Consider the following 112,937-nt stretch of genomic DNA (forward strand, 5'->3'; position numbering starts at 1 on the left):
GTGGTGCTGCCTCTCCATTCTGTACAGATGTAACACTAAAATGGAGACAGGGCAAGTAAGGGCTGCAGGAAACAAAATGAATGTGAGTGGCTGCCTTACTGCTGTTCCTGTTATCGGCTTGTCACTGTAATTGCCTCAATAAGCAATGTGAGGATGTCCTCCAGCTCAGGACCTGAAGCTTAATGCCCTGATGCTCCCTCCTTTGCCCTTGTTATTTCCTTTCCATTACTGACACCATAGGCCATCCATCACAGAATAAAGAGCTGATATTTAAAGTTATTACAGTTATTACCTGAAAAGAGTTGGCGCACAGCTGCTTTACCTTTCCAGGCTTATTATGGGGAAGAGTGTTAAATAGTGTACTAAAATGTAATGAGTAGAAATGTTAAACACACACGCAAGCTATAATAGCTTTGTATCTATAGCTGCCAGCATGTGCAAATTAGAAAACCTGTCCCATTATGGCTGCAACCTAGTACAGTTATAATCTTTGCCACATTACACTGTCTGCAAATAGCAAGTATTAATTCAGCTCCATAGGGGCATTACCTACATCTCAGAGCACAAGAAGTCCTGTGAAATTTGCCTAGTTATGCTGCAAAATCCACATTTTATATAATATTTTACCATTGTATTTTTTACAGAAAATACCAGTGAATTTCCACACAATGTATTGTGCCATTTTTATTACCATCTATTTGCCTAAGGAAAACCAACTCCATTACAGGACCTCCATTACTTATGTAAAATAATACTGTCCAATCTGCAGCCATGCAGTTGTATAGGTGTACTTAAAAGTGTAACTAAAACATAAACTGCCCAGTCCTACTTATAGAAAATTTAAAAAGGTTTTTGCCCAACCTCCTCTAATAATAGCCCTACCTGGCTAATATATGCCAAGACCCACCGGTCTAATAACCAATACCAGTCAATCAGCGAGTATTATTTACTTGCTACCTGTTTTAAAGTGGTTGCCGTGGGTTACTAGACTTAATAAATGACAGATTATATCACATGATAATGTTAAAATGTATCGAAAGGTAAATGCCCTGTCAATGTAACACTTGATTATGTGAGGTCTCAGTAAGTGGAGCCTTGATCATCTGGGTAGTGGGATTGATGATTGCTGCTATCTATTATAGCGGATTTTTACAAGTGTTTTTAGATGTATATGTTTTTTATGAAATGGTTTCTTACTTATGGTCTCTACTGTAAGTGTTGAGAAGGTCTCTGGCTGTTTACAGGGATAACTTATTATTATTAAAGCCATAGAGGACACCCACCTCAGAGGGAGAGCCATCCAGACCATCATCTTTATTTGTTAAGCCAGCTGGTTTTAGGTAGTTCCATAGAGCTTGTCTAAGTTGACGAGAGATGAGACTAGGTCAGCTAGTTAAGAAGTTTGGACTCCACAGAGAAGATAGTGGGGCCAACACTACAGCGGGCACTCCTCTAGTACAGGGTTAGGACTACTATAGTCCTTGTAAACTGACTCTTTGTGCAAAACACCCACTAGCTGAGGAGGGCCCCTGTGAAGAAAAGATGCAGGGAGACACTGTGCACTGTTTTCTTGTACTGTTCCGTAATATCATTTGACACTCTGAATAACTAAGGAGTGTTGAAAAGAAGCTAATATCAACCAACTGTGAATAAAGTGTTCCTGCGTTTAGTTGTAGAACCATATGAAAGAACCTTCAGTTCAAGGGTAATCATGTTGGCTAGGGTCGTATACATGCAATAGCCTTTAGACTTATGTCACACAAAGGGCTTAGTAGCTGCTGGTTGTTCTGTACATACGGTTTTGGGTTCTCCCAGCATCAGCAATCATAGAAAGAAAATCTCAAGAAATGTTTGCATGGGAGGCAAAAAAACATACAACTTAAAGGACAATGAAAGGTTAATATAAATTAAAAGTAAGTCTAAAGGCATTCTTTTTAAGTACTTACTGCAAATCTAAATTCCCAGATCCCTGCTTGCTTCTCTGAGATATGGTGCTGGCAGCCTACAGCAGTGTGAAGACTACAGTGACATCACTGAAATCTCTTTTCCCTTCCTGTAGGTTGCCAGCGGCAGCCTTCCTATTCTCTGAGCATGTAACTTGATCCTGTCTGCTGTTCTGAGCTACACATGCCCACCAGCCAATCAGAAGCGGATCTGGCAGAGGGGAGGGGGGAGGGAATGAAACACATGTGCAGTATGAAGCAAGGAGGGAAAGGAAGGGAGAATACCTGTTTAGAGATGGCTGCCTCTTCTAGAAAATGTGATGTAAGTGTGACTGAGTAAATATTTGATTAGGTGAGCCAAAAGTGTGGCGTTTTTACTAAACAATAAGAGGACTATTGGGCAGTATGCTTTTTAAATTTTGACTTGCATTCTCCTTTAACTTAACTTTCTAGCAAAACATCACAATGCCTGTATTGTGTTGTTGACCTGTTAAATGTGCCATTTTAAAGTGGTAACTTGCAGGTTCCGATACAAAACCTGTAAAATTGTTTCTTGCTAGATTTAATAGTAAACAGCAAAACTTTCTCACACTCTCTGCTTGCCTTTTGCCCCTGTTAATACCCTGATATGTTTTGCAGTCAACCTTTTATATAATTTTTCAATATTTACAAATGGTTTATACCAGCTCACCATACATAGGCACATACACATTTCATTTTGGTGCATTTGTTGGTCTGAGGTTGTTGGTCCCATGAATGAAAAATATTTCTAAAGTCTCCATAACCAACAGAATACATTTCACCAATACATTCTGTTCAATTAAAAATTAAAGATGCACAGAGCCCTGATAGAATATAACAACCTGCCTCCTTTCTTTATGTTTTCTGATACTGATTTGTTAAGATATGCAAATAGCGGAAATTTATGGGTAAGGCGTTAAGCCAAACAAAGCAATATACTGTGTAGGAGGACATGATGTACGGGAGGAAATAAAAGGCAGAAATAGCAGTGCCATTCTGCAATGCATTAATAAAATGAAATTGTGTGCAGAAGACAAAGATGCAGAGGGATGTTCAGTGACAGGATGACAGAAAATAAATGCCACTATCTAACAGCAGCAGGCGTTGAATGATGGGAGACTTGCTGAGGGTGGGTGTCAGTGTTAAATCAGGGCACCCAAAGGGAGAGAAGCTATACAGAATGTATACAATTAATGTGTGCCATTTTAGTAGTAGTGTTTCTAGAAATGATTGTGCATGTAGATATACTGAGTGCCACAGGAGCCCCTATACCCCCAGGGCCCAGGACCTGCTCCCAGTGTCGGACTGGCCCACCAGGATACCAGGAAAACTCCCGGTGGCCCCAGGTGTCAGTGGGCCGTCCTGCTCCTAACCATTTGGCATGTTTCATAGTCATTCCCTATTTCTGAAGGAAAACAAAGTAGAGAAATAGATGGAGGAATAAATCCTAGCATGTAAATAAAAGAGACTAGGAGAATAAGGAGGTTGAGTGAGGAAAAGGGGGGAAAAATAGTTTGGAGAGTGGGCCTATGGTCTTTTCTGGTGGGCCCCTGTGGTCCCAGTCCCACACTGTCTGCTGCCAATATAGTTTTGCCCTCCTAGTGGTCCTATATATCCCCAGACTGCCTGTAAAGCTAGGGGTGTTCTTCGGCATCATTTAGGGTTCGAAAGGTTTGACTTTTACTTTGTAACTAAAATACCCTCTCCCCACCTGTAGGAAACTCTTAATAACCCTACCATGCCTCATGGTAACATATCAAATCATTGCATATATGATCTAAAATGACTGCTAATCTGAGGCGCACAAATTGTGTTGCACAGGTGCCCGGTGAATCACTAAATTACACTTATAATGGGATATACTGGGCAACGGTGCAGAAGCCAGAGAAGGAAGACAGGCGCATAACAGCCGGCCCACAGCTTGCCGGGCGGTGCCACTGACAGACAGGAGAGGGAGGAGCTGAGCCCACAGACACCCAGCGCCCTGCACTCCTTGCATCTGCTCTCTCTGTACATGGAGCAGCAGTAGCGCCGCTAGGCAGAGCGACATCCCTACCGGAGTCCAGGGTTCAGCTCCAGTTTAGTGCCAGGAGGAAGGATACTATTGCCAGTGCCAGGAATTGGGCAGGTAAGAGGGCGCAGATCCTTGGAACCGAGCCATTTGGAGATTGAGGATGGCACTAGTGCTTAGGCGCTGTTACAGAAAGGCAAGCACCGCACAGCGTAATCATATATACATGTATAGTGGCGAGATATGTGGGGCAAGTAAGGAGAGCAGCTCAGAGCCGTGCCATGGGCGGGGAGGGGGGAGGTTATGAGAGGATACAGGGATGTGTATAGCAGGTCTGTCCCTTCCCTGCTGTCAGAACACACAGCCATGGAGGCTGCTGCGGGGATCCTACTCCTTACCCTGGATCCTCTCCAGCAGGAACAGCTCTGCCTGTATGTTCTTGTGCTGCTGGGATGGCAGGCTCAACCAGCCTCTCACACACATGAACAGATTATGTTATTGACATGTAAAACTGTTGTACACATTTCTTCTTTTGCAAGGTATATTCATGGGAAACATTTCATCTTTTGAGGGGGCAAGCAGAAGCCCTCAGCCAGTTGTACAATTATCCCAACTCTGAAGGCTAAAAATTGTAGTTTACCAACAACTGAAGGATTGCAAGTTAGATAGATACATCAGTAATGCCTCCTATGTATCTATCTATCATCTATCTATCTATCTATCTATCTATCTATCATCATCTGTCATCCTTCTATCTTTCTATATGTGTCTAAATAACCATTTGTCTTAATGCATATGCATTTTGTAAGTATATATTGCATTTTGTAAGTATATATATATATATATTCATTCTGTTTATATGTCTTCCCTTGTCTAATATACTGTGATCTATTCTATGACCATTGTAACCAAAATATCACCTTGACTTATTTGTCATTTCCAGTGAAATATGCCTTTTTGTGCATTATGCAGCTAAAAAAAAGGGGCAGATTTTCCTAAATTAAATGTCATCGCATTTTCTGTTTAGACTTAAGAAATGTTGCCAAACAGCTGCTGCCTTGTGTTTCACATGCACAAATCCCAGGGGTCATTTTCTTTCCTTTATTTTTTGGCTAGGCAGATATATTTGGTGGCTCAGTAATGAGGAGGGGGTGATTCGTCCCTGCTGGAGAAGGTGGTTTCTATCTACAGAGTGCTTCTTTGGATTCATAGGGTTTTTTTTTCATTTTTAAGATATTTTATTTTCAATAAGACTATTTACATTTAGACTACAATCATGTAGTATCTCTTTAATTGAGCGCAAGGGAGCGTGATAAGAGCAATGAACCGTCCTGTAAAGCTGTGACAATGCCATGCTGAAAAGAGAGACAAACACATTTTTTTCATAGCATTCATATAATTATAAAAATATTTCCCCATTTAAAATGTGAAGTGGTTAAGTTGTGACAGATGTATTATTAGCAGCAGGAGCCAAAAATCAATGCTTTGGCGTTACACAAGAAACTATTGTATTCCACCTTAGTATTTGAATAAAAATAGGTGGGAGGACCCTTTAATTATAGTCTGACAGGGCCCAATTCAGATATGTCAGATGGAGCTGCATGCTGGAATGAAAATGTTATTTTCCATTGTCTTTTAACAGCAGATGAAAAGCAAAATGGAGGATTCTCCAGATGGAGCAGGGCTGTAGTTTTGCACATATATCTCTTTTTCTGTAAATCCGATCTGGTCAGAACTGTTTTGGCTTCCATTGTATTGCTCGGAAGCTGCCTGCATGTTAAAGTAATAATGCATTCATGCACTTGGGTTTTTGGTGGCCAAAGGACAGGATGCGCGGGACGCACAAGCAATTATTTCAGCCTGGATGGACTTTCATGTCTTTGGGGTGGTGCTGTGGGATAATTTGATGCTGGATTTTAGGAACTCACATCTCTAATGCATAATGCATGGGACTTACAAAACGACCATCACACAGGAAACCCTTTTACAGCCAAGTCTACAATTAACCCCTTTAGCATTTATTATTCTTTTTTGTTTTTTTTTTTAATTAATAATTAGTTTGTATTTATAATTTTATTATTTTTAATATCAGAAATTCTAAGTATCAGGGACCTTATTTGCCATTGATATGAGGTTTGGGAAAAAATATCTTTGTTTGGCCACTGTTATTCGTAATGAAAAGAGAAGCCCTGCATTAACACAGTGCTGGTCTGACTCTTATATATTTTTTTTATAAGAAAGCTATAAAGAAAAGTAAAATGCATGGGCCCAGAGAACATTATTTATGTGTTTATTATATTTTAGATGTATTTATTTATGTGGGTTTTTAGGTCGCTTTTCTGCACAGCATTCCTTCACACCAATGAAAGTGTGCCCCTGGTGGCCAAATGATTATGGAAAATTTAAAAATACTAGCCTTTTCTCTATAGGTAAAGATTCTATTATGTGAAATGCTTGGGACCTGGGCTTTTCCAGATAAGGGGTCTATCTGTAATTTGGAGTACTGTTTCCTAAGGTATCTAGAAAACACTGAAACATGCTACTGTACGTTGTTACTGTGCAATACGGTCTATCATCCTGCTGCATGAGTTATACAAAGTGCAACTGTAATCTCAGTGTATTTATATAAAACACCAGCATAATATAGATTTCATATGAAAGATACAGAAATGCCTGTTACTCTTGTTTGTTTTACCACCCACTTGGTATGCAAGCCCAAATTGCCATTAAAGCTTGTTAAGAAAATAAAAATCCTTAGGACCCAATTTCCTGATTTTTGATGATACAGCAGCCAGAAATTCCCAGCACAAGTTTATCAAGTAAGGTTGCTGCAAGCATGCATGCCTTGGTGGGCCTAAATTCTCAGGTGTCTCTAATACTAAAATATGGCATCCTAAAGGGCAACTAATATATTATTAAAGATGGCTGATCTTCTTTACTATCGTCAGTGATGCTTATCTAGCATGTGACCCATCCATGCTTATTATAATTGTATTAACCCTGACTGTTTGGAGACAGGAATTGATTTGCACAAAGACTGTTGTAACTGCACAAAGATATATATATAAAAAAAGGTAAAAAGTGTAGCCACTAATATCTAATGTGAAATTCCAAGTTTCAGCTTAATTCTCTATGGTATCTGACCACTTAGTTTGCAGCAGGGTTGGATACATTACAAGGTACACCATGCACTGGAGACATGCTGTATTGGTAATTTACATTTTTATTGTACCCAGTGCTTTATTTAGGCATCGGACCTAAGTGTACCCCCAAGCCTGCGATCTGCGCATGTGTGTGACGTCACATCCAGTTGTGTGTGACGTCACTTCCAGCAAAACTGCATACCTATGAGCTAGGTACCACTCACCCCCCCAGCTGGAGAGATTTTTTTCCTTGAAAAATATTTATTTTATCATGTAGGTAACTGAGGGCTACCCGTTTAACTGCTACCCTAAGCACGGCCCCTTGGGTGCCTTTATATAAATCTGTCCCATGAATAACATAAATGTTTGTTTGATACAATTTTATAGCTACATGTATGGCCAGCTTAAATCTATCTCCCATAGAGTCCATTTTATGCAAATAATTCAAATTTTTAAAAATGATTTAATTTTTCTGTGTAATAATAAAACATAACCTTGTACTTTATGGTAACTACTGTAAGCTGCATGCATCCATGGCAATTGCAAAACAATCCTGCTGGGTTTATTTAATGTTTAAATGTTATGTAATAAAAAGCTTCCAGGAGCAGTAACCTATAGCAATGAATTAGAAGGTAAAATCACCTGCCTAAAACCAAACTTATTGATTGCTATGGGTAACTGCTCCTGAGCAAATTAGTGCCATTTATTAAATATAGGGGCAAAGGTATGGAGATCTAGATTAGGAAAATAACCCCAGATCCCAAGCATTCTAGTCTATAGATCCTATTTATGTACAGCTATATGCAAAGGAAAAGGGTTTTTTAAGCCAGGCAAATATTGTAGAACTTTCTAATTTAGGGATTGCTCTCCAGATGCTGAAGTACATTTCCAGCTCTCCTGCCAGCTGCCAGCTAGTAATTGTACATCACCAACAACTACAACTACCACCATCTTGCCCTACAATGCCAAGCACAGTCCAGCCCCAGATACTATTATCTTAGCTACTACCTGCACTGTGATTCTTGCATAGCTAATATGCAGTGCTGTGTGGATGCTAGCCAGATATTTCCTATCTAAAGCTGTCAATCTGCATGTCCATCCATGCACAAGACCCTAGGTAAATTCTCTTCCTTGGAGCCTCATAAATACAGTTCAGAAAAAGCACATTTCTTGCACCTTACTAGAATGACAGTCAATTCAGCTCAATCTAAATCTGCTGCAGTCTTGGTATAGAAAAGACCTTGCCCAGCACCTGATAATTATATTACTCTGGCCGACACATCCAGTTCTCTCTCCTGCGATGGCAATGAAAAATGCTTGCAATTTTCAAGCTTATAGGAAATATAAAGGATAATTCAGGAGACTTGTTCCCAGTGATACATTTTATTTGGATAATTTGGAGCCAGAGCTCTTGGACGAGGAGACTAACCAGCCTGTGTTGTTCTTAGAAGACAGATGAGGGAGGATGTTCTATTTTTGTTTAAGCTCAATTAACTTTCCAGAGAACAATCATAGGAACATTGTATTTTTTTCTTTAATTAGATCATGAATATGTATTTATTACCATTTTTGTTTTACTAGGAGTAATGATCATGTTTCAGAATATAGCATGTGCTGCAATCTGTCCATACCACTGTGCTTGTATGTTACTTGGCTGTCTGTCAGTGTACTCAATTCTTAACTCTATAATTACATGAATTTATGACTGTATACTTCCTTTACACATTCTGTATTCTGTTCATACTACCTTAGACATTTACTTTAGTAATAATCTTTTATAATTAGCCCTCAAGAGCTTCATTTTAGGCCCTCGAGCTATAGCTAAACTACAATTCTAATGGCAGACTTGCAAACGGCAATCTTGCTATATAACTAAAGGTGGCCACACACGTGGCGATTTGCGATTTTTCGTGCGACCATCGGTTGCAAGAAAGATCGTTCAATCGGCCACTAACGTTCAGGGCTGAAACGGCAGATAAGGAGGTAGAAAAAATAGGATTTCTACCTCCTTCTGCCAATTCAGCCCTGAAGGCAGACTTTGCTCAGGCGCCTTCTATGGCGCCCGATCAAAATCTTTTAACCCGCCCAATCAGCCTCCTGCGATATCGGTCGACTCGCTGACTTGCCATACACGCACCGAATATCGTACGAAATGAGGTTTCGTACAATATTATCAGTGCGTGTATGGCCAGCTTTAGGTCAGCCCTGCCTATCTGGAGGGTCAGTGTAGCTCTGTAGCTCTCCAAAGACTTTTTATCGCTTTTGGCCTGAGCAAAGTCTCCATATGTGGCTCACACCCATGGATATATGACAACAACAACCATCTATTAAAAGCTTGCCCAGAAATATACTTTACATTTGATAATTGGCCTACTGCATATATGAAGTTGGACAGCATTGGGCATAAAGGAGCACTGGGAATATGCTGACAACAAAAAATAAAATATAGATAAAAAAAACAAAACAATTAATTATGAATATTCTACTAAAAAAGGCATGCATGCCATAAATCCAACATACATGTGTTAAGTATTCAGTCATATTAATGTATATAATGGTAACACAATATAGTGATACTGTTATTTAAATATAATGTTGAGGGTAAAAAATCATTCCAGGGGGTCCCCAAGGATACATTGTGTGTTACAATTGCCTGTCGCACCTCTTTGCTGCAGTTCACTGCAAACTTAGAACTGCCAGACTGAATTTCCATTGAGATTTTATAGTAGTCTTTATCCCAAACTCTAAACGGGAAGGGGGGGATGTACTTTTCCTAATGGCCTAATGGGTTTTAAAGGATCCTTTCATTCATTGAGATATGGGATGTAATTGATGCTCCAGGCATCACTTTACCAGCAACAGAGAAAACAGAAGCTCTCTCTTTGTTTTCCAGGCCTGGTGTTTGTTTATAGTTCTCAATGGTACTTTAAGTTCCTTGTGGTTGAAATCTCATTACTGTGACACAAAGTGATCAGTCTCTTTGTGTTCTCGGAGGGGAAAATGGTGGAGTCAATTTAGAAAAGTTTTTGCCGCACAAAGTGTCGAATCAGCGGCCCAATGACAGTCAATTTATTTTAACTTATGTAATGTTATTATAAAATTCAAGGGCTAAAATAATAGCTATGGCACAAGGGCAATTTCAAGGGTTTTGCAGTCTGTGCTATTTACAGCTATGTAATTGCAGGGCCGTCCTCCCAACTACATGACTTTTCAATATTTTGTACAGACAGTGTGTACCTAGGTAGTATACATCTGTCTTTATACTCTCCATATGTAGCACTTACCTTGTCCCTCTATCTGGACAGGTTATTTCTGTGGTTACTTAGTTTTTGTGTCATCCTTTTTGCTGTTTGGGAAGGGTACATCTGGTGTTATTCATTTGTTCTTAACACTCACTGCGTCCTCTGTCAGGGCTTAGTACATTTCTGGTTACTCGTGTTACATTTATGTATGGTGCATCTTGACTATTTACCACTCAACATTTCTCTGCTGGGAAGGGTTCATCTGTGGTTGCTCATTTTTTTTTGCTCTTGTTGTTCTTTGTCACGTTAGGGTACATCTGGGGATACTTTGACTGTATGTTGTGGCACATTCTTTTTCACGTTAGGGTACATCTGGGGATACTTTGACTGTATGTTGTTGCACATTCTTTGTCACGTTAGGGTATATATGGGTTTACTTTGACTGTGTGTTGTGGCACATTCTTTGTCACGTTAGGGTACATATAGGGGTTACTTTGATTGTATGTTGTGGCACATTCTTTGTCACATTAGGGTACATATGGGGTTACATTGGCTGTATATAAGGGGGGTAATAAGGGATAGGGTACTTGAATACATTGCAGTTCACAATACTATTAGTTTGTGCCAGCATGGTTTTATGCGTAACAGATCTTGCCAGACTAATTTAGTTGCCTTTTATGAGGAGGTGAGTAGGAACCTTGATGCTGGAATGGCAGTTGATGTCATCTACTTGGACTTTGCTAAAGCGTTTGATACAGTACCTCACAGAAGGTTAATGTTCAAATTAAGGAATATTGGCCTAGAACATAATATTTGTAATTGGATAGAGAACTGGCTGAAGGATAGAGTACAAAGAGTGGTGGTAAATGGAACATTTTCTAATTGGACCAGTGTGGTTAGTGGAGTACCGCAGGGGTCAGTCCTTGGGCCTTTGCTGTTTAACTTGTTTATTAATGACCTGGAGGTGGGCATAGACAGTATTGTTTCTATTTTTGCTGATGACACTAAATTGTGCAAAACTATAAGTTCCATGCAGGATGCTGCCGCTTTGCAGAGCGATTTGACAAAATTAGATAACTGGGCAGCAAACTGGAAAATGAGGTTCAATGTTGATAAGTGCAAAGTTATGCACTTTGGTAGAAATAATATAAACGCAAACTATCTACTGAATGGTAGTGTGTTGGGGGTATCCTTAATGGAGAAGGATCTAGGGGTTTTTGTTGATAACAAGTTGTCTAATTCCAGGCAGTGTCATTCTGTGGCTACTAAAGCAAATAAAGTGCTGTCTTGTATAAAAAAGGGCATTGACTCAAGGGATGAGAACATAATTTTGCCCCTTTATAGGTCCCTGGTAAGGCCTCACCTTGAGTATGCAGTGCAGTTTTGGGCTCCAGTCCTTAAGAAGGATATTAATGAGCTGGAGAGAGTGCAGAGACGTGCAACTAAACTGGTTAAGGGGATGGAAGATTTAAACTATGAGGTGAGACTGTCGAGGTTGGGGTTGTTTTCTCTGGAAAAGAGGCGCTTGCGAGGGGACATGATTACTCTGTACAAGTACATTAGAGGGGATTATAGGCAGTTGGGGGATGTTCTTTTTTCCCATAAAAACAATCAACGCACCAGAGGTCACCCCTTTAGATTAGAGGAAAGGAGTTTCCATTTGAAGCAGCGTAGGTGGTTTTTCACGGTGAGGGCAGTGAGGTCCTAGTGATGTGGTAATGGCAGATTCTGTTAATGCCTTTAAGAGGGGCCTGGATGAGTTCTTGATCAATCAGAATATCCAAGGCTATTGTGATACTAATATCTACAGTTAGTACTAGTGGTTGTATTTATAGTTTATGTATGTGAGTGTATAGATTGGTAGGTGTGGGTTAGGTGTGCTGGGTTTACTTGGATGGGTTGAACTTGATGGACACAGGTCTTTTTTCAACCCTATGTAACTATGTAACTATGTAACTATGTATGTAGTGGCATATAAATGGCCTTTTAGTGTGCTTCCTCAGCCTAACTGCATTACAAATGTTTGGTTCAAACAGGAAACAGCCAGTTAGAGCAGCTGAAATTTGACAGTGACTCACATCATGTGATAGTTGCAGATAAAGCAAAATGTTAGGTTGAGCAACCCAGAAATAAAGCATTTTAAAACTGTAATTAAAAATGCATAAACTTTTACATTTAAGTGGCTTTTTTGTAATAGTTACAGTTACAGTACAAATGTAGGTCATAGGATAGGGTATATTTGATTCACTTTGCTTAGTAAAACGACTGAATAAAGATGAATAAAGCTGAATCTGTTAAACTCTGCTCTTGTTACATCCTTACCAAATGCATGATGTTTAGTTAGAACTTAAGTTGCCCAGGTCTAGTAACCAATAGCAACCTAGCAAGTGTATATTTTTTTCCAGCTCCCTGCCATGAATGCTACCAGTTGATTGGTTTCAGTGAGTAGCTAAAACAGTTGCAAATTTTGTACCTTTTCTTACATTACATAGCGTTTTTTGGAAGAATGGTTTCTGGTAACCCTGCCACTGACCCTCAACACCAGGTAGAGGTTTGAATGACATTGAAAGATAAATAGGAGATGGGCTGGCTAGAAGGATAAGACATAATTATTCTTGGTGGTTACTGATAGCACTTTAAATTCCACACTGGAGAGTAGCAGTGGCAGTTGCAAATTTGTGTTGAATGTTTCCATCTCCAAGATGTTAAAAGATGGTGAAAATTGAAAATGGCCTTTTATGTTTTGAGTTCTACTGGTGCATGGAACATATACATCCAGATAAAACTGTCTTTTAACTTAACTTTGACCCATAGCCATTACAGTTTCTTTTTAATCATGGTGCAGGGTGCACCTCCATTAGCAGCTCTGTTGGGCAAATCATTGCATTGAATCTACAAAAGCTTATGGCATGCATTTTTGGGATAGTTTCTCTCTCTCACAGCACTTGTGAGTGTAATTGGAGTGGTTCTTTCTCTGCCTAGAGTGCTGTTTTCACTATATTATGGCTTAGCACCAATGGTACTGAAAAAAGTTGCTTTCTTAGTGCTGTAAGGGAAAGGAGTTTTTCCTAAAACATACTATCAATCCATAATCAGCTGGTAATAGAGGTTCTACACAGCCAGTCAAAAAAGGGGCCAGAGTTAATGGGATACAGCCCCCAGATTAAAGAGCATAACTGCAAATCACATCAAAAATAGTATCCCAAACTCCAAACAAATCTTTAATTAAAAAATGTAATTTTTATTGAAAGTATCCATATTAAAAAATAGAGAGTGACGCCTTTCGACGCCTTTCGTAACCTTCCACAGGTTCTAAGACACTATTAATAGGAAAAATGAACAAACAAAATGGAACTTGATTGTTCCCCTTTAAAAGAGAATGCAAGTCAAAATTTAAAAAGCATACTGCCCAATAGTCCTCCTATTGTTTAGTAAAAACGCCACACTTTTGGCTCACCTAATCAAATATTTACTCAGTCACACTTACTTCACATTTTCTAGAAGAGGCAGTCATCTCTAAAAATGTATTCTCCCTTCCTTTCCCTCCTTGCTTCATACTGCACATGTGTTTCATTCCCTCCTCCCCCTCCCCTCTGCCAGATCCGCTTCTGATTGGCTGGTGGGCATGTGTAGCTCAGAACAGCAGACAGGATCAAGCTACACACATGCTCAGAGAATAGGAAGGCTGCCGCTGGCAGCCTACAGGAAGGGCAGAGAGATTTCAGTGATGTCACTGTAGTCTTCACACTGCTGTAGGCTGCCAGCACCATATCTCAGAGAAGCAAGCAGGGATCTGGGAATTTAGATATGCAGTACTTAAAAAGAATGCCTTTAGACTTACTTTTAATTTATATTAACCTTTCATTGTCCTTTAAGCTGTTTAGCTTAGTGTAAATAGTATCCTAATCAGTCATTCATTATTTATAAGTTTTGCTCTAAGGGCTAAACTCCATGGGAGCTTTTGTTGGATGGTGTCAGATCGACAAAACACATCCTACAAGTTGAATGTAGTTGCATGGATCAAAATATAATTGGACTGATGTGTAAACTACATGATATGCCATCCGACACGATTTGCCTGTCAGATGGGAATGTTGCATGCTGTGTCTTCATCCGACAGGATAAAATCTGATGCTGATTGACAGACTACATTCAATTACATTACAGCTGTGGGGGATCAGATTAGGTAGGGTCCTACAAAATCTTATTCTGTTGTGTGGTGTGGTGTTTTGTGCTGTTGCATGACAAGATCAGATTAAATCTGACCCACAAAATCTGATCAAAATCTCCCATAGCGGTTAGCCCTTAAAGGAGCAGTAACACCAAAAAATTAAAGTGTATCAAAGTAATTCATATATTTCGCACTATTGCCCTGCACTGGTACTGGTAAGTTGTGTGTATGCTTCAGAAACACTACTATAGTTTATATAAACAAAGCTGCTGTGTAGCCATGGGGGCAGCCATTCAAACTGAAAAAAGGAGAAAAGGCACAAGTTACATAGAAGATTTTTACCAGTGTGGGGCTGCAGTACATTATATTTTAATTGCTTTAAAACATTTTTATTTTTTGGTGTAACTGTTTCTTTAAGGTGACAAATTGGGTGTTTGAAAATGCATAGTTCATTATACCTCAGAATTCCATCTAGATTTATTAAGGTGTCCATATAGCCCCAAAATTGTTCAGGCAGTTTGGCGAGTTTCAAATATAATCTGGGCATATATGGCACATGGCATATAATGTCTAATAAATAAATTACTTGGCTATAGTGATTTTATTCACATTAAATGCAATCAGCGTAGCCCCTTTAGCTGCATTTTCTACATTTTCCACAATTTTTCATAGAATCTGTTAACCTTAGGCCACCGTAACTATACTGAGACTTGCAGGGTGAGTAATTCATAAAACCCAGTCATCACATTTACATATCTTCTCTGCAGGACTGTATTTAGTGCTACATGAACGGATAAATGAATGCAGACCTGCTATCTGAATTAGTTGTGGTCATAAAACGCAAAACCATTTTGCAGACAGGGGAAGGGTTGACACATTTTTTCACGCTTCTTTGCATTTATAATTTAATAGAGGTGGGGATATATTTTGCAGGAGAGATTTCCCCCTGAGTTTGAGAATGACCCACATGGGACAGAAGCATCTGTGTGTTTTGCATTAGTTCCTCCCAAGGCAGTTAGTATCCATAACTGCACCAATTATACGCGCTCCTTTTTATTATGCTGAATAGATATCTTACGTGGCTTGTTCATCAGCTGCAAAGCTGGATCCCAAACATTTATAGGTGGACATGGATTTCAGGGAAGTTTTTTTTTATTAAAGTTGTCAAAAAAGTTGTCAAAAATATATATAATATAAAATTGAAAATGGTTTTTGTAAAAAATAAAAATTCAATAAAAATGTACAACAACTCAAAATAAAAATTCAATCACAAATAGGCATATATAAGAGCATTATGCATTCCTGGCTGCAGCAATAAAGGTGATTCTGCACTCTGCTTGGCAGCATCTCAGGGAATCTGTGGGCACTACCCTGGGCCATTAGCAGAGGGGCATGAAGGGGGGGGGAACTAGAATCTAAGTTGCAGTGAAACTAATCCAACAGCTTTTAGCCCCATGACTTTGCAATGAACCCTGCACATTTCAATCTCCCCCACCCCTTTAGCTTTTAACTGTTCCTAACCCTAATATCTTTATTTCTAACTTTGTTTCAGGCTTATGATAATTGGACCAGGAAACTACAGTCTATAATTCCTTAACTCCCCATTCACGGTTACTTATTTAAAAATGGCAGAGATATTATTATTATTATTATTAACATTTAGATGTTTCATCCCTGACCTGGTCAAGCCATATTTACCCTTCACCTGTCCTGATCTTGCACCACTTTTAAGTAAACTAATTTAACCAGATCATATCAGAAACACTTGAGCTGTAATACCATAACTGCAGACTGTTTTCATAAGAAGCAGTAGTTCACCTTTATATTAACTTTTAGTATGGTGTATACAATGATATTCTAAGGAAATTTGCAGTTGGTCTTTATTTTTTATTTTGGTGGGTTTTTAAATATTTAGCATATCGTGCAACAGCTCCCTGGTTATCATAGCAAACAGACAGTGGTTTAAATGGGTGTGGAAGATGAACAGGAGTGTATCTGAATAAAAGCTCAACAATAATTAGCAACTATAATTAAGCCAGAGCAATAGTTTTTGGTTAAATGACCCCACATGTGGAAGCTGCATAGGGGTAGAAGAAGAAGGCAAATAATTAAAAACATATAGCTAATAAAAAACAAGACCAACTAAAAGTTAAAGGTGAACCATTCCTTGAAATTAAATACAAACTACCTGGCCATTCTACCTGGATTTTCTAGAAGTGACCAATATTTTTCATGTGATCTGGTAACCTTATACCAAACCATGACCCATTTTGAGGCAGGGGGAAGTATGCAGGCCTGGATGTTATATTTCAGGAAGTTGTTGTCACTTTTTAGAATGTATAAAATCAATTCTAAATAGAATGTAAAGATAATTACCGTAAAATGTACCACTAGTCAAGCGTGAGATGAGTCCATTTGTTTTTAAAGCTTGTAAACAATATATTCATTTTGTTTCTTGGGACAGCCGTTAGACTTCCTCCCCTTGCTCTCAGTTTGACCCATGTTATTACCATAAAGCATTCATACTTTAATTGTGATCATTGGTAAGATGCCTTTGCACACTGTGATTTTCCTTGCCTTTCAGAATATTATTGATGTGTTCCATAACCCTTACTCTTCATTTTCACACAGTCCTGCCTACATAAATTAGTCCGTGTGGGATTACACTGCTCCTTGTACATTTATCACAAATTATTATTATTTTTTATATTAAGTTTTGATTGATACCTCCCATTTACTGTTGGAGGTACTTTTAACATTTGCCATTTTTGCGTCTGGCATTGATGTGAAACCATTAATAGTTGTTTTCTTCTTATTATTTTTAATGGGTTGTTCACCTTAAAATAAAGTTTTGGTATGTTATAGGGATATAGGGATAGGGTATCCTATTCTAAGCAACTTTGCAATTGGTCTCTGATCAAAAAAACTATTGTTCTGTGAGGCGTTATTGTTACTTTGTATTACTTATCTGCTAATTCAAACCTCCAGTCTCTCATTAAAACCACTGCCACTGTTGACTAGGGTAAATAGGGGTTCAGATCTTTATTACAGGGAAACCCTAATTTTACATCCCCTATATTTTAGTTTTCCAGCATTTTACACAGTTTTTTTGTGGTCTCATCGGTTTCTACTGCATAATGCATTTCATTGGTCTGCTCATTGACTGTGTAACAGGTTTTCAGAATAAAGTTACCAGATCATAAAAAATAAGGGCACGTTTAAGTAATGTAAGTTGCATTTAATTTTTTTGTATTTTAAATTAGTTGTAATTAGAGCAGTCCTTTAGGTAGATTTTATAGACATTTCCCAGATTTTGTATAGGAAACTTTTTTACACTACCCTACGCCAAAAAGTTTTTTTTCCATCAAAAAGTTGGAGTAAAGCAATATTTGCAACTTGCTTCCATATTTCTTGAGGAATTTAAAACAGCCAGTCCGAATTTTGTTTTGCAGCCAGCAGATCTGAGAAATTGCATGGCAAGCCTTTGGCCATTTGAACCTATTGGACCTATTTAGACTCCACTCAACAACAGAGGGCCCAATCTCTAGGGCTTCCCCCTCTGGCTTTAAACAGTAATGAGCACTCTAGAGAAGAGGTTGGGGCACAGCGCAGAATGCAAAAAGGATAATAATGTAACGAAAAAATTGAAGTTTATTTTCTACCACCTACCAACAAGAACAATGTAGATTAAATCCACTTTTCAGTTATTAATTTTGGAAGTATCAGAGCTTGGGAGGGGTACAGTGTTTATTGTCACTCACCTTGAACCTTGAACTTGAATCCTTCAAAACTTCGCACAAAAGGAGCTAAAAGGGCCAAATGGTCCCACTTATACTGACCAAATTGGATCCCACAATGAACTGTGTAAGACAGGTATTATCACTAAGCCTTTCCAACTGTGGTCAATGGGAGTGCTGGTGCCTAGTACCAGTGACACATATTAGCATATGTGCCATATGTTTGGGTGATTATTTGGGTGATTAAGGTTACAGTCCTTGTATAGGAAGAAGAGCTATAGAAAGGCTGTTGTCACTGTATTATTATATGTGGAGTGTCCTGCATTGTGTGACTTACTCCCACAGGCCCAGATTTACTAGTGTTTCTAAACCAAATATTGTTTTTCTAAATTCTCTTGGCAGCATACCAAACACCTGGGGCTCTTCAGATGTACAACTACAGCCCTTGTGTTGAGAGTTGTAGTTCACAAGTAGATGGATTGATTTTTCAACAGTCAAAATGTTAACCCTTTAATTGCTTAAAAAAATACCTCAACATCTTCACCCTTCACCCTGACAGTTCCTCTGCCCCTGGTAAAAACACCATCCTGTACGGGAATCTCTTTGGCTCTTCCTTGGAGCTGTAACATCACAGAGAAAGGCAGAGAGAGATTTGCTGAATATCTGCACAAGTGTCATAATAAAAGTGATTGATCCAATAATTGTGTTAACTGCGTAGATATTTCCATAAAGCCTGCACTTTCAGCAGCATTTGGGGATTATATTAGAACACCTCAGCTCTAAGTGCTATATACTCTGACTTGAGATTTGTTTGGTGCTTGGAGTGAACAGTTCCCTTGAGAAGCCTGAGCATTAACCTTGAATATTCTTCTATATAGAATTCCTGTTACTGACTAAAGAGCCTTTTGAAGATCAAATAGCTGTAATGTTATTTACATTCCACTGTTCAGATGCTAGTTTAAAAGCTATTTGGGGGAGTCATGATACACTTAGTAGGCCGACACCTGCAAGCCTTTACTGATGTGATGAATATTAACAGTAATTTTCGCTGCTTCTCTTCCGTTATTAGGTCCCAGTTTACTACTGAGAGATTAATTCTTATTTAATTCATTTAGATGAAGGATATCTCATTATCCTTTGGCAGATCTACAGTTTGTAACCTCTTCCGAATGGGTTTTTCCTCTCCAAGTGCAGGGATGTGCGAAAGATGGCTGAATCCAGGTTGACCAACTCTTATTCCTATTTAGCAATTAACTGGTATTGGGAGAAGCTACAAGAGGTTCTACATGATAACACTCCTTTGTACTTTCCATGGAAGCCAAAATGAATCTTTATACATTTGGATCTAACAACAAATGTTTCATTTGGATAAACTTGGCTGTGGTGTTCAACCTCACTTACTATTTTACTATGTTATATAAAAATCTTGAGTCTACAGTAAAATAAAGATTCACAGTATCCTCATTCACTTGAGGATTCTCCACCTCCCTTGAAAATAAAGATACCAGTCCTTTATATATTCCGCTTTGTGACAGAGTAGAGAATATAGATCTTGTATGTTTGGAAGTGCTATACAAATAACCAGACCCACAGAGGTGTCATATAGTAAAGTAACACTTTCTGTTAAACCCCATCTGAAGCCTTTTTAATTTGCAGCAGAGGGAGAAAAAAAATCCTTCCTGACTCCAAGATGGCAATCAGACCAGGCCAGGAACAACTTGTACTATGAGCTATTTTCAATAATCCTGTATTTTCTCTCATACTAAAAAAGCAACACCACCCCTTCTTGAAGCTATATAATGTATCTGCCAGTACCACTGATTCAGGGAGAGAATTCCATAACCTCACCGCTCTCACTGTAAAAACCCTTACCAAATATTTAGACAGAACCTCTTTTCTTCTCAGCAGAATAGATGCCCTTGTATCTGCTGAAAGCACCTACTGGTAAAGAAAGCTTTGGAGAGATGAATATACCATCCACTTATATATTTATACATAGTTATCATATGACCCCTTAAGGGCTCTTTTCTTCAGCATAAGCAACCCCAACTTGGCCAGTCTTCAAGACTGAGAATTTTTATTCTCTTGACCCGCTAAGTTGCCCTTCTCTGGACTGTCTCTAATTCAGTAATATCCTATATGAGCACTGGAGACCACAGCATATTATAAATGGGGCCTTACCAGCATTCAAAACCTTGTATTCCATTGCAGCAGTTGACTGGCATTGCTTGCTACAGCCAAGTTTAGTATCTACAAGGACTGCAAGGTCCTTCTCCATTATGGATTTGCCTAGTGCAGTCCCATTAAGGGTATAAGTGGCTTGTGTATTTTTACATCCCAGGTGCATGACCTTACATTTATCCATATTAAATCTGCCACTTAGCCGCCCAAATTGCCAGTTTGTCAAGATCCTGCTGCAAGTATGCCACATCCTGGATAGAACTAATTGGGCTGAAAACCTCTGAAAACTTGATGCATTATGTACAATACCTTCCCTAAGTCATTCATGAACAAGTTGAATGAATTGTCTTTCACCCTTATACAGAACAGGGAGCCATTTTAGGCACATACAGCAGAGAATATTTGACCTGAACTATTTGTATATTGTATTTTCTTGCCTGCTTATACCTTTTTCTTATGCTGTGCCACCTGACATCTGTATTTTTAGACCAGTAAAATCGAGAGTGACTCCTTCACAAGAACCAGATGTGGGTTGCTGTTGCATTTTATTAGGCATTGGCTGCTTTTCATTAGATATCCAGTGCTCTGCTTCAGCTGTTTGCTGCCAAATCTGTTAGTTTTCAGTGTTTTATTTCTAAGCACATTAAGCGGACCTGCATCCAGCATTCACGGATATTTTTTATTGGCAAAGCTTTTAATCTTTTATGGTTTCCTCCATGTACAAGCTGAGTGGCTTTTATAACTCTATCTACCCGTGCATCAGACAGGGATGGATAGAAATGTCCTGCTCTGTTCCTGTCTGGTTTAGCTCATGCTGTATAAAAACAAAATGCAAAATGAATGAAGAATGGTGACCTCTAAAATAAAATCCCAGAAAGATTGATGTTAAACAGAGGTTACAGTGCCAAGCAGAAGCATGCTATTGGGCTGTGGAGGTAGGCAGGACATACACTAGTAACAGAATGGTATTAAGCTGGAACTATTGGGTAAGTCAGCACCTATAGGCAATGACTTTTATTTGCCCTGACTGCAGATAATAGAAAGCTACAGTACAGCTGTTTATCATTTATTTTTGGCCAATTGAAGGCAGATGTATTTCCTTGAGTCATATATTGGAAGTCACTGTTTCCAGCTTTAAACCTGCCTGTCACCGGCTATAAACTTTCACAGAATTAGGTGAGTGCTCTGTGGCCACAGACTGTGATTTACTAGCCAATACTCACAAACCATACATTCTGTGTTTTCATTATCATGCATACAATGCCTTGTAAAAAGTCACTGATTTGATTAGCAAATCCTGTGGCGCAAGAAAAGTGCAAAGAAAAAACAGGCATAATAGTGCAGCCCCCCCTTTTTTTACCTTCTCTTTTCCAGAAATATAAAAATGGGCACCTACTTTAAGGCCACTGGGAGCAACATCTAAGATGGGTGGTGAACAACATGTTACTCAAGAGCCATTGGTTTGGGATCACTGCTATATACAGTAGTTTGTAGCCCAGCCAAACCATTCTATGGTTCTTTGGCTGCACACTTATCAAAAACACAGTCCTGTGTCTTCTTGTATGTAAAGTTTCCCATACACGGGACGATTCTATCTGCCGATATTGGTCCCTTAGACCGATTCGGCAGCTAATCGGCCTGTGTATGGGCACTACCGACGGGCCTGTCCGACCGCATCGGCTCGTTGATGCCGTCCCCGGACCGACTTTTCCTATACCCACCGTAATAATTTAGGTCAAATGATCGAATTAGCCTGGATTCTCTCGATATCGCCCACCCATAGGTGTGGGATATCAGGAGAAGATCCGCTTGCTTGGCGACATCGCCAAGCGAGTGGATCTTAAGATGGGCACCTTTAGTCTAAACACATACCTCCCAACTGTCCTGATTTGCGCAGGACAGTCCATCTTTTGACAGCTCAACCCGAAGTCCCAAAGTTCCAGATTCTCACTGAAAAGTCCCTCACTGAACGCTAAAAAAGATACAAACTTAATTAGAAAGTAGCTTTTGGCAGAGAGCCCAGAAATCTTAAAGGAACAGTAACACCAAAAAATTAAAGAGTTTTAAAGTAAATTAAATATAATGTACTGTTGCCTTGCACTGGTAAAAGCTGTGTGTTTGCTACAGTAACTTTACTATAGTTTATATATAATAAGTATTGTGTAGCCCCGGGGGCAGCCATTCAAGCTGGAAAAAAGGAGAAAAGGCACAGGTTACATAGCAGATAACAGATAAGCTCTGTAGAATACAATAGTGTTTTATCTGTTATCTGATAAGTGCCTGTGCCTTTTCTCATTTGAATGGCTGCCCCCATGGCTACACAGCTGCATTCTTTATATAAACCATAGTAGTGTTTCTGAGGCAAACACACCAGTTGTACCAGTGCAGGGCAGCAGTACATTATATTGGAATTTCTTTTATACTCTTGAATTTTTTGGTGTTACTGTTCCTTTAAGCTTCACCTGCACTGAAATACATTGTTTCTCAGATTTAATTAAATAAGTAGCTTTTGGCAGAGAGCCCAGAAATCTTAAGCTTCACCTGCACTGAAATACATTGTTTCTCAGATTTAATTAAATAAGTAGCTTTTGGCAGAGAGCCCAGAAAGTTAAACAAGCTTCACCTGCACTGAAATACAAATGTTTCTCAAACTTAATTAAAAAGTAGCTTTTGAAAGAGAGCCCAGAAATCTTAACGAGCTTTACCTGCACTTAGAAACATTGTTTCTCACATTTAATTAAATAAGTGGGCTTTTGGCAGAGAGCCCAGAAAGTTAAAAAGTCACACCTGCATTGAGATACAATTGTAACTAATAAGATAAACAGGTCTCTTGGGGGAACTGAGACTTGCAGCTTAAAGGACAATTTCAGCCCCCCACAAACTTTAAATAACCTTCCAAATTTAGTGAAATGGGAGTGGTATTTAGTGGATGTGGTCGCAAAAATGGGCATGGTCAAAAATGTTGTTGTGCTGCATTTCTTTTTGCAAATCACTCTGCACATCTGCTCTGTATCTTATCTGTACCCTAATCTAGAACTAGTCACACTAATACTGACCTTGTTCTCATACTTTCTCTTAATATTAATACTTAGCAGAAGACACAGTCACCCCCCAAAAATATATTCACACTATAATGGCAAGGTTTATTTGCAGATATTTCCCTGTCCTATAGTAGTAGTGTCCTATAGTGTTATCATGTCTGACTTTAAATACTATAATTTCCCATGTAGAGACAACCCATACTGGTCCCTTAAGGGTTCCACAAACTAAACAAAGTCTTGAGAGGCAACATGGATTAAGCATACATTATTATTAACTGTGTTTTCTAACCAGGTTGTTTGGTAAAACTGTAAAACAAAAGCAAAATGTCAGTTGGCATTAAGCACACATTTACAGTACAATATGAATAAACTGTGAATATAAATCCTAGTTTAATACAGTGGGTGCTCTTTCATAGCATAGCCAGGGCATAATGCTTAACTTGTAGGACTGCTGCATCCCGAACTTAGCATTACATACTGATAAAATCAGCCAAAACAGTAGAATTTTCCATGTGGGTATTGTGGCCCACCAGTCCTTGACTGATATTTATGTACTGTGGGTTTTGGCTGGTTTAAAATTTTCATCTGACAATGAGGGATCTTCTGTATATTTAGTCATGGCCCATTTCTCTATATTACATACAAAAAAGTTGGGGGGGGGGGGGGGGTTGGCATGACATGATTAGCACCCAAGGCTTTACATCCTGCTACACCTTGCAGAAATTATTTTACTCAATACCAAGTTGTTAGAGCTGTTAGTATATGCCGCCCACATGAGCGCCCTTAAATTGCCACCTATACTCTGCAGAAGTTGCTCTTGTATATTACTAACATTACTACATAGATGTTTGCAGCATACTCAAAAGCACTAGGACTAAGAGCAAAAGAAATGGACATGGCATTTTAGGTTATTTTACCCTAAAAAAGATCACTTTAAAAAAATTCCTTTAGACTTCATATCAGGATAGATATTTCTGAGCTGTGCGTGAGCATTACCTTTGGATCTTGACATGAAGTAAGAAAAAGAACTGGTCGAGCAATGGTAATGACTGCCAAAGGACATTTTTCTGCTGGTTAGCATCCTTAACAAGCAATTGGCAGGCATCTAATTAGAATTCATTAACTCACTGGGAATTATTTAAATGTCAGGCTGATGTTAAAATTGTCACAGTACTCAATGCAACATTATTTCCTTGTTTTAAAGGGAAAATATAACATAAAAACAAGTATTTGCCATTGCATTATACACCTCTAAAACCAATAGGAAAGTACCTTAAAAGTTACCTATTGTGTTTGTTTGATTAAAATATACAACAAAACCATTTGACCTGCACAAATATACATTCATCAATAATGTTCAGTGGTTCAATGGTATTAGTAATGTAATTGCTCTTAATATGTTAATTTATTTGCATTACTGAATGAAGAGTGGCTATACCAAAGCAGCTTCTCATTGGAGTGAATTGTTAAATGAATTCTGGGCTGCTGGTGTAGAAGTAGCTAAAATGAATGGAAAATAATTACTACGTCCAAATTGGTTACAGTATCAAATTAGCAAAAGTGCTCAAAAGACCAAATCGAGACTATTTCATTTTTCAAATGGGAGTGCTCTCTAAACTGGGGTGCAGATCATTACACAAGTGCCTGGGGCAACTATACGATTGCAAAGCCGTTAAAGCTATGTGAGTCTGCTCTGACTTACAGTTTTTCGCCTCAGACACCAAACACCAGACTTAAATGCCAGTAAGCCTGGGGTTACTGCTGGCACTTAGCACTTAAACAGAACAGTTAAGCAGGTGCATAGTTTACTTGCTATTGTACATGAATGGCATACAGCAAATAATTGTTCATAAACCACACATTGGGAAACATAAGGTTGTTTAGTTGTAATAAACTCTTATACTAATCCTGCACAGCAGGAAGGTGACCTGTTCTTTGAAAATGAATATCGGCAGGAACAGGTTAAGTTTTGCATTCATTAGCATTTGCAAGTTGAAAATTCTTGTCGCCCTTCTGGTATAATCAATGTGATTGGACTCCTTGGTACAGAGAAATATAAACGTCATAAACGTCCAGTAGTGGGGCAAAAAGAAGGGGAAAAAAGAACCACAGTATATAAGAAATGAATTTCAGGTAAAGTTTACTAAATCAAATTACCCTTGGTCATGTTTTATTTGCCACATTTAGTTGCTAGCTTAATATGTATCTTATAGGAACAGTAACAGCAAAACATGAAACTGTATCAAAGTAATTACATTATAATTTACTGTTGTGTGTTTGCTTCAGAAAAACTATTATAGATTATTTAAATAAGCTGCTGTGTAGCCACGGGGGCAGCCATTCATGCTAGAAAAAAGGAGAAAAGGCACAGGTTACATAGCAGATAACAGATAAACTCAGTAGAATACAATGGTGTTTTATCCGTTATCTGCTACATAACCTGTGCCTTTTCTTCTTTTTTTCTAGCTTGAAAGGCTGCCCCCATGGCTACACAGCAGCTTTATATACATTATAATAATGTTCCTATTATAGTGTATATATAAAGCAAAGACACATGTTTTACCAGTTCAAGGCTACAGTACATTATATTTTAATTTCTTTAAAATTAAAATAATTTTTTTGGTGATACTGTTCGTTTAAGCCACTCGAGCCCTCTATTAGTGCTAATTGGAAGAGACTGCATGTTCCTAAGCGTTCCCAAAATTAACATATGAACAATAGAAAAATGGACAGCAGCCAATCTTCCAATAAAAAACAATATCTTTATTTGCTCGGCTTAAAAACAAATCAGAGCCTCAATACCTTACGTGTTTTGGGCGCTATACCACCTGTGATTAAGGGTGGTGACTTCACTCTTAGGCGCCATGTATACTCACTGCCAAGTAGCCTGGCATGCAGACAAAACAGTGCAGCTGCAGTTTCATTAGCGTTATGGTAGCATCAGAGAGGATGTCTGTAAGGTATATTGCAAAGTAAGGTATTTGGGGGGATTTTACTGGAATCCCTACATTTTACTGGAATGCTTTTTAATCTACCACTTGATTGAAACACAGGCTAAAGCAGTCTATAGCATCCTACCTGTCAGTACATCATTAGTGGGTGATAGTAATATAAATTAATAAATAGTTTGTATACTTGTTTATACCACAAGATAATGGTCACATACGCTGGGTGCCCTGTGAAGCTACAGCTCACGGACCCCAATGTCTGGATGTGTATTTTGCCAATGGACCACTAGATGGACAGCAATGATAGCTACAATGCAGGGGCATTACTTATTTTATGATTAGCAACACTGCTATGAAAACCAGAAATGAGATATTAACTCTAAGGTAAGGACTTGCCAACATTTCTCATGCAGAGGTTGATTATCTGGCACCATGATCCAGGTCACCCATTCACTCAGGTTTACCTAAATAAATCTTAATGGAATTTATAATAAAAAATATATCCCATTGAACACAACTGTGCACAACTAATTCAATATGGTATTGCTAATAGGCTTATAATGGTTGGAGTGGTATTGTGATAGTAATGTTTGCCCTTGGTTGCTAGAGCGTGCCGCTGTGAGAAATGGTGTGCAGTCACCTGAAAATCCTTGCTACGTACATGATGTGCTACTAAAAATATCTCTGCGGATAAAAGAGAATGCTCTAGGTAGGGTATATGCTTTCCATGACCCAATTTATTTGAAAATGGCAAATTGGCAATCTAGTAGAGTTGTTGTTATTGTACTAGAGCAAGCATTTAACGGAGTAATAGTGTAAGCGTAAGTGGGACCTGAAGGAATACGGATATTTAAAGAAACAGTATAGGATAAACAAAAATGGGGAGTTATTGAAAGATATTGGATCTAGGGGGATACATGTAGGGGGGGGGGGAAATGCTGCCCCAACTGAAAAGAGTAATGATTTGTTATTAAAATATTGTTTTTATTTAATGAGGAGGAGGCGCACAGTTGTGGTTATTTGGGTGACAAGTGGCATTAAAAGTAACTGTGTCCCTAACAGAGAGATTCTTAGCACAGCCTGTCTCACAAGATACAGAACTCTTTAGAACGTCAGCGATACCAAACGTGATGGTTTTTGATTTTGAGAGCATTTCATGGAAACTCAAAATTAACCCCCGTGCTGATACGTCATTGTGTGGCATGTAGTGTGACTCTGATAATTAAACTACTCCTGAATGATGGAGAAGTGTCCATCTGATGACTTTGACTTTTCTTGTTTTGGGGTATAATAGAAACCCCTCATCTCAACCACTCATATAATGGTGTTGCATATGGCAGTAGATTTCCAAGAACTCACTGTATGTTTTTTTTTGGGGGGGGCTGCTAGTGCAACATTCCCTGCCGGGGGGGGGGGAATATTGCAAGGAAACATTCACTTTCTTAAACTAAAATATTCAAATTTTTACCACTTTGCTATCTGTAATCCAGTGTGTGAACAAAGTGTTAATTTATACTTTCAGTATTTCCAAGCTAGTGCCTGTATTTCCCACGCTGGCATCAGAGTGTTTGTTTATAGACAAAACTAATAGATATTGCCTTCTGTTTTACTAGCAAGTCAGCTTTTCTCTGCTTGGTTTTATCTGCCCTCCTTAATAAAACAAGACTCCTTCTTGGCTGGATAATTGCTGTGTCCAAGGAGCACCCCAGCCTTACATGAACTCTCCCTGCCAATGTACCAATAGGAACATGAGCACTGCACAACGGAGAGTTTGCCTAGCAACGGTGACATTTGAAGTCATCTACTGCTAGGCGGCCTTTTTTTGGAGAAGAAATACTCAAGTTGGGAAACATTTGTTTTTCTTCATATAGTACAGCACAAGCTTTGTATTCCATGTTTAAGACATCAAACCCAGGAGAGCGAGTTGCCAAAACCGCTGAAAGGCTTTGGCTGCAGTGTTAGCAAGTAAACAGTACTGAGTCTGTTATTTTATGCCGGGGAAAAGATAAGGGGCTGTGTTTCTAGTTCCCAGACTTTAATAAAAATGATAAGTAGGAAAGAATGGAATTTGCTTTGGGAAATGCAGTTTATAAAGCAACACACTGTGCAGGACTTGGCTGCTGGGTGGGATTGGCAGTGGTGTTACTTCTCTGCAAGCTGGATTTATAGTGTACAGAGGCATGTATGACATAGGGCCCTGATACAGTCAGCCTTGAAAGCAAAGGTTCCGTCTAAATTTTCGAGTTTTTTTTTTTAACAGTGGGAGCTGTGAAATTCCCTCCCTGAACCAGTCATACTGGCTGATACATTATATAGCTTTAAGAAGGGGCTGGATGGTTTCTTAGCAAGTGAGGGAATACAGGGTTATGGGAGATAGCTCTTAGTAAAAGTTGATCCAGGGACTGGTCCATCTTGGAGTCAGGAAGGAATATCCCCCCCCCCCCCCCCCCGTGGCAATTTAAAGATGCTTCAGATGGGGTTTTTGCCTTCCACTGGATCAACTAGTAGTTAGGCAGGTTATATATAGGCATTATGGTTGAACTTGATGGACGCGTGTCTTTTTTCAACCTAACTTCACAAGAATCCTGAACATGCTGTTGAGAAGTGGGAATACAGAGAAATTCTTAAAACACTATCCATATGGTCACCGGGCATTGAAAGCAGCTTGACAACACCAAACAATAATACATGTGCAGTTGAGTCCTTTAGTTTACATACATCCAAGCTAAAAATGCTCTGTTTTTTTTACAGCTTTCTATATAAGGTTATATCAAAGTAATTGCTCAGAGACCAATTTATATCAGCTTTTATTTACCATCTCTCATGCCCTGTGGGTCAAACACATAGGTGAATGCAATCTTTAGCACTCAACAGTATATCATTCTCTAGCGCTACTATACGTAGCACTGCCCATTTCTTATTGTAGATTAATAGTACCAACAGGAGAACAACAGTGCCAGTAAATAAGTTAAAGGTAGCTACTGAGACACAAATGTCTGGACCAGGGGCATTTTGGTGACCAGGGTAATGCCATTCTCCCTCATGTGGGGGGGTCAAGTGCAGAGCACAATAGCTGCTAGCTGAGGACTGAGAAGTTTTTATGTACCTGATCGAAGCTTTGCCGGTTATGTTCCTGCCCAGATTTGTGTATCATAGCTTTAACAAATAAATATAAATGGTAAATTGAGAAAAAAGGATCTGATGAAGCACCCAATGGTGCGAAACGCGTTAGGAGAGTGCGTACCATGAGGCATTGGGATGCACCTGTCTGTTTGGTATAGTATGTTTATTGTTTAAATTTGGATTGTTTGTTAATTGATTTAGAGCCAATAAATGGTTTGTTTATTTCACTGAAACATTTTGTTATTTGATTATCATAGCTTTAATACTAGGATTCTTCCATAATATATTTACATTTTAGCTCTCTCTGAATTGGCAGTGAGATGCTTGTTCCTTGGTAACAAGCTGTGAGCTAATTCCCCCTCCTGGTTCAGTTATGTGTGTTCTTCCTCCTGCTCATCCGCTCATTGAATATGCAAAAATAAGTACAAATGATTAACATAACTAATGAACAATTATACATGTATTCTCTACCACATACTGATATCATTATGGTTAATTATTCTGCTGGTAATTGGAAGATCCAGTCTTTTTTTTTTTGCTCAGTCTTTACATTTTGCATGCAGTTGAGAAACATGGCCATTGTACATCACTTGTAGCTTAAAACTAGTAGTGTACATAACACAAGCATATTTACCAAACTAGCACATTCCTACAGAGATGGCATTGTAAGTTTTGTGGGAACTGGTACATAATCATGTGTAATACTTTGCAGTTTTGGTCTAGTCCAATAAGATTGCAGCACCTCTATAGGGCTGTATGATTGCAGTTTATAAGAAGTATTGGGGATGGATTTACCAAAGCTGATCAGAATACCCTGCACTACACTGATGAGCCCCACTGATGAAACCGGTCTGTAGTTGGGAATCTGATCAGCTATTATCTTGGCTTCTGCTTTAAAAACCCAGTGGGTGAGCTGTAGCCTATAGGATAAACCCATTCTTGGAGCTTTTTGAAATTAGCTCCCAGAATTCCTTGTGTTTATGGGGACTTATTTCATGTGGGATTTTACTTAATTTTTTTAAGTAAAATCCCACATGAAATAAGTAGATCACCTTGATCATTTACAGTAGACAGAAAAAGACATTGACAGCAGGCCCAGACTGGCAATCTGTGGATTCTGGCAAATGCCAGAGGGGCTGCTGCAAGATGCCATAGACAGTCACTATTTATTGGGCCTGTGGGGGGGGGGGGGTGTTGGGGCCTCTGAGTACTTGAAATGCCAGGGCCTATTTTGAAACCCTTTGTGTTTTTGTCTTGAGATTTTCTATTCTAATTTAGAGTAGCTGTGTCAACCTTGCTCAATCCCCCACTTTGGATGTGAATAAAAGAACAAGTATTTTCCATTGCTACATGAGCATCATTTTGCACAGCTACTTTAGCCCATAGCCCCTAACTGGACTAGTCTTTGTAGTGTTTGACCTACACAGTAAGTTCTTTATGGATTGGGGTACAGGTCTGACTATCTTACATCAGTATATGTTTTTGTAATACAATATTAAAGGGGTTGTTCACCTTTAAATTAACTTTTGGTAGAATGTAGAGAGTGATATTATAAGGCAATTTGCAATTGGTCTTTATATTTTATTATGTGTGGGTGGGTTTTGAATTATTTCAATTTTTGTTCAGCAAGTTTGGAATTTTAGTAGCTATGTGGTTGCTAGAGTCCAAATTACCCTAGCAACCAAGCAGTGGTGTGGGTGAGAAATTGGCCTATGAATAGAAGAAGCCTTAATAAAAAGAAACATTAAAATATAACAATAAAATTGCAGCCTCACAGAGCATTTTGGCTTCTGGAGTCAGTGACCCCCGTTTGACTATTTGTAAGAACCCACAAATGGGTAGCAGTTACATAAACTCTAATTCAAGCTGTCTGTCTTGCAGGCTATCAGGATGCAGCTGCACTTCAACCAAGTCTATGGGAGTGGAGAGCTAAAGTAAGGCAATGTACGGCACACCAGTGTGATCTCCCACCTTATCAGTCACAAATATGGAGGAGCTCTACAAAGAAAACCAAGACTTGCAGATTGATTTGAATAGCCCTCCCTCCACCCTTCCTAACAACAAGCTGGAAAATGGGGTTGCTCAGCTAATTACGGCGGAAGCATGGAATATTAATCCCTCTGGCTTAATGAAAAAAGCCCTTTCACCACTAGTGACCGTTCCAGCCCCAACTGTTTTAAGTCCATCGTCAGACTCCCAGAGTGGAGTAGCCTTGAAAGTAGCAGCAACTGTGCTCCAGCCAATCTGCCTAGGCGAAAGCCCCGTAGTGTTACCAATTCATTGGCAGGTAGCAGGTGGCACACCACCGCAAATGAGCACGAATGGTACCACCCCCTATGTAATAACAACACAAGGTCCCGTCCCTCTACCTGTGCTTTTGGAGCAACATGTGTTTCAGCATTTGAATTCACCTCTGGTTTTACCCCAGGGTTCTCCATGTCCCGCTACCTCTCTTCAGAGCCACATCTTTCCACCAGCTGCTACTTCTGTTGGCCAACCACAGATTCTAGATCAGAAAACTTCCAGCCCAACGCAGGAAGCAGTGCTACCACCAGTTTTTACAGCTTCAAATTTTCCTTCCGTCTTGCAAGATTTATTCCCATCACCTAATAGCTTGGGGCCACCATCTCCTTGCCATATACCTCCAGATCCATACACGTCCACAATTCCACCCCAACTTTTTAGCTCCTCACCTTTATCTCCACTTGTTCCTCCTGCAACCTTGTTAGTGCCATACCCAGTGATTGTGCCACTTCCGGTGCCAGTGCCTATACCTATCCCAATCCCCATCCCAATGTCGAACTCAGAGACAAAAGGCAGTGCAAACGAGCCAAAATCTATGGCAGAAATTCAAAAAAACTGTAAGGAAACCCAAACCCCTTTGGAAAAAGAAGATGTCAAGCCATTTGACATTGCAGACAGGAGAGAGTTTTCTCAGTTTTACCGCCATTCTGTCATTAAAATGAGCAGTGAAAATGAAGCACTAGACCTTTCCATGAAAAATGAACCTTTGGTTCTAAACACCGATGTAAGTACTGAAGCGATACAAGATGATGGTGTTCTTGATCTGTCCGTCCCTGTTAACAAAAGATGCCCCAATACAAATACTCACGGCAGCACAAGTGTTTCTTGTGGATCCACTCCTGACTCTCTAAGCCATTCCACAATAAAGAGCGTTCCTATTGCTGCATCTTTTAGCCCCCCTCTGCTTCATCCTGAGCTGGCGCAGAAGCAGGATAGCAAGGTAATCTGCACCAACACTGCTGAGCTGTTACGGCAGCCAAAATGGATCCCAGAGCAAAGCATTAGAGCCGCTTACGAGCCAAAGCCCAGCAACAACATTGAACTTGTTAGCAGCTCCCAAACAGCAAAAGTCATCGTGTCAGTTAAAGATGCTGTGCCTGCCATTTTCTGTGGCAAAATAAAGGGGCTTTCTGGGGTTTCTACAAAAAACTTTTCTTTTAAAAGGGACTTGCCTCAGGACTCTGCCGCCCAGTGCTATGAGATGAAGAGTCAGGCCGAGCACAGGGAAAATGCAGAAGCACTACGTAAGCCAATCAAAAACAGAAGCGTAAAGTTAAAGAAAGTGAATTCACAAGAGATACATATTCTTCCAATAAAAAAGCAGAGACTGGCGGCCTTTTTCCCTAGGAAATAACACCCAGTACAAGGCAATGTGTCCGAAATTCATTGCTCTATATTCCACAAGGTCATAATCTTGTCTCAATAACCCTAATTCTGCTAGTTACACAGAGGGACGGGAGCTCTCCAGGTTCAGTTCAGTGTTGGTGGCTGTGGAAGGAAGACTTTTTTTTGTTATTGTTGTTAAACATGTAGTCCTTTCTGTACTACATGAGTGCGCCGAAAGCAAGGGAATCATCCTGCCTTTAGATATACCTTTGTAACTTATTACAGTGGGGTGGTTACGGAATACTAGAAGTTAATAGCCAGAGTACCTTTTTTTTTTTTTTTTTTTTAATCTGTTACTTGTATTGGCAAGTCCAGGAAAGCAACCTATTTTTAAGTGGGTTGCACATTTTATGCAGCTTTTCCTAGAATTATGGATTGGCCAGGGTTGTTTTTACTGCCAAGAACTGCTTTAATGCTGTATTTAATATTGATAGCTACATTGCATATTTAAATAAATGTTTGTATGTGCTAGTGATTTGCTGAATGATGTCATTTTTGTACAGTTTCAGGGAAAAAAAATCAATCATCGCTGTATTTAAGTATTCTCCCATAGGAAAACCAGCCAGGAGACTGTCACACTGCTACATATTTTGGGGAAATGTACTCAAAGCTGTAAAAAGCTGATTTTTTTTTTCCATGAACGGATTGTAAATTTTAATTGCTTATGCACTTGCATTTATGAAAGGAAAAGTAACGCTAAAAATTTTTAACTAAAAAATCCCTCCCTACCCTCCCCCAATAATTGCCCTATCCTGAAAACTATTTGTTATTTATAATGCTTTAGAAGAAAATACCTGTTAAACTTGGCTTCCGGTCATTTGAACAAAGCCGATATGGCCATGCAGGAGAAAGTATCGGGTGAAGTTTAACTATGCGGTGATCGATTCTAGCCTGACTCCTTCCTATACAGAAGGAAGGCTAGACTCGATCAGTCGATCGCCGCATAGTGAACGCTTCCCCTGAAACTTTCCCTGCGTTGCCATATCGCCTTTGTTGAAAAAAACGGAAGTTTTTTACAGGTATTTTCTTCTAAAGCATTATAAATAACAAATAGTTTTCAGGATAGGGCAATTATTGGGGGAGGGTAGAATAGATTTTTTTAGTTAAAAATTTTTAGCGTTACTTTTCCTTTAAGACTGGCTTTTTGGTGCAAAAACTACTTTTTCAGTCTGAGTTCTGTTACATACACTGCACACTGGCAGAAACTATATGGGAACTATTATAGGAGTAAAGTACACGGCTCAAAAAAATAAAGGGAACACAAACAACACAATGTAAACTGTCAAACTGTCCACTTAGGTAGCAACACTGATTGACAATCAATTTCACATGCTGTTGTGCAAATGGAATAGACAACAGGTGGAAATTATAGGCAATTAGCAAGACATCCCCAATAAAGGGGTGGTTGTGCAGGTGGTGACCACAGACCACTTCTCAGTTCCTATGCTTTCTGGCCGATGTTTTGGTCACTTTTGAATGCTGGTGGTGCTTTCACTGTAGTGGTAGCATGAGGCGGAGTCTACAATCCACACAAATGGCTCAGGTAGTGCAGCTCATCCAGGATGGCACATCAATGCGAGCTGTGGCAAGAAGGTTTGCTGTGTCTGTCAGTGTAGTGTCCAGAGCCTGGAGGCGCTACCAGGAGACAGGCCAGTACATCAGGAGATGTGGAGGAGGCCGTAGGAGAGCAACAATCCTGCAGCTGAACCGCTACCTCCACCTTTGTGCAAGGAGGAACAGGAGGAGCACTGCCAGAGCCCTGCAAAATGACTTCCAGCGGGCCACATGTGCATGTGTCTGCTCAAACGGTCAGAAACAGACTCCATGAGGGTGGTATGAGGGCCCATCGTCCACAGGTGGGGGTTGTGCTTACAGCCCAACACCGTGTAGGATGTTTGGCATTTGCCAGAGAACACCAAGATTGGTAAATTCGCCATTGGCGCCCTGTGCTCTTCACAGATGAAAGCAGGTTCACACTGAGTACATGTGACGGACGTGACAGAGTCTGGAGACACCGTGGAGAACATTTTGCTGCCTCTAACATCCTCCAGCATGACCGCTTTGGCAGTGGGTCAGTAATGGTGTGGGGTGGCATTTCTTTGGGGGGCTGCACAGCCCTCCATGTGCTCGCCAGAGGTAGCCTGACTGCCATTAGGTACAGAGATGAGATCCTCAGACCCCTTGTGAGACCATATGCTGGTGCGGTTGGCCCTGGGTTCCTCCTAATGCAAGACAATGCTAGACCTCATGTGGCTGGAGTGTGTCAGCAGTTCCTGCAAGATGAAGGCATTGATGCTATGGACTGGCCGCCCGTTCCCCAGACCTGAATCCAATCAAGCACATCTGGGACATCATGTCTCGCTCCATCCACCAACGCCACGTTGCACCACAGACTGTCCAGGAGTTGGTGGATGCTTTAGTCCAGGTCTGGGAGGAGATCCCTCAGGAGACCATCCGCCACCTAATCAGGAGCATGCCCAGGCATTGTAGGGAGGTCATACAGGCACGTGGAGGCCACACACACTACTGAGCCTCATTTTGACTTGTTGTAAGGACATTACATCAAAGTTGGATCAGCCTGTAGTGTTTTTTTCCCACTTTAATTTAGTGTGACTCCAAATCCAGACCTCCATGGGTTGATAAATTTCCATTGATAATTTTTGTGCGATTTTGTTGTCAGCACATTCAACTATTTAAAGAATAAAGTATTTAATAAGAACATTTCATTCATTCAGATCTAGGATGTCTTATTTTTGTGTTCCCTGTATTTTTTTGAGCAGTGTACTTCAACCTTTAAATACATTTTAGTGCGGTATAGACAGGGATATTCTGAGACACTGTCCAGTTCGTTTTTAAATAATTTTAATTACATGTTCCTCAGCTATCCAGTTTGGCATTTTAGCAGCTGTCTGGTTGCTAGGGTCCAATTTACCCTAGTAACCAGGCCGTTGGTTAGAAAGAAAAGAAAGAAGATTAGGAGAAAGCATCAATAAAAGAATAAAAAAAAGCAACAACTATAAAAATTGTAAATGGATTGAAAAGTCTGAAAGCCTGTAACTTTCTAAAAAGTAACATGAAGGTGAACTGCCTCTGTAAAGAGTTTGGATTAGATACTTTCAACTGCAATGGAACTGCTGGAATCTTAACAAAATTATTTGGAAAATAAAATCTGGCCACATACTAAATTGCATCCTGGATACTGTGCATCCCTAGTACATGCAGGTTATGTTAGCCAACACCCAACCATAATCTATTATTAAAAATCCATTATAAACAGAACTGCAGTAACTAGTAGGCCCATTACAGTATCTGACCAGTCAGGCAGCAAGTTGAATGGATACTGTATGATGAGAAATACACATGTTGCTCACCAACCCCTTGGATGTTGCTCCCAGTGGCCTGAAAGCAGGTATTTTTGAATTTCTGGTAAGGAGGCAAGTTTTGGTTGCATAAAAACCAAGTATAAGGCCAAACAGAGCCTTCTGTAGGCTGCCAGTGCACATAGGGGCTACTAAGTATCCAATTATTGCTCTTATTGGCACCCACAGGAACCATTTTCATGCTTGTGTTGCTCCCCAACACTTTCCCCATTTAAATGTGTCTTATGGGTATAAAAGGTTGGGGATCCCTGATCAAGTTCAACCCTTCCAAGTAAACCCAGCACACACAAACCTATACTGACCTAGCTATACACTCACATACATAAACTATATATACCAACATCAATACTAACTGTAGATTTTAATATCACAATAGCTTTGGATATTATGCTTGTTCAAGAACTCATCCAGGCCCCTCTTAAAGGCATTAATGGAATCTGCCATCACAACATCACTGCCCTCACCGTGAAAAACCACCTACGCTGCTTCAAATGGAAGCTCCGTTCCTCTAATCTAAAGGGGGGCTCTAGTGCGCTGATGGTTTTTATGGGAAAAAAGAACACCCCCTATCTGTCTATAATCCCCTCTAATGTACTTGTACAGAGTAATCATGTCCCCTTGCAACTGACCAATAGCCAGAGTAATACTGTAGATACTGGCCAGGATTATCCATGATACATATACGTAAAGTCAAGCTGCAGTAAGAGGATTAGTTTTAATGAATGAACATAAATTGCTTTGAACTGCATCTCTTTTTATTATGCAAAAAACAGCTTTTTGGTGGAACAGGTATTACAAAAGGTCAATAACTAAGGATGCACCAAATCTGTACATATTGAATTAAGCGGAATACTGAAGTCTGTACCACAAATTTAGCCAAATGTCAGGCTGAATCAGAAACCCAATTTTCATATTGAAGTTTAAGAATAAGCCCCCGTCCCAAAAATAAAATCACATTTTATGAAAAATGTTGCTGCTTTTAGTTCTCCAGTTCCATGTCTTGCATGCACAGGAGTGGCACGTTCTGGGTACAATGGGGTTTAATAATGAAGATTATAATTCCCATACAGTGGTCGTTTTTAGGACAACAGAACCCTTTAACTCCTTTTAAAAGTATTATTTGAAACCAAAGGGAGGGGGGTTCTACTCCTGTACCACCCTGCACCTGTTTATTGGCTATCGTAGTGATATTGTCACACTTTCTTACTTTTACTGAAAGATATCATATCTAAGCTTTTCCATAGTGCAGGAAAATAAAACTTGAGGGTCTCCAGCTTTTGTGTAACTGCAGGGCCCAACCTTCCCTCTCTGGGGATGTAGAGAGGCCAACTAAAGATGCTTACAAAATGGGCCAGTCAGACCTTAGTCAGACTCCTTGAATTGGAGTTCGAATGGAGGCAATTTTTTGGCCTGAGATTTAGTCCCATTAAACATTTTTCACAAGAAAAACAGACAAATCTTCACCAGGACAAAGTCACTACCTATTGGTTATAGCTTTCCATAAGGTTTAAAGGTGAAAACCTGAGTGTGAGTTGTATGCTAAGTTCATGCTTTGGAGTCATTTACAAAAACAAGTTCAAAACAAAGGCACATAAGATTTAGCAACATTTAATTGCTAAAACCTGAGGAATAACAAACATTAGAAAAGCCTTTTTATCATTAAAGTGTGCAGAAAATACATCAAATAGATCATTTTGTATACAAAAGGCATTAGGAAATATAATTCACACTGTAAGTTATCACTACATATTCAGTAAGAAAGAGTCTGCACAATGGCATAGAGTGAAACATTCTTGTGCCAGCCATTAGGATACTAGCAGTGTCATTCACTTGCAGCACTCTGAAAGACAACAAATGATCCTGTCCCAATCTGCCAGTATCCCAGTATATAATATATTCTTACAATACAGCATTTACATTGTACACATGCAAAGTGGAATACTGCATAGGGCAAGGAATGGCTACAATCAGATTATGTTCCCGAAAATATAATTATTGCCTACTATTTCGCAATTTATAAAGCCCCATTTATAATCCAAAGGGGGCAGACTTTGAAAGTGGGGATCATTTATCAATACTGGGCAAATTAGAAGCTTGGCAGCAACCCATGACAACCAATCAATATTTCGGCTTTATTGTTCTACCTGCAGCTGGCTGTAAAAAACAAATCACTCACTGGCTGCTATGAGTTACTGCCCAGGTGCAAATATGCCCAGCATTGATAAATGAGCCCCACTGCTAAAAGGACATTATACACCCCTTTTCAACTTGAGCTCAATGAATAGGGTTGTGCTGAACATACTTTTTGCATAATATTTTAATTAAGAATTTAAACAGAAATATCTATGGTTTATTATTTTTAACACTAAACAAGAATATGGAGCCAGTTTTACTGTCACTTCCCGATCCTAGAGAGCTTCAGAGGAAGTGATAAAACAAATTACCGGCCCACAATGAAGCTCCTGATAATCAGGTCCTCAAAGGCTGCAGCTTAGAGGAGGCAGGGACTTGTTTTTTTCAGAGCTTTTTTAGCTACCTTTGAACAAAGTGCCTTTACTTATAAAGGAAGGGAGGGGGAGGAATTTGGATTTTTTTTTAATTAAAAGAATAGGCAGAATGTAATTTTAACAGAGGTCCTATTAATTGTGTTCATTTTTTGGAAAGGTTGTTATAGGTGTATACTGTCCTTTTAAGGTCTCTATAAATGAAATAAACATGTTGACAACTAATGGCTGTAATTAACAAAATGGTCAAATATAGGTAACAAATTATCTCTTTTTCAATATCACTAATGTTTTGAAAGCAATTATATCATTGTGACATTGTGATTTCTACATAAAATGGGAAGTTGGTTTTACATAGCTGCTGATGTACCAAAGTATTGATTATGTACTGTAAACATATTAAATTAAGCTGAGACTTTAACCCTTTCTGTGCCCGTTGCTGGCTCTTGGGTTATGCTGCATGTTGTTATTTCATGTAAACAAATGTGCAACAACTAAACACTGCAGGCACAGTGGATTGTGTCACATGGCACTAAAAGGGTTCAACTAGCAACACTGGGTTCCTGATATACAATTACCCCAATAGGTCATGCTTTGGCACTTTTCCCCCTGTGTTTTCCAGGGGGTGGGGTTTCCAGTTCCAGTTTTAGGGTACATGTACCATCCATTATAATAATGTCAAATTGCTCCAAATGCTTCTACTTCACACTGCCTAAATCACAAATGTGTAAGCAGAACATCTCCCTGCTGTCTGACCCAGGCAGAAAGCCAAAGGCTACATATTATGAAGAAAAAAATTGTCTCTTGTCAATGGCTGATGGAACAGGGAATCATCAGAAGATGCTTTCTGTTTCAGTAATGCAATGCTCGTGTCACTTTGAGAATATGGTTATTATGGTCATAAGCAGTATATTCACATATTATTCTGTGCCTGCCCACACATGGGCCATTTTGACACAGTACTTTTACTTGCCAGTTTCACTGAAAAAAAATCTGTATGCCACATAAATTAATACAGCAGAGCATGCTAACCTGACTTGCGGGCAGGTAGGATGTCTTGCTTTAAAGTTAAATTTTTACAAAACTTGGTAAATGCCAAAAGTGCAGTTAATCAAGCAGAGCCACTTTTCTTGTAGCTTTTAGATTAGAAAATTATATTTAGTGTAGCTGCCAAAGTTAGCACAGTCTTAAAAGGTTTCTTTAAAAAAAAGAAAAAATATATATGATATATATAAATATATGAAATATATATATCATATAAAAATAAATAGAATGCATTAAAAAAAAACTACAATGCTGGTCTTGGGGGACCACTTGGGGGTCTTCTTGTATCAGCTGCTCCTGACATGCTGCTTTGGGAATTAGCCTTTTGGTTACAAAAGAACTTCTGCATCAATCTGCGCAGCAAGAATACGCAGTACAGACAATGACGACAAAGAGGCTCCAGCTCTCCTGTGTTTCAGCACCACCACAGAGTAAAAACAATGCATCTACATTTTAAAAAATCACTAGTTTTGTAAAAATAATGGAGATATTTAGTGTCTGTATTATATTACAAAAAGGAGGTATTTTATAGGCAGTCGCAAGCTTATGCATACGTGAGATGATGCTAGAGGTAAACAAAGGCTCCCACTTGCTTCCAGTAATGTACTACTTTCCTTGCTTAAGTCTTTCAATGTGGTAGCACAACTTCAGGGCTGGACCAAGTTTAAGTCCCATGTATTTCATAATCATGTCACTTCTAAGTAAGAGCAGAGCTGTTCCATCAATTTCCTGTAAAGAGGGAAGGAAACAGATGTTAAACAAGTAGTCGCATTAGTCATATTTATTTTCAGTATACTATCAGAATGATTACTTAAAAACATCCCAACTATCACTTTATCCTTTACTGAAATATTTCAGTTTAAGTCTGTAGTAAATCTGACTAATTGATACCCAAAGTTGGTCATGTTGTATAGGGCCAAACAAGCCCAGACAATAATATTCTTCAGCCAGTAGATGATGGAACTGAATGAAAAAAATCTGTGTGCGTGGCTGGCCCATGTCCATCTCTTTCTCATTAATGGAGGAAATAACTGAAATTTCAAGTTAAAATGGAGATCTAATTTCTACAGTCCTTTTCTTTAACACTTGATCAGATATCAGTATGACTACTAAGGCTAATGGCTCACGGAATGGGGACATTATTATTATTGCCTTTCAAATGGCAACAAAGTGAATTGGCAATGGAAAGGCATACATGTTTCATTTTCCTGAACTTGTAGGAAGTTGCTTACAGGAGGAATGATACTTTCCATTTAGTAAAAAATAAGTTTTAAATGGGCAGTTCAAGTTAGATCTTGTTCTATGTTATAGAATGGTCAATTCTTAGTAACTTTTAAATTAGCTTTAATTTTTTATGGTTTTTGAACTTGCCTTCCTCTTCTCTTTTAAGTATTCAGTTACAGGTCACAGACCCAGGCAGCCAATAAACTATAGCTCTGTAAGGCTACAATTTTATTGTTACAGTAATTTTTTTTATTACCTATCTTTCAATTCAGGCCCTCTCCTATTCATATTCCTGTCTCTCATTAAAACCACTGCCTGGCTAAATAATTCAAAAACCACAAATAAAAAAAAAATGACCAATTGCAAATGATCTCAGAATATTACTCTTTACATCATACTAATTAAATCAAAGTTGAACAACCCCTGTTTAAGTAAAAAAAAAAAAACAAAAAACCACATGCTCGTACATGTCTTCTGAAGAGTTCAGCATGAGGGGCCAGGGCTTGGGGATCTGCTTCCTTCACAAAACACATGACGTCATCTACGGACCATGTGGCTGGATCTTTACTGAGGCTTTGTGTAGTTTGCCGCTCTGTCGAGTGAAGCTCAGGCCCTGTGGTAGAACTTGCAGCTTTAAAAACAAAATATATAGTCGTTTATTATGCAAACCTTATTAATGCTATAGCATGTATTAAATAAAATACACTGCGGAATTAGAATTCTAGATGTCCCATTAAGTTCAGTTGTTATTGCCCTTATTACCCTACTCCCTAAACCTAAATCCTGTCTGTCTATGGTAAACATGGCCATTTTAATTGTATTCTGCCCATGAACAGCTCTGCAAGGGTTTGAAGTGGGGTTGCAGAAAACAAAGAGCAGTTACAGCAAATAGAAAACTGATGTTTCACTAGGAGTCTGTTAGGAGTGGTTACAATGGAATAATCAGGGTCTCTTATACTGAACAAGGTCTATCTGTGCCTCTTTTTAGCTGAAAAAAGGTGTAAGGGTTTATATAATAAGCAGCACTAAGTTTGCCCAGGAGCGGTAACCCACAGCAGCCAATCAGCAGGCAGCATTTTGGTCACCTGTTTAAAAGCAAAAATCTTATTGGTTGCTATAGGCTGCTCCACCTGGGCAAACATAGTGTCTTATATTACACAAGGGGGGGTAGCCTCAAAATGTAGCCAAGAGGTGGCTTGTACTTCTATAAGTTCATTTTAATAATGTCTTGCTGGGGATGAATAGAAGGTCCTATGATTTATTTAACCCTAAAAAAAACTGGTAAAAACATGCCCCCACCATACAACAGTGATTCATATGCAAGTGCAATGACATGCTGTATGACTGACTAGCTACAGTTTTCCTTCTGTAACCTTTTATTGAACTGATTGCAACTGTATAATCCTACGTTCAGTACAGCATAGCATTGCATAGTATAGTATTGCCTCTGTTTGTATTTTTCTTTTATGTTCTAAAAGAGGTTAGTGAACTCAATATAGATTTAGTTAATTATCCAATCATTTCCTTGCCTTGCAGCTGGACATATTTTTCAGATAAGGGGTCTTTCTGTAATTTGGATCACCATGCCTTAAAGTCTACTAAAAAAAAAAATTACTTAAACATTACCAATCCAACAGGATTGTTGACTCCAATAAGGATAAATTATATCATAGTTGGGATCAAGTACAAGGTACTATTTTATTATTACAGAGAAAAAGGACCTGTTTTTTTAAAATTTGCCTACCATCACTGTTTTTGTTTAAATCTGACCAGTGTACAGATATATGCTATTAAACAGAACAAGATTCTGGAAAATTAACCTTCTATTCTCCTCTGAGTGCGATTTCGGCTGGAATCATAATAGCAGCTGTTGCTGGCAGAGCTAGAAGATGATCTTCGTACAACAGGAGCACCATTTGAGGTAGCAGTGACAGGTTGGACTGAGCCCCTGTAATAGGCTGATGTGGCTCCCATGTTGCGGTACTCAGTTGTGTTTCGTGTAGCTGGGCTGGCAGTGTTTACTGTATTTAGTGCTGAATCCATGGACTCCTCTGAAAATCTTTGATCTTTTGGCATGCAGTTTTCTTCTGTTGGTGACATTTCTGCTGCAGAAGGGTATTTTTATTAATTAAAAAAAAAAAAAAAAAAAAAAAGTTAACACAGAGGGTTCCATGCTTAATACAATTGCTCCTTGAAGATCACTATGCCTGGGAACAGACTGGAGAATTCTCTAATCCCTATGTGCACAAAAAAAAAGTTATTTTGTGGGCACATTTTAAACTTGTAAGTGCATTATTAAAAATGCACACCATAATTTGTTGTGGGAATATTGCACACAGCATTCAAATGCTGTCAGAAGCACAAGACAGCATTTTTATGACAATGCTTAATTCACTAATTTATCAACCCAGCCCCATTATAAAAGAAACAAATTTGTAAGAGATACATATTTACTAGTGCTTATTTTTTTACATTTATTTTTTGTCTCCTTTGACTGGTTAGGAGGATATTCACTCTCATTCTCCACTGGTGTATTCTTTGCCCTCCACCGCACACATGGTATGTAATAGTTAGTAAGGGCTCATGTGGTAGATTTTGGCCCAAAAATGCATGCTTTTCTGTGCCAATACCAGCCACGTGTGTGCACTGATAGGTAAATGCTGTAGTGCTGGGGTGGAAGGCAGCGGATCTGCACAAGGTCGGACTGGGACACCGGGAAAAATCCCAGTGGGCCCCGGCAGCCCACACTGGCCCTTCCCCTGCCTGACCGCTCTGGGATGCTCTTTTTAGCATTACACAGCTTTTCCAGTTTTGTGTTGCCCCTCTCCCTGCTTTTTTAAACGTACTGCTGGTATCAAATTCAAAATGAGCATATCATTTATAACACTTCTCAGTTTCAACATTTGATGTGCTGCCTTTGAACTATTTGCAATTCAAAATCATCCCATTTTTTTTTTATTTCCATTTGACTCAGCATCTTAAATTTTTTGGAAATAAGGTTTTGTACCAGTGAATTGGTACAGAAAGCAGCAACTTACCTTCTGGAGGATGAACCTCTGATCTTGGCAGCTTGGGAGATAGTGGGGCTGAAAATGGAGGGGGGTCTTGACAGTATCTTTTGTTGCTCCTATCAGTGATTTCTTCTTTTGCTTCACAAGGACACAAAACAAGAATTGTTGTTACATATACAAAAGTAGTGCCTGATCATATAATATACAGATACAACTTTTAGATCAAACACACTGTAGAGGTTTGCAAACTGGCATTGCTATGGATGCTGCATTCACAGTGTGCCCATTGCAATGCATAGCACTGCTATGGTAGTCTGTCGGTGTTGCTATGGGTATTGTTGTTGATTTTAACACATAAAATATCCCTATTAAAATTTAAAAAGCATCTGGGAAATTAGTGGCTGTTACAAAAGCCTCTGTCTCGGCGTACATGGGTCACTGAACTAACCTGTGACTACCAATACCAAAATTACAGTAGAGTATACTTTTACTTCTATATAAATGTTGGCACTTGTTACTTAGCAATATTTGTACAGTATATTAAAAAAAAACTATCAGGCACAAATGCGTGGGGCATATTCTGCTGCAAAAATGCATACTTTCACCTTTTTTCAGGCAAACATGAACATGCCGACTGAAGACTGTGGATTACTATTTTTTACGACAGTGGAGAATATGTACCATGTGCCACAATCATTACAGGAATTATTTTTTCAAATGTTTAGTACACTTTGCGCTCAGGCATGTATTAACAAAAGCATGTATTAACAAGAGCTTAGTGCAGTTATCCTCATACTGTATGTAATAAAAGGCACTAAAGTTTGCACAGAAGCAGTAACCCATAGCAACCAGTAAGATGTTTGGTTTTAAACAAGTGACCAGTAAATGCTACCTGGTGATTAGTTGCTATGGGTTACTGCTCCTGGGCAAACTTAATGTCTTTTATAAAATTACCCCATTAATTAATGTTTCTGAGACAGAACGGGTAGGCTTTGTGCAAAATAATAATTAGATACATGTTGCAATAAAAACCAGGTTTGCAACTCCAAAAAAAACAGATTTAACCAACAGTTACCTACAAATATAATTAATAATTATATTATTATATTAATAACAACTAATTTTAATACTTAGTACAGCAATGCAAGTTAATAGTTTTCTTTTTTTGTTTGGCTTTATGGGTTCTTTTAGATGAAAAATATTTAAATAAGGCTTCAACTGCACCTCTTGAAAAAAAAAAATTGTAGAAATGTACTACAGTCAAGGTGTCCTTACTTGTCTTACTCCTGTCATAGTCTGTTGGACTGTGTGCTCCACCCATGTGCGGGCTGAAAGGTTGGCTACTAAACAGATTATCGCACTGCAGGCTGTGACAGAGTTTCTCCAAAAATCGCAAGACAAAGGATGCACTGTTCACCGGCGGAAGATGAACAGAGTGTTTTTCTCCATCAAAAGAAGCTACAAAGCAGAAAGAGAAAGACATTATTTTGGCAGAGGGTACGATAAGCAAGGAAGCTATCATATTTTGAAGAGATTTGGTGCTGTGACAATGCTGCAAGATAAAAAAAAAACATGCACGATTGTAAAATTTTTATAAATACCTTTTAAATAGGTATAGGTTATAGGTAAGTAGCTGTATATATTAACTTTGAAGGAAAGAGATTTGATATTTTGATACACATCAAAGATGGTGCTGAGAATTCGATCCTCCTGACAAATAACCTTTCCATATTGCACTGAAGTTTACGCTAAACTTGAAAGAATAGCAATTGCACAAAATATATGGAGTATGATGTACCAAACCATATCAATTCACACTTGATGTAAACATTTTAAAATATTGAGCATTTTTGGCTATGGGTATGTTAAAGCATTTAAATAATAAGGCAGAGGGACAAACCTGTTATTGCTTCACCCCCGTGATGGCCTGACTTGAGGAAGCTGAACACTATTTTACTGTAGTAGGCACAATCAACACAGGCCTGCACTGCCTGCTGTAGGACTACATTTACAGGTCCAGGCCCAAAATGATCAGGAAGCTGTAAAACTTTTTTCTTATCCAGATGTGGTCCTGAATTTCCATGCTTGTTTACATATACACAAACTAGAACAATAAAAAACAGCACTGTCATTTCTTTGCACAAGCATCACTGCATACGTTCAAAACTGTAGGTATTTAATTTTTAAAGTATTAGACTTTTTAAATGATCCCTTGATCTAACACCTCTCAAATTTTCTTTTCTTGCTTTTAAAATGCAAAACAGTTAACCATCAGAACTGAAATATGTCGATTTTCTCATAAGAATATAATATCTGCAAGCACAACAATAAACCTACAAGAAAGTACGCAGACATCAGTGCAGCACTAAAGGAGTCTTGTCACTTTTGTAATAAGTATCCATTAAAATTGCAAACAATGTTTCCTTTAATTTCTTTTGCCAGCTTGCACAAAAATATCAGAAAGTTTAGAAAAGCAAGGGGCTACAAAATATTAGCATAGTGGTAATAGGATATTCTCTGTGTGCCAGTTTCTTGCAGCCTAAGGCAAGTAACTATAATTCTATGTGTCCATTAACAGGAAATGTGAGTTCTCTGAAGAAACCTTTCTTGGAAATATATATTACTATTCATCTAATAACAAATACAGTGTACTATAATATATTATATACCTACATACATTTTTCTAAATGAAATGTTCTGTTCAAGGGGCCTTATATATTAGAATACTTTTATTCATCAGTGAAAGTGATCATCCAGAAATGGAAGAATGTTAACTTTGTTATACAGGTGTGGGTTCCCTTATGCGGAAACCTGTTATCCAGAAAGTTCTGAATTACGGAAAGGTCATCTTCCATAGACTCCACTATAAGCAAATCATTATAATTTTTAAAAATGTTTTTTTTCTCTGTAATTATAAAACAGTGCCTTGTACTTGATCCCAACAAAGATATAATGAATCCTTTTTTGAGGCAAAACAAGCCTACTGGGTTTATTCAATATTTAAATGATTTTTAACTTAAGGTTTGACCAGTGCCCCTAGGCCCACTATTCAAACTATTTTCCTCCTTTCCCCGCCCAACCTCTATATTCTCCTAGTCTCTTTTATTTACATAACATAACATTTATAGCATCTATATTTCCATCTATATCTCCTCTTTCTTTCCATTCAGAAATTGTGAAGGACCATGAAGCAGGCCTAATGGTCAGGCAGGACTGCCCCACTGACACCTGGGCCCACTGGGAGTTTTCCTGGTATCCTGGTGGGCCAGTCCACTGGTCACGAGCATTCTGGATAACAGGTCCCATACCTGTACCAAGCACCACCAGCCCCCCCCACCTCCATTTCCTTGCATAGAAAAAAAACTATACACACATAAGTATTTACACTAAAATATTTAGTTTACACTGATGAAAAAACACCAAGCAAAAGAGTTTTCATTTTTGGTGTTACTGATTACAGCACCTGTGTTCTAGAAACCTACTGATATTTACCTGTGGATATCACTGCCACAGGCGAACCCAATATTCCAACACCATCTTTAAGGATCTGGGATTTGTTGCTGTCTCCATCCGATGTGTTTACAGGAGGCAGAGATGAGTTTAATGCTAAAGTTTCTTTCTGCAAATAGAAATACAGTTGTGCATTTTAGTGCAGAACTACAATATTGATGAAAATGGGAGGTACATAATTGCATAGCTCTGCAGACTGCTCTACCATATACTATACAAAACAGGACAATCTATGTTTTACTGGAGCCAAGGCAAAATAATACAGAAGCTCCCACTCTGATACACATGTCCTTTAAAAAAAAAAAAAAAAAAAGATAAACATTACTTATAATAAATGTGAAATTCTTTGAACAGTTTGTGTACAAATGATTTTTGGAGGTGGTTAATAAACACATTTTGTTAGCAAGGGCTCTGTTAACATTTGCTTTGTAAAAATGTCTTTAATTGCCTACAGATTGGTTATAGTTCTGCCAAGTCAAAGAAAAACAGATGAAGCAAATAAAAAAAGCTCACGAAAAAAAAAATACAGTCTTTCTTACACTTAACAGTTTGGCTACAAAATATGAATTATTTTATAAAATTGCATAATAGTGACCTTTCTTCCTGGTTTTAACCCTGTACCCTTTGATTTGGTTTGGTTTTCTGCGTTGGGTGTGTTCCGTGACAAAGTAGTATTCTTTGGACGCTTGCCTTTCCTTGGAGAAGCAGAGGTTTGTCCAAGGCACTTGTCACGCATTGGCTTCCTTCCTTTCTGTGCCTGCACAGGTTTCTGAGGTGATTGCATTGAACGTCTAACACCTTTAATCGGTGATGCTGTTGGGGTACTACTTGTCCTTGGGAGGGAAACTGTAAATGGTAAAACAATCAAAGATTACTGGACAATATGGTTCTGTTTACATAATCAATCAGTACAGCATATGACAATAATTAAATTACTATTAGAGAGCCTTACCAAAAATCAGATTATCATTTTTAAATTCAAATACACTGAACAATCTCTCATGCCCCTGGTGCTATCATAACCAAGTTTGATACAAAAAGAAAAAAAATAAGTAGCACTCGTGGTTTCAATGAAAAAGTGCAAAATTTGTAGGTGGACATTTAGATAGCCCCTACCTCAAGACCTTTTTCAAGACCAACAATGAATAAAATTTACAATTACTGAATCAAATAAGGAATGCATCATCCTATGTTTTCTTACAAACAAAGTTTTTCTGCTATCACTAAATTACTGTTCCAGATGTTATTTATTTTTTTAAATTATGACTTGGCAAAATCTTGATGCTATTCCACGGAGCCATGCAAATTCTGGAAATGAATGTTTTCATAAACTAGTGATTCTAAGCTATTCAATGTTTCTGTTATTTTTAAAATGATCATTGTAATGCAGCACCTTGGCACCCTGCCAGATCTTGCGATGAAGTCCTTACTTTACCTTAGCAAGAGGAAATCATATCAGCTCTGTACTAAATTATGTAGATATTGAATAATTTGTGTTATATGCTTTGATTTCTTGGATTATAAGGTTTTAGTAAATATTTGTTTACTGTAAATGCAGTTCTCTAGAATGGGGCGATTCAGAAAAATTTGATTTTATACAATGCCAATAAATGTAAAATGAATAGGACATTTATAAGTCTTCCACATTTAAACTAAATTTGAGCTTCTCGGACAAGGAAAGGTTCTTAGAAATGAACACTTAGGGGGGGCATTTACTAATCCACGAACGCTCCAAGGGTACTTTCTGTGACTTTTTCATACCTTGCGTGATTTTTTCATACTTTGCAACAAAATCGTATTGTCGCGCCGAGTTTCGGATTCATTCAAGCTTCAGTATCGTGACTTTCTTTGGGCCAGGTTGGAGCTGCAGAGTGCCACTGATTCCTATGATGCATGATTCCAAAATCATGCACAGAAGGATTAAAGTCGGAAAGGTTTTCCTGCATTTTCCGATCGTTTGGAAAGAAAATTTTGTGACTTTCGGATCGCCAATACAATATTATCGTGACTAATGCGATTTTTTCGTAAGGGTATTTGTGATATTTGCGGTCTTAAGAAATGATTGTATCCGATCTGAATTTATCCCATTTGGGATTCGAACTCGTGTTTTCATGAATGTGCCCCTTAGTCTAGAGGCATTGGTGTAAAGTACTCACTATATAGCTTGATTTCCAGATCCCTGCTGTCTTGTGTCTGATATGGCACTGGCAGCCTACAGCACTCTCAAGACTCCTGGTGGCGCCATTCACAGAAACGAGTATGCAGCATGACGTGTAACTCTGTAAATCTTTCATTAGGCAAGCCAGAACTATAGCGTTTTTACTTAACAATAGTAGTACTATTGAATAGTGTGCTTAATAGAATTTGACTTTCATTCTCCTTTAAGCTTAAAGAGATACTGACACAAGAAATTAAGCCTTTTATTACAGCTATCATAAAAATGTCTTTGAATGCTATTTATAATTGTGCCATAAAAGTATTTGCTTGATGCTCTTCCATTCCCTATCTGATCCCCGATGTCTGCCATATTTGTGCAGCAGGAGTCCATTAGTATTAGAAGCTATAACTGACAGGCTAAGAAGGGACAGTCAGGTTGGCAAGACAGTCAGGTTTGGGAACTTCAAGTAGCATTTACTTACATTTAAAGCAGGCCTATCAGTGAAAAATGATCAACATGACCTATAGGGAACTTTTTATGTACATTCATATTTTTAAAAGTAGTTTTTAGTGTCAGTATCACTTTAAATTGTTCAAATAAAAGCTCTTAGCACTCTATTTATAAAAGTGTGTAGTTCAGAGCTGCACCAGAATTTACACCAACATTTTAGACAATGGACTTCGTGAATTATTGCAGGCAGAAACCAATAGCTTTAATTGGTATATATCTCCTGTGTGTCTGTAACATACCAGCAGCCTAGAGCAGGATGACAATTAATTGTCAGAAGATTTAACTTTGAAATCCTGCCACTTACCCAGTTGCCAGCTGCTGGCATTTTGTTTGGGCTGTGTACTCAAACTGGAAGGAGAGGAGAAGGCACAAATAGATTGAACCATAAGACACCTATTTTTTCAGGGATATTTAACGTAAACAATAAAGTAACTATCTACCGTACAAAACATATTTTATTCATATTAATACAGCTAGAATCATCAAGTGTGGATGTGCCGTGTCATAGCAAGTGAGGAGCAGAACAAATGTTGATGGAGCACAATGAGTTTTCTCCACCAGCATATTTCAGCCAGTGCAGAAGAACCTGAAACAGGCCACACAACCTCCCATGAACTTCACTGGAAACACTGCTGGTACAGGTTTCTCTGCATGAAAGTGGGCGACAGTGTTTTCAGGCCAAGAATCCACTGTAATTGCAGTGTCAGGTAGTTCCCATTGGAGTCAATGGGAGAAGGGCTTTCTGGCTTAATTATGTAAGAAGAAAAATACCCTGTGTGCCAGATCCCTAATAAAAGGTAAAGGTGTGTGGCCAAAATAATCCATGAAAACATAACTTAACAGGCCTTTAACTAATAAAGCAGAAAAGGTGCTAGTATCATCTTAAGGGCTCTGGCACACGAGGGAGATTAGTCGCCCCCAAACAAATCTCCCTTGTTGCGGGCGACTAATCTCCCCGATATGACAACCCACTGGCGAAAATGTAAATCGCCGTTGGGTTGGCATACGCGGCGGTGCGATTTGCGGAAATCGATTTACATTTTCGCTGGTGGGAAGTCATATCGGGTAGATTAGTCGCCCGCAACAAGGGAGATTTGTCACGGGCGACTAATCTCCCTCGGGTTCCAGAGCCCTAAAACAGGTGTTTCCAAGTCACACACTCTATATGTGCCATGATACATAAAGAATTAAGTTATTTTCATTGTTCTAATGTGACAGGAAAGAAAACACATCAAAGAAAGAGAATCAAAGCTCTTTGATAAAGCTGTTAGCATTTCTATGTTTGATAGCCACCATGACAGAGTCTCACAACGAGCAAAAAAGGTTTTGAGTCCCTTATGTCCCACTGCAAGATCCACACATATATTTTCTATATTTTTTTAATAATTTTATTGTACTTTTTTTAAATCAGTTATGTACATTTCAAACATATTTTAACTAACGCACAAAGGTAGAAAATGCTTTTTGTTTTACAAATTTTAATTATCCAATAAAGAATACACAAAATTGTGTGCTGTAGTGTGACAAGATTTGGTGGGTCAAATAAAGTCTGTTTCATAAGATCTAATCAAAATCTGTCTAGTTTAGCCCTAAGTCAAAGCAGGATATTTGTCAGCGTTGAGCTATTCTCTTAAAGGGGTGGTGCACCTTAAAGTTAACTTTCAATATGTTATAGAATGTCCTATTCCTAGCAACTTTGTAATTGGTCTTCATTATTTAGTTTTTATAGTTTTTGAATTATTTGCCTTCCTCTTCTACATCTTTCCATCTTTCTCAAAATGGGGGTCCCTGAAATGTTTGCTCTGTGAGTTTATTATTGTCACTTTTTATCACTTATCTTTCTTTTCAGACCCCCTATTCATTCATATCCCAGTCTCTCTTTCAAATCACTGCATGGTTGCTAAGGAGAGCAAACAGTTAGCTGCTTTCAAACTCGAGCGGCACATAACATACAGCTAAATAACTGAAAAACCACAAATAATAAAAAATGAAAACCAATTGCAATTTGTCTCAGAATCATTACCTACACATCATGCTAAATGTTAATTTAAAGGTGAACATAAAGGTTGATAAATTTTGAGGGAGATAAGAGAAATATCAGCAATTAAAGTTAAAATTGTAACAGAAGACTGAACTCCTGGTTGTTACTTTTTAAACAATGTTGCAAGTGCCAGGCTCCTCCAGCAAGGAAAGTCTGTAACATCTGCTGGTGTTTGTTACATTGTTTCAAATACCAAAGCCCCCAGGGCAGGGAATAGAAAGGACAGGCAGACACTGCTTTTAATAGCCGTTATATATACAAGTAACTCAAAAACCATTACAAATATGTAATGAATGTATATTGCAAAGTTGCTTAGCATTATGTTTTCTTTAACGTTTATTTATAAACCACCAACATATTCCACAGCGCTGTACAATAAGTGGGTTTCATGCATTGGACATACAGAGTAAAATAAAAGCAACCAATAACCGATACAAGAGGTGAAGAGGGCCCTGCCCAAAAGAGATTACAATCTACAAGGAGAAAGGGTGTGGGAATGGGCAAGGTCAGAAATGTTAGCACCAGTGCCTGCCCCAGATACCAGTGTGACTTTAGTTAATATATGTAAGGACACAGGTGGCTTATCTGAACCTAAATTAGCAGTGAAAAACAAATTTTATTTTATGTACAGGTATAGGACCAGTTATTCAGAATGCTCGGGACCAAGGGTATTCCGGATAAGGGGTCTTTCCGTAATTTGGATCTCCGTACCTTAAGTCTACTAAAAAAAAATCAATAAAATATGAATTAAACCCAATAGGATTGTTTTGCATCCAATGAGGATTATTTATATCTTAGTTGGGATCAATTACAAGGTACTGTATTATTACTACAGAGAAAAAGGGATTCCGTTTAAAAATTCTAAATTATTTAATATGGAGTCTATGGGAGATGGGCTTTCTGTAATTCGGAGCTTTCTGGATAACGGGTTTCCGGATAAGGGATCCCATACCTGTATTATTTATATATATATATATATATATATACACACATACATACACACACACACACACACTACATCATAAAATCAAAATACACATTGCTGCTGCTTCAGTTAAAACAAGCAATTGGCATTTTTACTGGCATAAGATACTCTGGTTCAGCTTTTATTCATTACCACCTAGCCACAATTCCCCTTAAAAACAGAAGGCTCTTTTGTTTTTGATTTAACTTTTGTCTACAGATGCCACTTTCCTGTTTAATAGTTAATTGCAGGAGCATTTCTCATGTTACATCAGCTAAAAGTAAACAATTGCTTCACTGATACACCATCAGTCAACTAAATTACTGGCCTTTTTTTCCTCACGAGAACTTCAAAGAAAACTGTAATTATGCTAGTTTTTCAAATTCAAGTACAATTTAGAATTAGAATTTACTTTGTTATAAATTAATTATATATTATAATTAAGTAAGTGCAATACATTGGAGCTACATACAGGTCTGGTTCTCTTGTCTGCATGGCTTTGGTTACTCAAGTTTCCATAAAGGAAATCCTGATAAAATTAAGCATAGTGTGTATGAGAATTATAAAGACCTTAGGTTATAAGTTCCACTGGGAAGGGAAGGTATGAATTTTATGCACAGTTATACATAGTACATAGAGAAAAGTAAGTACCTTTTACAGAAGCACACAGCATGCTGTGCCATTGTACCTTTAGCACAACGTTTCAAAACAAGAAGCAGTTCACCAGAATGAGAAATAAGTGAACAGAATAAAAAATGTGGCCAACCGGTAAAGTTTATAAAGCCCCTTTAAAAAAAATATATATATATAAATATAAATATATATATAAAACATACAGTGTATGTTTGAATCCAGGTTGATTCTGATCTGAGCCTTTTTTTTTTAAGCAGGATTCAAATTCAGGCAAATACAAGACCCTGGCCTAACCGAATCAGAATCCAATATTTTGATTATGTTTGGCTAATTCCGCCTGTGTGGGTGCAATTTTTAGGACAGCAGAAAGGTTCACATTCAGACTGATTCAAACAACTGCACAGTTTGGTGAATTTCTGGATAAATAATCTTTTCATAATTTGGATCTCCATACCTTAACTAAAAAATCATTTACACATTAAATAAACCCAAAATGATTATTTTTTCACCAATAATATTGTTTAATTATTACAGAGAAATAAGAAAGCATGTCATTTTATTTGGACTTTATGGAAAAGGCCTTTGTGTTATTCCAAGATAACGAGTTTCTAGATATCTGTATTTAATAACAAAACATACTGTATCCTCATAAAAAATTGCCCAGCACAATTACAGCATATTAATATTCTGCAAGAAATGATGATGGTGTATGTAGGGCTCCAAATTTTAATTTCCTGGTGTTGCCAGCCATTAAAAGGTCTCCATACCCCTTTTATCAAGTATCTGATAAATATTTTAAGACATCTTCAACAACAGCTGGAGTTCCAAACAACTCTTAAAAAGAGAAAACTCTACACTGCTCATATTACAGAGTTGCCCAGCTGCTAGAAGCAAAAAATGTCAGTACAGGTATAGGATCCCTTATCCGGAAACCCATTATCCAGTTCCAAATTACGTAAAGGCCTTCTCTCATAGACTCCATTATAAGCAAATAATTCTACTTATTAATAATGTTTTCTTTTTTCTCTGTAATAATAAAACAGAACCTTGTAATTGATCCCAACTAAGATATAATTAATCCTTATTGGATGCAAAACAATCCTGTTGGGTTTAAATTATGTTTAAATGATTTTTTAGTAAACTTAAGGTATGGAGAGTGAAATTATGGAAAGATCCCTTATCCGGAAAGCCCCAGGTCCCGAGCATTCTGAATAACAGGTCCTTTACCTGTACTGTGTTTAACCTTGTGCCTCATACACATAGGGGCTGATTTACCAAAGCACGAATTTGAATCCCGAATGGCAAAAATTCAGATTGGAAACGAAAAACTTACGACTTTTTCGTCGCCGTCGCAACTTTATCGTATTTTGCGCGACTATTTTGTCGCCATGGCGACTTTATCGTATTGAACGATAGTAAAATGGCGGAAAAACCTTTCCGACTTTGCATGATTTTGGAAGCCTCAAAGAGGAATAAATGGCACTCTGCAGCTCCAACCTGGCCCAAAGAAAGTCACAATACTGAAGCTTGAATGAATCCGAAACTTTCGTACTCGGCGCAACAATACGATTTTTTCACGATGGCGATGAAAATGTCGTGAAAAATATACGAAATATGGCGACGGCGTCGGAAAAGTCGCAGAAAATACGAAAAAGTTGCGCTGCCGATGAAAAAGTCACAAAAATACCGATCATTCGGACCGTTCATGGATTAGTAAATGTGCCCCATATAGTACGCCCTAACTACCTGTGCATAAATGTGCAAAGAGCCAGATACTCCTAGAAACAGCCATGTGAGGTGAACAACTTGATCAAACCAATAAGCTTTTTTTTATATAACAGTGCCTTCTCTTCCACTCCATTTCTGCTGATCTAGCAGTCTAGAAGGAGTTGCATTCTCATTTAACCACTCAAACCCAGAATAAACAGTTATAAAACAAATACAATACAAAACATTTATGTACTGAGACTTATGAAGCTATCAAATGTCTTCATAATTCATTACTACTTACTTGATAAGATCCTTTACTCATACTAAAAAATATCCAAAACCAATAAAACTGTTTACAAAGGTTTTGCAGAAAATTATAACCCCATCACAGATTTCTATCACTAACTGATTTTCAAGTTACTAGTTCATCTTAGCACTGTAAAACAAGGCACACTTTTGTATTCAGTCACAATATTTTCATTTTGCTTTTATCAGAGATAACAATTCCCTTTTTTGTAGTATCAGGAACTAAGAAAAAGAAAATGTCCATCTAGTTCCAAAGGTCGCTGTACAAATAACCCACTATATCCAAATCAGTGTTTTAATCCGCGCAGAAAACTAAGAAAATCTCAGAAAACAGAATCCCTTTAGACAAGATTAGTATGAAATCGAAAAAAAGCAGACAGAGAGGGGTCCCTCTAGACAAGGGCAGAGAAAGCATCCCTCTCATGCACCACTGTGATGCAAGGAGCAGACTTATGCAGCACTGCATGACAATTCATTTGGATGAAAACATTTTATATATATATATATATATATATATATATATATATATATATTTATTTATTTTTTTTTTTTTTTTCCCTAATCTTTGTTATGATTTCAACTACTCTTGAAATGCCATGTAAAATAATTTGTATGCCAGGGAATGGACTAAGGAATAAACAGTATCATTATGACTTTCTGTATAAAAAACAGAACAAACCATAGTATGCATATCTAAACATATTCATACACAAATACTTGTGCTATACTGAAATGTTACCATGTTACAAGAAGTATCACAACCATTTAAAAAGTGTACTTTTTAATTAATACAGGCAACTTATTTTTATTGGCAGTGCAGAGAAATAGGCATCAGTGGTCCTTTAACTATGCTTGATGGAAAGTTCAGAAACGGATATGCAGACAAAGAGAGAAAACATGAAAAAACACACTTTCTTTAACAGACATATGCGAGGAAAGAATAGGAGAGTAAGTAGCATTTGCTCAACATTGTTATGCTGGCTGTCAGTAGGCAGCGTGTCAGCTGTGCCCAATAGTTCATGATAGCCACTCAGGAGTTCTTACAGTGTGCAGTTAATAGATATCCAATGTATCTCTAAGGAAACTGTCAGTTATCTCAGGTTATGAGATATTTTTTCTGACATGACAGGGTAGTTGTTAGCTTTCCTTGTTCAACACAAAAGATGGATTACACAATGAATTGGCTACAAGCACATGTGAGGTGGGACACAAAATAAACAGCATCTGGTTTCCCTACCTTATTTTGAACGTAGATCTGCACATAAGTGAGAGGAGGCTCTTGTGATTCTGCCCTGGTTAGATTTTTCAGTTTCACTAGGACCAAAACAGACAGAAGTCTAAAACAAAGCCCCCTGCCGCCGGTTCAGCCCTGAAAATCTTAGCAAATGGGTAATGAGATATTTGCATTTGGTGCTGGTGGGGAGGGGAGTGTGGAAAGCCGGTAGTGGGGGGAGGGCGAGGGGAAGAAAGAAAGAATGAAAGGGGGGAAAAAAAGGAAGAGAAACTGCTAAAGTAATCTCATATTGTCTGCAAGCTGTATTGACAGTAATCATCAGTCACCTGCTCAGGCTGCTTCACCCCAGCCTTGGGAGGCAGAGCAAAGGTTGAGTTGGGTCAGAGGATCTGGAAAGACATCAAGCAGGGAGGGTGATAAGGGGGAGCTGGGAAAAACAGAACAGCCCACACTGATGTACACTGAGAAGGAAAATAATAGCCTAGCAAAGCTTTGGGGAAGGGGAAAGAGGGGTTTAAAAGTCTCACGAGAGCTTATTAGGATGTAACAAGGGGAAGCGGGTAAGGAAAACAAAATAAAAGAAAGAGTAACTTGCACTGTGCTTGTACAGATCTTGTGACTTCATTCAGGAAACAAAGGTCCTCTAGAAAAACAGTGCAGCAGCTTACTACAGACAGTTCATGCTGTTTATTTTATGCTATCGAGAATATTAAAAAAAAAAAGGGGGGGTAGCGTCCCATCAACTATTTGTTGCAACTTTTCTCTTGCAGTATTATATGTATCTCACACTTTGTACATTGTTATATCCATTTACACTGTAAATATAAATGTTACACAAAATAAAAACAGTTACACACACATGATCTTAAGCCTGCAATAGGCAGGGGATGTTTCTAACTTAAACCACTGAATATCTTTATCAGTCTAGAAAAATGCAAAATAACGGACATTATTTAATGCAATTGATAGCCTATGTACATTCTGCCTGTAGGCTACGGCATGCACACAACATAATGCATCAAAGTAATGCTTAACCCTAAATTAAACAACTGTAATACTGGAAGAGTAAAAGCAAGAAACCATATTTGGTTAAAACATAAGGTGGAGAAATACTGTCAGAGTGTGCTGGAAGTTGTAGTATAACAACATACCAAGGATCACAGACTGAATACTGACAACAAAGTATTCTTTATTTTTTTTCTTGTTTTTTCCATTTAAAAATCACTTTAAAAAGTACATCATTTTTTCATAAAGTTTTCCAAAGGAGCCCATTGTTTATCTTTCAGATTTCAGAAGTAACAGCAGTTGGTGGGTGGTAGGTGCTTGAGCATTTAAAGGAACAGTAACACCAAAAAATGAAAGTGTATAATACTAACTAAAATATAATGTGCTGCTGCCCTGCACTGGTAAAAGTGGTGTGTTTACTTCAGAAAGTCTACTATAATTTATATAAATAAGCTGCTATGTAGCCATGGGGGGCAGCCATTCAAAGGAGAAAAGGCACAGGCACATAGCAGATAACAGATAAAACACTATTGTATTTTACAGTACTTATCTGTTATCTGCTATGTAACCTGTGCCTTTTCTCCTTTTTTCCAGCTTGAATGGCTGCCCCCATTGGCTACACAGCAGCTTATTATATAAATTATAGTAGTGTTACTGTAGCAAACACACCAATTTTACCAGTGCAGGGCAACAGTGCATTATATTTTTATTACTTTAAAGCTCTTTTATTTTTTGGTGTTACTGTTCCTTTAATAGGGTATAGAAACAACACAATACATGGAACTGAAGCAAACCGTGTTGGGGGAACCACTGGACCGCTAAAAGAAGTGTATTTGGAAAGGTCCCCAGATGGAAGGGGAATAGAAGAGGCAGGTCTTGCAAAGAGGCAGCATTAATGGATCTATCTCTTGGGGTTTTGCTATACTGGGAGTCTGAAAGCAGAACATCTGTTTAACTATTTTTTGTAAAGCCATCTGCTTTTAAATACATGTATGTATGTTGCATGTATATTGTATGGTAACGTTTTCTATACTCGTAACCCAGCTAAGAGCAGCAAAATAACACCGAGCAAGTGGCATAATTTGCAGTACTATAGCACAGGTATGAGACCTGTTTTCTAGAATGCTTGGACCTGGGGTTTTCCGGATAAGGGATCTTTCTGTAATTTGGATCTCCTAACTTAAGTCTGCTAAATATCATTTAAATATTGAATAAACCCAATAGGATTGTTTTGCCAATAAGGATTAATTATATTAATTAGTTAGGATCAAGTACAAGGTACTGTTTTATTATTACAGAGAAAAAAAGAAAATCATTTTTAAAATGATGGAAATTATATATTTTTTTTTAATTATGGAAAGACCATCTCCAATATACACCATTTTAAGCAAATAATTCTAACTTTCTGGATAATGGGTTTCCGGATAAGGGATCCCATACCTGTACTTACAGATGCAGACTAGTAAGAAACACATCTAAAAAACAATTTTATTAATAGATTCTAAAAGAAACTGTATGAACAGGTAATATTTACATATTTTTTTGAGATAAGGAAACAAATCTGGTCAATGCTTAAGAGAATACACTTCATGGTTTGCCAACTAGAATTCATCATACCATAATAAGGATGGTAGCAGTAAGCTACATGCATTATTGGAATGCCAACCCATTCATTCACTTATGAGAATGTGAGCAACAAAGTAAAATAAAGAATGGGATTCAACAGGAGAGTGTTATTGACTGGAGAAACTGACAATTAAAAATAAATCTTGAGCCAATACTTACATATGAATGTGCATTAATATTCTGTGTTTGTTTCTTTGTTTATTTATTTTACACTGGTGTAGTAATTTGTCTTTACATGCACAAGTGCACAGTAAAGGTGGCCATACACGCACCGATAATATCGTACGAAACCTCGTTTCGTACGATATTCGGTGCGTGTATGGTATGTCGGCAAGTCGACCGATATCGCAGGAAGCTGCTGATATCGGCCGACTTTTCCAATCGGACCAGTTTGAAAATTTTGATCGGGCGCCATAGAAGGCGCCTGACCAAAATCTCCCTTCAGCGCTGAATCAGCAGAAAGAGGTAGAAATTATTGTTTCTACCTCCTTACCTTCCGATTCAGCCCTGAATGGTGTGTGGCGGATCTGACGATGTTTCGTGCGATAATCGCACGAAACATCGTCAGATCGCCACGTGTATGGCCAGCTTTAGAGGGAACACTGATGCCAACATAAAAGGGCAAGATGGTTAAAATTAGCCAAATTGCCTGACAAAATCTTGGCATATATGAGAACCTTTAATCTTTGCACAAGCCTACTGAGATCATTTGTACACAGTTCCTGACAAGTACATTTTCAAGGAACACAGGACAAAACGCCTGTAAGAGCCCTAAATGTCTCAGATCCTCTGAAAGCACCAGTACCAAATACATTACATGGCAAAAAGTATTTGGACAGCCCATTTAATAACCAGTATTGGCTATTTAGGCTACACCCATCACTCCCAACACAGCCATATAGATTGTAAGCTCTACGGGGCAGGGACCTCCATCCTCTTGTGTCTTTGACTCTTAACTTGTTGCAACTGTATTTATCTTGTATTTATTGTATACTTTGTATTTATCTATTATCTTAATAACCCCCTGTTTGTATTATTCTATTTTACTGTACAGCGCTGAGTACATAAGTAGCGCTTTATAAATAAAAGATATACATACATACATACATAACATCAAACAATTATATTCTTCACAATTCCTTGCTTGTTTGGGGCAACAGTTTGGAGAAGGCCCTTTCCTGTTATACTTTAATCAAACAAGTTGATGGAGTGGGTAAACAATTGGTATAACACGTAGAAAAAATGCTGGCAGGCGCATCTGGATCACCAAGAAAAGATTATTAGAGCAGCTCGATTTAAAGTAAAAACATTTTCAGTTTATTTTATCCACACATGAAATGCCAAAAAAGCCTTATGCGTTTCGTACCTAGAGGGGTACTTAGTCATAGGCTGAATTACAATTCAAAGACACACAATATTTAAAGCCAAACTAGCCAAAACTAGACAAATCTCTCAAACAAGTCTTGCCATTGCTGCAAGTAAAAAATTATTTTCCTTTAACATTTTACAAAAATTTCCCACTTGACCAACTTAAATACCGGACACCTGAGATCAACTGGTAACAATGAGAAGGAAGCTGGTCTCACAGCTCTATAAGTATCAAATCATTCTCCCTGACCCATTTGACAAAGTACAATGGAATGGATGACAGGATATTATACTGTTACTATACCAAGATGACTAGGAAGAGATAACAGATGGGTAGAGTCTATCTCTACTAGAGATAGGCTAATTCAATTTAAAAGTGTGCACTAACTGTATATTACTACAGGAAAACTGAAAACATTTGGGAAGGATGCAGAAGCCAAAAGTCCAAAATGTATGCAATCTGATGCCACTTCCATGCATAAGATCTGACAATGCCCAATAGTCAAATAGTCACACCAACAATATAAATCTATTAGGGGTGGTGGAATGCATACTCCCACTTAATAAAAGTAGAATATTAAACAAAAAGTTTAATTGCAGTTAAATTGATAGGCACCAAAGAGAAAACAACCCCCTCAATTGGTTATTTTAGTAAACAGAGGGTTAAGGTCCCCATACACGGGCCGATAGTAGCCGCCGATACCGGTCCCTTGGACCGACTCAGCAGCTTATCGGGCCGTGTAGGGGCAGAACCGAGGGGCCTGGCCGACATCTGGCCTAAAATTGGCCAGATATCGATCGGCCAGGTTAGAAAATTCAGTCGGATCGAGGATAGCATCAGCTCGTTGATATGGTCCCCGAACCGACTGTCCCATTGCTGCCCACATAATGCGATCGTTTGGCCCCAGGGCCAAACGATCGAATTATTTTTTTTTTTACCTAAACGCTCCCCGATATCGCCCACCCGTCGGTGGGGATATCGGGTGAAGATCCGCTCGCTTGGCGACATCTGCTCGTGTATGGGGACCTTTAACCAAAATTACATTGGAATATGAAACTGTCCAACTACATTTGACAGGATTAGGCCCCCCAGCTAGAAGAATATCCAAGTAGTGAGGCATTACTTGTCAATGAATCCCCTACAGCTAGATGTGAGTTACCCCAAAAAGACTGCATTTAACTACAGCCACAAATATAAATGCTACATATTACTCTGGTGAAAGTACACATATGATTACGCAAATACTGTGGCATCCTTTATTATATTTCGGTAAAATCGGAATGGTCAAGAAATTCAACACATTATTATACATATGTTTGAAAAACTGTCTTCTTGAAGAATTCCAAAGAGATCAGCGGTTCTCAACCTGTGGGTCGGGACCCCTTTGGGTGTCGAACAACCCTTTCACAGGGGTCACCTAAGACCATCGGAAAACACATATTTCACATATAAAGGGTCGCGGCATTAGGAAGGTTGAGAACCACTAAAATAGATAAAAATGTCTAGCTAAGCAAAACCAGCAAGCCACAAATATTTGCTTTACTACCAATGTTACGTAGCGCAGGCCAGATAGCACAGCTTAGTTTTCAAAATTCTCTAATCAGTAGTATAGATTTAAAGTGTGTATGCTATATGAGTAAAACGTATTTACAGCTAAGAACAATGTATTTTATATTTTACTTCATTTAAAAAAAACTCATCATGTAGCTAACGACACTCAGTGTCTTGACCAGCACTGCCCTCTGGTGGAAATCAGCAGTCAAAACAAAATCCTGTCTACCTGCCACTGCAGTTACTCTATGTTACTCTATAAGAAGTGCCACCTGTTAAGCACATGGATTAGTGACAGACAAGCTTAAAAATGCTTGTGTTTTTTGAGCAGAGGTCTACCAGTCACCACTTGGTGCTTCTCAGTGAGCAGCAACAGCCAGACAGGGGCAGTAATAATGCCATGTGTGCAATAAACTAAAAAATGTTCAAATGAATACAGAAAGTTACGCTGTTTCACAATGGAAGCCTATCTAGTTCTGGCTTCCACTGCATAAGTAAGAAAAGGCATTTGAGATAACAGTTAACTGCAAATAATAACTAAAGAAACAGACACCTTTAAAATTAATGGAATAAAACACATAAAAGTCAATGCAGAGAATGACCACATGGATAAAAGCAAATACAGTTATTGTACTGTAATATACCGTATATACTCGAGTATAAGCCGAGTTTTTCAGCCCTAAAAATGTGCTTAAAAAGTAACAATCGGCTTATATTCGGGTGTATACGGTAATTGAGCTAAAACTACATGACATACGGGAGTTGCGTGCGCGCCCGGCCTTACAAAGCATGTAGACGCGGCGTGCAACATTTATGCTCAGCTGGGACACAGCGGCGTGCCCGTACAATCCACGAGGACCCCCGTGTGTGAGCATGTTCTTCGTATCCAGCGTCGGCAGGACTGACAAAGCGGAGGTACTACACACGCTGTGCTGTTACAAGTCCGTCCACGGGGCGGGGGTGGGGTTTGGATGCGAGCGCGTTGGCAGGACTGACAAAAGTGGAGTTTGGGGTATATATGGTAATTAAAGTACGGTCCTTGCAGATAGAGGTCTGCCTGATTTTTGTGAATAGTGCGCAATGAGAGATACTAGTAAGGTGTGCAGGCTGAGCTAAATGCTATGATGCCCCAATGGGAGAGTGTTCCCAGCATGGCCAGCCATTTTGGTCACAAGCATGCACATAATAAGCAAGTTTTACAACTTGCTGTTAGGACTCACTACAAGCATTTTTTTTTGTCCAAAATAGTATTGTTTCTCCCACACATTTAGCTATGATAGCTGCCATTTAAGTTGTTGATAACTACACGTGGGTTTGGGTGGGGCTTGCAGCATCCTGGGCATTGCATTTCTTTAAAAAATAATACTAATAATAATGCAGTGAGATATCCATAAAACATTGAGTGTGTTAAACCATCAGCACAAGGGCAGATTTACAAGGTCAGAAGCTTATAAGGGAAAATCCACAGCCTTATAAACAGAAGCAGTGATTATGGCCAGTCTTTGCTTCTCCTGATCTTTACGCCTGGCTAAGGCTGATGGGAGCTTAACTATTGTAGTACTGTGGTGGGACTTGTACACTGGGGTCCAAGTACTTGAAAATTAGTATGGCAGCTTCCTTAGCGTTCCCAAACTTGCTTTTGTCTGCTGCTGTAGCATTTTTCTTTCCCTAAAGTTATCTATTTATTTATCTGTTATTTATTTGATTATTGAAACTTAGCAGTAGCGGCTGCATTTCCCACCCTAGGCTTATACTCGAGTCAATAAGTTTTTCCAGTTTTCTTAGGTAAAATTAGGTACCTCGGCTTATATTCGGGTCGGCTTATACTCGAGTATATACGGTATATTGTAATCACTACAATAATCAGTAAAAACAAAAAATTATTTACAATAAAATGCAACATTTATGTTAAAGCGACAATATGCTTCAAAACAAGGTGCTATGCCATTTGGCATTACAAAGTGTGTTTTTAAAAAAAAAAAGTCAATAGATTTGTGCAACAAAATTTAAGATGTGTTACTTACCACTGTTTCCAGGGGGCTGTAGGGAATCTCCAGTCAAAGAGCACCATCCAATAGGAAAGATGTCCCTAGAGTCATACTTGCACCAATAGTCAAATGCTCCTCTCCAGCCATCAAAAGTGATAAAAATATCATCCCCTTTTACATCACCAATAGTAGCTGGGCAAATTAAATAAGGGTTTTTCTTATCCACCGCTTCCAGTTTCATTCCAGTTTTAAAAAAACTTTGTGATGGCTTTTGAGGTTCCTGGTGAAAAAAAAAATCAGTTAAAAAACTGCTGCGATACAGAATATTAATACAACATATGGAAATACTTACTGCCAACTGTTGCTTTAAAAAAAGTCAATTTAAAAGGGAAGTAAAGGCTTCCCACAAAGTATAGAGATTCTAGAAGGATTATTTAAAGGGACAGCAAACCCCCTTTTTCAACATTAGTTCATTGAACTTTGATTGTGCACACCATACTTTTTGTCTATTGAATTGTCTTTGCTTATTTCCGGGGCCAGATTTAAATATAGGGCCCCGTACACACTTCCCGTCTGCTACCAATCACCAGCAGCAGTTCCATACCTCCCAACATTTTGAAAATGGAAAGAGGGACAAAAATAAATGGTGCGCACAGTGCGGCAATTTTTGCGACCACACCCCCTAAATACCAATCCAATTTCACTAAATTTGGCAGGTTATTTAAAGTGCGAAAACATTTCTGGGAGTTTTGGGGTCCTTTTTTATGTGTTATTACAGTTTTTCTAAAAAAGGTGAAATTGCCCTTTAAGCTGTAAGTCTCAGTTCCGCCCAAGAGACCTGTTTAGCTTATTAGTTACAATTGCATCTTAGTGCAGGTGTGGCTTTTTACCTTTCTGGGCTCTCTGCCAAAAGCCCAATTATTAAGGCTGATGTCAGACGAGGCGTAGGGCGAATATTTTCGGCAAGCGAAAAAACGCTCCCGTTTTTATGCGTATTTTGCTACATGTGCCTGCACCAGAGCGTATTCCATTAAGTCGGGTGCAGGCATGTTTCAAGTTTTATTGTCATATACAAATAACATGTAGGAGGCGTAGGAGCGTATTTCCGTTTGCCTAAAATATCCGCCCTATGCCTCGTCTGGCATTAGCCTTAAAGGAACAGTAACACTAAAAAATGAAAGAGCTTTAAATTAATAAAAATATAATGCACTGTTGCCCTGCACTGGTAAAACTGGTGTGTTTGCTACAGTAACACTACTATAATTTATATAATAAGCTGCTGTGTAGCCCCGTGGGCAGCCATTCAAGCTGGAAAAAAGGAGAAAAGGCACAGGTTACATAGCAGATAACAGATAAGCTCTGTAGAATACAATAGTGTTTTATCTGTTATCTGCTATGTGCCTGTGCCTTTTCTCCTTTGAATGGCTGCCTCCATGGCTACACAGCAGCTTATTTATATAAATTATAGTAGACTTTCTGAAGTAAACACACAACTTTTACCAGTGCAGAGCAGCAGCACATTATATTTTAGTTACTTTTATACACTTTCATTTTTTGGTGTTACTGTTCCTTTAATTAAAAGTGACAAATGTTTCTAAGTGCAGGTGACGCTCGTTAAGATTTCTGGGCTCTCTGCCAAAAGCTACTTTTTATTAAATTTTTATCTTTTTTAGCTTTCAGTGCACAAGATCAAAGGGAAATGAGGGACTTTTCAGTAAGAATCTGAGCTGTCAAAAGAGGGACTGTCCCGTAAAAATCGGGACAGTTGGGAGGTATGCAGTTCATATGCTGTATACCACCCTAGGCTCAGGCCTTTGTGGCCTGCCCACAAATCCTCAAAGAAAAGGAGCTGCAGTAATCACCTATTAAATTCACATACAACTGAAGACCACAATAAGCGATGAATATATCTACCGTATATTTCGTTCCTTCTTCTTGGGTGCCAGTCTCATGTCTACCATCATGTGGGGCGTGTAAGCACATTTAGCTATGCAAACGATTTCTAAACTCTTTTTGTCGTCTTTTTTGGAAGGGTAGGGGGGGCTGGGTGTCAGAAATTATTGTCTCTCGTATTTAATGCATTTGGGGCTCAAGTTCGCACCGCTTCTCACTGAATTTAAGGTATTTATTTTTGTGCCACTGCCCTGTCTCTCACTGTATTTAATGAATTTTCAGTGCTCCTATTCTGCCCCACACTGTATTTGGTTGCCACTACTTCTAACCCTCACTGTATAATGCAGTCATTGTTTATAAGGGCATACTGTGTTTATATATATCCAAATATCCTTTAGGACATTACCAGCAGTGCTATTAGCCTATGGAGGCACTATCAGTTGAGGCAGGTGAGCTGCTATATTATTACCACCCCTGGCCCCTGTGTGGGTGGGCGTGGGGAGGAGGGAGTGATATCACTCAAGCAGTAAGGAGAGACAGAAGTATATCAGAGCACACCTAGGAATACAAGAATATGTCTAGCCCTGTCAAATTTCAAAATTAAATATAAAAAATTCTGTTTGATCTTTTAAAAAACGAATTTCAGTGCAGAATTCTTCTAAAGCAGAGCTATTAACTAATGTATTTTAAAAAATGCATGTCTTCCCATGACAGTATTGCTTTCTAGTATTCCTTTAATTAACATTAAATAGATTCTCTCATGATTTTTATGGTGCACTTTTTATTTCTAAATTACGCGGTTTACAAATTTTATTTTTGAACCAACAAATATATTTTTTTAGCTGTAATATTGGTTTGTAGGCAGCCATCTCAGGTTATTGTGCCTGAATCTGAGCTTTTCAGAAGAAGCCAGTGCTACACATTAGAACTCCTTTCTAATTACCTACTGAGACATGAGCTGGACTTGGACCTACCACTCTTAGCAATACAGGTGTCAGGGCATTTTTATTTTGCTATATTCTCATTTTTCTGCTGATCAGTTGCTGGGGAAAAGGGAGGGGGGTGATATCACTCGAACTTGCAATGCAGCAGTAAAGAGTGGCTGAAGTTTATCAGAGCACAGGTCACATGGCTGTGGCACCATGGGAAATAAAGAATATGTGAAAATTCACAATTAAATTTAAAACAATTTGTTTGTGCTTTTAAAAAAATGGAATTCAATGCAAGATTCTGCTGGAAAAGTTCTATTAACTGATGCATTTTTAAAATATTTCCCCATGACAGTACTCCTTTAAGTACAATCAAAGCAATCAGGCTGCTGCTCAAACTCCTGCATACAGAGGAAAAGTTTGGTAATGGAGCCAATTGTTCTTTTCTCCTGTTATACACTGCTCAAAAAAATAACAACAAAAAAATAAGACATCCTAGATCTGAATGAATGAAATATTCTTATTAAATACTTTGTTCTTTACATAGTTGAATGTGTGGACAACAAAATCACACATGGGTTGCTAAATTTGATTTCCATTGATAATTTTTGTGTGATTTTGTTGTCAGCACATTCAACTATGTAAAGAACAAAGTATTTAATAAGAATATTTCCCTTTAAAATAATATATAGACTGTATTTTGTGCACTTTTAAATGCATGTATTATATTTGTGGCATCTATAGGCTCCAAGCCTCCCAAACTGTCTGTCAGCCTCTTGAAATCAAAGCGGTAGACAGTTCTGCCTGGGAGCAAATTATAACAAATATGCAATGCTGCTGCCTCCTGACGGGCTTACCCCTTCGGTAAACACAGAGTGCAATCTCTGAATGTTTTGGTTTCAATTTGCAACAAGCTCAAAGATGTGGCTGTCAAGACGTGGCTGGGGCACATGAGCCTACAGGGCTCATTTATGAACACAGATGGTAAATGGCGCAAGAGCAGTGCCCCAGTTACATAGTTTAATAAGTGTAATAATCAAGGTCACCAGTTTACAGAGGTAGCACTAATATACATAAGATAATATATATAAAACAATGGAGCTCATGTATCAACACTGGGCAAATCTACCGATGGGCAGTAACGCATAGAAACCAATCAGCGATTGGCTTTTTTAGCCAGCTTGAGGTAGAACAATGAATGCAACAATTTGATTTGCTCCATTTTCTAGTCTTTCAGGCATCCCTGCTGGGCTTGAGTGAACACAACTGCAGTGAAAACTTTTTCCTTGATTTCTGTACTGTGCATGAACTAGTATAATAGGTGCAGGAGACCCCTGGGTGGCTCAAAATAAAATGGCAGAATGGTGCTCAGCAAATAGTATTCCTAGGCTGGTGCACTTTTTGGAGAAGTTAGGAGGTAAGCCGCTAGAATCGCTGGGGTGTCTAAAAATTTGGTATCACCTTCAGCAGGGAATTGGTTTATAAAACTGCATTATAAACAGATCAGAGTATGATCATCTACATATATCAACAAATAACAAGGCTTTGTGGAAGTTAAAGTAAACTATTTACAAATAAAAACCCATAAAAAAACCAGGAGGTGGGGAGGGAGTACAAACAGAGTGCATCTTGCATCAGGGCTAAATGAGTATACATTCAGAGAGTCAAAATTTTTGCCTAACCCCTGTAATATTATGTTTTCCTGTACAAGGGGATGCACCAATTAACCAATTCAAGCATTTGGTAATGGCAGAGGGCAAGACTAGACTCCCATCTGAAAGTTATCAACCATTTGGCCTGTAGAAAATAGGAATCTCAATAGATGCTTCTTAGCTGTAAAGGGCATAGTTTTCCCAATTTGGTTTAATAATAGTGCAAGCAAGTCTAAGGGACTGCTAATTGTATGTATATGTCTAATCTCTTCTGTTATTTGTGTCTAGAATTGTTGGATTGGAGGACATAACAGAACATATGAAAATTTAGAAGGAGACTGGCAACACTTTGGGCAATCATTGGTAACGGTAAGGGTCATGTGGTGTAGTCAAGTGAGTGTAGGAACTAAAATAGTATCATCTTATCTTGGACACTAATTAGGGTTTCATATACAGACTCAAGAATCGCATGCCACATATCAGGGGTAAATATGGGTATGTCCTGTATCCATCTGTCACTATGTGTCAGGCTTGGAGAGATAATAGTAATGAACCCACCTGTTTAAAGCAAGTTATTGGTGCCATATCAGCTCCATTTAGTGTTTTCAGCAGAAACATTGGCCAAGAAGATGCATTCATACGAAACCCTGTGGAATCAAAGGGAAAAATTACCATTATCTCACACGAGAAAGCTTCATTTCACTTGTGACAGAAACAATAACCAGTACAAATGGCCTTAAATCTACCCTTATTCCTTACCCAAAGGAGGCTGCAACATGTCACCCTTCTTCTCACAAGTGCCAATCTGCTGAATATCACAAGAGTCCACCAACCGCCAGAAGTCATTCTTGTCATCGCTGCCATCCAGTCGCAAACGCAGGCGTGCACCAGTGATTCCAACAACAGTAGCAATACAAATGGAGGTAATATTTCGGGGGTCATGAGCTTCCAGCTTCATGCCAACTTTGAAATCATTGCTAGGTGGTGTCCTAGACTGCAAAAAAGAATACTGTATAAGCCCACACATGAAATGCAAATCATACTGTGTAAAAACTATATTTGAATGTTTTTTTCTTGGAATGTACGTTTTATAACCAATGAACTGGGTCCATTTGGGCTAATGTGAGCATATTAGTCTACACATACCTAAAAAATAGTTTGTTTGTTTTTATTAATTAACATTTGATTAGTATATTATTTACTGTATGCATATAAAACAAAATATTAAATAATTAGATACAAGCATACTATTGCCCCCACACCTGTCCCAACTTTGTTGTGAATGTTTTATTAGCAGGAGTCCATTAGACAGAGTATGTTAAGGTTAAACACATAATAACAGAATGAGCAAACTAATCTAATAACTATTACTTTGAAGGAAAAAAATCAATTAAGTGCAGATTTTGAGTGCAATTCATTGTTATATTGTTTGGCCTGAAGAAAATACATCTTTTAAAAGGGTTGTGTTTTTTTTATTTTTAGTCTTAATAAAAACAAAACATAAAAGTCTATTGATTTGGAACCCACGGAATGAATGCAAGCCATATGGTAATGATACCATTTAATACTGTATATTGCGTCAAAATTATTTATGCTTTACTAGGATCCCTAATTAAGGTTGTGTAAAAAAATAATACCAAAATAATATCTCACCATTGTTTATTACACCACCACTTGCTATGTATAAGTCTGCAACATTGTAGAGCATTGCAGCTTTGACACAGCTACTGTATGTAGAAACCAGCATAAATGAAACTGCATTAGGCAATTTAAACACAATGGTCTCTACACTCTGCGTTTTGCTCATATTGATTTAATTGGCATTCAACAGGAACATTTAAATTTAAAGCGACGTGTTTTTTTGAAATGTGCAATGAATTTTACAGTTTACAATTATATTTTTCTCTTAAAAGGAGAAGGAAAGTCATTTTGGCATTTTACTGTCAATAGATTTGCCACATTAGTCCCACCTAAAACAACATATTTATTCTGCAGAAAGCATTACCATACCTAAGTAAACAGCTCTAAAAGCTTTCTCCGTTTGCTTAAGACAGCAGCTGCCATTTTAAGTAGCTAGACTGCAAGCAGGAAGTCATTATACCTCAGATCACACATTCCTAAGGGAGGGGGGAGGGAGTTCTTAGCATTATTGTGGGAAGGGGGAGCAGGAGAGGGGAGAGAGTTGCACAGACTCTAGCCAGGGGAATTAAGGATTTTTATGAAAGAGGAAGTCAGACACCAGAACATCATGTTTACAAAAAATAAATCTGGTGTTTCTTTTGATAGAGGACAGAGTGCAGCTTTTCCTTCACCTTTAATTAAATTCCCATGCCACTAGGCATTAACTTGAACCAGAGATATACAATGGTAATTTGTGGGTCACCAGAACATTTGGGTCAGGTTGAACCTGCTGTCACACTTACTGTCAGCCCCTCTAATGTTGCCTTACCTGGTTCAGCCCCCCTTTTGTGATGGCTGCTTTTATTACTACATAGATTTTTGTAAGTGTTGTGCCGGGTCAGACTTAGCGAAAAGTAGATTGGTTATGGTTGGTGTGGGTCAAAAGTTTTCATAGCTGTCACCCACAAAAACCATTATAATACTTTTTTCCAGCACTACACATATTTCTAATGTACCCTTGAAGAGTGAAAAATGTGTTTGCTGGGGGAAATAAAGTAAGCACTAAAAGGAAGCAATAACTGCAATGCACAATGACTATAGTACAAGCAAAAGCACATAAAACTACAGTAAAATGGTCAGAATAGTTTAGTAAAGCTTACCTGTTTGAAACAATTTGGTGGTGCAGCAACTGAACCAACCTGATTCAAGTAATCATCCCAGTTAAATTTTTCTGAAGTATAAAAGAGACAATTGACAGATTAATTTGTCTAAAATGAAAATCTTTTAAGAATGTCACAGGTCAGAAAGGAAGGAACTGCAATTTAAATTACAGTATTTACCCAAAAGGGTCAACCAGACATTTGTCAATTCACAAAACAAACAGGAAGATCTTAAGTCCCATGAATATTATGAACAATGTTAGATGGAAGATTAAATAAACCCATAACCTAGAACCTTCATGCTTTCAAAAATTAGAAAAAAGTAAGAACAGTAAAGTTTGAAAAAGTCTGAAAGTCTGGAAAAAATCTGTGAGGAAGTTAATATTATAGCAAAGTAGAGATGCTACAACCTGCCGTGAACTCACAAAGCTCCAAATAAGAGTAGGGATCCACAACCTTTTTTAAAAAATGTTTGTAAACACAAGCATAAAATAAGTTCTTTGGGGATGCCAAATAAGGGCTGTAATTGGCTATTTGGTAACCCCATGTGGACTGCTGGCCTGCAGGAGGCTCTGCTTGGAGTAGAATTGTGTTTCTCTGCTTCCAAAACTTGTCTCCCAGCCAGAAATTTAAAAAAGGACACCTACTTTGAGGCACTGGGAGCAACATCAAAGGGTGTGGTGAGCAACATGTTGCTCAAAAGCCACTGGTTGGGGATCAATGATAGAGTATGCATGTAGCTTTGATCTCCAACACTGAAGAGATTCCATAAAAAGATAAGAGGTTGTTATGGGAAATATGGCAATTAAGTATTACTAAATAAGGGAATCAAGCAATAAATGTTCTGATCCCTTATTCACCAGTATATTGTTCAAATGGACCTTGGAGTAACAGGTTACCCCTTAAATGGGACATTATACTTAATGTCAAATTAATGTTTAACTAAATTAATGTTAAATTAATGTTTGTTTGTTTTTTTAAATGTGTTTTTATTGGTTTTTTTTTAACTGAAAAGTTAGAAAAGTAGGAAGGAGAGGGGAGGGGAAAAGGGGGGGGGGGGGGGGGAGCTGGATATCTTTGGTTTTCATTCGGTGGTAGTTGCTGAGGATTCGAGACATGGGGACCAAATTCCTTCAAATTTGTTTACACAGCCTCTGGCCAGGTAGGTGAGTTTGTATAGTTGTAGTTGAGAGTTGATCAGAGAGATCCATTTGCCGAGTGTCGGTGGGGTTGGGCCCATCCAGTGCATGGCGATTGTCTTTTTTGCGTAGAAGAAAAGTAGCCTCATTAAACATCTGGTATATGCTCTGGGCACCAGGGAGTCAAGTAGGCCTAATAGGCACGTAGTTGGGTTATAGACTTGGGGGAGTGACAGTTCTGTGGCCATGAATTGTACGATTTGCCTCCAGAATTTTTGTATGTCTGGGCAGTCCCACATTAAATGGAAGAAATTAGCGGAGGAAGCCCTGCATCTCAAGCAGTTAGGAGAGGTAAGTCTTCCAATGGTGTGTAGTTTTTGGGGTGTGAGGTAGGTTTGATGAATGATTTTAAATTGTATGAGTCTGTCTCTCACACTCACTAAAGGTTGATATAGGTTTTCAATAATTTCATACCAATCATCAGATTCTATGTGGATCCTGCTTGCTTCCCATTTGTATTTTACTCTGGGCCGTGGGTCATAACATAGTTACATAGTTACATAGTTACATAGGGTTGAAAAAAGACCTGTGTCCATCAAGTTCAACCCATCCAAGTAAACCCAGCACACCTAACCCACACCTACCAATCTATACTCACATACATAAACTATAAATACAACCACTAGTACTAACTGTAGATATTAGTATCACAATAGCCTTGGATATTCTGATTGATCAAGAACTCATCCAGGCCCCTCTTAAAGGCATTAACAGAATCTGCCATTACCACATCACTAGGAAGGGCATTCCATAACCTCACTGCCCTCACCGTGAAAAACCACCTACGCTGCTTCAAATGGAAGCTCCGTTCCTCTAATCTAAAGGGGTGACCTCTGGTGCGTTGATTGTTTTTATGGGAAAAAAGAACATCCCCCAACTGCCTATAATCCCCTCTAATGTACTTGTACAGAGTAATCATGTCCCCTCGCAAGCGCCTCTTTTCCAGAGAAAACAACCCCAACCTCGACAGTCTAACCTCATAGTTTAAATCTTCCATCCCCTTAACCAGTTTAGTTGCACGTCTCTGCACTCTCTCCAGCTCATTAATATCCTTCTTAAGGACTGGAGCCCAAAACTGCACTGCATACTCAAGGTGAGGCCTTACCAGGGACCTATAAAGGGGCAAAATTATGTTCTCATCCCTTGAGTCAATGCCCTTTTTTATACAAGACAGCACTTTATTTGCTTTAGTAGCCACAGAATGACACTGCCTGGAATTAGACAACTTGTTATCAACAAAAACCCCTAGATCCTTCTCCATTAAGGAAACCCCCAACACACTACCATTCAGTAGATAGTTTGCGTTTATATTATTTCTACCAAAGTGCATAACTTTGCACTTATCAACATTGAACCTCATTTTCCAGTTTGCTGCCCAGTTATCTAATTTTGTCAAATCGCTCTGCAAAGCGGCAGCATCCTGCATGGAACTTATAGTTTTGCACAATTTAGTGTCATCAGCAAAAATAGAAACAATACTGTCTATGCCCACCTCCAGGTCATTAATAAACAAGTTAAACAGCAAAGGCCCAAGGACTGACCCCTGCGGTACTCCACTAACCACACTGGTCCAATTAGAAAATGTTCCATTTACAACCACTCTTTGTACTCTATCCTTCAGCCAGTTCTCTATCCAATTACAAATATTATGTTCTAGGCCAATATTCCTTAATTTGATCATTAACCTTCTGTGAGGTACTGTATCAAACGCTTTAGCAAAGTCCAAGTAGATGACATCAACTGCCATTCCAGCATCAAGGTTCCTACTCACCTCCTCATAAAAGGCAACTAAATTAGTCTGGCAAGATCTGTTACGCATAAAACCATACTGGCACAAACTAACGCTTAGAGATCAGGTGTTTGTATGTGCTGGAGAGAAGTTTCTGTCTAGTTGTTGGAGTTATTAATTTTTCCAGATCAGTATGCTGGATTTGTTGTGCTGATATTGGGAATTGGGCGGAACAGAGATGCGTAATTTGCGCATATCTAAGCTCCGACAGGTCGGGTCAGGAAGTAGCTTGGCGTAGCTGGGGTAAAGTGTTCAAGGTTCCATTTGTATATAAATGGTCGATGCGCTTAATTCCTATTTTGGCCCAGGTTGCTGCCTCTGGAAATGCTGCAAAGTGTTTAAGGTTGCTCAATCCCCATAATGGTGTATCGGGCGATAGCATCTCTGTTGTGTTGGTGAGATACCTCCTAGTGTCCCATGCCCTCTTTGTGGCATCTAGAACTGGTGGTAGGGGGCTAATGTCATTTCTACTTCTGTAAAGAGCATTGTGTAGGCTTTCAATGGAGGTTGCATATAGAGCTTCTAATAGCGATGCTGGGTTTTCGGTGTCAAATACTTTCCAATTAGCAATGTGGGAGTTTTGGGAGGCTAAGTAGTATAGTTCGTAGTTGGGGGATGTAAGTCCTAGGTGGTCTAGGGGGGCGTTAAGCGTTGGTCTAGAAAGGGAGGGGGTTTTGTTTCCTCAGATGAATTCGGACTGTGTCCGGTCGATGTCCTGTAGGGCTTTTTTGGGTATATAGCTGGGGGTGTTACTGAAGATATATAAAAATTTTGGTAAGAAAATAATTTTACATACCGTATATACTCGAGTATAAGCCGAGTTTTTCAGCCCTAAAAATGTGCTTAAAAAGTAAGCATCGCCTTATACTCGGGTATATACGGTATTGCGCTCAAACTACAGGCAATACGGTCTTGTGCGCCGGCCGAAAGCAGCAAGTATACGCGGCGTGCGCATCGCGCCGCTGCACATAGGGAGCGGCGTGGCCATGAGGAGCATTCCGGAGTCCCCCCCTCCCTGGACCCCCCCTTGACGACCGTGGCGCCGCTGCACATAGGGAGCAGCATGTGGACATTATGGGACACAGTGAGTGGCGTGTGTTAAAAAAGAAGCCTTTCTGTCACTCTCTAAGCCATTCACACTTACAGTCCTGAGGCATTTTGTTCTGGAGATGGGATGTTTAAATTGAGCCATGAAAATATTTATTGTGATGTTTCTCCCACGAGATCTAGTTAGGATCCCAAGCAAGAAAGGTTGGTATTATACAGTAGCCGTGTTCAGCGATATATTTATGGGCAGTGTCAAAAAGGAAATTTTGTGATACTCACCGTTAAATCCTTTTCTCTCAGGGTGTCTGTGGGACACAGGGACCATGGGTATAGAAGGTACCAGCAGGAGGCAGGACACTAGAAGAGGAAGAAGAGAACTAACCCCTCCTCCCTGCTGCTATACCCCCCAGTACTTCCTGCCTTCACCAGTTTTGTCACAAAGAACCACAAGGTAACAGTCAACTTGAAAACTATGTACATGTAGGCAGAAGGAAGTTCAGAAGGTTTATCCGCTTCCAGTGGGGGAAGCCCTGTGTCCCACAGACACCCTGAGAGAAAAGGATTTAACGGTGAGTATCACAAAATTTCCTTTTCTCTAACAGGTGTCTGTGGGACACAGGGACCATGGGGACATACCAAAGCTGTCCCTTGCTCTCAGGGTGGGAGAAGCGGATAGTAGGTCAAATAGGAGGACTAATTTATTGCCGCCTGGAGCACTTTTCTACCGAAGTGCGCGTCAGATGCTGCGAAGATCTCGAATTGGTAGAATTTGGTGAAAGAGTGAATGGAGGACCAAGTGGCGGCCCTACAGACCTGATCGGCTGAAGCTCTGTTTCTGAAGGCCCAGGAAGATCCTATGCCCCGGGTAGCATGAGCTGTGATGTGAATGGGAGGAGATTTTCCGCGGGCGATGTATGCTCTGCGTATGGTCTCCCGGATCCAACGAGATATGGTGGTCTTGGATGCCTGGTGTCCTTTCCGATGGCCGGAATGGAGGACGAATAGAGAGGTTGTGGCTCGAAAGTCTCGGGTGCGATGTAGGTAGAATTTAAGGGCCCTCACTGGGTCGAGGGAGTGTAGCGCTACCTCCTTGGGTGATGCCGGATTAGGACAGAATGATGGAACGGTGATATCTTGGTTGATGTGGAAGGCCGAGACCACCTTAGGGACAAAGGATGGAATGGTCCGTAGTACTGCTCGATCCTCGTGGAATATCAGGTATGGAGGTTGACTGGACAGTGCGCTGATTTCTGACACCCTGCGAGCTGAGGCGATGGCCAGAAGGAATACGGTCTTCCAGGATAGCCAGGCTAGGGGAATGGTGGCTAGCGGCTCGAATGGAGGAGTTTGTAGGGCAGAAAGGACCAGATTGAGATCCCATGGGGGCAGAGGTTCCCGGAAGGGAGGGCAAATGTGTGCTACCCCTTGGATGAATGTGGAGACGTCGGGTAGGATGGCTAGACGTTGTTGGAAGAGCACAGAGAGTGCGGAGATCTGAGATTTGAGGGAGCCTAGCGACAGACCTTTGTCCAGACCTGATTGTAGGAAGGACAGGAGGCGAGGGACCGATAGGTCCTGAAAGGAGTGGCCAGTGTTTTCGCACCAGTCTCTGTAGGTCTTCCATACTCGGTGGTAGGTCTTGGAAGAGACGGGTTTTCTGGCTGCCATCATGGTGCGTATGACGTCACGGGAGAATCCTTTACGTCTGAGGACTATCGACTCAATCTCCACGCCGTCAATTCAGGAAGGCTGGATTGGGATGAAGGATTGGTCCCTGAGCGAGTAGATCGGGGGTCTGAGGTAGCGGCCACGGTTCTGATCTGCTGAGAGCCATCAGTTCGGTGAACCATGCTCTTCTTGGCCAATGAGGAGCTATCAGGATGACTGTGCATCGCTCTGATCTGATCTTTCTGATGACCCTTGGAAGAAGAGGGAGAGGCGGGAAGCCATATGCGAGATCGAAGTCCCACGTAGTCGTTAGGGCGTCTGCTGCCAACGCTAGGGGGTCTCGGCATCTGGACATGAATTGTGTCACCTTGCGGTTGTGACGGGAGGCCATGAGGTCCACCTCTGGAAGGCCCCAGCGATCTACGATGTCTTGGAATATTCCGGGGTTCAGAGCCCATTCCCCCCGGATCGATCCGTTGTCGGCTGAGGTAGTCGGCTTGCCAGTTTTCGAGGCCGGGAATGTAGATGGCAGAGAGGCGGACTTCCCTCGCTTCTGCCCACGTTAGAATGCGGCTGACCTCTTTGAGGGCCTGTCGACTCCTCGTGCCCCTTGGTGATTGAGGTAAGCGACGGTGGTGGCGTTGTCCGATTGGACCTTGATGTCGCGCCCTGTGAGTTGGTTCTGCCAATGGTAGAGAGCTAGGCGTACCGCCCTGATTTCCAAGATATTGATCGGAAGGCGGGCTTCCGCAGCCGTCCAGGTTCCCTGTGCGGTAAGGTGTCCCAGGACTGCGCCCCAGCCTTGGAGACTGGCATCCGTGGTAAGTATGAGCCACTGGGGTTCCTGTAGGGAGCGTCCTTTTTCCAGGTGGGCTTGGTTGAGCCACCAGGTCAGGGCCACTCTCGTCTTGGGCAGAATGTTGATCGGCTGGGAAGAGAGCTGCGGTTCCATTGATCCAGGATGTTCCATTGTAGGGCCCTTAGGTGGAATTGGGCAAAGGGAACTGCTTCTATGGAGGACACAAGTGACCCCAGCACCTGCATGGCCAGGCGGATGGAGGGTTGGGGGTTGCGTAGGAGCTGACGGACAAGGCTCTGGATCCTGGCAATCTTCTCCAGTGGGAGAAACACTCTCTGCTCCGCCGTGTCGAATACCATGCCTAGGAAAGGCATGCGTTGGGAAGGTGTTAGTCTGGACTTTGCCGTGTTGATCCTCCATCCCAGGACGGTGAGAGATTGCATGACCAGGGAGAGTTGGGATGTGGCTGCTGGTAAGGAGGGGGCTTTGAGAAGTAGGTCGTCCAAGTATGGTGTGATGGAGACCCCTCGTGACCTCAGTGAGGCTGCGGCCGCCGACATGATCTTGGTAAATATCCGGGGGGCCGAGGTGAGGCCGAAGGGGAGTGCGGTGAACTGGAAGTGTTGGTTTTTGAGTGCAAACCGCAAGAACTTCCAATGGGGAGGGAAAATTGGCACGTGTAGGTAGGCATCTTTTATGTCCAGGGCCACCAGGAACTCGTTTGGATTCATGGCTGAGATGACTGACCGGAGAGACTCCATCTTGAAGCGAGAGAAACGAATAAAGGCGTTGAGGTGCTTCAGGTCTAGGACGGGCCGAAAGGATCCGTCCTTCTTTGGAACGATAAAGAGGTTGGAGTAGAAACCTCGATATTTTTCTCCCGAAGGGACGGGGACGATCACTCTTTCGTCCAGCAGGTCCTGGATGACGGAGAGGAAGGCGTTGCGTTTGTTTGAATCCGGAGGGAGTCTTGACATGAAAAAACGGTTTGGAGGTCTGGACACAAACTCGAGCCGATAACCTGAGGAGATTATGTCGTGTACCCAGGGGTCGGCAGTGAGGCGAAGCCACTCGTCTCGGAATAGGCGAAGTCTGCCTCCCACCGGGGTGTTGTCCTGTGGGAGGTAGTCATGCTGTGGTGGACTTGTCGGAGGGCTTGCCGCGAGGCTTCTTATTTTGCCAGGAAAATTTGGGACGGCCTTGGAATCTAGGCTTGTTGGAGGACTGGGATTGGAAGTCCCTGGATGATGATGCAGATGATGGCCTGGATGGCCTTCCTCGAAAAAAGCGTCCTCGACGAAAGGAGGTACGGTTCTTTGGCTGTGGGAGTAGCGTGCTCTTTCCCCCGGTAGCCTGGCTGATGATTTTGTCCAGCTCAGGGCCGAACAGGAGCTTGCCCTTGAAGGGAATGGAAGTTAGGGACTTTTTGGAGGAGAGGTCGGCCGACCACAGTTTAAGCCATAGGGAACGACGTGCCGCTACCGAGAGAGCTGAGGTGCGGCTAATGGCTTGAGCCGCATCCAGAGATGCTTCACAGATGTATTCGTTGGCGTCCTTGATTTGAGATGCTAGGGTCGCCAATTCCTGTCTGGGGGCGCCAGAATTGATTCCCTCGATAAGGGAGTCGGACCAGGTCTGGATGGCCCGAGATACCCATGCTGATGCCAGGACCGGTCTTAGACTTTCTCCGGCCGCTGAGAACGCGGCTCTGAGGAAGCCTTCCGTCTTTTTGTCCATGGAGTCCTTGAATGAGGAAGCATCAGGGACCGGAAGGGCAGTGTTCTTGGAAAGGCGCGAGACAGGTGCATCGACTGAAGGTGGCGTGGACCACTTGTGAAGAGATTCTTGTGGAAATGGGTAGGAGCGCTGGAACCTCCTATTGGCTTGAAAGCGCTTCTCAGGTTGATCCCATTCCAATTGAATAATGTTGTCTAGCTGTTCATGAGTAGGAAACATGGATAGTAGCTTTTTCTGGCGTTTGAAAAGTGATTGTGCTGAGGTCTGAGACTCTGGAGTCTTGAGATCTAGACAGGAGATGACTGCCGCGATGAGAGAGTCTACGGATTCTGACGGAGATCTGGAAGGTTCTTCGGCGTCAGCAGGGTCATCGTCATCGGAAATTTCGCCCTCACTTAGTGATGGTCCGTCCCAGTCGGCTGAAGGTTGAGGTGATTCGGAGTCACTGTAGTCCTCAGTGTGTATGGGGACATGGCGTTTAAGGGGCCTTGGACGAGGGTCTGAGTCTTCCCGATCCAGCTTATCCAGGAGCTTGTCCAGACATGCGGCTAGTTTGGGGATGCCCGTGGAGAGAGAGACTGCCCAGGGCGGAGGATCCTGGATAGGCGCCACAGTAGGTGTCTGTGCTGTTTGCGTCTCTGCGGGAGTAGGCTCATCCCCGGGTTCTGCAGCTTGGACAGGTGGAGTAGGGTCCTGGGCCTGGGAAGCAGGTTCAGCCGTAGTTTTGGAGCAGGAGGAGCATAATGGTTCCTTTCTGCCGGAGGGTAGGCGTTTACAGCACCTGGCGCAGGCCAGGAATTTTACCTTGGAGGAGCTGGAAGCCCCTCTGGAAAAGGGACCCCCTGAATTGCCCTCTGCCATAGTACCGGAGTTAGTGCAGGAAGGAAAAGTTAATGCAGAACAGAACAAGTAGCGTGGTACTGTGCGGTAAAATAGTACAATCGCAGTAAGAGTGCTGTGCCGAAAAAGGTGTCAGTACAAGTCAGTAATAACAACCCGTGTCTGAGTATTGCAATGCAGAGCTAATGCAGAGAGCTAGTACAGAGCTAGTACAGAGAGCTAGTACAGAGCTAGTATACAGTGCCAGTACAGGTCTAGTACATGGTGTCAGTACATGCCAGTGAATAACCCCTTGAAATTATGAGAAACATGAAGTATAAGTATCATGGGAGAGGAGTGTTCAATGCTGAGAATGCATAGCCAGCAAGACAGAGACATAAAGAATGCACACGCACACACAGCCCCAATGACTGCCCAACCCCCTCTATGCCTTTCTCCCTCTAGCCAGCGCCTAACTCCTGCAATAGAGGAAAATAAGAGGGTAAACCGTGGTCCCTGTGATCCCCTACTGCCAGAGCCTCTGCCGAGAATTGCCCCTTTTTTCTTGCTCTGTTCAGGATGGAGAGCGAGATTGCCGTGCGGTCCGAAGAGGAGAGAGAGAGCGCAGTGCAGGAAAAGCGCGCGAAGAGTGGCGCGAAGATTACTGACGTCGCGCCGAGCAGGAAGTGGAACGCATAGGTGGAACGCATGGTGGAACGCAAGGTGGAACGCATGGTGGAACGCATGGCGGAACGCATGGCGGAACGCATGGCGAACGCAAGGGAATCGAAGGGACAGAGGAGCCGCATTGATGGATGGTAAGAGGAGAGCAGGGCTGGAGGCAGAGGCAGGAATAAGGCAGTACTGATTAAGGGGGATCTGGGGAGCGGTTTAAGTAAGGACTGTGCTGGGAGTATGGCTACAATGGAGAAGGCAGAGTAGTACAAAAAAAGGGGGGGTTGGTCGGGCTGGGTAGCCTGCAGGGAGCAGGGCTACTGAGTTAGAGGCAGTTTTAAGCCAGGCCATGGCACTGGGAAGCGCTGGGCAGCTTCTGCACTCTGTGTTCAGAGGCAGGGTATCTGCAGGGCTAGTTTTTTGTAAAACTTACGTGCCCCAGCGTCCGTTACTTTTCCCACGTAGGGGGAAGCCTGAAAAGAGTGTCTCCTGTTGGAGATCTCTAGGACAACCCCTGTTGCCAGATGAGTCTGGCCGAAGAAATACTTGAAGAGTGATGTGATGATCCTGTCTCCTTGTGGGACACTAGAAAAAAACTGGTGAAGGCAGGAAGTACTGGGGGGTATAGCAGCAGGGAGGAGGGGTTAGTTCTCTTCTTCCTCTTCTAGTGTCCTGCCTCCTGCTGGTACCTTCTATACCCATGGTCCCTGTGTCCCACAGACACCTGTTAGAGAAAAGGTAATTCAGACAGTATTCCTTGGCTTTTGTGATGTTTTCTATTGTTTGCATTACTATAAAAAGTAACACCAAGCAACCCAACTGGGGAAAAGAATCTCTCTAACAAGTGTACCTGCTGTATTTATGAATAGTAAAAAAAAGTACAAAGTGGCCCTGCAAATGAAATTGATGTCTTTGACACAAGAGGCCCCTCTGAAGCTCTTTATGCATATGCAGTTCTTCTCAGGCTTATGTACAGTCATGAATGAAAAAATAAAAAAGAGAGAGAGATGTACTGGTCTCTATATCATGAGAGGTTTACATAACTTGCTAAGCTTTATGGCTAGTGGCACAGTAGTTGTTTTATCAAATTTATATAGAATAATTTTGTATTCATTGAAGTGAGATCCAGAACAGCAATTTACTGTATTTAAAGTGGCCCTGCAAATGAAATTGATGTCTTTGACATATTTTGCCATATTTAGTTATGGGATTAAAGATTTTGTATACCGGTATGTGGATGCTTTTCATGCTGCACCATTGAGGGGCTTATACTCGAGTCAATAAATTTTTCCAGTTTTCTTAGGTAAAATTAGGTACCTCGGCTTATACTCGAGTATATACGGTATATTAATTCTCCTGATTAATGTTAAGGGTAGTTTTGTCCAAAATTTAAAGCGGACCTGTCACCCAGGCATAAAAAGCTGTATAATAAAAGCCCTTTTCAAATTAAATATGAAACCAAAAGCCATTTTTTAATTAACACATCAATGACCATTATAAAAGCATTTAAAATTCCCAGCTGTCAATCATATATTGCTTACCCCGCCTCTATGCCTTAGGCATAGAGGTGGGGCAGACAGTTACTTTCACTTTCAATTCAGAACTTATTAGATGTTGCTGTTCCCCTCACATTCCCCCTCCCTCCTCACCATCTAACTTCCTAACCAGGTCATGGACATGGGTATCAGGTCCCCCCATACTGGCATAGAAAAAAGATTTTGGCAGGATTCAAAGCTTGCCTTAATAACAGTGTCCACAAAATAGTGTCTGCCTACTTGCTGCAATTGTAAATTCCAAGGCTGAAGAAAATAAGATTAAAATAATTTCTACAGTGTAGGTGAAGTTTATTTTGCTTGACAAACAATAGAAAACAATTAGGAATTGTTTCTTGGGGTGACAGGTCCCCTTTAAGAGTGTCTTTAAACCGGTTGTGCAGTGGATACAGGTTATGTTGCAGGAATAGGTCTGGGTCTTTGGTAATGTGTATTCCTAGGTATTTAAAGTTATTTGTGATTTTGAGGGTGCATTCTGGGTCTGTCATTTGTGGTATTTGTCCATCTACGGGGAAAATTATGGATTTTTCCCAATTAATTTGCAGTCCCGAGAATGTGCCGAAGCGTTTGATTATCTGAATTGCAGATGTAAATGAGTTGTGGGGGTCGGCAAGATACAGTAATGTATCATCTGCGTATAATGAAACCTTTTCTTCAACCGTTTTGTATATGAGGCCTTTGACTTGTTGGGAGAATGTTAAATTAATGTTTAACTAAATTTACTGACATATTGGTGACATTACCTGCTGCAGAAAATTAAGCTTCTATCATTTTGCCAGGTCCTATCATGGAACAAATAGCATGGGGCACTCTGGTTGCTTATTCAACAAATTTGTAGTGTAAAAACATTTTTGAATGGCTTGAATATCCTCACCAAATCCTTTGCTGATAGCTTGCTAAACATGTAATTAAAAGTTTGATTTTATATTGTGACTTGCAATACTAAATATTCCTGTGGCTGTTCAGTCTCAGAGAATGAGAGTGCCAGCAAGGCAGGTAATGACTACTGGCCTGTGTGACTGGACTAAGGGTGCCATGAGCAGGGTGAAACCTGTACTCAATTCTGAACCCACCAAATACAGCTGCTTTGTAATTTAATTGGTATTTTTCAGGCAGAGTCTTCCTGATGCTGCAGAATGTACTGAAAATGTTTTATTTGGAAACTATATTGCTCCATACCTCCCAACATTTTGAAAATTGGAAGAGGGACAAAAAAGAATGCCGTGCGCAGCAGTGAAATATTTTGACCACACCCATTTTTGCAGCTACACCCCTAAATACCACTCCCATTTGAATAAATTTGGAAGGTTATTTAAAGTTTGAACTGCGGGTTGAGCCGTCAAAAGAGGGACTGTCCCGCGAAAATCGGGACAGTTGGGAGGTATGTCGCTCCTGTAGTTAGTAATGTTAGTCATTATGTTGTACACTTTTGTACACTTCCTGCAAGATGTGTTGTGGAGCAAAACCAATTATGATTAATACTACAATGCAAACTTTGCCACTCCAAGCCAGTTCTGCAACAAAAGGGCTCAGGAGGGGACTCGCAGTTCTCATTTATAAACCCTATCCCTTGTCCAGGAGCCTCTGATGAGTACCCTGGGGTGCGTAGCACACTGCTGTCAAAGGTTTGTAACCTAGCCTTTGAATGTTAAATTGGCTATATATTAATACTCGCGGCCATAAAACATGAAGTTGGCACTCTATTTACACTGTATCTGTTCTGGAAACAATATGAAATTGGAACTACATTTATACTTGAACAACACTGACAGTCCCCAATATTGCCCCTGTGTGAGTTGCAGAGGGGTTTCCATCTCTGAGGCAATCTTTTCACACGGGAAGGGGGGGCTGTCCCTTTTCAGGGAAAATTCAGATCCAAGGTGATTCCCTTGTACAACCCTATGGAGTGACTTCATACGTATATCGTATGTTATGTTGTCAAAGAATATTGTTAACAGGTTGTAGTGCTGTCCATGTTTGCAAGGTAGTTGGAGAGATGTCTGGATAAATTTGATATTGGTGGCCCATGAATTCTAGTATTCTCCACTCCCTAGCTGCATGTAAGAGACTGACTTCCAGCAGACAAAAAATTATTGCTCTGTCAGGTTATAATTTTATATTTATTTTTACTGTTGCTTTTTATTACATATCCTTCTATTCAGTCCACCCTCTCATCAAACCACTTCCTGGTTTCTATGGCAAATAAGACTCTAACCAGACGGCTGCTGAAATATTAAACTGGAGAGCTGCCGAACGGAAAGCTAAATAACTAAACAAAACACATAAATAGAAAAATAAAGACCAACTGCAAATTGTCTCACAACATCACAGCCTACATAATACTAAAATGAATTTAAATGTGAACTACACCTTTAAGAGTGGCTTGATTTATTGACTAAGCATAATATCCAGTGCTACTGTGAGCTTAAGATCTGCAATTAGCTTATATAGTTTATTTATGCGAGTGTGTAGATCAGGGGTCTCAAACTCGCGGCCCTCGGTACAATATTTTGTGGCCCGCACCAACGCCTTCTCAAAAGCAATGAATGGATCGCGATTTTTATTGCGATTCAAGGGATAATGCAAGGCACGGCGGGTGGGAGCTGCTGATTGCGGAAATGACTTTATGCCATCATAACAGTTATTATGGGAAGACGTTCTGTGTGCACAATTAGATGCTAAGGAGCTAATTGTGCACACAGAACGTCTTCCCATAATAACTGTTATGATGGCATAACGTCATTTCCGCAATCAGCAGCTCCCGCCCGCCGTGCCTTGCATTATTCCTTGAAAGCCAATTTTTTGTGAAATCCCTTATGCGGCCCAGCCTCATCCTGACTTTGCCTCCTGCGGCCCCCAGGTAAATTGAGTTTGAGCCCCCTGGTGTAGATAGTTAAATAGTTAACACAGCACACATACCTATGTGTTTAAATACCAAACTGCCAACACCTGCCCTTTTAAAGTATGTTTGAGTGTGAAGTAATAGCAGCTCCTTGGTACACTGGAACAAAGTCAGACTGGAAGTAAAGGCCTTAAAGGACATGTAAAGCCTACATTTGCCTACAATGTATATCAGTTGGGCACATCTCCCCCACCAAAATGGCATCGTTTGTACTGCATATATCCCTTCCATTTGCCAGCGCCATCACATTTTCCTAAAGCAAATAGCAGCTTTCACCCGGTGGCCATTTTTCCTCTGATACATAATCAGTTACATTTAAATCTGCAAACAGCATACACACACAGACCCTTATTCAGCATACATTTCATCAAGAATACAGGCTCACACAGGCAGAACTGTCTTTGTTTGAGCACTGTAATGGTAAAGCGGAGCTCAGGAGAAAAAAATTGAAGCAAACAGCTAGAGCTGAGTTTCTATGGGAACCAGCAATGCCGTCTCTTCACTGGCTGCTAGACTGGGGGCGTATTTAGTAACCTGAGCTTAGAACAACTGAGAATGCCCACAAGCCAACAGCCAAAGCAAATTCCCGAGGGAGTGGGCCGAGTAGGTTAAAGGAGGAGAAGGAAATCTAAGTGATTAAAGGAGAAGGAAAGGCTAAGTCACTTGGGGGTGCCAAAATGTTAGGCACCCCGAAGTGATTTAGATCGCTTACCTTGTACCCTGGGCTGGTGCCCCTGTTAGGAGAAAAAAGCACCAGCCCAGGGCACCTTTAGGAAGCGCCTCCTCCATCCTTTTTCTTCTGCCGGTGAAATCCGTGGGCCGGCGCATGCGCAGTAGAGTGAAAAGCCGACTTTCTTGTTTAAGTTCGGCTTTTCACTCTACTGCGCATGCGCGCGCAGCGAACAAGGAAGTAGGAAGCGCTCGCTGCTACCCCGGGCTGGTGCTGTTCTCTCCGTACAGGGGCACCAGCCCGGGGTAAAAGGTAAGCGATCTAAGTCACTTGGGGGTGCCTAATATTTTGGCACCCCCAAGTGACTTAGCCTTTCCTTCTCCTTTAAGGAGATGTCGCAGCCTTACTATGAACCTCTGGACAATCAGTGTGGCAGGTATTGAAAGATTTCAAAGAGGCTGTTCATTGATTACATTTTTGTGTGTGGGGTTTACATGTCCTTTAAGCTTGGCAGGTGGCAGTCAAGCAGAACTGCCATAAGGAATAGTGGTGGCATACACCCACATGTAGAGCTGGGCGGTATGACCAAAAATTTATATCACGGTATTTTTCAAAATTATTTCGGTGTCACGGTATTTGACGGTATTTTTTTTTTCCATGCATTGTTAACCCCATTTCCTAATAAATTAGAGAATAATTACTGCAGTATTGAAAATCAGAGTCAGGCAAGCGAAGGCAACAGAAAGTCGTAAGGTAAATCAGGCAGGCTTAGTTTCCCAGGCAAGGCCGCAGACAACATAGCACATGAGGAGGCGTTTGATAGCTTTAAATACCCCCCACGCATGTGCAGAACCGGCGCCGTCAGCGCGTCACGGACGTGCACGGTTTGACATGTACGTGCGCTTTGACGCACGCGCACCTGGACGCGCGTGCGCAACATCCCGCGGACAACGGGACGCGCGCGCATGCAAGGAGGCGCGCGAGACCGGGCCGCACGGGTGAGTACCCTGACACCCCGGTATTGCGGTATCTGAAAAATGAATATAGTTTTAAAAAAAAAAAAAACACCGGTATTCGGTATTAAACGGTATATCGCCCAGCCCTACCCACATGGATGTACTCCTTATCTACCCACTACTGCCCCTGACCTAGAATGGGTCTAAATTATCAAGCACTGTTGGCAAGAAGGAGCTGGCTTTTAAAGTTCCTTTAAAGCTAAACAGCTGGCAGCTTGTCCGGGGAAATATGTCGCGGGTGACTAATCTCCCTGTGTGCCAGAGCACAAATCTCCCCGAAATGCCATCCCACCGGCGAGAATGTAAATCGCGGTGGGATGGCATACGCATCACCACGGTTTCCCCCCACCGGTGATTTACAGTCTCCCTGGTGGGATGGCATTTCTGTGTGCCAGAGCCCTTAAGAGACTAGATGAAAAGACAGAAAATAAACTAGAAACATATCAAGTAAGAGCAGTAAAATCCTCCAGAGGCTTGACAAAGAAGTACATCAGAATGAGCAGGTCCTGACACTTGCCACAAACAAAGCAAGGTGATAAGGCAAATCAAGAATTTCTGTAAGTGGAACCCTTGGGTAGCAGTTACATCAAACCATGATTATTCAGATGTCAGTCAAATGTGGAGACAGAAAACCTGTCCATTAGAAGCCTTCCTAAGAACCACCAAAAAAGTGCAGCACCCAGAGCCCCACCTTAAACCCCTTTTTGTTCCACTTGTCTAGCCCTGAGCAACCACATCACAAGCCTAAGAATGTGGAGTTTTCAAACAAAATAACTGTGTGAGAGCAGTAAAAATTTTTAAAATACAATATCCAACACATTTTAAATGACTGCAGATGTTTTTTGCCCCTCCTAGTCCCTTGCCTACTCCCCATTCCACTTTTAGCCACGTTTGCAAGTAGTAAAAATAACACAACAAGCAAGGATGCTCACTATCAATTTTATTCTATTAGTTTCATTTTGGTTTTATTGTGTTGTCTATCATTGCTATCTTGTTTTTAGTGCTATGAGTGCTAATAAATATTCTTTTTTTACTGCAGAATGTGTATTTCACAGAATTATACTCAACAGACTAATGTGTAAATCATACAATGTCTTTTAAAAAATGTGTCGAAAAGGCAAAGCAGTTCAGACAAATAAAAATATTTTTTGATTTTACAAAAAAAAAAATCATTTTAAAAAAATTCCTTTTTAAAGTCAAATTTTTATACAAACATATCAGTTGTGAATAAGATTCTATTAGATATTTTAACACTAATCTTGAACAAGTTACATATCACCCTGTTACCCAACATTCCATGTCCATCCATTTAGAGAGAATAGGCTTTACCTTTTGCAGTCTTTTTCGTGTTAGACTTCATCATGGACACTGATTTTGCCTTCAATCCAGTGCAGAGGTTTGTTTTGACTTTATTTTTAATCACTATTGCAGTTTCCTGAGGAACAGAAGTAAAATCACTAGTAAAATATAAAATCAATTTGTTATAATATGATATACAGCAAAAAATATATATAAATAGGTGGAAAATGTCGCTGATTAATACATATTGCAAATGCCAGATACACTGTTGTAACCACTAAGTAGCCACATACTTGTCTCATTGTGTATTCAAAAGGCATTAGAATCAAACTGTACAAAAACAAATGCACAAAACAAACTATACAGATAAAGTACATTTAATTCAAATAACAGCCGCCCACCCTCTGTGCTACTGTAGAATTTTGACCAGAGTTTCATTTAGTATTTAGAAGCACTTGCAGCTATCACAACAATGACTTTAGCCAGGATGGCATTGCTGTGAAAGCTGCAAATGCTTGTAAGTACTAAAAGAATCACTGGCCAAGTTTACAGTGGATATAAAAAGTCTACACACAAATGTCAGGTTCCAGTGCTGTACAAAAATAAGACAAAGATAAATAATTTCATAACTTTTTCCACCTTTAATGTGACCTATAAACTGTACCACTCAATTGAAAAACAAACTGATATCTTTTAGGTGGAGGGAAGAAAACCAAAAAAGCTAAAATAATGTGGTTGCATAAGTGTGTACACCCTCTTCTAACTGGGGATTTAGCTGTGTTCAGAATTAAGCAATCACATCAAAATCATGTTAAATAGGAGTCAGCATACACCTGCCATCATTTAAAGTGCCTCTGATTAACCCCAAATAAAGTTCAGCTGCTCCAGTTGGTCTTTCCTGACATTTTTTTTGTTGCATCCCACAGCAAAAGCCATGGCCCACAGAGACCTTCCAAAGCATCAGAGGGATCTCATTGTTAAAAGATATCAGTCAGGAGAGGGATACAAAAGAATTTCCAAGGCATTAGATGTACCATGGAACACAGTGAAGACAGTCATCATCAATTGTAGAAAATATGGCACAACAGTGACATTACCAAGAACTGGATGTCCCTCCAAAATTGATGAAAAGACGAGAAGAAAACTGGTCAGGGAGGCTACCAAGAGGCCTACAGCAACATTAAAGGAGCTGCAGCAATATCTGGCAAGTACTGGCTGTCTGGTACATGTGACAACAATCTCCCGTATTCTTCATATGTCTGGGCTGTGGGGTAGAGTGGCAAGACGAAAGCCTTTTCTTACTTAGAAAAACATCCAAGCCAGGCTACATTTTGCAAAAACACATCTGAAGTCTCCCAAAAGCATGTGGGAAAAGGTGTTATGGTCTGATGAAACCAAGGTTGAACTTTTTGGCCATAATTCTAAAAAATATGTTTACCAAAAGAACACCATATCCACAGTGAAGCATGGTGGTGGCAGCATCATGCTTTGGGTTGTTTTTCTTCAGCTGGAACTGGGGCCTTAGTTAAGATAGAGGGAATTATGAACAGTTCCAAATACCAGTCAATATTGGCACAAAACCTTCAGGCTTCTGCTAGAAAGCAGAACATGTGGAAGAACTTCATCTATCAGCATGACAACGACCCAAAGCATACATCCAAATCAACAAAGGAATGGCTTCACCGGAAGATGATTAAAGTTTTGGAATGGCCCAGCCAGAGCCCAGACCTGAATCCGATTGATAATCTGTGGGGTGATCTGAAGAGGGCTGTGCCCAGGAGATGCCCTCACAATCTGACAGATTTGGAGTGTTTCTGCAAAGAAGAGTGGGCAAATCTTGCAAAGTCAAAATGTGCCATGCTGATAGACTCACACCCCAAAAGACAGTGCTGTAATAAAATCAAAAGGTGCTTCAACAAAGTATTAGTTTAAGGGTGTGCACACTTATGCAACCACATTATTTTAGTTTTTTTGGTTTTCTTCCCTCCACCTAAAAGATTTCAGTTTGTTTTTCAATTGAGTGGTACAGTTTATAGGTCACATTAAAGGTGGAAAAAGTTATGAAATGATTTATCTTTGTCTCATTTTTATACAGCACAGGAACCTGACATTTTACCAGGGATGTGTAGACTTTTTATATCCACTGTACACATAGTCCTACAGTAGCACAGAGGGTGGGCTGGCGGTGCCTTCTGGCAGGCCTTGGCAAATTACTGCATAGCTCAATACTACACTAATGCAGATGGGGATGGGCTGTTCCTGCCCCAGTGTACACAGCAGGCATAATTTGAGGGGCCAATGTGTGACTAAATCTTTGTAGCATGTGCCTTTTTAGCTTACTGGCTGTAGCACGTCTTTCTCATGTCCTACTGCATGCAAATTCTACATCAGTATAAGTGATGCGCAGGCCAGGCTGAAACCTGCGGGACCCAGCAGCGGCCTTACAATGCCACGCTTTTGATGTCAGTATTCATAGTTTTGTGCCCACATGTCCCTTTCATCAGAGAGGGTCGGGTGTGGGTTTATAAATAGAGACTTGGAGGTTTAGGGTCAGGACATCGGATTCGAGCCGACATTTGTTGACCTGCACATAACTAATCTGTGTCACTGTTCAGATTTTACAAAGGAGCGTTCTCTTGTACTGTAGATGGCAATGATGAGCAGATGGTCAGACTATGATGCAGTGTCGCAGATAAACGGCTGGCAAATAAATGCTCCGAAATGCATTTCTACCGGCAACAATAGGAGTCAGTTTGGTGAGATTCTTTATTAGGTCACTTAACATAAAATAAACTGTTGGTTAAGTAATCATTCTGGGGGTACAGTTTTCCTTTAACTTATAGAGCTCGAGTTGCCTATTCACTAGGACTTTGATACAGTTGGAACCGTGGGGCCCATCCAAGTCATGGCCACTAATTTCTTTGCATAGAACACATGAAAAAATAATAAAGTGCAGGTGTGCGTATTGGGTAACAAACCATGAACTACATGCAATATGCAGACCTTGGAGCAAATTACACTTGGCAATGATAGTTCACCAGTGAGGGATTATAGGACCTTTCGCCAGTACCTATGGACTGGAGGACACTCCCAGATAACATGTATAAAAGGTACCATTATCAGCCCCACATTGTAGACATTGTGGAGAGGGTCTTTCCCCCATCTGAAATAATTTTTGGGGGGTAAGATAGACCTGCTGTACAATTTTGAAATAAAAACAAATGGTCTCTCCTGCTGATAAGGTGATGTTGCATTTCATCTTGTACCTCTTCCCACTCTGACTCATCTAATGGTGGGTTAAGAATTTCCCAGGGAGTGGGTCCACAAATGTATTTAGCAAAAGCTTAGAAGTGCTGGATACTATCTTTCTGGCACTGGGGTGGTAACGATTATTCTTCAATACAGAGTATGCAATACTGGGACTGAAATTGTCTCTGGTATATATGCCTTAGTTGCAGGGGCAGGTAATCCTGTTCCATATGCTCCTGCATTTGGGTTTGGTTTTGAAGTGATTCCCCTGGAGTAGTTTCCAGACTTTCAGACATGCCCAGTAATTAACATCTGGTATTGCTTTGAATTCAGGAAGTCTAGAATTGAACCATAAGGGTATCAGTGGGGACAGTAGCTTTCCCTCAGGGTTTACAATTTTGTGTGCAAGCTCCCAGGTTTTTAGTGTAGCGGTCATGACCGGTACAAATTGCTGGAGGTCCATTCTTTGTCTATGGAAAATATTACCTAGTGCTTCTATATATCCTACTGAGAAGGCTTCTAGTAATGTAGCAGGGTTTCTGTATCAAATTGAAGTCAGTCCCTGACACAAGCCAGTTGCGACGCTAAATAATATAGTGTACAATCAAACATAGCAAGGCCCAGATGTTCATCATTAGCAATAAGCATCAATCTGGCTAATAGTGTCTTATTTGCCCAGATGAAGGTGGTGGTTATTCTGTCGACTTTATTCAGTATGGCTTTGAGTAGGTAAGCAGGTGCATTGCCGAAAAAAGTAATAGCTTGGGTAAGTATACCATTTTAAGAATATTTATCCTAGTGGATGGTTGGCACAGATCCATAGGGATTTTCTGCTCTACCCCAGGCTAATGTTAACAGAGGTTATTAACACTATCCTACAGAATAAATAATATTTATTCTCAGTACCCCTTTGCGAGACAACTGTAAATGGCAATAAAAATGGCAAGACAGAAAAAAGCACCTGTACTTGAAAAAAAGTATACTATATGTTATACTTTCTTCGGTTACATGATATGGTCTAGCTATTCAGATTACTGTGCAATACAAATTCTGGATTTTGAATTAGTAACCAATGCTGATGCATGCTGTAAACTCCAATGACTTTTATAAAATCCACATGCTGACATGTAAGGCTGATGCCACACGTGGCGTAGGGCTGATTTTTTCGGCAAGCGGAAAAACGCTTGCCGAAAATTCAGCCCTACGCCTGCTACTTGTGCCTGCACCCGAATGAATGAGATACGCTCGGGTGCAGGCACATGTAGCCGATATACGCATGAAAACGCGAGACTTTGCATTCTCTCGCGTTTTCATGCGTATATCGGCTACATGTGCCTGCACCCGAGCGTATCTCATTCATTCGGGTGCAGGCACAAGTAGCAGGCGTAGGGCTGAATTTTCGGCAAGCGTTTTTCCGCTTGCCGAAAAAATCAGCCCTACGCCACGTGTGGCATCACCCTAATATTATTTTAAATGTGCACTACAGAAATACTGCTTTATCGAAATAAAATCAAATAGAAGTACTAAAAGGCATTTTAATAATGAAAATAATGTAGAAACAATCAATCACCCCTTAAACTCTCTCCGTGAAAGGTTTGAAGTACCCTAGGTACCGTGGGTCAAACAAAGTCAATATTTTTAAAGAGGATGTAATCAAACATGCATTTAACATTTTTTTAATAGTTTAAAGATATTATTTTTTTTTAAAGTAGTTACCGTATAATACTTGAGTATAAGCCGATCCGAATATAAGCCGAGGTACATAATTTTACCTAAGAAAACTGGAAAAACCTATTGACTCGAGTTCAAGCCTAGGATGGGAAATGCAGCAGCTTCTAAGTTTCAATAATCAAAATAAATTCCAATAAAATTAGGATCTATCAATCTTACTGAACAAATACGTGCAGGGAATCAGTATGCGAGATGCCAGGCTCCCCCCTACTGCCTCCTCTAGCAGGGTCACCTGGAGAAGTCATCACTCATTAATGCCTGCCTTGCTCCTCAACCTGTCTATCAAAAGGAGCACATCAAAAACTGAGAGGATTCAGCTTGAGGTTTACTTCAAGGAGCTCCCTCCCTCCTCACCTCAATAGCATGCAGGCTTGATGCTCCGTTGCCTGCCTGCCTGCCTGCCTCAAACAGTTCCATTCCTGCCTGCTTGTAAATGCTCTCCCTCCCCCTCACCATTAGACACAGACACCGGAGCTGCAAGCAGGGAGCGTGTGATGTCACGCCAGGGGGCGGGGCAAGGAACCAGGAAGCAGTGGAGCAGAGAAGAGCCCACAGGGAATCAGGTAGCAGAGGGTGTTAGTTGGAGGGACTCGAGGGTTAATTTTTCAGCACATTGTTGGTGCTGAAAAACTCGGCTTATACTCGAGTATATACGGTATATGGGGCTTTTGGCACAGCAGCTTTGGCCTGGAAGTCCAGGGTTTAAAGTAGTATGCAGTCAACAAAAAGGGGCTGCTCACCTTGGAAAAAGTTTTTTCCTGCCAGCATGCTTCATCCCCAACTAATTCAAAGGCCACACAAAGATGATTGCGCTGCTAAAAAAAATACTAAACTAAATACTTAAATTCTTATACACCATAGAAAAAGTATTTAAAATGGGTGAATCAAATGTAAATAATATTTATTACTTTTGAGTAGGAATACTACATTATGAAAACATCTGCCCAGAAGAGACTGATGCAGGGGAGTGTATTTGCTGCCCCTAGTAAAGTGCTGTTTAAAGCAAGGTTTTAAAGATCTAATCAACTACCTGTCATTTTTTTGCAATTGATTATGCAACAAAACCAAAAAACCCTGATGATAGAGTAAAGAAAAAGTTGAAATTATGTGTAAATGTATTGAAAGCATTTTCAGTTTCTACATTAAGCAGTATTTACAACTTTTTGGATAATGGGGTTCTGCATAACAGATCTCATAGATTTCTAAAACTATTCAAGAGTTTTTTTAAATGTAAATATAACATATTTTTCCTTATAGTATCTTCCTGATTCTGCAGAGTATTTGGATATGATTCATATTAAACTGCTGTGCTTCACGCTTGACAAGTTAACCCATTGAGGATGCCATACTTTCAAGCCAAGTTCAAGTTCAATACAAAATACTTTGATAGCAGCTATTTTGAAAACTGAAATAATAACTGCTTTATGAAGTAATAACTGTATGTGTAAAAGCTGTACAGCAGAATAAAACCAGCCAAAGAAAACTCAATAAAATCCAATACTGAAAAAACAAATTTATAGTGACATCTAATAGGTCTCATATACAGCTCATTACAGAGCAACATTACAGAAAAGAGGAAACAGACTTTACTGCAAACAAAAGCCAATGAAGTATAGCAAATTGCTGCTATAAACTGACATAAAAGGCTGAAACTGTAAGGGACGCTTTTTCTAAACATAAAGGCTCACTCAATTACCATAATGTTGAAAAAAGCTGCATAAATCTATATTGGTGGCAACACAACTGCATCTGGTTTATTTAATATTCAAATGTTTTTCAGTAGACTTAGGGGCTGATTTACTAACCCACGAATCCGACCCGAATTGGAAAAGTTCTGACTTGAAAACGAACATTTTGCGACTTTTTCATATGTTTTGCGATTTTTTCGGCGTCTTTACGAATTTTTTGTTACCAATACGATTTTTGCGTAAAAACGAGAGTTTTTCGTAGCCTTTACGAAAGTTGCGTAAAATCTTGCGATTTTTCCGTAGCGTTAAAACTTACGCGAAAAGTTGCGCCTTTTTCGTAGCGTTAAAGCTTAAAAGGTGCGAAGTTTCGCGTAAGTTGTAACGCTACGAAAAAAGCGCAACTTTTTGCGCAAGTTTTAACGCTACGAAAAATCGCAAGATTTTACGCAACTTTCGTAATGGCTACGAAAAACTCGCGTTTTTACGCAAAAATCGTATTGGTAACGAAAAATTCGTAAAGACGCCGAAAAAATCGCAAAACATACGAAAAAATCGCAAAATACCGATCTTTACGAAAAAAACGCAATCGGACTCATTTCGACCCGTTCGTGGGTTAGTAAATCAGCCCCTTAAGGTATGGTGATCCAAATGATATCCCAAGCATGAAATCCCAAGCATTCTGCATAACAGATCCCATACCTGTACATTATTTAAAAATGTCAATGATTTTAAAGTGATTTTGTAACGGAAATTAAAATTGCAATTGAACACAGTTTGCATCTATATTTGCTAGATTATAGAAACAATAAGTACAATACAAATATAAGTTGTCAACGGACCAGGTACCAGCTACCTGCTGATAATAATATAATGTGAATAAAAAAATATAAAGTAAACTTTCTATTACAGTTGCATCACTAATCTGTCAAAACAATTTGGTTATCATTAAAGCACAAACCAGCACAATAGTTACCAGACTTTTTTGGTCAAGCCAACACATTGCTCATTGTGCACATTGCTGGTAGTGCTGGAATATTGGATTTAATTCTGCCCATAGCAGTTTCTGAGCAGGTATGTTTTCCTATTGTTTGTGTAGCTCTCATCCCTCTTTCTAAAAATACAGAATAGGTCGACTGGATTCTGGTAAAAATAACTGTTTGTGCATACGTGTCCCTGAAGTAGGGAAACTGGATGGTAAGCTCCACAGCAGCAGGAACCAATTTAAATATGTCAGTTAAAACATTTTATATAATATGCTGGTACTATATAGGTTACAGATAATAATACACATTGTTCCAGTTCTTAGGTAAATGTTTAAAATAGTAAATGCACAGAAAAAAAACAGACTCATTCTCAGCTAGCTTACCTGAACGTCACATGGAAATTACTGCCTGTCACCACACAGTCTGAAAATGGAAAATATTTCTCGCAGTCAAGTTATGACCTTTAGATGCTATGAAGACTTAAAAGATGAATGTGCAAAAATAAAGATGGCAGATATTCCGAAAAGTTAAAGATGACTTTCAGTGTACACAACATGTGCTCTTCTTCAGGAGGAAGAATTCATTCTAGGGTAGGTGATAAACAAACTCACATATGCAGCAGATGTAAGAGTGAGGAACTCCTCCTCCTCCTCTGTGTCCATCTGTGGTTTACTGCTGTCTGGACTGTAGTCTTGGACACCAAAAGTTAATTTACAAGCCTAAATCTAAACAAGAAAAGATGAAAAGCCGGTATGTGCCATCTTTAGGCTGCTGTAAAATGCAAATTGTGGTGCTGCTAATGAAAAATCCTCCTCACTTCTTAATTAGTTCCCATAAGGGACAACCAGCTGTGGACCTTCAGGACCCAAGCTAATAACAGCAGGAAATAATGGATTTAATATTGAGTCTCAGTGCAATATTTGGATAGCTTTAAACAACATATTAAAGGGGATGTAAACCCCAATATAAAATGATATTTGAATGAAGTTGCTATTCTAAGCAGTTTTCCAAGACACATTAATTACAAATGTTTAATGGTTTTCAAGATATTTGTAAATATAATATTTTTTTAAAGCAGTATCTGATATACCCTTTCTATTCTCTGCCCTGGGGTAAAACCTTTGTACACATTAGAGTTAGATTTTAATTTCAGAATTTTTCTTTAATGAATTCGGAGCACCCAGTGTCACCATACAGTAGAACTCTATTGTTTGAGTTGATGACTCCATTCTGCTAGCATTAATAAGGTCAGGTTCTGAAAGACAGCGTTTAACTATCCAATTTGTATTATTTCAAATTTTCTGGCTTTGAAAAAACTTTTTGGAGTTAAGTGGAGTAAAAAAAAAATTTATTTAGGATGACGTTTTACTTACATTTTTCAACATTTTAATTTAACTACAAACTTAAAAATTGCAGTGAATACATACTGAATTAATTTTCTTTCATTAGAAAAGCCTACTATAAAATGCAAAACTAATAAAATATGCAAGGCTGCAGTAGAATATCCTTACTTACAAAGGAAAATTTGTTAAAGATTCAATAGTAGACAAAATCTACATTATTACTTGCAAACACTAGCCTCCCCAATGAAAAAAACCAAGTAAAACATATGTTTTGATTTGATTTTATTATCTAGAATGCTTGGGAAAAGAGCTAGATACGAGGTTTTTCCATAATTTGGAACACTGTACCTTAAGTCTACTAAAACAAAATTTTTCCCCCCCGTTTTAAAACTTTTATTGAAGATTTCATAATAATTACAGAGATACAGCTTTGTTGAAAAAAAATATTAAACAACATGGTTATGCTAAATAAATTGAAGTTTTTTTAACAAATTGTGTGTCTTGCATCTCTATATTGATAAGGGAGTTGTTAGTGGACTGGGTCCTTTACTTTTTGGATTCCAGGCCTATCTAGTTTCTTGCTACTTTTTAGTATCTAAAGTGGCAAATTTCTAAAAAATTACAAAATTACTATCATGTGTGTAATTCAGTTTTTCCTGCAATCAAATGAAAAAACGTAAATAAATATTAAATTAACCTAACAAGACTGCTTTAACACCAATATAGAGGTTAGCTTAATAAAGAATAATACAAGGTACTGCTTTAAAATTACAAAGAAAAATGAAGAAGATTTTGAATTATTTATTTACAATGGACTTTATGGAAGATAGCTCTCTTGTAATTCTGAGCATTCTAGATATTGGGTTTCTGCATAAGAGAGGTCATACCTACACATTTGCATTTTTTCATTTCCATAAAAAAATTGTCATCATCATCAGCCTGAACAGAAAAGGACCCACTTGCTGCAATATATTATTTCAATAAATCTCAGCAACATAACTGCAAAAATAACTAACAGTGGCATCCTTGTATGTGAATACTTGATAATTATGCTGTATTAATATTACTAACAAGTTATTAATTTGTCAGGTAATTTAACAATTTAGATTATGATTTTTTTTTCTTAGAACAGCATATGAATGATTGCTTTTACCTACATTAATTTACCCAAAATTAGTCTATTTAATTTGACAGCTGAAAGAACGGACCATCTCAGAAACTTTAACAGGATCACTCTTTAACAGTTTTTATTTAAAGGGATCAAGCTCCCTGGCAACACAATTCAAACGAATCATTCTTTTCCCTACAATGGCACATTAGGATCACACTCTTAAGTCAATAGGGTAAGCAGTTCTCTAATTCAGGTCAAAATAATTAAGATGTGTTGAAAATATAAGATCTGCAGACCACCCAGATCACTATTTCAACAAATTTGGTCAACAAAATCATCTACTTAAAAGTGCATATGAATAGATAAGTGTCTATTCAAAGCAAAAAGAGCAGAACACTTTAGAAAAGCTAAGGAGGACAAAGTAAATTCAGTAGGTACTGCTTGCCTTGAGAGTGGTTACTGCTGGTATTTAGAATTCCATTAATATTTAAAAGAAATATATTTTGTATGGCTAAGAGCCTACAAAAAGGTGAAACACAGATGATTTCATAGTGAAAACCAATATATTACCAAATAATGTGATATATAGTGATGAATAATTTTCTGTAACCTAGCAAAAAGAAAACATTAAACAAAGAAAATTATGAAAGACTTTTCATGTTAGACATTTTACAGTCAAGAATGTTACATTATTCATTATATTGTAAAAGAAAGATGTGCCCTATTTATGCAGAGTTTCATTTTCTTTTTAACTTTAGCTAGGACAAGTACTACCCAGTTCTGTGGTGCACACAGATCTGACGTGCTAAGTACTTGCTTTAATTTATTTTACTAAATAATCTTATGATTCTACTGTATGTGCCTCTCACAGGATTGGGAGGATTGCGGCTATTCAGTTTTTTTTGTCATTTACATTTTTATTTTATAATTTGAGTGGTTTCTGAGATGTAATAATAAAACAGTACTTGATCCCAACTAAGAAATAATTAATCCTTATTGGAGGCAAAACAAGCCTATTGGGTTTATTTAATGTTTAAATGATTTTTGCAGACTTAAGTTATGGAGATCCAAACGACGGAAAGATCCCTTATCCGGAAAACCCCAGGTCCTGAGCATTCTGGATAACAGGTCCCATACCTGTCACAGCCAGAGCATAGACAGAGAGGGCAAAAGAGACACAGAGCAACTAATCGGCACGCTGCGCACGGTGCACATTAACCTATGGCAGCTAAGTCACCACTATTAGTTGCCACAACCGTGTTTTTTTAAAAGTCATGGTAACTAATGGCCCCTTTTTCTCCACCATTAGGAGCAGATTTAGCAAAATGTGAGATTAGAGCTCACCACAGAAAAATGTACCCACTTTCTATTCATTCCTACATAATTTTTAGAAGAGTATTCTCAAATGGTTAATTCTTTCACCCATTGTGTTTATAAAAATCCTAAAGGAGTAAATAGAAAGTGGGTGAATGTTTCTTTGGCGAGATCTAATCTCACAGTTTGATAAAACTGTCCTTTCGGTTCACTGACACTCTGGGGCTTCATAAAAAAGCTGTTTAGCAAAGCCTGTAGGACCACTGTATCATCTGGTTCATCTGCCCCATTTGGCCCAGTGCACTGGTGGCAAATCTTGAAGAGATACACTTGTTTGGTGACCTTGCCAAGCAAGTGTATATCAACATCTATGACTATTTTAAGATTAGAATCTGTACAAGAAGTTGTCACTATTATAATGTATGGCAAATTTACTATTCACATCAGTGATCCACTGTTTGGCTTCCAATACCTAAATAATCAATTTCCTTTTAAATCTCTTACTGAGATATTATCATTTTACAATCTTTTCCAAGGCCAGACTCCAGTTGTCTGTCACTTCATAACTCAACAAACCTGGGGATGCTGGGAGCTAACCATTACAGCAGCAGGGGGTGTGAAACTGCTTGCCTTTTCATGGAACAAGAGGATGATATTCTTTGATTCAACTACTACTTACAGGACAAGATAACAGGCAACTAAGCACATAAGAACCAAGCAGGCAGAATAATACATAATCAGTTACCATGATGACATTTTATATTATATGTGTGTATGCAAGAACAGATACAGCAGAGCTTTGCAAGAAAAATCCTGAAAATCTGGCCATAACGGAGCACAAGCTTTGGTGGGATATCAAAATATGACTACCCATACTGTAATGTAAAATCTTGTTAGAAGTTGAATAGTATCTTGTTTTCCTGTATCTACATCTAAAAAAGTTTTAATAAGAAAGAGAACGAAGACTTTCTTATCAACCAATGTGTTGGATCGCGATTTTTTCATACAAGATCAGATCAGTAAGTAGACATTTGCAAAGTCATCCAACTTGTAGGATGCGACTGTTGCATATTCTCACACTGACCAAACTCTCCTGAGTAGTTATTATTATTATTAACATTTATTTATAAAGCGCCAACATATTCCGCAGCGCTGTACAATAAGTGGGTTTCATACATTGGACATGCAGAGTAACATATAAAGCAATCAGTAACCAATACAAGAGGTGAAGAGAGCCCTGCCCAAAAGAGCTTACAATCTACAAGGAAGGAGTAGTTCAGCAATAATATGCACGTCACATAGGCTGGTCAAAAAATGAGCTTTGCAGACCTATCCATGACTTATCAGGTTGCACCTTTAAAAACTGCTGGGCATTAGAACTATAGAACTAGGAATATAGATGTCCAGGCCAGCTGTTATTGAACTACAACCCTTTGTGAGCCAATGCGCGTAATAAGACTTGTCAAGTGCAAAGACCAAACTGATTAGCTTCAAACAAAAATTACACTAAGAAATTTTCAATTACCATTACTGCTGAACTACAGGAAAGATTTTCTTGGATATTCTTAAGGGTTATCATATCCTTCAAGTAAGCAACAGTACATACTTATCAGTGGTCAGTCACATAACAAAAAGTATGGGCTAGTTAGTGGGCACTGTAACACAGATTCAAAAAGTATACCTGAATTAGATATTAAATAAAAGGGCGATTTGACACTGACAGATGTTGGGATCAAATGCCTCCCAAAAAGACAAAATTGAATAAACTTTTCTTATGCATTAAAATACATTGACACAGAAAATACTTCACTGTATATAATCAAAAGTTACATTACAAGATGTAAAGTCAGATTGTATAGTACCCTTCAAACCCTCATCTTCTTACAAGCAGCTACATGACTACAGTCTCAGGGACAGGCAAAGTCTGCCATGTAGCTCAGCCCTTACAAATTGTCTTATCAGGCAGAGTGAGGAACTGGAGCAAACTGCAGCTTTGTTTCCTGCCCCAAGATACCAAGCAGGCACTTGCATCCCCATTTATCATCATGCTCATCAACAGAAGTACATCGGATCCCTGCTGCCAATTCCATACTGCGCTGATAGATTGCTATCCTAAACTAGGCTACAACTAATTGCTACCCATAAAAACAGTACAGGTCTGTGTAGCACGTAAACTACTACAGCAACCGCATAACACGCAAAGTTGGCGCACACTTGTACAGTCGCAAGGATAAAGCCGCAGCCACAGTTGTGCAAGCTCCAGGTGACAGTGCGCACCTCTAGCTCGACCCACATCCTTGTGTTTTACAGACACGCACAATGAGCCAACCGGCCCACATCCCACCCGAACAGGCTACAGAGCCATGCCGCTGTGCTGGACTGGTGCCCGCCTCAGGAATGTGCTACTGGCACAGCGACTCTCACCTTGCTAGGCACACTCCCTCTAGTCACGGCGGGTGCTTTAGGAGACAGAGCTGATTCATGGAGTCCCTTCTTTGGCCCTTTATGTGCCCGTCAACTCCAAATCTCCACGTAACCCGTAGCTGCCTTGCCGGATATTCCCCAAAACAAGTAACTCACAGCAGCGCCATGTTGTGAGGAGGCGCGCTCTTGCCTGGACTGCGCGCTCCAAAGCGGGGGAATGAGGGGGAATGAGGGCTGTGAGGGAGCGCGGCGGTACATGGAGCAGCAACTCGCCATTCAGGTGCCCCAGCCTGTCACGTGGCAGCCGAGCGCCTCAGCTGAACATCAGCTCTGTGCTGCGCTTTATTCTGCTACGCACTCTATATCATATCCTTTACGAATGATAAGGGCATTTTACTTCGGGAAAAAATGAGGCGTTAAGCCGCGCACAAAAATACACCGAAATCAGCCATGGTTTCTGCGGGCGTCTCGGCATTAGTTTTCTTTTAACCCTGTTACAAGTTTTTTCTTAGGTAATAACGCTATACCAGGTGCAAATGGGAAAAGCCAATTTACCCTCAGAGTGCATGCACTTTTGCATATTACAAATGTGACATCTGGCTTTGGTGTCCCAGTATGTATGTATAGCTTTATTTATAAAGCGCTACTTATGTATGCAGTGCTGTACAGTAAAATACATTAATACAAACAGGGTTATTAAAATAATACAAAGTATTATAATAAATACAAGGGACAGTTGCAATAAGTTAAAGGACAAGGAAAGGCTTAGTCACTTGGGGGTGCCAAAATGTTAGGCAACCCCAAATGACTTAAATCGCTTACCTTGTACCCCGGGCTGGTGCCCCTGTTAGGAGAGAACAGCACCAGCCCGGGGTACCTGGAGCGAGCGCTTCCTCCTTCCTATGGAGACACAAGGAAAGAGATGTAAGGTGCAGAGGAATGGAGGGCTTTGAAGGTTAAGGGCTCTGGTACACGGGGAGATTAGTCGCCCGCGGCAAAACTCCCTGCTCGCGGGCGACTAATCTCCCCGAGTTGCCTTCCCCCTGCCATCCCACCGGCGAACATGTAAGTTGCCGGCGGGATGGCAGACGCGGCGGGGCGATTTCGGGAAATCGTCGAAAAAGCCTTGCGAGTCTTTTTCGGCGATTTGCGCGAAATCGCGCCGCCGCGTCTGCCATCCCGCCGGCGACTTACATGTTCGCCGCCGGGAGAGACTGGACCTGAAAGAGTGAGCTAAGGCCAGGAGGTCTATGTTTCATGTATTTTGTCATCTCAAGTATTGAGATGCATATGCATACGTCTAGGCCAAAACCAAACACAATTTATGTTTTTTATTCTAGGAGCATTAAAAAATTAAAACATTAGAATAATTTGCTTAAAATTTACATTTTGGGAGATGACCTACTTAATTTGAAGCATTTTGGATGCTGAGTTCCAGGATAGTAGATCCCACACATGTATTAAGTGAAAAAAATGATATAATGCTTTTTACACTGTCTTGATAGTACAACATTATTGTGCAAAAATAAAGTATGAGGGCATCTTATTGCATCTATTCATGTTACTTCTCAGGACATAGTGAAATACTGGAAGTTACCACCTTTATGTACAGTGGCTTGCAAAAGTATTTGGCCCCCTTGAACTTTTCCACATTTTGTCACATTACAGGCACAAACATGAATCAATTTTATTGGAATTCCACATGAAAGACCAATACAAAGTGGTGTACATGTGAGAAGTGGAACGAAAATCATACATGATTCCAAACATTTTTTACAAATAAATAACTGCAAAGTGGGGTGTGCGTAATTATTCAGCCCCGAGTCAATACTTTGTAGAACCACCTTTTGCTGCAATTCCAGCTGCCAGTCTTTTAGGGTATGTCTCTACCAGCTTTGCACATCTAGAGACTGAAATCCTTTCCCATTCTTCTTTGCAAAACAGCTCCAGCTCAGTCAGATTAGATGGACAGCGTTTGTGAACAGCAGTTTTCAGATCTTGCCACAGATTCTCGATTGGATTTAGATCTGGACTTTGACTGGGCCATTCTAACACATGGATATGTTTTGTTTTAAACCATTCCATTGTTGCCCTGGCTTTATGTTTAGGGTCATTGTCCTGCTGGAAGGTGAACCTCCGCCCCAGTCTCAAGTCTTTTGCAGACTCCAAGAGGTTTTCTTCCAAGATTGCCCTGTATTTGGCTCCATCCATCTTCCCATCAACTCTGACCAGCTTCCCTGTCCCTGCTGAAGAGAAGCACCCCCAGAGCATGATGCTGCCACCACCATATTTGACAGTGGGGATGGTGTGTTCAGAGTGATGTGCAGTGTTAGTTTTCCGCCACACATAGCGTTTTGCATTTTGGCCAAAAAGTTCCATTTTGGTCTCATCTGACCAGAGCACCTTCTTCCACATGTTTGCTGTGTCCCCCACATGGCTTGCGGCAAACTGCAAATGGGACTTCTTATGGTTTTCTGTTAACAATGGCTTTCTTCTTGCCACTCTTCCATAAAGGCCAACTTGGTGCAGTGCACGACTAATAGATTCCCCCACCTGAGCTGTAGATCTCTGCAGCTCGTCCAGAGTCACCATGGGCCTCTTGGCTGCATTTCTGATCAGCGCTCTCCTTGTTCGGCCTGTGAGTTTAGGTGGACGGCCTTGTCTTGGTAGGTTGACAGTTGTACCATACTCCTTCCATTTCTGAATGATCACTTGAACAGTGCTCCGTGGGATGTTCAAGGCTTTGGAAATCTTTTTGTAGCCTGCTTTAAATTCTGCTTTAAATTTCTCAATAACTTTATCCCTGACCTGTCTGGTGTGTTCTTTGGACTTCATGGTGTTGTTGCTCCCAATATTCTCTTAGACAACCTCTGAGGCCGTCACAGAGTAGCTGTATTTGTACTGACATTAGATTACACACAGGTGCGCTCTATTTAGTCATTAGCACTCATCAGGCAATGTCTATGGGCAACTGACTGCACTCAGACCAAAGGGGGCTGAATAATTACGCACACCCCACTTTGCAGTTATTTATTTGTAAAAAATCTTTGGAATCATGTATGATTTTCATTCCACTTCTCACGTGTACACCATTTTGTATTGGTCTTTCACATGGAATTCCAATAAAATTGATACATGTTTGTGGCTGTAATGTGACAAAATGTGGAAAAGTTCAAGGGGGCCGAATACTTTTGCAAGCCACTGTATTATAGGGCTGTATATTACATAGAAAATAACATATTTATTTACCTGATGCACTCTTACCTTCCAGTTTGTGCCTGTATGTTACCCAACCACTCAGATTGTAAGCTCTACGGGGCAGGGACCTCCTTCCTACTGTGTCTCATACCACATGGCACTTATATATATACATACATATATGTATTTATTGTATTTATTTATTATATCACTCATGCTCCCTGTGTGTAATTTTGTATTCTGTAAGACTGTACAGCGCTGCGTACCCTTGTGGCGCTTTATAAATAAAGTTATACATACATACATACATACATTTAGTTGTTTTAACTGTTCTCTGATAATAGCGCCTTGACTTTGGAGTGTATCTTGTATTTCCATCAGTGTTTTGTAACATATGTGTTTACAATAAGGTATTGTATAACAAACAGAATTTAGACAAATCAGTTGTCCTTAAAGGAACAGTAACACCAAAAAATGAAAGTGTATAAAAATAATTAATATATTATGTACTATTGCCCTGCACTGGTAAAAGTTGTGTGTTTGCTTCATAAACACTACTACAGTTTATATAAATACCCTGCTCTGTAGCCATGGGGGCAGCCATTTAAATTGAAAAAAGGAGAAAAGGCACAGGTTACACAAGAAGATAACAGATAACTGTGTAGAATACAATGGGAATCTATGCTACTTATCTGTTATCTGCTTAGTAACCTGTGCCTTTTCTCCTTTTTTCAATTTAAATGGCTGCCCCCATGGCTACACAATAGCTATTTCTATTAACTACAGTAGTCTTTCTGAAGCAAACACACAACTTTAACCAGTGCAGGGCAACAGTACATTATATTTTAATTATTTTAAAACATTTTTATTTTTTAGTGTTACTGTTCCTTTAAAAGGAAGTCAGAGACCATGTAACTAAAGCCTATGATGATGAGGTAGAACCTCAAAATGTTTAAGGAGAACTGTGAATTAGTGGACCTTTAAATTGTGATGAGTAAGATACACATAGTGCAGCAGTAACAGTAAATGTGGCCATACATGGCCTGTGTATGGTGCCATCTGAAAGGCCTGCTTGAGGGCAGATATTAATCAGGCAGGCTTGATTTTGCCATTGGATTGAGGATCGCATCTGACCATTGATACATTTCTTGTCCTGAGGGTCTGCATAGCTCCAACTATGATCCAACTGTTGGCCCGGGAGCCAAACAATCAGATCAGCCTAATATTGCCCACCTTAAGCTGGGTATATCAATGAAAGATCCGCTCATTTGGCCCGTTGGAGAGGGTGCAGCTCTCAGGGAGTGAGTGACAGGTAAGTGAGAAGATGAAAGAGCAAGTGATGGGGAACCTAGTTGCAATGAAGGTAGGGAGAAGGCTGGCAGGGGTTCCAATACACACTTGGCCTGGCTTTGTATAAAAACCTCCAAATTAGGCGAGACTTTGCATTCTCTCGCGTTTTCATGCGTATATCGGCTACATGTGCCTGCACCCAAGCGTATCCCATTCATTCGGGTGCAGGCACAAGTAGCAGGCGTAGGGCTGAATTTTCGGCAAGCGTTTTTCCGCTTGCCGAAAAAATCAGCCCTACGCCTGGTGTGGCATCAGCCTTAATGGTAAACTATATGCTTGACTGCACTACACAAACATGTACACCATACATGCCCAAACATTGAGCTCCTTATATGGATAGACCTGTATACAAATTATTATATTTGAAATTTACACCAGATGTCGGTAACAACCCAAATAATGCACAAATACAAAGGAGTCAAAACAAGTCTTTTAATTAAATTATGTGTAGTAAAGTGGAATGACACAGGGAATAAGTATTGAACACATGAAGAAAAGGAGGTGTCAAAAGGCATGAAAAGCCAAGAAACCTGCTCAAACCTGTCAGTATTTAGAAAGCAATCCTGCCCCCTACAAGTACAAATTAATATCAGCTGGTTTAGTCCTACTTGATGGCTTATAAAAAGGTTTCTCATTACCAAGTTATCACCCAAAAAGCATATCAGGAAGGGTAAAAGAAAAAAAGCTCTCTCAAAACTGATCTATACCATGTATGTGGTTGTATACTGTTTTTATTGTTTTTAATAGATTTTGTACCTAATGGGTTATTACACAGTTTGGGTGTGGGTAGATGTGTGTATTTAAATGATTGGTTGTTGGGAGATACCATAGTAGCTTCTGGTGAAGTGACATGAAGCCATGAAATGCATTAAGCTTGATATATGGGTCTCTGTGATGTTTTTAATGGAAACAATAAATGTGACTTTTTAATGAAGAGGTGATTCCAGTGCTCTGTCTATGCTTTTGCTTGTATTGATTGAGTTGCAACTGGATCAGGGGTGCTTAGAAGTGTGGCAGCACGGGATCCTGACACAGTGGAACAGATCCGGTGAGTGCTCCCTTTAAAACTTTTTATGGAAAGCTAAGAAACCTGCAATCCTGCACCCTATAAGTACAAATTAATATCAGCTGGTTTAGTCCAAATTGATGGCCCATAAAAAGGTTTCTCATTACCAAGGTATCACCCAAGAAGCATATCATGATGGGTAAAAGCAAAAAAGCACTCTCAAGACCTTTGCAACCCTATTGTTGCAGAAAATACTGATGGCATTGGTTACAGACGTATTTCTAAGATGAATGTTACAGTGAGCACCCTTGGGGCCATAATCCGGAAGTGGAAAGAACATAATTTCAGCCTAAACCAGCCATGACCAGGTGCTTCTCACAAGATTTCTAGGAGAGGAGTCAAAAGAATAATCAAATGAGTTTTCCAAGAACCAAGGAGCACTCGCAGAGAGCTTCAAAAAAGACCTTGAATTAGCAGGTACAGTTGTTACAAATGTGCATACATTTTGCTGCACAACATTTGATCAAGCCAATGAAATTCTGGGATAATATAGTCTGGTCATATGAGACCAAAATTGAACTCCTTGATTGTTATTGTACACACCATGTTTGGAGGAGAAATGGCACACACCATACCAATAGTGAAGTTTGGAGGTGGGAACATCATGGGGTTTGGCTGATGAATGGAAAAATGTACCGGGGCATTCTTGATAAGAATCTGCTGCCATCCACCAGGATGCTAAAGATGAAACGAGGGTGGACATTTCAGCAAGACAATGATCCTAAACACACAGCCAAGGAAACTCTCTATTGATTTTAGAGAAAGAAAATAAAGTTGCTAGAATGGCCCAGTCAGTCACCAGACTTGAATCCAATTGAAAATCTGTTAAATATTTATTCCCTGTGTTATTCCACTTTACTACACATAACGTAATGACTTATTTGTTTTGATTTCTTTGTATATGTGGATTATTTGGGTTGTTACCAATATCTGCTGTAAATGTCATGTCAATAGCCCTATTAGAAATATATATATATTTTTTTTAAGATTGATTTTTATTGGGTATTAACTTTAGAATGCATAGGGTCCAGGGAGAGAAAAAGAAGGAAGGAAGAAGGAAAGGCTGGAGAGTAAAAAGTCATTATATGGATGTGGATGGTGATTCTAACCAAGGAGACTAGATTTTTTCCTCTCCCTAAATAAGCAAGTTTATATAGTTCCAGCTGTGAGTTAATTAGGATAGTCCATTTGTGAAGTGATGGAAGTGACGGGCCCATCCAATGTAAAGCAATGGGTTTTTTTGCGTAGAAGTGTAGCAGTCTCATTAGTGGTCTTGTGTTCGTTCTGGGCACAAGGGAGTCCAGGAGACTCAGCACGCATGTAGCCAGGTTAAGTATTTGTGGTAAGGCCAAGTCTGTTTCCATAAATTTCATGACATAATGCCAAAATTTCGGAACTTCAGGGCAATCCCATATTAAATGCATAAAATAAGCTATATGGGATTTACATCTTGGATAGTTAGGAGAGTCGATTTCCTTTATGATAAACAATTTTTGTGTGGTAAGGTAGGTCTAATGTGTGATTTTAAATTGTATGAGTTAGTCTCTGTATTTTTGGTAGCTGCTGAAACTGTACGTATCTGAGTTCCGATAGGGTCTGGAAATAATCTGTTGTAAAAGAGGCAGTGTGTGTAATTCTCCATTTGTGTACAGATGGTCAATCCATTTTACTCCTAGCTTAGCCCAGGTTCCTACATCTGGGAAGGATATGAAATTTGGGAGGTTGCTGTTTCCCCATAGCAGATTGTCAGGGGATTGCAATCCTGCCTTATTGGTTAGCTGCATCATAGATTCCCATGCTTTTTTTAGTGGCATCCAAAAACGGTGGTAAATGGTTAATATCCTTTCTACTTCTATACAAAGCATTATGGAGACTTTCTACCGAGGTGAAATAAAGCGCTTCCAGTATTGAGGCTGGTTTCTTAGGGTCAAACGTTTTCCAATTTGTTATGTGTGAGCTCTGAGAAGCCAGGTAATATAGTTTATAGATGGGGAATGCTAACCCTTGTTGGTCCTCTGGGGTGCTAAGAGTGACTCAGGAAAGTGTCAGGGACTTGTTTCCCCAAATAAATGTAGATTGAGTGTGGTCTATTTCCAGTAGCGTTTTCTTAGGTATATGGCAGGGGGTATTGTTTAGTTTAGTTTGGCAATCTAAGGGGAAAACAATAGATTTCTCCCAGTTAATTTGGGACCTGAGAATATTCCAAACTGACTAATTATGTCTTAAACCACTTTAAATGAATCATGGGGGTCTGCCAGATAAAGCAGCATGTCATCTGCATATAATGATTTTTTTTCCTCGACTGTTTTGTATATAAGGCCTTTAACCTGCTAGTGTCTAATTTTTATTGCCATAGGTTCAATTGCCAAAGCAAATAGTAATGGAGAGAGGGGGCATCCTTTGCGGGTGCCACGCGTGAGATGAAATGGGGTAGATAAAATTCCATTGACTTTAACTGCTACTTTGGGTTTGCTATACATTAGTTTAAGCCACTTAACAAAGAAGGGGCCAAAGCCCATTCTAGTTACTACCTCTCAGAGGTAGGGTCATTCAATAGAATCGAAAGCTTTGACAGTGTCAAGAGACACTACTAGTCTAGAGCCCAGATTCTTGTGTGGTATTTGTAAGTTAAGGAACAATCTTCTAAGATTAAAGCTTCTCTATTTTGCTGGCATGAATCCGGTTCGACTAAGTTAGAAAATTACTTTAGCTAATCGTTTTGCTAGGATTTTTGGAAGAAATTTAATTTTCATGTTGAGTCAAGAGTTTGGTCTGTACAAGGAGCACAGGGTTGTGTCCTTTCCAGATTTAGAGATAACAATGATTGTTGCTTCTGAGAATGATTTAGGTAGAGAAAAATTTTCAAGGGCATATAGCAACGTTTCATGTAGCTTTGGCACTATTTCCCACATGTGGATCCAGTACCATTCTATAATAAAGCCATCTGGGCCTGGGGATTTACCTGAAGGGGAAGGACATAATATCTTCGGCTAATTCAAGTTAGGTAATGGGAGAGTCCATGTACTTGGTTTGAGCACGTGAAAGCTTTGGTAGGGGTATCATGTTGAGGTAGTCATGGAAGTCCGTGTTGGTGTAGTGGACAGTAGATGTATAAAACGAGGAGTAGAATTTACTGAACTCCAAAGCTATATCCTTAAGAGAGATTAGTGTCTCTCCACTGCAGGATGTTATTTTTGGAACGGCTGTGGGGCTCTCAGGTGGTTTGGCCAGTGCTTTGCCATTTTTGTCGCCACAAGCAAACACAGTACTGGTAGCATGTAGAAGTTGTTTTTCAGTCAGCTCTATTACATGCAAATTGAGACGCCTGCGTGCATCTGCAAACTCAGCTTGGTTATTTGGTGTGGGGTTGGCGATGTAGGTAGGTTCAGAGTAACTCACAGCCTTCTCCAACTCTTGTAATATGTCTTTTGAGTGTGATCTAACTTTAGTAATGGTCACATCAAAGCGCCTCTCATGACAGCTTTAAAGTCTTCCCATACTATTAGAGGGGATGCTGAGTGCTGTTGCCCTGACAATATACAGTGGATATAAAAAGTCTACACAGGTTCTTGTGCTGTACAAAAATGAGACAAAGATAAATTATTTCAGAACTTTTTCCACCTTTAATGTGACCTGTAAACTGTACCACTCAATTGAAAAACAAACTGAAATCTTTTAGGTGGAGGGAAGAAAACCAAAAAAACTAAAATAATGTGGTTGCATAAGTGTGCACACCCTTAAACTAATACTTTGTTGAAGCACCTTTTGATTTTATTACAGCACTCAGTCTTTTTGGGTATGAGTCTATCAGCATGGCACATTTTGACTTTGCAAGGTTTGCCCACTCTTCTTTGCAGAAACACTCCAAATCTGTCAGATTGCGAGGGCATCTCCTGTGCACAGCCCTCTTCAGATCACCCCACAGATTTTCAATCGGATTCAGGTCTGGGCTCTGGCTGGGCCATTCCAAAACTTTAATCTTCTTCCGGTGAAGCCATTCCTTTGTTGATTTGAATGTATGCTTTGGGTCGTTG

At 39.7% G+C, this 112,937-nt stretch overlaps 2 protein-coding genes across 6 annotated transcripts; one reads left to right on the top strand and one right to left on the bottom strand.

Moving 5' to 3' along the window:
• The first annotated feature begins 3,865 nt into the window (after positions 1 to 3,865).
• rai2 (retinoic acid induced 2) lies at positions 3,866 to 33,726 on the top strand. The gene is made up of 2 exons (XM_002934348.5): positions 3,866 to 4,092; positions 31,443 to 33,726. The coding sequence occupies exon 2, from the start codon at positions 31,549 to 31,551 to the stop codon at positions 33,217 to 33,219; it is 1,671 nt and encodes a 556-aa protein (XP_002934394.1). The 5' UTR covers positions 3,866 to 4,092; positions 31,443 to 31,548; the 3' UTR covers positions 33,220 to 33,726.
• Positions 33,727 to 38,223: 4,497 nt separating this feature from the next.
• On the bottom strand, positions 38,224 to 103,625 carry scml2 (Scm polycomb group protein like 2). Of its 5 annotated transcripts, none has more exons than XM_031896132.1 (14): positions 103,290 to 103,625; positions 89,477 to 89,582; positions 72,274 to 72,344; positions 70,253 to 70,487; positions 70,052 to 70,140; positions 65,056 to 65,299; positions 48,520 to 48,770; positions 47,907 to 48,033; positions 46,315 to 46,518; positions 45,690 to 45,872; positions 44,442 to 44,552; positions 43,224 to 43,508; positions 41,871 to 42,016; positions 38,224 to 40,908 (listed from the first exon to the last, which is right to left on the bottom strand). In XM_031896132.1, the coding sequence occupies exons 2-14, from the start codon at positions 89,508 to 89,510 to the stop codon at positions 40,786 to 40,788; spliced, it is 2,103 nt and encodes a 700-aa protein (XP_031751992.1). In that variant the 5' UTR covers positions 89,511 to 89,582; positions 103,290 to 103,625; the 3' UTR covers positions 38,224 to 40,785.
• Between the last annotated feature and the right edge of the window lie 9,312 nt (positions 103,626 to 112,937).

Source organism: Xenopus tropicalis, chromosome 2 (assembly GCF_000004195.4).
Source record: "Xenopus tropicalis strain Nigerian chromosome 2, UCB_Xtro_10.0, whole genome shotgun sequence".
Classification (NCBI taxonomy): domain Eukaryota; kingdom Metazoa; phylum Chordata; class Amphibia; order Anura; family Pipidae; genus Xenopus; species Xenopus tropicalis.

Coding starts and splice junctions, on each gene's coding strand:
- rai2 (XM_002934348.5), top strand. CDS start 31,549: ATGGAGGAGCTCTACAAAGAAAACCAAGACTTGCAGATTGATTTGAAT.
- scml2 (XM_012957288.3), bottom strand. CDS start 89,510: ATGATGAAGTCTAACACGAAAAAGACTGCAAAAG. Junction 70,488..72,273: donor CACCAAATTGTTTCAAACAG/GTAAGCTTTACT, acceptor TCTTTTTTGCAG/TCTAGGACACCACCTAGCAA. Junction 48,034..48,519: donor GGTTAAAACCAGGAAGAAAG/GTCACTATTATG, acceptor TTCTATTTGCAG/AAAGAAACTTTAGCATTAAA.